This window comes from Ammodytes marinus, assembly GCF_949987685.1.
Source record: "Ammodytes marinus genome assembly, chromosome: 24".
NCBI lineage: Eukaryota > Metazoa > Chordata > Actinopteri > Uranoscopiformes > Ammodytidae > Ammodytes > Ammodytes marinus.
The window spans coordinates 9,702,466-9,824,867 of record NC_137228.1 but is presented as its reverse complement, the minus strand read 5'-3'; the positions used below and the strand labels follow the sequence as shown (position 1 = coordinate 9,824,867).

The following is a 122,402-nucleotide window of genomic DNA, read 5'->3' as shown; positions in this document are numbered from 1 at the left end:
GCCAGACGCAGTAACTAGCAGTAAGCTAATGTCAACTCTCTAGGAAAGAAAAGAGGATTTATCTAACAAAACGTATAACTATTTGTTCAAATCCAATCGTAAATTGACTTTGCTTGTTTTATTTATATTATTTTGTATGACTATAACTTCACCAGTAGCTATACCTTTTGGTGTCCGAAGTAGTCTTTAGTAATAATTCTGATTTTGTAGCCTAAATGAACTTGACAAAGCCATAACACTGTTGTAGGCTTAAACAAATTCTAAGATGTATTTGCTCCTTTTATTTGACCCCGGAACTGACCCAAACATGCCTTCGACAATGTGCGTACGTCTTAAATTCATAAACAGCTGTCACTAGGCCTCATTTTTAAAACAAAGCGTTGGATTGAGGGCCCAAGAGTGATCTGTTTTGTTAGCCAAACACGGAAAAGACTCCAGTTAGCTGATAGTCTGAAGCAGACCCCGCTGCTGGTTGGAGATGGACGAGCTCCAGTCAGATAATGCTTTTTAAACAGAAACGTTCCTGAGCGTCTGGGGGAGACACTATGCAGGACAGGAGGACACGAAACCACAACATCTCCACGCGTTTACAAAGGAGGAGATGGAGCGACTATGCTTTCCATGGAACATCGGGTCCTCCTCAACAGTAAATCAGTGATATAATCTAGATTGTTTTTTTTCCTGTCTAATATTAACATACACAGTGGAAAAATGTAACATGATATGATTAATTAAAGATAGCCTACAGTCAGATGTTGCAGACCTCCGTTGGCAAGGAAGATCAAAAGTGTTTTAGCCACGCGAGCTAACGTCTGCTAAAATCACTTAAGCGTTCCAGAAGACACTGGAAAGTCAGTTTCATTATTTTTTAAGATTATGACAATGTTATTCTGTGATAACAAGTTAATTATCTCGTAATCACGGGGTATGGCAGCGAATTGATGCCACTAGGGAAAAAAAGAAGCTTATCACATTATGTCTTATCATGAAATCTTAAATTATCCAACAGCACGAGAAACTGTCTCTCAAACACCACTTTTAAAAAATGTCAACACTTCCACCTTGACTTGACTTTGGCCTTTACAAAATAACAACTCCCACAACTTATTTTATGAATAATTATATGAAATGGCTTTCATTTAAATTTGAAACCATAAATTTAGGAGTACATTTTCCATAAAATACTGACTTTGCTAGTTTTATATATTTTCCCCCAAATGTTAAATAGATATACAATACGTATATAAAAAATAGCATAATAACATTTATGTAAAATGTGTCACTTTTAAGAGCAACTGAAACCTTAAACAATATTTTGTATCCAGTTATTGTCCTGATCTCTGCAGACGCTACCAACAAGTTTGAGCAGTTTGTGGGACAGATGTATTTTTAACGTGTGTTTGTCCCTTATCCCCGTCTTCCTCCAGAAGTGTTTACCTTGGCACCAGCACCTGCCTCTCTCTACGCTTAACTGATTAGTTCTAAGCATCTGTTGTCAGCACGGCTGCCCTGGGTGAATATAAGCTACAAATTTAATGGATCAAGGTTTGATCCGAGGGCGATAATCTTTCAGGCCATACCTGTTTCGCCTTTGTCCTCGCACGGGCTGACCTTTGAGGCCAAACACCAATTGTGACGGATGAGGGAAATATCCCACGTCCGCTGAATGCCACACTCTGACAGATGTTAACTTTCCCCTGGTCGCTGGTTGAGCTCAATCCCAGCAGTATGCAACAATATACACATGGCTGTCTTTTATTTTGCACTTTATCTTCTGACAACACACCAATAGACAAATGCCTTCTAGAAGCACACAAACACACAACATGTTTGTGGCGTGCAAGTGTGTCACTGCCTTCCTGTCCGGGGATGAGTTATGCGTGTACACCATGGTGTGCACATCCAGACACGCACAATGAATGCATGAGCTGAGGAAGAAGCACTTGTGCACAGGATTGACGGTTGTTAAAAGTCAAGAGGAAAGTCTGACGTGAGGGAGAAAAATAGCAGAACAACAATAGAGAATAAGGAAAATAGCGAGTTTCGGCCTTGAGAAGAGACTTTAAAATGCACAAGAAGATGTTAAGCCACTTCAGGGTTATCTGGTCTTTATCAGCATCTTAAAAGCACACACTCCTTCCATTCAATAATGCCATTTTGTGAGTCAGGGAAGAGTTGTTTTTGTATTTTGCACAACCTTTCACCCAAAGCCAAACCATAAAATGCAATAACTTTGCAACCTATTCTTTTAACCGGCTCTTATTCTTCAACACGCACAGATATATATGTCAGCAAACATACATACGCACTGATATGACCAGCAGCTTTGGTCCGTAGTAAAGCACTTGCAACAGAGTGGCTGGTGAGCTAATGTGTTTTTTCCTCATTGTAGTCAGGGCAGTAAAGTGTCCCGATTGCTCTTTTGCACTCATTTCATAGAAAGCGTAAATGCTTGATAGAATGACAGCTGTTCACCTGGATTCAAGTTCTATGTAATCCATAAGAACTGGAAAAAGTAGGCATGTGTTTTCCCCTTATAAAGAAAATCTGAAATCAAGACTGAACATTACCTAAATAAAAATTTGACTTGATCAATAAAACTTAAGTCATCTGAATACTTGTTTTTCAATGTTATAATGAAAATACTTAACAAATATTTGTAGGTATGTTAAGTACTTTCAGTCTGCCAATTTAGAATTCATAAACAGTAGATGAACATAGTTTCTAACACATAATAATCAAGTTGAAACCAGCTTTGAGGGCAATTCTGAGTGTGTATTTATTCAGTGTAAAGCCATGTTTACTTTATTATCATCTAATGTGTTTATACAGAAATCTCCACTCATACGTGTCCACAGGAGGCGCTGTATGGTGAGCAAATACATTATAACTATCCATTATATTTGCTTACGACTACATTATAGTGTGTTGTTAAAATATGTATCTAATTATCCAGAATGCTAAATGAGGGAACTGAAGGTAAAATGTTATCAAAATTAGTCAATTAGTCTTTTGAGTAAAGTCGATCAAATGCAAACGCAAAACCGTGAATTAAACTAATAGATGGGTTGATTGAACCACTATATTTCCCTGTAACTATTGCACATTTAAGTACAAATACACATATCTATTCAATTATTCAAGAAAAGCACTACATTTTGACCTTTCTGTACGATTGTGCTCTCCATCTTCGCATTTACAATCTTCTACCTTGAATCACACCTAAGCTGTGCTTTAGGAACGTCCTTAAGCGTCCCTTTAGTCATATATGATAGAAACTGAATCAGACAATTTGAAGTCTAAACAAGGAAGAAGCCCAATTGATTCTAGAACCATTTCAAAGTAGGTTGCCTCTTTTATCTCAGCTCTCCGAATGTGATCGTGACCCACAAAACCACTTCCTTTAAGTATGAGCGTCTTCTTATCTTAACTCGTATACAGACCAAAATAGATCTGTAGAGTATAAACAGTTTTTCTCAGATGCAGATGGGTTTTAAGTGTTAGAAGAGAGACATGGGGAGGGTTATTAAATGACGAACCAAATCGTCATGGTTTCCCAGAAGAAATGATATCGTTTATTATTTTGTATTTACACTTGAGCTCACATCCCCAACAAATTGGCAAGATAATAGACTGAACTCTCAGTTAGAGAACTGGAAGACCGCACACACATGCACGCACCGACGTACGTACTCAAAAGATAAGGTAGGACATTTTGTCTTGACATTTGGCGAACAAAAAACTCCAATTAAGGAGAAAATTAAAATGGAAACCAAAGGAAATTCCCCTTTTCTGTGTCATGTTTTATCTCAAAAACATTTTGGATAGAACATTAAAGGGGACGTCAAAGACAAACACTGTTATGTATCACTCTTGCATTTCTGTATAGGCGATCTGATTCTTGAAAATAAGCCTTCTTCGAAGAAAGGAAATGCTTGTTTGAAATAATCAGATTTGGAAGTTCATAAGCTCCTTTCATCAGTTACTTCAGTTGTGATTGAATCAGACTGAACATCTGCCAATTGAGCACAAGTGAAGTACTGATGAAAACAGAAATTAATTATTTTTCGGATGCTACAATCCTACTGAAGCAGGCATATAAGATGGAGACCACACAACACTTTAAAATCCAAAAGGGAAAGAAAAACATATTCTCTAGTGCTAGAGAATACAAATTTAGATGGTCAAAAGTTTGTAGTTTCTCCTGAAATATTTCCTCTTCTCTTATTCCCTGCCCTCCTTCCTTCCTGCTCGGTTTACCGGTCGGGTCTTTGGAGGCAGAAAACCTTCGCCTGGTTGTCTCCTGAAGCGGTGACTGCGAGAGTTGCTTCCCTGAAAAGATAGTTGGGATCAGCATGATTTAGTGATTGAAGAAACATTGATGGATAATTACATGCCATTATACTATCTATAAGGACATAGTGGATGTAAAGTGTTACCTGTTGATAGTGAAGTGAAGGATTTCTGCTGTGTGTCCGTGGTACTCTGACACTATGCTGCCGGAGCGAGCGTCCCATAAGCGCAGGGCACCGTCTAAGCAGCAGGTGGACACCACCGAAGAAGACTCCTCCCACTGTAGGTGAACAATGCCGGCCTGCAAGGTGTCACAGAGAGACATTTTTAGCTGTGAACATCTCAAATGTTCTACCTCTTAAATCTGTAATGACTTTCAATAAAGTAGCTAGGTTTGCTGACATTCACGATCTTGTTTTTAAAGCGCATCTGCAATTCTACGTAGTTAACACACATTTATTAGAAGCTGGTTAATTTAATACATTATTTTTTCTAAAAAATTAATTAAAAAAAGCTAAAACCTCTCTTTCAGGTGTCTCTGTATGTACATGTTAAGACATTATCTGCACAGCAACATAAACTCAGCTAGACCTCCCAGACGGCGCCTGAAGTGGTCGCTTAGTGGTTAGGAGATTTGTGATACGTCTGCAAAGCCTCCGTACAGTATACAGAGTTAAGACAGGTGAGAATCCATGGGAACTAAACTACACACACACACACACTCACAAACATACTCTCCCTCTTGTCTGCTGCTTGTTACCTCATGTTGGCATCTGTGCCTCAGGACCTGTGAGGAGATGTCGTATATGGCCAGCGTCCCGTCCAGGTAGGCCACAGCTATGAGAGGCAGGCTGCAAACAACAAGACATGCAGCGTTAAAGAAACCGGAGCAGAGCTGTGAAACTATGTTTGGCACAAAGAGCACGGTACCCTACTGTAACCTACAAGCTCTTTGTGCCTCAAGTTCAGATTTGTTGTATAACGGATTAATTTTCCTTCATAGCGAAACAGCCCCTCTCATCCTGATACACAGCAAAGGACTTGGCTCACATGTTGCAGAAGCCCACAGATTCCACAGAGTTGGTATCCGCATCGTCTTTTGGTCCTTGGGCTTTGATTCCGTCCAGAGAAAACGATCCGACCACCTTCACATACACACAAATGTAAAGTTGATGAGCACTTTTAGTTTTACGATAACAGGATGTCTAAAGGGCTGCAGCTACTTTTACATGTGCCACTCTTTATGTTCTTTAACTAGACCCTTGTTATCCGTCTAATGTTACGACACCCACCTTGCCTGTGGCAGTGTTGATGATCTTGGCCCAACCGTCCACTGAGCCCGTCAGCACCAGAGAGCCGTCCTTGTTGCTCGCCAGGCAGGTCAGCGCCCCCTGGTGTTGGTCCTGACCTAGTGAATGAGGCCAAAATAAAATATCAACCCAATATTCATGTGGATTTTCCTGACACTTATCAAATATAAACAGATTCATGATCAAAGACTGCTATATAAATCAGGACTATTGACTGTGAAAGTAGACTTTTTAAAAGTCTTGGAATAAAACCCATTTTAAACTTCTTTCCCCAAAAACAGTCTTACGTAATTTGTTTACAGTGATTTTATTGGGCTGCTGCTCTTGACTGTTTTATTGGGCTGCTGCTCTGATACGGTTATAGTTTCACTTCCGTTTTCCTGTTTGTGTACAACTTCGTAACTATGTTCGGGGAAACAATGTGATGCCTTTAAAGTGAAATCTAGAGGATGAAACTACAAACATCTACTAAAAGGCTACATTTAAAGAATGTATGTGAACTGCCAGGACTCACCTTTAATGACGTGGATGGCGTTTCCCTGCTTCAAATCCCAAACTCGTACTGTCCCGTTGTCGTAACCCACCACAGCCCGTTTACCTGCGGGGAAGAAATGGAAATTGTAAAAGTACATTTCTGACACCCTTACCATTGTATTAGTTTCTCTTTTGCAGTCATTTGATCTTAAATCTTTAAAGAAATTCCATAATGCTTTTTTCCCCTTTCTCACCATCGGGGAGGATTTTGCCGCTGGTGGACTGGCACGCAGAGCTCTGGAAGGTCTTACAGTCTCCCGAGGGGATCTTCCACATCCACACGTTGCCGTCGTCCGTGCCCGCCAGCAGCACCGGAGCGCAGGGATGCCACTCCAACCACTGAGGAGGAAGAGGAGGAGACGACCGACAATCAACAGCCACTTAAATAGACATTATCATTATCCTGTAGTTTCCACTGTACCGGGTGCCAACGAGAAAATCTTATAATTATCATTTACTGTGTGTGTGTGTGTGTGTGTGTGTGTATGTGTGTGTTTGTGTGTGTGTGTGGATTGCTAAAGGGAAACTCAGCAGTCGCGGTTGAGGAAGGGGTTCTAATGATTCACTTCCTTCACAAGACTGCAAATTCTCAGCCTGAGTGGTCACCCTCAAAAAATTCCTTCAGCCCCAATAAAAAAGGTATTCACACAAGTGCTTACAGATGCACAAACAAAACACACACACAAATGCGCATTCAGGCTGAGTGTGTTTTAAAGTACTTTCTTTAAAACACGCACACACACGTGAACATGCGTGCACACACAAACACACTGTTTACCTCCAGGTCTCCCACTTCGAAGGACCAGATCTCCTCTTTGCTTTCCACTTTCCACACTTTGATCAAGCCGCTCATGTCGCCTGATGCCACCATGGAGGAGTCATGGCTGAACACGGCGCATGTTACAGAGTCTTTGTGCCCTGCGGAGAAAAAAAGGACAAAACATTTGATTTCTTTAGGCGCCACAGTTTGGTAAAGTATTTCAATGTTAAAGCTATGTTGGGATGTAAAAAGCTGCAGTGAAACACCAAAAGAAAACCAAGAAAAAAAAAAGGTCTTCACACATGTGGTGTGAGCACGGCCCTCAGTCACTCACCCGTGCACTCCAACAGGACTTCCCCGTCGCTGAGCCTCCACACGTACGCCTTGTCATCCTCTCCTCCCGTCACAGCCAGGCTGTTGGTCGCAGGGTCCAAACTCACGCAAAACACCGAGCCTGAGGCAGAGTAGGGGAGAGATGTTACTTTCCAAACATTTATTTAACAGACTGATAGTCAATAGATGAACCCCGAAGGCTAAAATCAGATGTTTACCGGTGTGTTTAGAGAAGGTGAACTCGCTGTCGTCTTGTTCCACCTCGGCCTCCATCTCGTCCTCCGTCTCCCAGCCTTCGCTGCAGGCGTCGTCGGCGGCGTCATCAAAGTCCACGTCCTCCAGGTCGTCGGCCAAATCATCTGACAGCGAGGGGGAAAAGATAGACAAAGACACACAGTTATGAAGGCTCCTACAACTTCAGGCAGGTAAGATTTAATACTTGTTGAGACTTAAACTAGTTTAGTTTTTAATTTTAACAGACATACACATGTCTAAACAAGACCTATAACTTTAATACATGGAGAAATGTCAGAGTTAAGTTGCTGCAGGTCCCATATAGGAGCTATTAGGGAGTTCATTGCCTTGCTCAGGGGAACCTCGGCAATGCCACTGATTTGAACAGGTACCTCTACAGCTATCTAAGGCAATTTTATTTGCTGCAATTTCTTTTAGGTCTAATTCCTGTCACCAAAAAACATATGTCTATCGCAACAGGGGTTGTCACAGTGTGAGATTTAAGGTAATAATTACAAACGGTGACTTAAAGAGTTGTAAACATGTGTGTAACCCACCTGGACCGGGCTCTAACTCGTTGAGGTCGATGACTTCAATAATTTCCTCATCTCCGTAGAGATTGACGGTGTTTTCTCCCGTGTCGTCCATAGTACCGTCAACGGGCCACAAACTGCCCAAACTACCGCGAGCCAGTAATGCTTTTAGCTTTTACAGAGTCCTGGCGTGGGTATAAGTTACACGTTCAGACGGTAACGTTGCAGAAAATGTTTAAAATGTAGAGAAACAGTAACAAAAAATGTCAAACTAGCTGCCTCGACATGTTGTTTTCCCTCACGTTGCAGCGAGTATGGCGAGGAGATAGGCGCGTGCTGATGACGTCTGACGCACACGTTCAAACCTCTAGCGCAATTCAACTACAAGGACACGAGATGGCGCTGTTGTACCGCAAGAACCCGTGGTAATGGGCTACAGCTCAGGAGGTACCGCATGTGAGTGGAAATGGTTTTATAACGAGGTTTCAACCCATTATTGTTTAATTTGTCCTCATAAACATTATCATTAACAATGAACGAACTTGTTATGTATGAAGGTTGTTTTTCTACCGACTGCTTCTTGTTACATGATAGCATAATACAACTAAGACAAAACATTTGCCTAGGTCGTTTTAAGAATAATTTTTTATTTTGTTTCCTATATCTTATATTAAATGCCTACTTTATATGTTTTGTGTACAAAAAACTTCCGTCTATTGCAATTACATTAAATATATAATTACTTGACTTGACAAGGTGGCAAGAATTAATGTTTTTTTTTAGCTTCCACAAGGATAAAAACACATTTGTTAAATGAAATGCTTTAAATAAGTCACTACTACACTTGTCTTTTTTCATGTTATAATATAAGTCAACTCATTCATCACTATAATCATAAGCATCAGCAGCGCCGTGAAGATAATAATTTCCTTTCTGCGGTTTTACTTGAAAAGCTGCCTGGGAAGCAAAAGTCCCCATGTGCAAAAAAATAAAAAATCCATGGCCACTCCGCTTGCTCTTAAAATATCACTGCAATATGTTCCTCATTGAGTGATCGTAACAGTGACACGTCCCCTTTCCGTCAGTTTCCGTCTCTTACAATGTGATTACGCTTGCATTTTTTTTACGTCTTTGTTAGGACATAAATCGTTAATTTTTCATGACCATTTTGTGATCACACCAGTTAGAACTTTGCCTTTGACACATATGAATCACCCTCGTCATTATCTGCTTCAACACTGGTGTAATGCTGACTTTTATTAACCTGGAGTGAAGGTTAAGGGTGTGCATTGCGGTGTTTTTTTTTTTAAATAGTGTAATTGAACTCTTAGTGAGGCCATCACTCACAACTCGTCGTCCTCAGAAGTGTCCTTGGTACAGAATGAAAATGGATCAGTGCCAGCTAAACCTGACCTTTAACCTCCCTGCAGTGAGGGAAGAAGGAGAGATGACTTCTCCTTCTAAGCTCATCATATTTAGGGATGTTTGCGAGAAGTCGAGCAGTTTGAGCTCTCTTCCCCTTTAATTTTTTTAAAATGAACACAACACAGTTTCAAGTTTTCTTTGGGTGGGTGGATTTTAACGTATCTTGCTAAGGTGGCAAGATACTGCTACTAGCAGGGAGCTCAGGGACTTGCATGGCCAAATAAGTTTTACAGGCAGCCCCCTTCATTTCAAGCCTTTTCCCTACTGGAATAAATAAAATACAAGAGGCGAGATGTGGAAACATCAGGTTGTAGGCCTATGTTAATTGGACGTTTTAAATCTGCTCTGAGTGAGAGATTTACGTTTGTAATTTGAGATTTACGTTTTAAGTTTGTAATTTCCTTCTTGGGCATCATTCACACTCCTGTTCACATAACTTAAAGGCCTAAACAATTGTTGTGTAACTTTGGGATCATTAATCAATATTTTGGTAATTTTTGTGAGAGGTTGATTTTAAGGAGGATGTTCAAATACTGATTCAATAGCTGATATTTCCTTCTGGTTTGGGATTAAATTAACACATTTTCATAGCTAAACATGACAAGAAGTCAAAAGTAGGTTCCCCAATGAAAAAGCCCTTCAAACAGCAGCTCCACCATCATGAGACACTCACAGCCTCCAATAAAAAGTCAAAGACTTATGGGGGATTCTTAAAGAAGCCACAGGAAATGCCATGTAGCTTTAGGAGCTGGTCTGACCTCAGGAGACATGTGATTCTGTCTCCCCGAGCAAAAAAGATATCCACAGAAATATCAATCATATGCTGAGAAAAAAATTATTTCAGCACTTTGGTCTCTTCCTTTTTATATATTTTCTCCATGTAAAGTTTAGATTTGCAGTATGTCCGTTGTGCCCTGTTAGTAAAAGTCACATAATTGACACTTTCCATTATTGGAAAGAGACAAAGCACATTTACTTACGTACCTTTCACTTGATGTAGTGTTTTTAAATTGTTTTATTTGTGCTGAACTCATAGATAGGAAAATTCTTATTTTGGTTACAGTGCAAGTCGAATTCTAGTCAAATGAATGATTCTAATAACACACAGACAGAGTCTTAATTTGCAGTTAATAAAATATGTTAGCAGGGGTCAGAAATTATTTGAATCTGAATTTCCAGCTATGAAGGATGCCTTTGGGTGTAGCAGCAGACTGGAGGATTTTTCATTGTCAGTATTTTTCTTTTCTTTTCTTGTGAGTACTCCAGTTTGTAAAATGTGCCTTTTTAAAATGTTTTTTTTTACCCAGACGCTCCGGAGAAGCACGTTGGGTGGGCCTCCCCTCTGCCGTCATCAGGACAGCAGCAGCACAGACCAGGAGCGACCCCCGTCATAACAACACGTCTCGCTTTATCACGACCGGCGAAGCTGCTTTATGTCTGAAGAAAGCAGGACACTCCGGGGTTCTGTTACTTTATAGCTACACACACACGCGGGCACGCACGCACGCAGGCAGGCAGGCACGCACGCACACACAGACACACACAAAAACAGAAAGTAGATGAATATACTGTATACCTCCATGTCCAAGTTTTCTTTGTACGTGTGTGTGTTTGTGTGCACCTTTTACACACACACACACACACACACACACACACACACACACACACACACACACACACACACACACACACACACACACACACACACACACACACACACACACACACACAACAGTATCATTAATAAGGCCTGGGAGCTGTTGCTGTGTGAGAGGTAATTACTCCATGCAGCTCGGTAAGGCTTTGATGGAAAGTTTTAGACCAACTGGCTCGACTATAAGAAGCCTTGACTGTGTTTCTCTATTCTTTTCTTTTTTAAGAAAAATAACTATATGGCTCCTTTTTTGCTCTCTTTTCTCCCCAGTTTCACAGCATCCTGGAAATATTTTATGTGTCGTTTTTCTTTTAATTGTAAGTAACTTTACATGCAGGGGAAAAGCCTTAATTTGCTCAATGCAATCGATTTATGCAGCAAAGTTGTCTCTAATGCACCGTGAGATGTTTACAAGTGTTTCTTTTTTATGTATTTGCTGGCGCAGCAAAGCTTCTTTATGACACTGAGGTCTGCCTGCTTTTGTCCGCACGCTGCGTCTGACTCATGTGGGACTGTGTTGGGTGAGATGACGGCTTCCCTTCTCAAACCACTAGAAGCCAGTTGTGTGTGTGTGTGTGTGTGTGTGCGTGTGTGTGTGTGTGTGTGTGTGTGTGTGTGTGTGTGTGTGAGTGTCTGGTCCACAGCCCTGTGTGTGATGTGTCTGTGGTGGTAGCAGAGCGGTGGCTGTGTGCCTGCTCGCCTGTTGACTTTCCCAACCCAGAGTGCACTGCTGCTCCTTTCCCAGCCGCTGGCCAGAAAACATGGTGTATTTTTGGACCATCATTACTCAGGATCTGTGTTTTTAGCAGGAGCCATGTAAGGTACTGAGATGCTTTTTTCTTTAAAGGCATCATGCTCCAAATCAGAGGACGTGCAGCCACAGACACTAGATGTAAACCTGGAGTGGAAGGAGGTGACAGTTAAACTAACATAATCAGCGATTTGGCAACCCCAATGCGATGTTCAGTGAATTGCAAATGTGCTGCTCTGGGCAATATAAGCCAATCTAATCCCTGCTTTGACATCACCGCTGCTGGACACGCTCTCACACACTCATGCAACGTATACACATGTGAGTGTTTTTATGCTGTCTGTGTCAGAAATTATGCAGATTCAGGTGTGTGTGACCAGTTTGAGTGCAAACTTTGTGCTTTTCTACAGAAGGTGTGTGTGTGTCTGAACTTACTATCGACAGTCATTGTGACTACAGATTGATTCCCAATGACTTTTGCATCCTGATTTTTATGCCTAGCTTGGGGCAGGTTTGGTACTTTAGGATATCATTTAGTTGCAGGGATTTTTGTATAATGTAAACAGAACTTTGTATCTTATATGTGTATTCATACAGAGGAAGGAGTCCAACAAGGGCGAGGCCTAAAGACTTTACCCATCGTCCGAGATGCCTCCAACACGCCTTACATAACCCAAACTCCAGCTCTACTACACACATCATAATCCTCTGTTGCCATGGATACGGCTGTCTCAATGCGCCTCCCCCTGTCTGCTCCAAAAGGGGAGCAACCTTGATTAATAAATGCAGCGTGTACCCAAAGCTCGGGGACAGAGTTAAAAAGAATAATATATATTAAAAAAAGACTGTTTTACAGTAATAAAAGTGGTGAGCTGCAGGGAAGGTCAGGGTTTAATAAAGTAAGGGCATCTGAATAAAGCGTTAAAGGGTTATGTTAGTGAGGTTGTGTGTGTGTCAAATTATACAGGCATAGTTTAATGATGCTTTCCTTTCCTGAATGGCACACTAGCTCTGAACATCTGTCATGTTTCATCAACTTCTACTCCTTCAAAAGTTTCTCTGTGAACTTCACTTAGCCGTCAAAGGAGCCTGGGGTTATGAGAGGCATACAGTGAGAGCAGATTTAACTCAGCAGCTCTGTGTAGTCTACCTGCACCCGGTGAATAATAACACTGTCTCTGCCTGCAGATGTAGCCTATGTAGAAACTGCTTAGCACCTTACAGTAATCAAGTCAGCACAACCAGGCAGCGCTGTCACACTTTTTTGCCTGTGGCTGGCTACTGATACGCACAAATCAAATATAAAGTAATGGAAATAAAAGCATATTGCATTAGAGGAGTCAGCGGGGAAAGGCGTTTCATGTTGCAATGAGCAGGAATTGGATAACAACGTTTGTTTCATTTCGCCACCAGTGGTTATGGAAAGTGTTGAATAATGGAAGGAAGGCTAGTAAGGTTGCAATAGATCTGAGGCAGCAAATAGCTTTCCTTTCTATAACCAATAATTGCACACAGATGCAGTAATTACACAATATAAAATGTGCAAGATATGTTAAACAAGTTGTATTGATTACGATATATAGATTTAGTTGATGGGCTTGAATTTCTATCAGTTTCCTTAAACAATGGTTTGAATAAAATCCACAAATTCAAATGAAAGCTTTTATGATCAATGGAGAAAAAATAGCATTAAGTATAAATAGGTTAGTGTGCACTAACCTCTGAGTAGCAGTAGAGAATATACTGATGGATAAAGAACAAGACAACAGGTTGCTATAAAGTTAGAATAAAGTCATTTATAGTATTTGGATATTATGTTTTGGAGATAAACTGCAACAAAATAGGATAAAGGTCCCTTAATCTCTCTATAGAGTCCCAGAGAAACAGTAGAAGAGACTAAAACAACATTCAAGGTTGCAGTAATGATGCCATGGTCAATAAAAATGCCACAGAGCAGGAAAATGTTATTAAAAACCCATTACTGTGTCCCACAGACATACAGTCTCCTATATGACTATTATGCAGCAGCAGCAGTTACACTAACTCAAACGCATGAAAAAGCAGGATAAAGGAAGAAAAAAGTAATAGGGGAAATGCATCTTTATGGTATTTCTAATTATGGAAGGTAAGTTACTTAATTTCCTACATTTACTCAACTTCAATGTAGAGATACTTGTACTTTCATTTAATTCAGAGGCAGTTATTGTAACAACTATTTATTTACTTCACAACATAAGGTAACTTTAGTTAGTAGGCTAGAAAAAAAATCTATCAATAAGAACCAACAAATAAATGTTGTCTTATTACAAGCGTACCAGCAGTAGGCTATTAGCAGTTCAAAGTAGTTCCACATTTAGGACTGCTTCAACAAAATTATAAAATAGGCATTTATCTCTATTCTGCATAATGAATAATTAAAGTAGGTTATCCCTATGTTTGATGCAATAACAGATAATTTCCACCTTGTAAGTTTAGCTACTTCTTCCATTGCTTGTGATTTTTGCTGGACACGCCCCGAGACGTTTTATTTATTAATGACACAGCCTTGATTACAAACATGTCCACCACATATAAATATATAAAGACACTCGTTATCACGTTGTGCACTAGTAGGCCAGGCAAAGTAAGGCATTTTGGGGCCAAAAATAGAATAAATTGTAAAAGAATTTTTTTCAGCTCAGATAATTTCTATGAGGTGTCCAGAACAACATACTAAAAGTCCTAAGAAATCCTAGTTGGGGAAATATGTTTAATTCTCATCAATCCGAGATGTGTGCCAATAAGGCGAGACACCAGTAAATCCCAATAGGGCTATTTTTTTCCTTTAGTCCTATCAAAATGAAACTTTACACAATGAAAGTATCCATGAAAATTTAAATGTTTTGTATTACAAGTTTCTTTGAAAATGAATTTTAATATGCAAATGAGCTATACACTAATCGTACATGCCCAAAATAAACCCAAATAGGCTTAATTTTTTCCTTTACTCCTACCACAATAAAACTTTACATAGTAAAAGTATACTTGAAAAGTAAAACATTTTGTATTACAAGTTTCTTTTTAAATGAATATGAATATGCACATGAGCTCCACACTCATTGAATATCCAATCATCGTACTGCCAATGGGTGATGGCAATGCTGCTTTTAGACTGGCCTCTAACCTGAGAAACTGCCTGGCTTACCTGCCAGGGGTATAACAGGTGCCTCTCATGAATTAGATTTGTCTCTTCAAATGCCACTGCACGCAATTTGATAGCACTACAACCAATCAGAGCAATGAACAAGGTGACGTATTAAGCCCTGTTCGTTTAGCGAACAGCGGGATTAACTGCTAAATTGAACTTTTGCCGTGGTCGGTCGGCAAAACAGAACATTCCTCTTACTTGCTAATGAAAGATTTGAGTGCCGTCTTCCAAATTGTAAAGGGTCAAGGCCCCAGAGCACCACACATAGGGCTCTGGCCCGCCCATATCAGATAGAACCAATTAAAACGCAGCTCAGGATTTCTTGACATATTTAATGAGCTTCAATGGAGAGTGCCCAGACCAACAGGCGCAGCACATTTAATTTGCCAGCGCCTAGTGGCAGGTCTGGATTTCCAGGCTAGTGCCATTCCCTTTCCAATGCCAAATAGACGAGATGTAGAATCACAGTCTGAAATGGCATGGAGAGAGAGGAGATTGTCACACACCTTGGGACCAAGTAACTCCTTTGTCTACTTTATGCACCATATCCGTCTTGTTTTTGTTGCTTTCTTTGGTTCTGGTGCCATAAACAGCTTGTGTGCATTCAGATCAGCATGATGCAACAAGAGTACTAACAAGTCTGTGTCATCACCTACTGAGACTGTGTCTTTTGTTCTGACAGAGGCAATGGCAGTTTGGACAATGAGCACATCTGCATCGTGCTTTGTATGGTTTGTGATACACCATTTTTATCTTGCAAGTTTCTTTGAAAATGAATTTTAATATGCAAATGAGCTATGCACTAATCAAATATAGGCTACCCAAAAATATATCCGCACAGGCTTCATTTTTTCCTTTAAAGATCCAAGTGACTGCTGCAGATATTGCTGCGGTTGGTTGCATACACATTCAGTACTTTATGAGTCCTCCTATACGTGAACCTATTGTTTATCAGCCACTGGCTCTGTTGCCAGCAGATAACAAAACATCACAGCTGGATGTTTTCTGGAAGACATCCCTACTCCTTCACTCTCAAAGGCCATCATGGTCTGGTATGATGCAGATCCTGCATCTTCTAGATGAACACCCTGGGAGAGCTTCAGTAACATTCCTTCCAATGATTGATCTTGATCCCAGTGATGAATCCTGCATATACTCAACATTGAGGTGTTTGGCAACTCAAGCTCTGCAGTACGATGTGACGATGCGTTCTGACGTTCGACCAACCCCTTCTGGAAAGCCTTGACCATTATATTGTAACTTCTAATACAAATGTTTTACTTTTCATGTAGACTTTCATTGTGTAAAGTTTTAATGTGGTAGGAGTAAAGGTAAAAAATTAAGCCTATGCAGATATATTTTGGGTAGCCTATATTTGATTAGTGCATAGCTCATTTGCATATTAAAATTCATTTTCAAAGAAACTTGTAAGACAAAAAATGGTGTATCACAAACCATGCAAAGCACAATGCAGATGTGCTCATTGTCCAAACTGCCATTGCCTCTGCCAGAACAAAAGACACAGTCTCAGTAGGTGATGACACAGACCTGTTAGTACTCTTGTTGCATCATGCTGATCTGAATGCACACAAGCTGTTTATGGCACAAGAACCAAATAAATTAATGTATAGCTGTCCCTAGACAAATGTGCAACATCACATCTCTCTTCCTGAGATCCTCTGAGATTGTCTTTCCCTTTTGGCAAGTCTGATCTGTATGGGTTCACTTTGGTGAGCCTAAACTGACCTGGTTTTATCTGGTGCCGCCCAATTACTTCCCTAAAGATCTCTCATTACATTGGTCTATTTCATCACTCAATTTGGCCCATCTGATTGTGTTTACCTGCTCAATTTAAGCAATGCAGCTCAGGGTTCACAAACTTTTGCACATACAAAAGTTGTCAAATAATTTATTTTTTATCAGTTTTAACAATTGATTTCCGGTAAAGAAAAATGTGGAATTGATAAACAAAAATCTGTTATTTCATATAAAAAATACTGGTATTGATAAAAATGAATTAATGATAGTCAAAATAAATAAAATTCCAAAAGGCGAGTTAATTGGTCCCAAGGTGTCTGACAATCTCCTCTTTCTCCATGCCATTTCAGGCTGTGATTCTACGTCTCGTCTATTTGGCATTGGAAAGGGAATGGCACTGAAAAAAGTAAAAAATTACACTAGCTAGGGGGGGGGATCTAATTCATGAGAGGCACCTGTTATAAGTAAGCCAGGCAGTTTTTCAGGTTAGAGGCCAGTCTAAAAGCAGCATTGCCATCACCCATTGGCAGTACGATGATTGGATATTCAATGAGTGTGGAGCTCATGTGCATATTCAAATTCATTTAAAAAGAAACTTGTAATACAAAATGTTTTACTTTTCAAGTATACTTTTACTATGTAAAGTTTTATTGTGGTAGGAGTAAAGGAAAAAATTAAGCCTATTTGGGTTTATTTTGGGCATGTACGATTAGTGTATAGCTCATTTGCATATTAAAATTCATTTTCAAAGAAACTTGTAATACAAAACATTTAAATTTTCATGGATACTTTCATTGTGTAAAGTTTCATTTTGATAGGACTAAAGGAAAAAAATAGCCCTATTGGGATTTATTGGTGTCTCGCCTTATTGGCACACATCTCGGATTGATGAGAATTAAACATATTTCCCCAACTAGGATTTCTTAGGACTTTTAGTATGTTGTTCTGGACACCTCATAGAAATGATCTGAGCTGAAAAAAATTCTTTTACAATTTATTCTATGAAAAACGCTATTTTGCCTGGACTATAGTAGTAGGATATGATCAACATTTTTTTCATCAGGCTAAGCCCGCCCCTGGAAGTAGGGGCGCTCCATGTGACGCTGGGGCTGTAACAAAAATCCAGTATGGCGGAATCTGTCAGGAGATGAATTTCTTCGTTCAGCCCCCCCTCACACCCTGCGCCGAGGAAAAAATACAGAGTGTACATGGGAGAGGAATAAAGAGGAGCCCCCCCCGCGGGACGCACGTTGGGACGACTGGCTTCCGCCCAGGCGCGTGCAGGTGAGCTCGTGTTTGTGTCCTCGCGAGGTGAATGTGTAGCCGCGGCGCTGTGATGTTGATATACAGGCAGGGATGCGATGCACACAAGACACAGGATTCATCAAAACAATGTCCGGCCGAAGTTTACACTCCCGCTCCGCTCTGGCTTCGGCTTCCTGGCTAATTTTTCCACGCCTGCCTTCAAACCCGACTCTTTTCTACTTCTGGTAGGGGTAATTTCACATTTTACAACCATTTAGCTGAACATTTCCATACGGTTTGTTGCTCTGTGGCGGGAAGTGTGTAGGCTGGAAGGGGAGAGGAGGAGGAGGGGGGCAATGGACGGGCGATGTTTATATGCCGATTGTTGCCGAGCTATTTTTAGTGCACTGCCCCGAGCCTTGGGCTTTAATGCAACATATAGTGCCAACACGTCCATTATCGCCTTATAACCTACTGGTGTTATTAGCTTGGGGAAAATGCGTGAATATGAAGGTAGGCCACGCGTGAGTGTGTGTGTGTATGTTAAGACTGTGTGTGAATGGTTTCGGGATGGGCGGTGGTAATTCTCTGCATGCGTCAATCTTTTTTTTTGTGAATGGGGGCGTACGGGTTGTTGGAGCTGTTAAAGCAAAACCAAAACATCACATTACGGCTGATTTTAAGGGTCCTTACGCGGACTATGTATTATGTAGCGCAGAAAGTAAGCCTAATAGTCGTAATAGTGATTTTTGTTGTCGTTAGATATAGCCTACGTGAGGGAGTTTGGACTGGAGTGCAGGGTTAGGCTAACGTAGCCACCTTTTTTGTTGCAGGCATTTTATTGCAGCTAGTTTCATTATTGATTCAAGTTATTGGCCTATGCTTGTTGGGAGATCTGCAGCTATTGTTTTTTTCTAATTTTGCAGTGATCTTCTCTATAACCATGACACTTTCCAGGTCTTTTTCTTGTTATTAGGCTTCACGACTTGTCCCCCCAGATCTGTCACCCTGAATCAAGCAAACTGTCTTTTTGGGACAATGACCTAGTATAGGCTACACATATACACACACACACACACACAAACACACACACACACACACATGCACGCACGCACACACACAGACACACACATACACACACATATGAATACCCCTTCTGAGACCGATGAGATGCCCTGGGAGAATGGTGTTGCATGGAGCCCCTGTGGAGTGTCAGCTATTCCCATGATGAAACACACATACCCCCCCTTCTTGCCGCCCCTCCACGCCTTGCTTTTTCCATCACAAAGCACAAGTGTGAGTGCACTGTGCAGTGACCGAGTTTTTTGGGGGGCAATTTGTCCTGAGGCTGCACTGTCTGGCACTCTTGTCTTGAGATCCCCCCACCCCTCTAAATATACACACAGACACACACACACATGCATCCATCCTGCACCAGAGGACCTCTGAGACCTCTGCCAACACACACTCACACACACACACACACACACACACAAGGGCGTGAACATGCACGCTAACCCCAATGCCTCCACCGGGCCACCCCCCACCTCGCCCTAGGGTAGTTACACCCCTTCTATTTGCGGTGGTAAAGTCGACTCCATGCTCTGGGTCCGAGCCGTGATTACATCTGACACTCCTGCCCCGGGCGTGAGGAATTCAGGGTGCTCTCTGAAAAACAAAGAAAAAGAACAATCACTTATTTCCAGAAACAACAAAAAGGTCAATCAGTTACCTCCTAAAAACCAAAGAAAGATATAATTTACCCCCCAGACATTTTTTTAAGAATAGAAAGTTTCTGCGCTGTAAAATGCACATGCTCATGAGACTAACGAGACTGTTCCACCCACTTCTACAGAGAGAAAATAGTACATCATACTTTTTCCATATTTTTCTCTTAATCTTGGAGCGCCCCAGTAAAAGAAGAAAATATGTCCGGGACAAGCAATTTATTGCCTGATTGGTTTACAGTTTCTGCAGTGTAAGCACAAGGCGGAAACTCGAGGTCGTATTGAGTTTTTCAACAGTGGTCTTGGATCTGCATTGCAACAGCCTTTTACTTAAAAAACATCACTGGTTGTGTTATTATTAGCACAAACGGAATAATGCATGTGTATCTACTCTCACCAACTTCAGAAGACGTTTAACATCTGGGTTTGCCTTCTATGTGTTTCAATCCATCTCAACATATTCTACAAATAAGGGTATTCCCCAATAAATTCTCGTTAAATAGAAAAGAAAAAAGATAAATTAAATGACCGTTTGCATTGGTTCGCCAGTTTACATTTTGAGTCTTGCTATTAAATCACGCATATGTTTGTGTAGTTATAGCTTATAACATTTCTGACGAAGGGGGGTTCAAATTGACCTACTTACCAAGCCGAAAGGAAATATGTCTACCATGTTTGTTAAAAGGTCCAATTTTCTTATCTTTTAAGGATTTGATGTAAATCTAATCTAACTTGTTGCTAAAGGCTGCCTGGCACTTAAAAAGTGATTTACTCTTATTAAGACTTCAGATTGATTAGTCAATCAACAGGCAGTTAAATGGCAATAATTATGACAAAGGATTAATCACGGAACCCTTTATTATACTAATAATTCTTAGTTGCAGGCCCAGATTGTTTAAAATGACAATATAATTGCTTTAATGGTCGTAAAACTGTCAGTTATTTTTGAAAATTATCGAAGAAGCCACATCAGCTTTCAGCTGTGAGTGGAATCCAAGACAGAATAAAATTCAGGACGAAACAGTTCAATACTATATAGATCAATACTATAAATAACTGGAAAATGAGTTGTGTGTGTTTGTGTGTGTAAAAGACTTTAATAAGGATGCCCTAATCCAGTGTTTTATATATATCATATATACTGTATATACAATTTTTTTTCTTCTCTGATAGGTTGGTACCTGTGCTGGCCAGAGAGCTGCCGCTCTGATTGGAGTAGTCGCATCAAAAGCCTCATGGGGATTCTGCTGGAAGTCTGCTTTATATTTCCAGCTTTGAGGGATTCTTGAACACACTGACATACACTCCCAGACATTCACAGTTTGGGCCTGATACTAGCAATTCTGTTATTCAAATCGGCACTTGCACAAACACACATCTGTTCTGCAAAACGTGCACCAAGCCTTGTGCTCACCTGCCGCACTTCGTGGACACTCACCTGACCTGACCGACCTGTCAGCCATGACATCACACAGCCACCAAGGTAAGATCTGTGTCATATCCTTTATACCTATTTTCCCCGTTTTTCAGCATGAAATCATTCTTTAACTTAAAAATTATCTAAATGAAAGTTTCTATTTTAAGCTCAACATCTTAGTTTTGTATTTGTGACTTAATACAAAAGTGGCCAAAAACCACTGTAAGAAAATTGAGAATAAGTTAAAAAACCATGTTGAACTTTCCTTGTAACTTTGACTGTAGTGATAAAAGTGACAGAGAGGCAGACTGTCGGTGACATTTTGTGGCCTCTCACTGAACCAACACCGATCCATTACTGGCGCCGAAATACAGTGGGAGAGTCTTGGGAACTGTCATGTGCAGAGTGATGAGAATTTAGCTCCTCAATACAGGCACATTAAGGGGAAGCCTCTCCGGCGCTACATCTGCCATGTTGATATATGCGAACATTTTCATTTTTCGAACACGGACATATCGCGGCCCCTTCCTACGCAATAAAACATTTTAATCTGGTTTTCATGACTGTTAATTGTCCCCATTCAATATGAATGAGCTCCAGAGGGCGAGAGAAAAAAAGTCCATATCACGGACTCATTAAGAGACTCGACTCTCCTCTTTGACACCTCATCAAGCTCAGTTTAGACGCTTCGCTTTGTGTTTTTAGCGAGCTGATGAATTATTCGGTGAGCGGCTGGCAGATGAAAAGGTTAGCTTCCCACCACGCTTGGTGTGCTACCTGACAGTGTCGACCGTGTTTACCTCGTGCACCTGGGAGTGTGTGTGCACTATAAATAGCACAGCTGTGGTAACCAGCGGGCCCCACGAGGTTACGAAGGAGCAGCAGCTTCAGTCCTTCCAACATCTCCATCACTGTCACACATGTAAACACAACCACAGAGGGCAGAGCGGATAGATAGTCCTCTTGCGGAGCACGTGTTTAAGCTGAATTTGTCCCTTCCAGAGAAGACACCCACACGTTTTAGGGTTAGTTCAGCCTGTGATTAGTGTGGTTGAACAGTTATCATTACACAGCTCAGTGTAACACTTCCACGGGTTCACCCGTGTCCTTTTTTTAAAAACAGGGCTGACAAAATGAACGCCCTGCTAATCCGAACAAATGATTTTGACAGTGATTAAGTGACATGTGAAATGGTCTGATGTGTGAAGTAAATATATGATATAGCCTATAGGACTACAGTTAAGTGTGGTGAAATATTCAGATAATATTCAGCTATTTGTTTCTGTGCCTTGGTTGAGATGCTTGGTGTGTTCAGGGCACAGAATTGCACTTTATATAGGCTATATAATATATATTTTATTTATGTATAATTCAAATTGACCATAAATAAATACATATAATACCATTTCCCATAATGCAACTTGGTTGAACCATTCATTAGACTAAGTAGCCTACACTGAACTTTAAAAAAAGGGATAAATAATTGCTTTTATTTAGAAGTGAATTCCAAAATCTCTTTTGTTATTACATCACAATTCTGTTGGAAAGAATATTGAATGGATGCCCAGCTACCGAACACGGCCAAGGCAGGAAACCTCACTCCTCTCTGCTGCAGCTGACAGAGCCGATAAAACCAAGCAACTCCTGTCAAAATAGAACAAGATTGAGCCCTTTTTAATTTGGCCCTCCTCTGCCTCTCATCTCCACAGTTTGCTTCCCAACTAGATGGGCCGGGACTGGGGCTTACCTATCGCCTGTGTTAACTCACCTCTCACCAGCAGAAAGAATGGCTGTGAACTCCTGTGTTAGTCCGGAAGAGCAGTTCATACCGCTGTTCCTCACTGTCTTGTTTTCCTCGATCTCGGTCCTCAGAGAGCTGCCAAGTGTGGGCGTCAATTTGAGGTGTTGCTTCTCTTGTTTGAATGACAGCTCAGAGACACACTTGTTGGATGTCGGTGCAGAGAGAAAGAGAGATAGACATTTCAAGACACAAAATGTGAAAAAATTGTCCGATTGCCGTTTGTAGGGCTTTTTCCTGTGGCCATTTTTTTCTTTCTCTTTGTAATCTGTAAATGAGCTTACTAGCAAGCACGTTTTTGATCCAGGACTTACTCATTTTCTTTATTGCAGCAGCGGTGGGATTTTTAGATTAAATATCATTTACCATAAATCTCTTCCTAGAAAAGTGAAATGTAAAACACTTTGTCGGGTTTATGTTTCCCGGAACAAAAGGGGTCAGGCTGATACGGCTGTCACATCAGTCTTTTATTTTCGCCGGCATATCAGTAAACAGGCTGGAGTGTTTGCGGAGGAGTGATTACTGTGTATTGAGAGCTTTAACTTGTTAGCCACCAACATTTTTCCTTTCTTTTTACACTTGTGCTTATCAATGAGCTAACGTGTTTACTGTGTTTGGTTGAACAGGGCGGTGGCTGTCAATTGCACGCTCAGGGATGAATTGCACTTAGCAGTAAGGCCAAATATGGAGGACGGTATATTTCATAAAAAAAACTTTAGCATTCTGCAGCACACACTGTAGCTCACCTTCTTGCCAAAATCATTGGGCTCAATCCACTGAGCGAACCACTCGGTCAATAAACCAATAAAAACAACTGACTTTTTTTCAAATATTTTTAATTTGTTTTGAAAGCTGTGTGTGTGTGTGTGTGTGTGTGTGTGTGTGTGTGTGTGTGTGTGTGTGTGTGTTTAGATCACATTCAGGATCAAGGGAAAAAAAGGACAATGACAAAAACAAATGTAATCCTCTTATAAACCAGCATACAGTGTAGACATGGCTGAAAACGTAAAGCAAAACACTTAACTGTATGAGAGAGAATGCAATAAAGGCTATGTTTTCAGATACCTTTGGAGAGCCTTCACCACTCTTAGAATTGAATTAAGAATACTTTTGGTATTGTGAATCTGTTTGTAATCAAACTTACCTTACCTCACAATGTGCAGTTGGACTCAACAGACAAAGAACGGACAAATGATCCAGAGGGATGCTTTAGAAATCACTGTATTTCAGTGTTCTTATCACCCCATCGTTCTGGGAAGGATTGGTCCATATTCATCACTCACGTCAGTCTTTTACCGGTGTTGTAAACCAAGCAGCAAACCTCAGACGCTTCATTGAAATTGTGAAATGATTGCGGGCTGCAAGTGAAAATTAAAACATAAGTTTAAAAAGACACGCCGGGCCTCCTCTGGTGTTACAGCGTCTTATTAAAAGGGGGGATGGTGATGCCACTAGCTGGCAACGATTTCTCTTGTCTTAGTAAGAAGTGGCTTATGGACACTTCACTTACTACTGAATACCAGTTTTAAGAGTCCATAGAGTTGTTTTTGTACAACTGCCAGTTTACGTGATTATTTCTTCTTTTCAAGCAGTTTCTACATTTAGTTGGTTTCTACATATTTTTAAGAGTCTACATCCTGATAGTGACTTTTCATGACTTGTCAGGCGATTGACACTAAGCTGCGCATGTGATGTGATGCTGATATGACCCGCTAACTGCTGGCTCTAATTTAAGATAAGTGACTCTTGGTTGAGATGCTTGGTGTGTTTTTTAATTTCTTAAAGGGCCAGTATACTCTGTCAGAAGTGCTTGTCGTGTGGTAGAATAGTTTAGGAAACACCCTCCATTCCACACAAACACGTCTTTCAGATGCTTTGTCTGACCGTTTCTGTAACTCGTACGGATGCAAGATTGGTCGTACTTGTCATTTAACTAGGGATAGAGAAGAGAGACAGAGTAGTTGTCAAAATGCCCTGAATTTTAAGAGCTCTTTTGCTCTACGGTCAGTGGGGAGTATTTGGCAGGAATGGCGAGGGACTGCTGCTGACGTAAACAGTGACACACTCAGTGCAAATCCTGTAGGGCTTTTCCCTTGCTGGTGTGCGACAATTGACACAAGGGACACAGAACACCACACCGTGCAAGCTTCTGTGTACTCCAAAGATACACACCGTTTTTTAAATAACGTCACCTTTAACAAATAGGACCCAGGGGTTGCATATGTGTTGAATGCGCATACCCTGATGAGCATGCCCTCCTGCCATCTTGTCTTTTTGTTTGTCCTTAAAGCCCTATCTGAAGTGTTGTTTTAAAACATTTCTCCGGGGCGCCCTTAGCTCTGTTGGTAGGGCGTCCCGTCCCCCCCCCGGGCCGGCCCAGCAGCAGACCCGGGTTCGATTCCCACCCGCGGTCGTTCTCTGCATGTCACTCCCCTCTCTGCTCCATTTCACCTCTGTCTCTCTGCACTGTCAATAAAGCATAAAAATGCCCCCCCCCCAAAAAAAAAAAAAACATTTCTCCGTATCATACTTTCCAGGTAGTTGTTGTTGGCCAAAAAGTAATCTTGCAGGTTTATTGGGGCAGGCTCAAATAAAATTCAGGCTCACACACCATCACCCTGCTGCAGACAGTCTTGTATTTTTCCTCATTGTACGTGGCAGGGACAGAACTGTTCATACCAATCTTTGCCTTGCGATCTTGGACTGTCAATTCTAACAATAGAAACCCCTCCAGAATAATATGATGGCACATTTTTTTACTGGTGTCATCTGAACCATCTTTGGGCCTCACCCCAGTCTTTGATAAACAACGCAGTACAGTACGCACACATATCTCCGGATTGTTATACGTCTTTATTATGGATTTGCTTTTTATTACACCTGCCAGATACTATTAACGGGGCAGCGGTGGCATAGAGATTTAGGGAACAGTCTTGGGACTGGAAGATCACTGGCTTTTACTAGCTTGTAAATGGAAAAAGTCAATGACAAGCACTCTCCCTGGGGAAAGTGGGGAAAGTGAGGTCCCCTTGAGCAAAACACATAATTCCTAACTGGTCCAGTAGAGCTGCCACAGTGTGTAAGGCTGTGGTTCCCCTGGGCATATGTCAGGTGTATAACTGTTGAAAAAGTGGGAAGCTTCCCAATCAATCCTCTTCTCAAAAGATTAAAATACAGTAAAGTAAGTGAGTACAACCTTCTCTGCAGGGGTTGCCTATAGAGATGTATGGATGGTTAATACATTACATACATTCCCCTCACTCTGCAGTCCATTCCGGACGTAACTTGTGACCCCTTCTCATCCTCTTATCCAAATGCACACATGTAGAAAATGGCACACTCCAGGGGTGAAGGGGTTAAAAGTTTTCGCTGCAATAAAGAGGGCCCGGCTTATCCCTGAGTCTATTTTTAGAAACACACACAGAAGATATGTGCACGTGCATGCGTGGCGAACAAACAATCAGTATTTTTTGTTGTCCCGTGTTGATTCTCCTCTTCACGATTGAGCGGTTCGTTGCAGTGTGTCTTTGCAGCTGAAAATGGAGCGACGGGACACAGTGCTCCATTTGTGACACAACCGCTGCCTCTTTTGTGCGCCAGTCGGTCAGTGTGATAAGAGTGTGAGCCAGAGCAAGGGTAATTTGGAGCCTCATTGTCACGTTTTGTCTGCTGTCCACTTGTGCTGACTTGTTGTTTCTATCCCACAAAACCAAATTACGAAATCGTGGCAGATTGCAAAATGCACTTCGGTGAGGTGTTCCCACAATGCCGCACCCTCCCTCTCTTTTGCTGAACCCGGTGAGCAGACATGAGGTTCCTGGCACCCGGGGAGAACGTCAGTTCTGTCCTCTCGTGTGCCACCAACTTGGCGGAAGGTGACTAACAGTCGAGCCCAGAACAAAACAATGTGGGGCTGGGGGGGGGGGGGGGGGGTCGACCCCCTACATGCACAAGCTCGGCTTTGTTCTTGTCAAAAATGGAGCGCAGCACACATCTTTTCCCGTTGCCCCCCAAAAACAAACACATTATCAAGGCCTTTTTACAGGATGCATGTCTTGGTACATTAGAAAAGCTCTGTTTTTAATTGGTGTTAGGACAGAGACAGCAGAGGGGGAACATGAGCTAATGAAAGGAACGGGACTAGTCTTTTGTCCCCGCGTCTTTTGTCTGGTCCCAGCTGAGAAACGGGATACACTGTGTTCTGCCAACGAGCTGTCGGCGGCAATTACGGTTTACACTCCCGACTCGGAGCCCCATCCTTGTGCCTTTTGACATTGTGCGCCATGGTGCTTGACTGAACAACATGGATGTCTGGCCTGGGCATCAAGGAAATGCTACCGTTATGCCAGCGGACCAATGTTTGATCACTGAGACTCGAAACACGCCAACACTTGAAACAGCCGAGAAACATAATGCCACGGGTTAACCGGTGCACCTGTTACTCTCTGTGCATAGTAGTTGGGCAATAACGACCTTAACAAGCACGACCCATATGGTTAGAAATGCATTTTTCTGCCATTAATGCTCAGGCACTTTGGACCTCCAATGTAGCGGTTTGGGGGTGTGTTACAACCATAGCTGTGTATGACTCTAAATCAAGCCAGAGCATATGTCTGTAAATATGCTGCTTTTTGAACAGTTGTTCTGAACTTGCACTGCTTTTAAATGATAAATTATCTAATAAATCACATGCTCTTAACAGTACCGGTCATATTCAATTTATAAATCTGACCTGAAGATATAACGCAGGCGTTTGCAACAATACATTTCATGCAACACTGAGTCTGAGGCCTAATCATATGCATGTCAGACTTTGTGACACTGTCAGTGCATTTCTAGCTTCATCATCACCACATATTAGTTTTTTGGTCTCTTTATTGGTCTACTGATCTCATGACTTTATGCCTTTTGGACATGCACAACTCACCCTCAGCCTAATTACTGTTTCCCAACTAATTTGTGCTTGTATATGAAATGACGGCATTCAGCATAAGTACATTAGACTCCGCTCCAAACTGCATTATTACTGCCTTGTTTTTCCAAGGCTAACCAGCATGAAATGAGGGTCGGGTGCTTGTTTTGCGGTGGCGGCTCACACAGGGGTCACCCGTTCTCTTTTATCTGCCGTCATGACGTCAGCCGGTGCCCTCGGGAAGTGAATTAGTGACCCGGAGGAAAAGGCTCATCAAGGAGAGCCGTGTTTGATTAATCGTATTGTTCCTGTTTGGTTCACCTTGCGTTCTGGAGTCACCCTGGACTGAGCAGCCAGAACGGAAATGCACTGAATGTAATGAGGCTGGAGCATCCTCTCTCTCTCTCTCTCTCTCTCTCTCTCTCTCTCTCTCTCTCTCTCTCTCTCTCTCTCTCTCACTGTCACTGTCTCTCTTTGTATACGCCACAGTCGCACAGAGAGACATCTCATTCCTCCCCAACATAACAAAGGCCTCTCTGGACACACAGTCCGGGGTCAAGCTTGCCCGCCTCTCCCCCACGCTGTCACAAAACGACATTTGGCGAGGCTGCGACGAACAGAGCTGCTCCAAAACTTGGGTTAAGCTGAGTGCTGCTGCTGCATCCCTGCCCATTTACAGCGCCGCCGATCATAACATGCATGTTTTTTCTTTCGACGAGCGGTAGCTGCATTAGCTTGAGTTGACTGACTCTCCGCCTGAGGCTAGCAGGGGCTATTTATAGCTCCCCGTCTCCCGATGCTTCCCCAGTGGGACCAAGAAGAGAGAGAGACAGAGAAAGAGGGAACTGGAAGGAGGAGGGGGCTGCTGGGTAACTAGGCTACATTTAAGATTGATGGACCCTATTGCCAAGGTGTAGGGCGCTTCTGTGCACGTGCGTGGTGGTTAAGTATGTGGTTGCTCTCCTTTCAACGTCTGTCTCCTACAGACGTGTGTGTGTGTGTTTGTGCACACCTGTGTTCCCTCCACGTACATCTCAGGTATCAAGCGTACGGCTTGGACTGAAAGCTCACACGCTTTGTCTAACTAACCACAAAGACATCCGTCCCCGTCCCCTAATGCCCCACACTTAAGTCGGAGATGTAAAGCTTCAACCAGCAATTTGTGCAAAAACCGGCGTCGAGTTACGCCGAGCCACAGGTGTCGTCACTCGCAGATGCACCTCATTTCCATTGCAAAAATCCAGCAACGCGTGTGTGTCATTTGAATAGGCTCGCCAAGAGATATCAGCTATCATTGATGTGGATTGTTTTTTTTGTAGAGGCCGGGACGTGTGAGGCGGTGTTACCACCTGTCGGCTCTCGCAGTATTTCCTCACCTTTTACATAAAGTCTGATGCCGCATTTGTGTGGGAGGCCGCAGATTCCCGCACTTCGCAAAAGTTTGGAATTTGAATATAGCCTGTTTTTCAGGTCCCTCTTTTTTATTGTCAGACATCAGGCTGCAATATCTGGCAGCAACTGGCGATGAGAGAGGCTTATGGTAAATAAATAAACCCATGTGTGCGCCGAGATCTGTTTGAACAGGACCAAACGTGATGTTGGAGTCCACACCCAGGTCCTCGCAGGGAATTGGTGCATCAGGGGGCACAGCCATTCATGCAAGGTGGTGCGAGACGAAGACACACACACACACACATGCACAAACATAATCAGCACTCGATGCATCCTCCAGCTTCATGGCTAATTAAGTGTGTGCGTGTGCATGTGTGTGTGTGTGTGTGTGTGTGTGTGTGTGTGTGTGTGTGTGTGTGTGTGTGTGTGTGTGTGTGTGTGTGTGTGTCAGTCTGGTCCAGAGAGAATTCCAGAAATAGATCATGCACAGAGAGACGCTCGCCTGTTTTCCTCTCCTTTATTCCTCCAAAGGGATTTTACATGGCTTTTCATCTTGCATTCAAAGGAATAATTGCGTGTTTGTGCACCCCAGATTTCTTTAAGCCTTGTGCCGAGAATATATATATCAGGTGCCTATGCTTACTAAAAATACATAATACAGTATACAGGGAATCGGTGTGTCAGTTGTCACTGATTTGTGTGCAGTTGCAATGCTTGTCAATTCCATGCTCTTCTCTCTCCTCCCTTTTTTTGCACCGTTTGGTTGTTTTTCCACCATCGCCTCATCCTCCCTCCCACCCGCCCCCTCCTCTGTCGCTCTGCTTTTTATAGCCATGTCTTCCCAGGGCTCGGCAGCTACAAAAGCCTTTTCATGTTGCCACTATAATTACGGCCTACACACCAGCACATGCACACCCACAGACACGCACGCACACATGCATGCATGCACAAACACCGGAGAGGAGCACAGCAACAACACTGTGTCTTTGTGTCTGTGTGTGTGTGTGCTGTGTGTGCGTGCTCCGCATGTGCCGTTATACACAAAAGGGTGAGCTATTTTTACCTCACTGCCTCCCTCCCTCCCTCGCATCACCCCCCACCCTCCCCCTCATCCCTGCTCTGCTGCTACTGCTGCTGCCAGCCACATTTGCTATGCTGAGCACAGGCAGTATCAGTCCATCCCCAACATCGCACACTGAACTCACACACAAGGCTGCTCCCTCGCTATCCCTCCGATTTCCAGCTTATTTTTAAAGCAGCCTCTGCAGCCTCCGAGAGCCTTTTGCAAAATCACTGCCCGCTCCTCCACTGGGTCATGGATCAGGCAGTGGTTGCTCGGGTTGCAGAAGCAGCACAACGGCATGTGCTCTCAGCGTTGCACATGACCTGAAGCCTGGCGTTTGCTGTGGACTGTGTACTTCTTCCTAACTGCCCGATTAGCAGGGTTTTGTCGCTGGAAGCTTGTCTCGATGTTGCGGACCATATTTGAAGCAGAGTGTGCTCTCTCTCCCACAGAGGGGATCCTGGGGAAGGAGCAGCCGCTGGAGGTTCTGAAGACATCGGCGCTCAACCACATCCCAACAGGTTGGATACTCTCTCTTCTCTCTCTCTCTTGCTCTCTCTCTGTTTCTTTTTGTGTGTGTTTGTGTGTGTGTGTGAGCTTCTTTAAACCAAAGCCTGCGGACGTGATTTCACTATTAACCACATCTGCCTGTGTGACTATGCATGCATAGGTGTCGTTTTATGTCCGACTGTTGTGATTGTTTTGGTCCAATGAATGAAGCGTCCTCATTGTAAAGTCACTCATGTGTTTATAGCAGCAGTGAGAATTGTATCTCACAAATATGGTTCATGGTTGATAGGTTTCTGTAGGAAAGTCCATGCTTGCTCTCCTGTAGGATATATTGCGAGTTTGATGAATGGGAATGCACACACCTTGAATGCAGGTGCTCTGTTTGTGAGAGTGTGTGAAATAGTTGTCTCAAGAGAACTGACTCCAAAAACAATGTTTGCTGTAAATTCCTGAGACAGTCTGATAGTCCCAAAACGAGTGAGGAAGAGGAAGGTGCAGAGATGAAGGAGTGTAGACGGAGGCGAGTGAGCATGCTGATATGAAAGGGGCACAGATGGAGAGGAGGTAATCTGAAAGAGGAATGAGTCCGAGGTAATATATGCATAATACATTATCTAATTCTATAACGAGGGAGCTTTAACTGCCAGGTGCATCTCCCTTCTTCACCACAGAGTACAATTAGGATTTCTCCTTTAATAGGGAATGAAAATAATAGAAGTGCCATTCATAATTTACTCCCCATGCTGCTCCTTTGGGCTTTCTGTTTCTAGGATTTCGCAGCCAGGTGAGCTAGGCCAGTCTGTTGCTCCAATATAGAACAAAATATATAATAACTCAGTTTCCTCTTTTACTTTCACGCAAAGAATCTTTTTCTGGTCCTACAATTCAGCGGAGACTCACGTGCTCTCGTCTTGTTGACGGGGTTATTTTTCGCGTGCCTTCCAGCGAGGCTGATAAAATATTGAAATTTCACTGGAGTGACTTCATCAGATATTCTCCAAATCTGTTGTCTTGGATACAGAGCTGCCGGGGGCCCTCTCTCCACACATTGCTATGGCGTGTTTTTGACCCCGCACTGTTTGGATCTGCTCCTCACAGGACGTGGGAGAGTGAACCTGTCTGATAGCATTTGCGCAAACCTCTGAGGCACCAAGCCTGCTTTTGCTCATAGAAAATGCAAAATACAATTGTTGCATCGTTAAACTCCCAAACGCTTTTTTCCTTTAATCTTTATGTAATCAGATCCAGCCCTTTCTGTCGGGATGCAAAACAGTGGTCGCTGCACCTGCAGGGAGCTTCACGAGTCAAAAGTAAACACCTGAGTTTGGTTTTACAAAAAGCAGCGCAGGTTGTTTTAAATGCCTATATCGATATCTTGAACTCTTGTTATGAGATCGAAACGAAAGCCTTCAATTGGCTGTTCTTGATTTAGTGCTGAAATATTAGGCGAAAACAGGAAATGAATTCATATTTTGGTCTGAATCATTGAGTCATTCCTCAAGCAAAAATGCAAAACATTCACAGGTTCTGGCTTTCTCAGATTTATAGATTTGCTAGTTTGTTTCTGTTATAATTGCATATTTTTGGCATTTTTTCACACCTCCTGGCATTGGATATACTTAAAAAATATAAGCTTCAGCAGATGACACTTCAATATAATAGTTGGGACAATGTGCTGATGATATACTTGATTTATCGATTAAGCTTTTTGTCTATAAAATGTCCCTAAATTCAAGACCCTAAAGCCTTATAAAATAACATATTTGGTGTTTTATTCACCAAATGTTCAAAACCAAAAGATATGGATTGTAAAATCACATAAAACGACAAAGCTTAACAACGTAGCAAGCTGAAAAAAGGGGTATGTCTGGAACTGTAATCAAAAAATGAATGAAAAGATTCCTTATGAAACTAACCTCTGTTTTCTTGAAAAGGTCATCTTGTCTCTAAAAATCTGAATTCTTAGTTCGTCTGTGTAAATTCAACACCGGGACCACTTCTTGGTTACAGGGCTCACGTCTAATAATTAACACATACTAATGTTAAAACAATAGATATAAGTATTGTGAAGTTTACACTACTAAACCTATTTTATTATTTGAAACATTTGGGAAAAGACTCATGGAACTGAGCACGTGGCTGCACGTACTGCACCTGAACCTTCACACGTAGTTCCCGGCTACGTCTGGCATGTTATGTCTCTGCCTTGCATTCACCCATCTCCTTCCTCTTTAAACAGCTCTACTGCAGACCGGTGTATGACGTCACTGAGACGGCTAGGACAAGTCCGAGCTTGCTTTTTGGCAGCACAAGACTCACGCCCTCCCCTGTTCCTCTCCCTACCCTGACAGGCTTCTCGCGGTGCCATTTTGGAACCAGATATCAATCGCTCTCTGCTGCGAGCTTATTACCAGGAAAAGGGTCTTATCATTTTCGGAGAGCTTTAGCATTGTGCACGGAGGGGAACACTCTTAATTCAGAGCAGCTGACAGAGTAAATCGGGAGAAAGTAACGTGGGCTGATGCTCACCCAACCTGCACCCTCCGAGACCAATCAGTAAGCAGACCGCAGCAGCTATTTTCCAACTTCAACAGATGTGCTACTTGTTGCCTCTCCTCCCGCCCTGCTGCTTAATTCACCGTGAAACCCCTTTTCAGAATAGCTCCTCTTCTTTCTCATCTTTAAAAAAATAAAAAGACCCCATTCTACTAAACAGCTCTCCCCGGCTCAGTATGACATCTATTAAGCCTAACGAGTGTGGAGCATGGGCAGTCAGACCGTGGGATATAGGCTACAATCGGCCAACAGAGTCCCAAATCAGAGACGCCAGCCTTCTGCATTGTCTGCCTGGTATAAATAGATCTGCAATAGGAGCCAGAAGAGTTGTGGAGTGCGCCCGAGGGGTTGTTAACAGATTGTGATTTGTTGCGAGGAGATGGAGGGAAGAAAGGTAGGGCTAGGGGGAGAGCTACCGAGCGGGTAAAGATGCCGAGCAGTGCTTAAGGATAGGGCAAGAAGAAACATGGATGGTGGATAGTGCACGGAGGAAGATGCTGGAAGGGGATTTAAGTTTCGCAGACGGAGCTGAAAGCTGATAAATGCTTCCAAAGATTAAAATATCCCCGGAGCAATCTTATAAATGCACAGCGCTGAGATGTTCAAATCATGTTGTAGAGATTTCCTTTCATACTTTAAACATTTTCCATATGAAAACTTAAGGAAACTTTCAAATGCTCAAAGGAAACAAGAGAATAGGAACAGAATTGTCAGGTCTCAACTCTGTTTCCCTTCAGTCGTCAGGTCCCAGAGAAAATACTTTCAGTCTGACAAACTGGAATTGAGCTGAAGTCCTTGCTCTTGTCAAATGTTGTCGTGTTGATTGAGGTATAAAGTTGTCAGTTGTGTAAGAGCCCTGTAAGCTCCTCCCGTTTCTCCTGCGAGACGTCACGTTCTCTCTTTGTTTTGCTTTTTCTCCGCGTGCCCCCGTATGGTGTCCTATCTGGCACATATCAGTAAACCGAGGTACGTGTTTGACGTCACTTCTAGTACTCACAGATGTGCCGATATCAGAGTTTATCTTTGGCAAGTGGCAGCCAAGTGCGTCTGATAGGCTTCTCATTGGCCGTAAATTGTTTTTTATAACCTGCCAGTGCAGCGGCATTCACAACTCTGGGTAGTTTCTCAGTAGACATTCAAGCCAAATTCAGTTTTTAATGAACTATACTTCAAGCTTATTGAGCTTGACCTGTTTAGGGAGTGCAGCTAACGACTATTTTCATCACTGATTAATCTCCTCATTATTTTCTACATTGCTTGATCAACTGTTTGGTTCGAAAAATCCAAACAAATATTGGAAAATGCATATTCGAATTTAACTTAAATTGACATCATATATATCCGAAATGCACCCAAATTAAAACAAACAAACACATTTCATCTCACATCAACATCACATTAACCTACACATCTAACTGAACTATTACCAAATGTTTTCTTCTCAGGAAAATCTTAGTAATTGTTAATGTTTGCAGGACTTTTCCTTAGAGTTTTATTTGCACACATATTAAACAAGTTAAAAGTAGGTAATATAGATAAAACAGTTGTACATACATGATAATAGTAAACAGAATGAACAGGGGAGTTGACATGAATCAGCAGAGATAGGTAGAAACCTCTTTTTACTTTAACACGTCTAACCAAATGTGCACATCAGACGAAACCTTTGTGAACAGTCTGTCAAAATAAGAGACCTGTGTGGTATTACATTTGACAATGAGTCAAGGCATACAAACGAAACAATAACAAACAACTGTCTAATCCCTAATTTGATTAGGATCATTTAGTATTGAAATCTCCGGGGAGCCTCCCTGCAGGGCAAGTCCTCACTCGGCTTCACCTGAAACCATTTTGTGGTTTTATTTGTTTGGGAAATACAGGCAAATTCCAGGCCAGGAATCTGAGCACACAGTATTAAAACCGCACGGAGAGAGAGAGCTAGAGAGAGAGAGGGTGAGAGAGATGGTTATTATAAGTAGAGGGGTGGGGTGGGGGGTGCTGAGGGAGACATGCAGCCGAATGGGGAAGGCAGAGACATTCGATGCACTGCAAACCGGCGTGAAGGGTTTTCCTTGGCCTTAGAAGCAAGGAAAGCAGGTCGAGCGGGGAAAAGAGCAGAGAGTGCTCTGTGCGTGTGTGTATGTGTGTGACGTTGGTTCCTGGAAAAGCAGAGGGCTGCAGAATAAACAGGCTGCATGCCTGAGACTGCCCTGTGATGTCATCACTGGGCAAACGGGGGACGAGGGGAGGAGAGAGAGAAAGGAGGAGAGAGAGAGCGAGAGACGCCCATCAGGTTAAACAGGAGAGGGGATGAGCCAGGAGCGAAAAGTGACAGAGGTGGAGAGCGAGAGGAGCAGCCAGATGAAAAGGGAAGAAGGGAGCGCGCTGTCATTATCTGTAATAGACTGAAGGCGGAAGAGGTGCAGTGCTAAAGTGGAGAGGACGGAGAGAATAGGAAGGAGAAGAGGTACTGATGGGTACGTTTAACGCCCCTCCCCATCTCCCTGTCTGTATCTCCCTCTTTGGTGTGTGTGTGTGTGTTTGTGTGGGGAAATTAGCGCCGGTGGTTTGAAAAGAAATGCTATATGAAATTGTGTTTCCGTGCGTAACCATCAATAAGTGTGCAAGGCATTCTGTGCATAATATCCGTGGAAGAACACTATGTACCGGGGGTGGATGAGTGTGTGTGCACGCGTATTGTTTGTGTGTGAGAGTTATGGATTTGCATTAGCCAAGATTGGAGCCTGAACGCTTTGACACAAGTGCACATTCAGGCATAATCCCATCTCTCCTGTCTTATCTTTCGTTTTTTTTGTAATATCTCTGACTTAAAACAATTGGCTCGTTCCTGCAGTTGCGAAAACTAATTTAAGAATAGAAAAAAATGTGGGGGAAAATTTGGAAAAATTAGGCCCCTTTTTCACCCTGACATCAGCGGTCACAGAGCATGTTTATCTTGGATGCCAATTGAAAGTGACCCATAGGATTTAATATAGAGTCATTGCTACTTTAAGAAGTCAACAGTCAGGAAGACACTGACTAAGGATCTCAAACTGCATGGTGACTCATACAGATCCAGGTACAATGGTGACATCACCACAGGAAGCTGCTTGTGAGAAAAGAAACCCAAAAAAGTCAGTATAAATGAGAAGTCTTTTATCATTTTGATTATCTTGAAGATTCAACTTCTACTTCAAAAGCTTGCAGCTCCCTTTTTATGGAGGGAGTTGAATAGTGAATAAAAGAAGGAGTCTGATAGGGGAAAATGTCAGACCACGTATCCTGAGTTGGTTGAAAAAAATAGAGACAAATGTTCTCTTTGGACCCATTGTAAGCAGATTATAAGACGCCGTGATAAGTGTTGAGTTGACTACTGACTCATCCCCCAACATGATGAAGGCAGTACTTAAGGACCTGTTGCATATTGTTGCTCTGTTCTCCTACGGATGACATCAGCCATGGAGGAAAGAAGGAAATGTAATTTTTTGAAGGCGCCATATCTTGTCTTGTTCTTAAGAAATCCCTGAAATCAGTTTTAGGTAACTCTGAGCAGTTAGTGTTTAGAAGACTGTGTTTATGATCATTTGGAGCTTTCTAAAAGGCATTTTCACACCAGGTTTGAGTGCAATTGAGACATTTTGTAAATAATATTGAGAAATCTCTCCAGGTTTTAGGCATTGGCTTTGAACCAGTGCAGCCCCAAGAAGGAATTTTTCCACCGCATAATGCTCAGTGTGTATTTTCTCATGCACATGGCTGTGTGAGCATATGCGTGCGTTTGTTTTGGTACAGCGTGTGGCTCCATAAGTAACCCCAGCTATTAAGTGTGCCGGTTGGGGATGGCGTGTTTGCCTCTTTATTAACACAAAGTCCCGGGCAAGTATCCCTGGCTCTCGCCGCGCTCTCTGTCAACATGTAGGTAAATAATCAGCCAATCGACTCGTATTTGATCAGATTTAATGGGGAGGAAGCGACGTGATTGGAGGGCTTCCTGTCCAGTGATTTGTGGGTGGCTCTCCTCCCCTTACCGGGTCAATGCCATCTTTGTCGGATGTCGCCGGCATCAGTCACGGGTCGCGTGTGTGCTGCAGGTTTTTTTGAGTGTGTGTTTGTGTGTGTGTGTGTGTGTGTGTGTGTGTGTGTGTGTGTGTGTGTGTGTGTGTGTGTGTGTGTGTGTGTGTGTGTGTGTGTATACATATGCAAGAGATGATGGGGAAAAAAGGCATCAATGTCAATCCTTTTTAAGCTTCATTGATTCCTATTAGAAGATTTGTTCAGTGATCCGGGTTAGCTGTTGAACCACACCACATTGAATTTTAATTTAACACATTAAAATTTGTATAACTTCTGTTTGGAATTGTAAGTCAACTAAAGTGTTATCCTTCTCAGTAAAATACATCTTGTTTTACATGGCTGTACAGGTGTTTTGTTAACCCTTACACTGTCAAGTATGTCCTTCACAAAAAAGAGAGAAAAGCTGGTGTATTTATTAACTAATTAGCAATAGCAATAGCTCACCACCACAGAAATTCAATATAGCAGCCAAGAAGAACAAGCACGCCCATGTTTGGCTCAATCGGGAAGACCAGTTGTAGAAGACCCAGGAACACGTAAAAGAAATGTAGTGCTTGAAAGGATACACCAGCGTCCTGTTTGGGCTGTAACTCTGCTCCAACATGTCTTTGTTTCTCCGACAGTGGACATCAACTCTGCGCTGCCCCTGCGTCTCCCTCCAGCAGCCATCCCCATGGACTTGCGCGTGGACCATCACCACCACCACCAGCAGCAGCAGCAGCAGCAGCAGCAGGCCTCGCTGTCCCCTCCCACTCAGCAGTCGTGTCTGGGGGGAACACAGGGCCAGGGGGGTGGGGCCTCTGTGCGCGAGCAGCAGCTGCAGCAGGAGCTCCTGACCCTCAAGCAGAAGCAGCAGATCCAGAGGCAGATCCTCATCGCAGAGTTCCAGCGCCAGCACGAGCAGCTGTCCCGCCAGCACGAGGCCCAGCTCCAGGAACACATCCAGGTATTACCATGGACTTTGAGTGGACTTAAGGGTCATTTTGACTGGAGAATGCTATTCGTATTCTCAAATAGGCAGCTAAAGATATATTGGCTTATCTAAATAAGTGAGATGTACTATTATGATAAAGGGCCAGATGTTTGTTTAAGGCGTGACACTGCAGGTGAATATGTAACTTATAGATACCAACATAAAACTTGGCAATGTCTAACTATTTATGCCTACATTTGCATCTCTTAAAAAACGAAAATCGTTAGTTGAAAATTTATTTTTTAAAACATTTAAAATAGATTTTGGATACAGCCTTTTATTTTTTTTTATTCAATCACATTTTCAGGGAACTCCCTTAACTTATTAATGTGTATAAAGAGTACTTGCACTCTTGAATATTTTTGGCCTCTATTTAGAGTCAAGAATTCCATCATCAACCATTGAAGCTGTGTAGACCAACTGCAGCCAGCAATTCACATAAACAAACACAATCACAAGAAATTAAATAGGAGAGAGTTTTCGTATCGAAATCCTCCAAGAGGCAACAATCCAGGCCGGCATGTGGCCCCAAACCTATTTAAAAGTGCACTAAACAAAGCAGAGGCAGCTCTTAATTCAGCCTGCCACAGGATTCTTCATTAACACACTAAACGCGCCAACACAGCTCTAAATCACTTTGCCCGGCGTGAAGAGGGAGCAGAGGAACCAGGAGGCACTTTGGCCTCATTTGCTTCAACTTCGGGGTTCGGATAAGAGCAATGCAAGGACGTGCTCGGAACCATGATGCACCAGTCCTGCTTTACATATCAAATGAAAACATAATGCAGTGGTGATATATGTTACTTCCAGTGTATTTGTTTTTCAGAAAAGACACTAAACAGCACTATGAGGGCGGGATCGCTTCACACGTTGAGTGGTACAGTCGGTACACATAGCTCGGACCACACACCGATATCCTAGTGACCTGCAAATACAAAAGGAATCTAGATCAGCATGACCCCGCTCCAAACCTTTAATACATCAGGGCCCCCGGAGAGAAAAGTCATGCAAAAATATTCTAAAATTGTTTGTTCTTTTTTCGAATTTTTCTGTAATGAATTGTAATAACCACAGATGCAGATGCAGCTGATCTACTTCTCTTTTTTCTTTTTCGGACTAAAAATGGATCGTGGGGGAAGGAGATTAGATTAAAATGTGCGGGATTACATTGGTTGGAATGAAATGATTTTTATTCCTTGCATGCCACTTGATTCGTATCGGAGGTCTGTCTCTCTCTTATTCCTTTCTTCCTTCCTTACTGTCGTCTCGTCCGTCCCCTTTCCCCTCTTTTCCTGTCTTTCCTTAATCTTTTTCAATGTCTTTCCTCTGTTCATTCTCTTTTTTTAAACACAACTGTCACAGAGTTTGATATCAACAAGCGCCCCACAAACAAAATGTAATGAAGCTTTGGGTCCCCACTGCTGGGTTACTTTGTTGTGATGCTGAGGGATGAGTGAAGGGGCCGTCTGGCCTGTGGTGGGGCTGCAGGACCACTCAGGTGGAGGGGAGTGACGCACGGCCAGAGCAGGGCAGCCCGGCTTCAATCGGCCCCATTCACGGCCCTGTGTACACACATTGAACACACATGCGTGCGGGCGCGCACACACACACACACACACACACACACACACACACACACACACACACACACACTTCTTGCATGCTGACAACAGGGAAGTCTATCCCGAAGCTCTTCACAGTATTAGTCAAAAGTGAATTTCGGTGTGCACATCTCTGGCCAGTGGAGCCACAGGGGTTTGTGTGTGTGTGTGTTTAGGTTTGTGTATGTGGGTGGAGAGGTTACTTTGAGCTTTCCCACCCACTCAATCCTCTATCGCCAACGTTGATTGAAAGCCAAAAAAAAAACACCAGTCCTGGAAGCTAGCCAGAGAGCCTCACCTTCCTCTCACCTTCAGCTACTAATTTATTCCCAGGCTTGTCTCAAACATTTGATTTTGCCCCTCACGGTAAACAACAAGAGCACGTCCCAGCTACTGAGCGTCTAATTTGCTGAGTTTAAGAAAATCAGAAGTTGATTGCACACGCAAGTTACAGTAAACTCATCAAATATTGCCATTAGGGGAGTTTGAAGATAAGGGCAGACCGTGGATTCCTCAGGCGAGTCAGGGAGAGAGGTCTTTATGCAGCTGGCTGAGTGAGAGCGCAGACAGCTTGCCTATATTTATTGTATATTACAGAGACATTAAAGAGTAATTGGGTCCCTTGATCTGGTGCCTCAGGTCAAAGGAATGTACTCAGGCTCCAAGTTAAGGTGAAAGCAGATTTCAGTGTGCATTTGTAGCATTTCATTAATGCTCTTATCCACAGTGACTCACTGTGAGATCTGGGTCTCGTTCAAAGACACTTGACTGGGACGAAGTGGTATTTGTGAGCACATTCTGCTTTTATTTTTGACCTTTTGGCCACAGGATAAACTGTCAAGCTGCATAAGCGCCCGTTCCATCAGTATAAAGGCTAGAAGAGGACAGATTTTTACAGTCAAAGCATTGAACAGATGTTCTTCGATCTCTTTGTACGACGAGGAAGTGAGCAGATTGGATTCTGTGTCTTGTGAAAAGCTTCATCCTCACTTAAATAGTTTTTATATTTCTTTTAAGGGTTTGAGCTTGTGGCCTGAGGTTTTTAGACAGTTGCTAAACTTTTATTTCATTGCTTTGAACAGCTGTCTGAAGAGATTATTTCAGACGGCGTCTTGGGCAGCCCAGGAGTGGAATAGATATAATTATGTTTAAAGATGAGAAAGTAATGAGCTGATGGCATTTAGAACAGAACATATTAACCCTTTCATGCATGAATTATGATATCCTTAGTCTGGATTTTTTTCTCAAGTGATTTTATACTTCTTTAGGCATGAAAAGAAAAAATATAACTTCATTTTTTTTAAACACACATTTTTCAGAGAGTTTTACACATGTCCACTCGGGTGGACTCCATGCGTTTTGACTTCTCAATTTTGACCTTATTTATTTAACAAAACAGTGAAAAAAATGATATATTATCTGAAAACTATAAAATAATATATATTTTCAATGCCTGTTCACATATATTAACATATTCCAATACTTCAATCTAATGCAAAAGCGTGGAATAATTTTTTCAATAAAAAATTTCTATAAAAATAACAGATAACTTTTTCCTTGGTTTTCCAATTTCTCTTTTTCAGATGTCATTTAGCAGTATAGCCTACTGACTTGTACATCACATCATCAAAGCTATTTTAATATGAAAATTGGCATCATAGTGACACCAACTGTTTTACACATAATGGAATGGTCTGGAATTTTTTTATTCTTTTTACACAAATACTTCAAGTTGCATTCTAATAACATAAATCAATTGATTTAAAACCAAAAAGTTACAGCAAAATAAGCTTTTTTAAGCACAACACATCTGCAGTCATAGTATTTATTGAAGTCCGTGATGCATGATGTCCAATTTAGTGGACATGTGATTAAACATCATTTCCTCCCAATGTAAAATCAATCATTGGAAATTTTAACAACTATATGACTCCTAAGATGTTACTTGATGTTGCCATATTTTTTTTACCTGCCAGAGTCTGCTATTCTTGAAGTATTTACAGGATATTCCTGAGCTACACAACTTTTCTGCTCCCTGTCGGCCATCTTGGTTTTGACTAATTGTGGCTGCTCTTACAATGGTTGGCCACTGGTTGGCAGTGCATTGGATGACACATAAGAGTCCACTGTAGTGGCTGATATGCAACTAGGCGATCTACACCCATGCATATTCAAGAAAACAGCATTTGAATAGCTGTCCACTGTAGTGACCTCTATGCGTGAAAGGGTTAAGTGGGATGGCTGAAGAAGTTGTAAATGGCTCCTCATTTTAAGGCTTTGCAAAAAGTTTAAACATGTATCAGTGTGTGCTAATAAATCAGGAACATTTCATTGGTGTTCATTATTCTCCTCTGCACAGTGTTGAAGAGGCCTCGGTGATTTCTATTCCATACTTTTCTATCTGACATGGTTGTGGTGTTTCTTCCCACAGCAGCAACAGGAGCTCCTGGCTCTGAAGCACCAGCAGGAACTGCTGGAGCACCAGAGGAAGATGGAGAACCACCGGCTGGAGCAGGAGCTGGAGAAGCAGCAGAGGGAGCAGAAGATACAGCTGCTGAAGAACAAGGAGAGGGGACAAGAGAGTGAGTGGCAGAGATAAGACCACATTGAGATGCACGGCTAGCCCATCTAAAGCCTCCAAAACAGCTCAAACGTAGCTGAATAATAGTAGCTGACTGACTGACTGAATAAAAAGTGACTTTTTTCGGTCACATTAATGTGAATGCTGGAAGAAATTGTAAGGCCTTTTTAGTTTTCTTTCAATGTGTGAAACATTTATTCACACTTTGGAGTAAAAAAAAAGCTGTTGGAGAAATGATTGCAAAGAAAACATTTCACACCTTTCATCAGAAATTCAGTCAAAACTCCATGTTGGTAACTTGTAAATAGCCTCCAGTTTATCCCTTACTGTGCACGATCCTTTCATTTGAATGTAGTAGCCAACAGCAAATGAGGATTTTTATCCAAACAGTTATTATACAGTCACTTCACTTCGAAATTGCAATGTGAGCCATAAACATCACATTACCTATCTGTAGCTGCATGCTGTGTGAATATATTATTAAAAGCGTGGATGTGAGATATATATTTTATTTTAATATAAAATCTAAATCTACTAAGCAAGAATTCTCCATTCAACATATGCTCCAAGGTCGTAAGGACCGTTGAGATCACTATTCACAGAATGTGTTTTCCAGGCATGCAAGAGTGTTTGAGTGCGTATGTGTTCTGTGTCGGCGTATTTCCATTTTACTTGGAGAACCTGTGTATTTACTGTGGTAAACGAGCTGTATTAGCCGGTGGCCTTGGCTGGGGCTAAGCCGAGCTATTACCGCTGCCTGCTGGATGTCTCTCAACAGTTCATTGAAAGTGAGTGGACAGGAGTCCTTGAGAGCAGTTTACACACTATATGGAAAATGGTTACAGATCGAGGCAGCATCCGTGCGAGTCAAGTGTGTGTGTGTGTGTGTGTGCTCAGTGTGTTTGCTCTCACGTGTACCTGTCCAAGTGTGGTTTGAGGCCATTTTTTGGGGGGATTTTGCGCTGTATTCATTTTTTTCCTGCATTTTTTTGTATCAAAATCCCCTACTCCTCCGGCTATGACAGTCAGGCTTCAGGGCTTTATCCATATAATGTCATTATCAATTAACCTGCTGATGATTTTTTCAATTGACCAATCAATTGTTCACGCATCGTGAAAAATAATTAATTCTGATCAATCATATGCTCACACTGCAAAGGCTGAAACCAAGAGAAAATATGGTATTTAACTACTACCAAAATAGCCATAAATGAATTGACTGACTAATCGTGTCAGCTTTAGACACAAGTATTGTAATCTGTAATTGGATTTACATTCCCTGAGGTTGTTCTTTTGATTTCTTTTGGCCAGTTTGTCTTTACATCTTTTTCTTCTATTTCTTCACCCGTTAGGTGCTGTGGCCAGTACCGAGGTGAAGATGCGGCTCCAGGAGTTTGTCCTGAACAAGAAGAAGGCCCTTGCCCAGCGGAGCCTCAACCAAGGGGGCCTCCCCAACGACGCTCCCTACTGGTACCGGTAAGTTATCCATGGAATGCATGGAGACAGAAAGAAAAAGCAGAGATACATTTCGATTTAATTGTGCACCCACAACCACAGCTAGTGGTTTGCATTACACAGTTAAGGAAATACTAAATAATATATCACATCATCACCTGCCTCACATTGACGACTCACTATCACTCCTGTCAGCGTGCAAGCTGCAAAACAATTTGAATTTCATGGCTGCTGCTGTTTTTCTATTCCAATCCTATGTTATGATGGTAAGCAGTAGAATACCGTAGACGATAACCGCAGATCCTTCTAAGTTTGGATGGTAATTCTCTCACTGACAGCGGATGAATAATGTATTGGATTGTGTCTTAATCTGTCACAGAGCTTCCCCCCTCTTCAACACCTGCCGTGCTGAGAGATAGATCTAGCGGTGTTATAAAACAAAGATAGGGAATACACATACACAGTCTCGCACACATACAAGTGAGAGCAGGATATTGGTACCTGATGATAGGGGCTCTAAAGGAAAAGTGTTTGTTGTAGCGTCTCTGGAGCCCTTTGCCGGTGTGTACATTTGCTTTTTCCTCTTTGCAGTTGCCTGTCACATGCTCTTCATTGTCTCTGAGTAACCATGTACACTTTGCATGACCGGAAACATGGTTATGCAGATTTCTTTTTCTAATTCACTTTTTCAGTTCTAAACTAAAGTAAGGATGAAAAAAATCTGCTTTGTAAAATCACCTGGCATAATCCTTAAATATAATAGTTTGTAGTTGAGGGCTGGACATCCTTGCCAAGTTATGTTTCTTTTTGGCACAGTAAAAGCACTAAACTATATACTGTAGTTCAAATACAAATACAAATATATAATGTTACATAATCTTTATGTGTGACCCAATAAAACACCCACAAACGTTTACTTTCGGCTGCTCAAAGTGATAAAAACTTTCTCTTTTTATTTTGGCCTTGTGTAAATTTCCAATTTGGATGAGATGCGTTGGTGCATCCGCCTGTCGGGAACACAAATTTGGTCCGAAGCCATCTCAGCTTAACTTTGCCTACAAACGCTACCTTACTCTGTAGGTAGTGAACAGATGGCAGCGAATATCTGCGTTCTTGCCAAGGGATTTGCATGATGCGTTAATTATACAGATCTTTGACAGCCACGAAGTTAGTTACTTTGTTGGGATTAATACTCATTCAGTCACATGTCCCACTGGGAAATGAATGTTTGGCCTTGTTTAGCGTGATTTTGCAATCTTGGCGGCACTTTTAACACTGTGTGTGCTTTTATGTTTTTTGTTCTATAGAAAAACCCAGCACAGCTCCCTGGACCAGAGCTCGCCTCCACAGACTGGTTTGTCCACCTACAACCATCCTGTACTGGGTGTCTACAACCCCCGAGATGACTTCCCGCTGCGAAAGACTGGTAGGCCTAAATCACACACACACTTAAACGCTTTTTGAATGTAGTGCAGTCTATAGGCCCATATGCAGGCTCCCAGTCAGAGAGGTCATACACACTAGCACATGTCATGTCCAGTAGCAGTTGTGTAATTTGTATGGAATTGGAAACCAACCATTAATCTCGTCCACATTAGACTGTCAGGGTCACCAAGCATCCCCACATGAGAGTATTCAAGAGAGTATTGAGGTGGTTCAAGAGTTCAATAGAGTGGAAAGGTTTTTTACCATTTTAGCACCTGATGTTTTATTTGTTTTTAGTAGTTACATTTCCTCTAGGTTGTTTGTCCTTTGTCAAAATGTCCCCTTTGAGCCAGGAATTTAGAAAGCGCCGTGTACATTCGCTCAGGTTCTTACTGGTTAGAGGTTGTATTAGATCATCAGTAACATGGAGCAGCACTCTGATGCTTGCTGTTTTTGCTGCTTTTAATTAGTTTGAAGGCCATGTCACCTATGAACATCTCTGGCATTGCAACAATTATTTTTGGGGTTCCCCAGGGCTCCATTCCTGGCCGCTTTATTGTTTTCAATTTGCATTAAAGTCTTGGGCCAAGTGATTAACAACTGATATTTTTCTTTTCACTGTAAATTCTGATAATACACCAACAGAAAACACATCAGAACTTTTGTCTGTCTACTCACTAATAACCTTTCCTAGAAATGTGAAATCTTGGAAGTCTAATATATATTTTTTTTAAAGGTAATTGCTGATTTAACCTTTAGCACGAAAAACAAACTGATTTGCTTCCTCTTAAAAACGTCCTTAAAAAAATGAACTGATCTGAGCCATAGATCTTTGGGTTGTATTTGAGTTTGAGAACATTTAAGCAATATTTCATTTGTCAGCTCAGAAGCGCAACTAAGAGTGGATACATTTCTATAATTTCAACTTATTCATGTTTTTGTCCAACCATGTAACATATAATTACTTCCTGTACAGTACATTCCAGGAAAATAATTGACCACCTTGAGCTTGTATGAAACGCAGCAGCAATAACACCGTCTTAGAACCCATGGCTCAAAGAATTGATTTTCAAATTGGCTTTTTAATTACTTATTATAATTACTTGTTATCTTAATATTGTTTATCTGTAAAGGCCTTCGTAATCTTGTTTTATGAAAAGTGCTACACATGAATGAAGGTTATTAACAAAGTGCACTTGAACCCAGACACACTGCTGCTTCAAGTAGGGGTTGTACCTCTGCATACAACAGCATGTTTTCTTTTACATGGGCGACAAAGCTTGTCAGAAGTCATTAGAGGTCCTACAACGCTGCCCAATGCGCCGCTGGATTTTTTGGTTTCTTGTGGGCTACAATCTAACGTCTTCTATAGGCTTCCCTGCTGAAACTACAGAAGCCCTTGCAGAGTGAAACCAGCTGTTTGCAGCTTGTTTTTGTCAGGTGTGTGTGTGTGTGTGTGTGTGTGTGTGTGTGTGTGTGTGTGTGTGTGTGTGTGTGTGTGTGTGTGGCTATGTGTGTATGTGTACGGTTTTGTGTGTGTCTGAAGTGTGAGTGGTGTGTGCGGTGGTGTAGCCGTGAAGCAGCGGTCGTCTTACAGTGCAATTATTCACTTAGCGCGGCGGCAGGCGGCTTCAGCCAGCGCTCCAGCCCTGTTGACTCTGAGCCTTTCGGCCTTCTGGCTACAACTGCAGACACAGACCGCAGTTGACACTGGCCCACACAGCCGCATTCCTCCCTGAGAGAGGAGAAGAAATAGGAGAGTGAAAGGGAAGGGAAGGAGACATGAAGAGAAGACAAGGAACACAAGAAGATGGAGAGCGGATGAAGAGAGTGGACAGAGAGTGGACCCTTTGGTGGCTTCACTGACCATTTAAAGGACCTCAAGACCCCAGTATTTACTTGTCAGGATAAGCATTTGTGTTTTTTCTCTTAAAAGCACAGCAATAGAAAATGAAAGTAGGGATTGTGAAAGCTGGCAAGCAGGATTTCAACTAAATCCAGCAAGTGGCACAATGATGCCCTAATCCCGAAAAACTTGCTTAACGTAAAGAAAGAAAGGGAAAAAAGGCGGGAATATGGCAGGGAGGGAAATGATCGTCCCCGGAGTGTCAGTCCTTTGATTTTCTATAAGGCCAAGGATTGTGCTCGGTTGCCAAGAGAGGAGAGAACCCATGCCACCCTGATATTTGCCCACAGTGCTGACGCGCTTTGCGGGGTTTACTTATGGTAATGCCAGCTCCGGAGAGGTTAGAGGCTCTTTTATATCGCCGCCTGGCCTCACTTTTATGGCCAGGGGGCAGGACTGGCACCCAGGGCTCCCAGCAACGGTCCGAGGAAGCAACAGCGCTCTTTTGTGCATCTCCCATCTTGTTGTTTACGTTTGAAAAGTTTAGTGCAGCTTTAATACTCTTATCCTAAGCGATATAAGAAAACTATGATGATAGATTAAGCTAAAGATGGCTTATATTGGAGTTTCCAAGTTTTGATCCTAAAGAATTCACTCCTGGTTGATTGTAACACTCGTAGAGCAGTTACTTTGTTAGAACAGCTGTTGTATCCGTTTACCGTGCATCCAAAAAAACAAAAAAAGTGTTTTGATTAAGAAATAAGTCAGTAATAATTGCAACTGTGATTTGATGTCAAGCAGCGTACAGCAAGAGCAGTTGACGCTGAATTACGTGCTGCATTGTCTCCTTTAAATCCCCTGAGCTTAGATAGGCAATTTTAATTCAGTGCTGAACTGTTGGCCACTTACAGTGAAAAATACTCCATAGATAGTAATTACATATGTATTATAAATACATTGAACAACAATAAATAGCATTTAAAAAATGGGGTTTGATTTAATTTTAATATTAAGGATTATAACTTCAATGCCCTATGATGCCATTAGTAAGATACCCGTGATGATCTAATTGTATGGTGGAGAAAGAGTTGCATGACAAGAGGTGCTTGAATGCCTGAGCCTCGGTCAAACGGGTGTGAGACAGAATCAGATGAACTTACACTATGCCCCGTCTGTAGCATGTACATGAAGGCCTCAGAAAGATGTAGATGGCTGGGAAAGGTTGGGACCTCTTTTTGGGTGTAATTTTAATGGTGGAAGAGAAAAGCATGCTGTCTTTTCACCGATAACAAATGTTTTTTTTGTAGCCTAACTGGGGCAGCACATCCTTCACATGGACACAATAGCACATAGGCAGGCTTGCAGACTAGCACTGTACAGTACGTTCAGTCGGTCGAAAACCAGACTGAACAGCTCGCCCATTAATACAAAGCAACATGCCACACACTGAATACACAGCCTTTCACCTCTGTTGTGAGGCCCATTTTAACAGGGTGACAATGCACCATCTGTGCACAGATATCATGTGTTATTGTATGTGCTCATGCCTCCCCAAGGCCTATCCCAAGGCCTTTCATTTATTATGATTCAGCTATGTCAAGGCTATGTAGCACCAGGTATAATTTCTCATTATAAACTGCTGCAATATTAATGTAATCATCATTAATCTACCAAAATGAAAATAATTATTCGCATTGATTCCCAACACTCAGCAAATTGGAGACGTAGGATCGATCCAGGCGCAATTACAATCACGTTACCTCCTTAAATGTGACTTATACCACATTTTGTTCCCAAAGCACCATCTTATATCTTAGCAGTTGCATTTCTCTAAGATGTTGTTTTATTATTATTCACTTGTGTTGCAATAACTAGGTGATGACCATAGAAAAGGGTGCAACTATGTTTGGGCTTTAAAATATTACAACCACTTAAGATTTTATATATATTATAATTATATTATAATTATATTATAATATTGTACTTGTTTAAGCTATATTTATACTTATAACACTTCTGACGTCAATATGTGTACATATTACATATATCATTTACTCCAGTACTTACATTGTGTAAATATTGTAGTCTAATGTTCTATTCCTATATTAATAATATTGTTCGATTTTTATTGTTTGGTTATACCTGGTTGCATTAAGCACATATTCTTTAGACTTACTGTATCAAAGCGAGTCCCCCCCCCCCTCCCCCCAGGGATCAATAAAGTATTTCTGATTCTGTAGAAACTCAGATTTGTTTTTAATGACTCTGGTCGAGGAATGACTTTCAGAAACTCTCTTTGTTTTCTTTATAAAAGTTGAGACAAACAAAGTAAACATTTGGCTTATCTTCATGGACGTAGTTTCAACTTTTGTTCTCTGTATAGAGTGGACACAGTCATTTGATGTCAGGATGATGCATTATGCAAACCTGAAGCATATATTTTTGATTTTACTAAAGCAGACAGCAGTAACCACAGAAATAGTCATGTTAAGAATCTGAAGTTTGAATGCTGGTTAGTTTTTAGCAGGATTTCTTTTACTGTTGAGTTAGTGTAATTTTTTTGCAGAATACTTTCATTTTCATTGTTTGCAAAGATCTAAAAATCATATTCAGGGACAGGGAACCTCAGAAAGCCAGACTTGTAGTAAATTGGCTCTACAAACTCCCACTTAAATTAATTGGTTTGACTCCATCTGGACTGAGCTTTTTCCTCCCACTCTGAGCTGCCGTACCTTCACACTTCAGAGCTCACACTTCACTCTTTTCCACACATTTATTTTTACTTGACACTGTGAATGGAAACTAGTTGATTTTTGATCAAAGTTTCCTTGAAAGCTATTTTTACATGGAAGATTCCTCAAGTTAAAGTAGCATTTCAGTGTTAGAATGTTAGAAATTAAGAAGCATATTAATCAGGTCACTTTCTAATCAGGGTTAGTTACCACATTTGGATTCAACTCTCCTTTTAAAAATTGGATAATGAATAGTGAAATTATCCACGGCTGCTGATTGGCAGGGCAGAGTAAACAGATCATTAGCCTCCATTGCCAGAGACAAGGTGACATGCCGTTCCCTTCTCCCTGTCTCCATTCACAAGTTAGTGACAGTGTGCACAAAAGACCAAGAGGCCCCTTAGGCTGTCAGACATCCCGAATTGGAACTAATTGCTCTTTAGCCACAATGTTGTTGGGAAAATGGATCAGAATGTGACCTGTTCAGAAAGCATTTCAATTGTGAGGAATTGTGCCGTACTTGAGTTGGAGCTTGTAACATTTTGTCTACCGAATTTCATAAGAGTCGCTCTGTGGAAGACGCTCCAAAACGGATCAGAGTGAGGAGAGAAGTTTAAGCTCAAAGCCTGTGAGACTGTTGCTTAAGGAACTCTCCCACCCTTTTGATTGATTTGTCCAAAGCCCTGCTGACGCAGGTTAACATCACACTGGCTTGACAGGGGTGTTGGCACCGAGGAGTTGAAAAAAAAAACAAAGTTACCAGATGGCACCATGTGACACACCTCATTATAAGTACAACAGATAATAAGATACAGGTGTGGCTCCTAATTAACACTCTTTAGGTGAGATCACATTTAACTTTGTCGAATATGTTTAGTGTTAAAGGAAAACATGTTAAATGTTGAAAAAATATGATGAGCCTGTTCTGTGAACTTTTTTTCAATTAACCGAAGCACAAACTGATTTGAATTTTCTTTTATAAACGTTTTGGAAATTCCGATCAAATTAATAAATAAAACATAAACCAGCGAGGTACTTAGCTGGCTTAAGAAACTCTTCTTATGCTTGAGCTTGTATAGCAGCTTGTAAGTAATTTAGATTTATCAATTTAATAATAATAATGGATAGGATTTATATAGCGCTTTATTCCCTAAGGACTCAAAGCGCTTTAGAGGGTTCCAGGTTCCATTCATTCACACACAGTCATACCGGTCAGTGGTGGTAAACTACGATAGTAGCAACAGCTGCCCTGGGGCAGACTGATGGAAGCGTGGCTGCCATTCCGCGGCAACGGCCCCTCCGACCACCACCTCAAACATACAGCAATCATACACATCTACACGAGGCAAGGTGGGTGAAGTGTCTTGCCCAAGGACACAACAACCATGACACAGGTGGCCGGGCGGGGATCGAACCGCCAACCCTTTGATCATTGGCCAACCCGCTCTACCAACTGAGCCACGGTCGCCCCATTTAAACCTCCCATGAGGAAATGTAAATGTTTATGAAACGCAATTTTTATTGAATTTTTTATAAATGCCATTGCTCAGGTCCGATTTACGGGGGACTTAGACAAATCGATTTACGGCCGGCAGACCTGAAAAGCCCAAGTTTCCCGAACTGGACTAGATTCAAACCAATACTTGACTTATGTTTACTTTGCTTCAGCATTGTCATATTTCCATTATTAATCTGACATAGTCACATATAAATACATTTCCTCATCAAGATGCATCCTGCGTTCTCTCTTTCACTATATACTTATATACAAGTATTGTTCTCAGCTGAATCTCCATTTTGGTGTATGATGTGATTGCACAGTCCTCACCATGTACTGTTGCAGTTGAGCATTTAGTTCACCAATCAATCAATCAATCAATCAATCAATCAATCAATCAATCAATCAATCAATCAATCAATCAATCAATCAATCAATCAATCCCCTGGCTCTCTCCGTTCCCTCTTCCAGCCTCGGAGCCCAACCTGAAGCTGCGTTCCAGGCTGAAGCAGAAGGTGAGCGAGCGGAGGAGCAGTCCGCTGCTGCGTCGTCGAGACAGCCCCATCACCACGGCCAAGAAACGCTCACTCGACATGGCAGGTGAGGGACGCTCAAATCCACAGCCGTCTGGTGTTCAAAGGGTTTGCTGTATTCTCTGCTTGTATTTATTTTGATTTGTCTGTGTGTGTGTTTGTTTCAGACTCCGTGTGTAGCAGTGCCCCCGGCTCAGGCCCAAGCTCCCCGAATAACAGCTCCAACAACATCCCCAATGAGAACGGCATCACTTTGTCAGTCTCCAACAACACAGAGGTAACACACACACGCGTGCACGGCACGCACACACATATACAGCTAGTAACTTGTCACTTAAACACCTAAGGTGTAGAACATTATATGAATATGAATTTGCTTTCATTGAGCTGTTATTTAACAATTCTGATTCATTTCTCCTCTGCAGATATAAATAAATACAGGTAGAATAGTTGGGAAACAATAAATACTTTAAAGCATGAAAGGATAATGTATCATGGCACAAAGCATTAGCAATAGACTGCTTCATTATAAAAGCCTTTGTATGAGATGAACCCTAATTGGAACAAAATTGTACACTGCAGCATTTGCATATAATCTACATAAACTGAAATTGTAAACACATTTTTACTCTGAGAGAATTGTTGCTGCTTTGTGTGGGTGCGGGCCTACAGGTGCCAGTTGTTAGCTTTCAAACTCAGCAGCCTATGGCGTGTGCAAAGGCTCTGAGTGAGGGATGTTCAGATGATGGGTCTGCAGAGGAGGAAGAGAGCCAAGGAGCTGGCAAGATGCTATTTGTGGTGGCCATTAGGGGCACTCATGCAGTGTGGAGGAGGAGGCCTGTGGCCATGGTGGGTTCATATCGCCGGTGGGGTGCAAACTAAGCTCTTTCCGCCATGTGTGGACATCTACTGCCACAGTGTTGTTTTGCCCCTTCCGCTGTTCTTTCCTCATGATGCAAACACAGATAAATCATTTAAATGTGCTTCACAGGCGTCTCTGGCCCAGCGGCTGTGCGGCGGTGCTGAGCGGGGCTCCCTCAACCAGCTGTCCCTCTACACTTCACCATCTTTACCCAACATCACCCTGGGGCTGCCTGCCACAGCAACGGCCACTGCTGCTTCCAATGTAAGGAAGGAAGACATTTCTAGCTAGGTGCTATGTGCATCTGTTCATCTGTAAAGGGTCCTGTGTTTGAACGTTTATTCATCACCTTCTGCCTCCTCTCCAGATGACCTCGGCCCAGCAGGATGCAGGTCTGCAGCCGGCTCTCTCCCTCAGCCCTCCCTTCCACTTGACCCCCTACCTGGCCGAGGCGGGAACTCACAGTCCACTGCTCCAACACATGGTGCTCATGGAGCAGAGCCCAGCACAGAGCCCCCTGGTGACAGGTAGGAGTAGTAACAGAAGTTTCACTAAATCAAGAAGTGATTGATAAAGATAAAAGCTAGGGATGGGAATGAGTGATCGATTCCTTGTGTGTGTGTGTAGGCCCTATATTTATTTTAAAAGGTTTTAGGTGTACAACAAAAAACGAAAACAGACAAAATGAAGTATAACCAAAAAAATATATTTTTGAGTCAAGTTAATTGTGGCCCGTCTAGCCTAATTAATTGCTTCTTTGTAAGGAAAAAGTGTTTTGAACTTGTGAAAAACAAATCCTTGATATTTCATGGTAACTGTGACTGTTTTGAATAAGCTTCAAGCGTTAGGCAATATTGCTATTCATCGTTATTCCTTCAGACAGATGTGTAGTTTAAAGGAAAAAACTCAAATCACCAAAAACAGCTCAGTCTGAAAGTTAAAGAACAATCTAGTTTTGCTCCCGCGACGCTCACAAAAAGAAACCCCATCTCCACACGCAGAGCGAGGTGTGTCGGTGGTACACTGTGTGCCCCCCTCACATTGACAGACGTCCATTCATTTGCTCCAACTAATGAGCTCCTTTCATATATCAGCGTATGTTACGAGAGTGTGACATGGTTGCATTGTGCGCCCTTTTCCCACTCATTGACTGCCGTATTGCTGCTAATTTCAGCGGCGCATTAAGCAGTGAATGGGCAATGACGCACGTATGTGTGTAACAGCGCACAAAAACAACAACAACGTACCGAGTGACAAGGACACATGCACGCCCACACACAAGCCAGTAGCAGACGCAGTCATTCATTTTTCAGCTCAGATGAAAGGAAGCCTTGTTATCTAGCCATTAAAAAAAATCCTCTCTTTATCCACGTACTTTGTCATTTCATATCAGATACCGCTTCCGTTTGACACCCCGCTCCACTGTGACATGTGGTAACTACGCATCAATGAGCTTTTTTCAGCAACAATTTAAAAAACGCTTTGGTAGTCAAGTCCCTTTCTCTGATATTTGCCAGTAATCAAGCTTCTCAGATAATTTCCCAGACTGGATGGAGACAGTTTTTCTTTCTTTCCTCACCCGGATGATACACTGTAAATAGACTAAGCTGCTTGCTTTTATGGAAGAATTGCAGTGTGGCAGCACAGATGGTATTTTATTTATTAGGTTCAGAAATACATCTGCTGACTAATCTTAGGTCCAACACACAATAACAGTGGAATAGGAAATCATGTTGTATTGTAGCATTCAGCTCGAAAGCCTCAGCTTACAATAAAAGGTCATTGTGGTGTGACAAGACTCCTTCTGCATCAGAACGATATAAACCTGTCCTTGACTGCTCCACCACAGCATTCATTCAAAAAGTCATTCGTCTTTGCTTTTAGTTTTCAATCTGGGAAACAAGGCGACTGCAAAAGACACATTTCGTTTACTAGCTTGAAAAGGTAGGCTACTGGAAGTGTATAATGTCCTAGGAGACCTGTGTTTCACTGGGAGAAGGATGCATCATGTTTAAACAGTACTGTCACTTTATAGTACAGAGGAAGTGCAGAAAATGAACCCCTTTGTGGCTCAACCCCGAACATACAACTTCAAGTGCACAGCCGATGTTAGACTGAAAAAACAATGCATCCTCTGTTCTTGTGTGAGGCCCTCTCTGCCAGACAACTTATGAAGAAAAAAATCTCCTTTTGGGCTTTCGGTTTCCACTCTGTTTTTTGCTGTTCCACCTTATTTTTGTAATTTTGTCTTTGTCTTTGTGTCATCGTTTTATTTGTCATTGTCTTATTGTGTCTTTTTGTGTTTTGTATCATTTAAACCTATAAACACAACTGCTGCTAGAGAGTGCCAAACTGTATTTTGCTGTGTATTACAATGACAATAAAATCCATGAATCCTTGAACCTTGAACCCCTTCCCAAACCTCCCCCCATGTCTTGTGTGTGTGTCCCAGGTGTGAGCGGCCTGTCCATGTCTCCAGTGGCATCCATGGCTAAGCTGCAGCGTCAGCACCGGCCTCTGGGGCGGACCCAGTCTGCCCCTCTGCCCCAGGGCAGCGCGGCGCAGGCCCACGCCCAGGCTCTGGCCCTGCAGCAGCTGGTGGTGCAGCAGCAGCACCAGCAGTTCCTGGAGAAGCACAAGCAGCAGTTCCAGCAGCAGCAGCTCCACCTCAACAAGGTGAGGGGCTGGGGAGACGCACGACCCAAACCAACAAAGCTTTGGCTGAGAAAATTCAAGGATTTAAGGAAGGGTGCCACGATATGTAATAGACATGGAGGGAAACAAAATACTGTTTACAGTACACTCCAAACAAACACAGAGAGCATAAATGACACTAGAAAAATGTACATAATTAATTTAATAAACAGTATAAAGGCCTTATGGTCAATGCAAAACACAATATGTGCAATATATAGCATCAGATTGGTATTTTCTAGTGCAAAAGGCATACATGGAAGGTCAGAAACGCAGCCATCAGCATTGTAAGAGTGTGTGGAATCTACTCTCTTTTTATACTCCCATGTTTCCTGTGAATATCGTCATTATAATTATTATATAACACTGATATATAACAGTTTGCTTAGTGTACACATGAAGGCAAGTGATGGACAGATCTGACATCACATTCAAATAAGCTGATAACTAATGAGGGCTATAAACCAGCGTGGGCCAAGGCAGGAGCTGTAGTGTATTTGTTTGTGTAGGTGGCAGCCAGTAACACAGCCAATAATGTGTTAGCTGTGGACATCTGTGATGTCCTTGATTTATTTCGCTGTTTTCTTTATCTCTGCCTGTCTCTCTCTCTGTAGTAATTAGTTTTTGCGAGTAGGTAGAGGCAGGTATGGGTTAACATGGAAAGCAGTGTGTGTGCTTGTGCCTGTGTGTGTGTGTGTGTGTGTGTGTGTGTGTGTGTGTGTGTATGTGTCTGTGTGTGTGTGTGTGTGTGTGTGTGTGTGCGCGTGTGTTTGTGTTTGTGAATGTTTGCATGCACGTCTCTGTGACTGCGTGGCTGAGGCAGTTGCCACGGACTGCGAGGTAACTTGTGTGCGCTGTCATGGCAACAGAGTGGAAGCCTGCGCCTTATATGGTCAGTGTAGGAAGTGATGCTGTGGACGGCGCTACCTATTCAAGGAGTGTAACTTGCTGGAGGAGAGGTGGGCGGATGAAACAAGGGATTTCCTCTCCTCCTCCTACGCGCCCCCCCCCTCCCGCATGCTCCGCTCTCTCCACATGCTTGAGAGCTCTCCAGTTGCTTGTAGCTTTTCTCTTTATAAGCTCCTGGCATTTCAAACCTTATTCTATTCTGTTGGAATAATCAGAATACGAGAGAGTGATTTGATATTGTATTGTGGATTTTATTGTGAGATTAGTGGCATCATTTTAGCTAGCTAGTTAGGTTGACAGCATTTCAAAAGAAGCTCATTTAAAAGCAGGTCTGGCTCCAGCCAATTATTTATTTATTTATTTATTATTATTCTTTCGGACAATTCCACACAATACACAATTTTCTCTTGCAAATATTCATACATCATACTTTGTGTTGTCCGAAGGGAGACGGAAGAAGCCAAAGGCTTATCAGGTCCCGCCCCCATTTTCATCAAATTCGGATTCAGATACACAGATTACTGTTACAAAATAAAAATAAAACAAACAAAAAACATTATTTTTTATATATATATAGCTATATATGTATATATATATATACATACACACACACATACATATATATATATATATATATATATATATATATACACACACATACATACACATACTTTTTTTTTTAAGAATCTGCAGTCCAATACACAGTCAAAATTATAAAAGTATATTTGATTTGCCGTTTTTCTAAAGAAACTGATAGAAAAACTATTTGCTGATATTGAATACCTATCGTAATCCAAGGTTTTCTCTAGCTTAGTTTAGCACGGGGAACAGCTGGGAGCAGAAAACTGGCTCTGTCAGGAAGTTACAAAAATGTGCCATCAGCACCTTTAAATGTCACTAAGTAAGATGGTATCTATATGTAGCCTTTTTAACTTGCACAAAAACGGAAGTAAAGGAAATAAAAGGTGAAGTTGTGTTTTGCCAGATTATTTATCGGTGGGTGGGTGACAGAGAGTTCTGCAGTGACAAAAACAACTTTGATGAACTCTCCCTTTTAAATACGAATCAAGCATGAAATTAATTGGGATCACTCTTATGTTCCCTGGCTTGAACTGTAACATGTAATATTTGTGCACATTTAAATCCTATTAAAGAGCTGGTAAACGTTAATGCTGTGTCATACTCTGCACCAGGCCACCTTGAAGCTTTCAAAGCTCTGGGAAACTCAAACACTTGTAGCTTAAGGCTTCCTGCGCGTGTGTTCAACAGCTTTCAAACGCACCTTTGAATGGTTTGTGTCATTGACAGTTAATGAATAGACGGCTGAATCACTGCTCGGCTAACAGCAGGCCCCAGAAATACTCGATGAAAAGCAGCACAACAGGGAGTGTGGAATGTCTCTGTTCGACGAGACGCATTTTGCCTCACAGTAAAGGAGGCAGAACTGCCGCTCACGTTCAATTAGAGCGGATAGGTTTAAAATGAGCCAGACAACAATCTTTTGGAGTAATCCAAATCAAGCTAGTTGAAAGAAGAATGCTCATGAGGAGGAGAGGGTGCTCCCATTTGACCGCTTCACAAGTTGTTGGGGGGAATTGTCACATCCTGTTGCTTTATTGTTTAAAGTAAATGTGACATCGTGGCTCTCCCTTCTTTCCTACAATGTGTTTCCCACAGATGATAGCCAAGCCGGGCGAATCCCCCGTGGGCCGTCAGCACCAGAGCCACCCAGAGGAGACAGAGGAGGAGCTGAGGGAGCATCAGGACTCTCTGCCACCGGGGGTCACCATCAAGCAGGAGCCCCCAGACCCACAAGACATGCAGGAGGAGGGCCTGCAGCAGCACAGGGAGAGGCTGGTCGAACAGGAGCTGCTCTTCAGACAGGTAGGGCAGAAGGAAAGGGAGGCGTGTGCTGTGCCCCTTGTATTAAGCTGTCTAAGAGAACACCTAATAAACCTTTAAACTACATATAGGATTGTATTTTTTTGGGTTGTGAAAATGTTGCTCTTTGTCTTATGCCATCTCTGGAACTATTATGAAATCACTTCTAAATGTGTTTTGGCTGCCATCTTTAGGCCATACGTTGTACTTGCAGCATGACAAGTATTGAAGATAATTTTCTTCAATTCAATTCACAAATGACATTACATTTTAAGAAAATTAACTAAAGTAAAACATTTATTAATGAATTACATTTTCTTCCCCTAATGAATTTCAATGTTCCGAAAACATCTCAACATGACAACTGCAGGATTTCATTTAGTTTATTCTCAGTTTTCTGTGTTTGTGTGTATGTGAGCAGCAGGCATTGTTGTTGGAGCAGCAGCGGATTCATCAGCTGAGGAACTATCAGGCTTCCATGGAGGCTGCCGGCTTGTCCATCTCCTTCCCAGGACACCGTCCCCTGTCCAGGGCCCAGTCGTCTCCGGCCTCAGCCTCCTCCTTCCCCATCAGTGTCCCGGCAAACGACCCTCCCATCAAACCTCGCTTCACCACAGGTCAGCACTGCCGTCTGTCTTTGTCCTAAACCTCTGTCAGGCTGCAAGAAGTATTGAGCCTGCCTTTGGTCTGCCTCTAGCATTCATTCATTTTTTTGGCTTTGAATTTCACTCCCTCCCTTCCGAGTGCAACGGGGACTGAAAGGCAAAAACAGCCATCCAAAAAGCAGATGAATTGGCCAAAGAAGACAAATATGATAAAGGAAGCTGTGAAGAAATGGTTTATGAAGACAGCATAAAGCTTCCCGCGATAAACTCACACATCGCCCTGAAGAATAGTTGAAGATATTTTTATAACAATTTGGCCTACTTTACTCCCACTCCAATAACTGCTTAGAAAATGTTAGAAAAACAGTTGCATAAGAACGAGAATATGCAGCTGTAGATGTGTCTGAACACAATGTGAGTAGCTAAGATTTGTGCCCTGATTGACTTTAGAAATAGTATTTTCATTTGACTAAGTGTGTGTTTTCTGTGTGCGTTGTCCTCAGGCCTGGTGTACGACTCTCTAATGCAGAAGCACCAGTGTATGTGTGGGAACACCAACAGTCACCCGGAGCACGCCGGGCGCATCCAGAGCATTTGGTCTCGACTGCAGGAGACTGGACTCAGAGCTCAGTGTGAGGTAAGTTAGAATAATAGGAAAAGACAAAAGACTCCCACAGCGGACTGCACACAAAGTTGTAAACTGCATATGAGAGTTGTATCCCTCTGTGTGTAGTGTATCCGTGGGAGGAAGGCCACTCTGGAAGAGCTGCAGACGGTTCACTCTGAAGCCCACGTCCTGCTGTATGGAACCAACCCTCTCCGTCAGAAGCTTGATTGTGAGCGAAAATATACACAATAACACACATAATTAAAATGACTCAACCACCAATATCAAATCCTTGATTTAATATTTCCTGATCACCAGGTTCAATCACTCCCATGTTCGTACGGCTACCGTGTGGAGGTGTAGGGGTAAGTAACCCTCACATTCATGGAGTGTTTTAAAGCAGCATGACAGCAGTGTGGTGTCTAAATGATGCAATCTATCTAATAATAATCCAATAATATAAAAAAAACTACGCAAAAGTCATTGTCATTTTATGGAGAGACAAGGCACCTTTCAAACATAGAGATGGTTCAAAGTGCTTAAAGTGCTTTTTTGAAACCAGTGTCTTTGAGCAGTTTGGCTGGTTAAATGTAGTGGATTTAGCTTTGATTCAGGTGTGTCCTGTGCTTTCAGGTTGACAGTGACACCATTTGGAACGAGGTGCACTCCTCCAGCGCGGCTCGTCTGGCCGTCGGCTCGGTGGTGGAGCTCGTTTTCAAAGTAGCCACCGGGGAGTTGAAGGTACCCGCTGACACGCTCGTCCAGCTAGTCTTTCTTTCTTTCTTTCTTTCTTTCTTTCTTTCTTTCTTTCTTTCTTTCTTTCTTTCTTTCTTTCTTTCTTTCTTTCTTTCTTTCTTTCTTTCTTTCTTTCTTTCTTTCTTTCCCACATCAACAAGAAGACATGTACGCTTCGTTATCATCTCAAAGGCAACATTTGGAAACACATTTGTTCAAAAGTAGGCCATTTCAAATGATTCCAGCATAATTTGTTGTCTTAAAGAATTAGGCTTTTGTCATACACTGCAGACTGCGGTGTATGAATGTTAATAAATGAGGTAACGTTTTCATTCATTAGGCATTTTTTTGTTGAAAAGTCACTCAAGCGATGGATATCAACATCTCTGTCTCTCCCCAAAAATGCTTTTTTGCAAGCTCATAAAAATGTTGTGTAAGCTGAGTTTGGAACCCTAATCTATTACTGATGGTACCACTTATTGTTGTAGCTGCAGTTTAATTCTTAGTACTTAAGGTAAAGGTGCTTTACCTTTATCTTGATTGTTTCCCATTCAGAAGCTGCCTTTCTAAACATTAGAGCTGCCCGCTGCTCTCTGTGTTTTGAGTGTGTATCGCACTAAATGACAGGGTTCTTAGCGGTGGTTCACCACTGATTCGTAAACACTTCAGTGGCGATCATTGCCGCTAACAGTCGCTCCTATCTGTCTGTCTGTCTGCAGAATGGTTTTGCTGTGGTCCGCCCTCCTGGACACCACGCTGAGGAAAGCACTCCCATGTAAGGCCACAGCCGTCGCCACACTCAGCTGGAGCCACTTAATCTGTGCATATACAAATACCAGCGGGCTCGTCTGGACTAGAAATCACATAAACTATTGGGTTTATTTGCACATTAAGTACCACAAGCCTTTTATTCTGCCAGCTCTTTCAGAACTGAGCTATTTATTTTGCATATCCTCCTCACAGTGTGTTTGAAACGCACTATGAAAACATGAAAATGGAGCAGGAAAGTGCTTTGGCACAGTTATTTCACAACACTCAGCCCTCCCTCCAATTGCTTTGTGTTTCAGGGGTTTCTGCTACTTCAACTCCGTGGCCATTGCAGCCAAACTGTTACAGCAGAGACTCAACGTCAACAAGATCCTCATCGTGGACTGGGTCAGTCTCTTGAGCACCCGCGTCTCTATCGTGTGATGTAGAGTTCGATTTTCTTTTTTTTAAAGGCTCGCCAAAGTTGTGATTGTATCATGTGTCTGCTGTCTAACCCCTTAGGACGTTCATCACGGCAACGGCACCCAGCAAGCATTTTACGACGACCCAAACGTCCTCTACCTGTCCATCCATCGCTATGACGATGGCAACTTCTTCCCAGGAAGTGGAGCGCCTGACGAGGTGAGTGACGGTAACCTTGTAAACTGAGCAAAATACTGATGTGTGTTTAAAATGTACTGGACAATTGGGAAGTGTGTACTTCAATCCACTCACATGACCAAAATTGAGAACAAATATTCACAAAAATGACCACACATTACTAAACGTGTGCAGCTTTTATCTCTCTTATGAGCTACTTAATTGAATGTTTTAGAGTTTTGAAAGGTTGGTTGGCCACTGTGAGCTTAAGGGAATTGCGACAGACATTTATAACAGCTGTAAATAAGGGGAAACGAAACAGCAAACAAGCAGATTTGGTGTGTTTTTTTTTGGTATAGATGTATGAGTCACGCATGTGCTTCTCTTTGCAGGTGGGCAGCGGGCCTGGAGTCGGATTCAACGTCAATGTCGCCTTCACCGGAGGTCTGGATCCACCCATGGGGGATGTAGAGTACCTGGCTGCCTTCAGGTACCACATACAATATCACCAGATCACACTCAGACAAAACCAAAAGCCACTGCAGATGACAAAGTAGAGCCTGAGAGTTTGTCCTTAGAGCTGTAGCCTGTATTATACTCCCAATGTGTTTGAGGTTAACATGGGTTTTTAATAACATCATGCAAGTGTGGAAAACCTGCAAAACCAGCTAAATACATTGAATGTCCAAGTGTTAAAAGGTTATTGTCTTTTATTCTGAAAAATATGTATACTCCACCTTCCCTCTCTCAGGTCGGTGGTGATGCCCATAGCCCAGGAGTTTGCTCCACAGATCGTGCTGGTCTCCTCTGGCTTCGACGCTGTAGAGGGACACCCTCCTCCACTGGGTGGCTACAATCTGACCTCCAAATGTGAGTGGGAGATTAACTGAAGTATTTGTCTTATCGTGCACCTCAGCATTGGACCACAAAACAAAACCAAAACCAAACAAGTGCACAGTCGTCTGGCTCCAGATAAAATTGTGACAAAAATTTCAAATTAATTTCATGTTCTTTCTGTGACCTTTGCTCAGGTTTTGGCTATCTGACCAGGCAGTTGATGACCCTAGCCGGAGGCCGCGTGGTGCTGGCTCTGGAGGGGGGTCACGACCTCACCGCCATCTGCGACGCCTCGGAGGCCTGTGTGGCCGCCCTGCTAGGCCAGGAGGTAAGGAGGCCACTGTGTCTGAATACACAACAGCACATATTTTTATCTTGGATTATTTTATTGTTAATATTCTGTTTATATTCTTGAAGATGCCTTTTCCTATTCTCAAGGTTTATGTTATCTCTGTTTATTGTGTGAACGGTTTGACCCCCTTGTGGAAGGCATGTTTTGTGAACACAGCCCCCATGTCGTACGTGCGTTTACATTTTATTTGTGTGTGTTGTCTCCCCGTGCAGCTGGACCCACTGCCCAAGGCCGTGCTGGAGCAGAGGCCCAACCCCAATGCTGTTCGCTCTCTGGAGAAAGTCATAGAGACTCACAGTGAGTCAGCCTTCTGTAAAACTAAAGCGTTGTGCATTTTTCTTACTGTCAAACAAAACTATTTTCCTCCATGTCAGGAGACATGTTGATACTAAATGCCAAAGCTTTAATAAGATATTATCTGTAGACTTACCTCTGCTTTTCTTTCTCTTGCATCAGGTAAGTACTGGTGCTCGGTGCAGCGCTTCTCACCGCGGCTGGGACTCTCTCTGCTGGAGGCCAAACGAGGCGACTCAGAGGAGGCCGAGGCCGTCAGCGCCATGGCCTCTCTCTCTGTGGCTAACACCAACGCCATGGATCAGAGGTAAATGATAGTTAGCACTTGTATATTTAAAGGCTCCTACTCAACTGTTCCTTCATGATTCAGCTGACACTACCGTCTGTATAGTCCAGGTATGATTAAAATCAAGTTTGTGGCAATCATCCATTAGGCATGCTTTATAACGAAGACGTGAGATATCTGAACAATCACCAATCAGGTCAGCAGGTTACACACAGATACAGCTGCAGGATTCATCTGTGCGACGTGTCTTTGTGTCCCCCAGGCCGGAGGAGGAACCAATGGAGGAGGAGGAACCACTGTAACGGAGGGTGAGACCCGGGTGTCACACTGTCACCATTGACCTCTCCGGAAGAAGAGTCTCGACTGATCACTTCATTTAGTCGCACCCCTAACCCCACTCACCAATGTCAGTCACCTTGATTGGCGGCCCCTCGGCCCAATAAAAAAGAACGAGGGGAGAGGGGGTGGGCTCAGCCTCGGAGCAGGGAGCCAATCAGGAGACGGAGGACTGAATTAGGGGAAAAACAATTTAAAACATAACGGTGTTGCTCACGGCGACGCTCGCTCAGAGACTCCTTTTTTCTGTCAGTCTTCGCACCCCGGCGTTAGCCCCGTTAGAGGCTAACCAAGTGACCTAGGCAGCAGTGGAGTGTGTTTGGAGTTGGGGCGAGATCTCGCCGTAGAAAGGTGCAATGACGCTGCAGGATCATACGGTGCTTTACACAGCTGCCTTCTGACCACACACGGTATGGACACCAGGGACAGCAGACATTCCCCCGCTGTCACAGCAGCAGCTCGGGAGTTTCTTTAATCTTTTCTCGACTATTTTTCCCTCAGAAACAAGGGCATCGCAGCAACTGAGATAATATTTTACATGATGCGTTCACTGTGGACTTTGGCCAGCCGAAGCTTGAGCCGGCTTTTTAAACGAAGCGCTGACGACGAGACTGTCGCTGTCATGCCTGTCGCTGGAAAGTTTGACGAGTGAGAAGGAGTGCCTTGGTGAGGGTTCGGCTGGATTTCAGGATTGTTCAGGAAAAGATTGCCTTAAGTCAAAACCATGTTTCTCGCCGCGAGGAAACAGGGAAGACTGAAGAGTTTTCCAGGAGGAGAAACAACGCAAAAATAAAGCAAACAATCTTTCAGCATGTTTACTTGGTAATGTGACGAGGACAACGTTTATGTCTCTCACAGCCTCTCTTTTAGAGCTACTTTACTTTTGGATGGATCTATTTTTTTGTACAATACAAAAAAGTAAAGAAAGAAAGAAAACGCTTTGTTAAGGTAGTCGCCAGCTTCAGTAGAAAAAAAATGGTGCAAACACGGAGACCTTCAAAGAAGGATATTAGATGGAAAACTCTCAAGAAAAAAAGGTTTAGCCTTTGATGTAGCTTCCCTTTAACTGAAGTCGTTGCTTTTCTACACACATAAAGCATGCATTCGAGCAGAGAGACCAGAACGTATTTGCAGGATTTTTTTTGAATGTTATCCAAAAGAGAAAGCCAAGCAAGAAAAGCCAAAGCATGAGTTTGCATTTACAGTAGTACTTTTCACTCCACTTAGCTGGCAAGTCGACAAACATTTCCCGTGTTGGCCCTTTTAGATAAGGCTCCCAATACGCCCAGTTCAATGTTTACTGATTTAATCCTTTACAGACCAAGCAGGCGTTTTCTGTATGTGTGCCGATCGGCCCTCTCATACTTTTATTGCCGTTGGGCACCCATGTATATTGAATTTGAATATATTTTGAGAGCCAGTAGTTGGAATATTGCCAGTTTGTGTCTAAATAGTTGATTTCCACATCCAGTTGTCATTTTACAATATCAGAAAAAAAAAAAAAAAAAAAAACTGTTTGGGTAAGCCTGTTGACTTTTTATTTTTTATTGTATGAGATTATTTTTTTAACTTTTGTTTTTTCATCCAGATTTTGTTCTGTGTTTTTCTGGTTAGTTATAGGGCTGCCATTCACACACTTAGTACTATTGTCAAACTTTGTTGATCAAAAACTTTCTTTCTTGTATTTATCAAGAATAAGGAGCAACTTTTTCTTTCTTCCTTCCTTCATTCCCTTCTTTCTTTCTCTCTCCCTCTTTTTTTTCCACGGCTCTCTCGGCCCTCCCCGACATTTTCATCAACTGTGTATTTATAACTTGTGCTGTTTATAGGAGATTTGTATATGGAGAATTTATAAATGTACTCTAAACTAATGACAGCTATGATATTGTGTGCGACAAACAGTACGGTGTATGATGTTCTTCCATGGGCTTAAAAAAAACCGAGCAACATATTTATGTCTTCATCGACTGCACTTCTGTCTACACGTCGCCCCTTTTATTCCTTTAGGAGTGAAATCGTCAAACAGCACTACAATGAGTAAAAAAAATCACTATGCTTACTGTTTGATACAATTTTCCCAACGCACTTAGCTATTTTCCGACCGTAGATCACAACCACAAAATAGGTCGAGTGGCCGTTTGTTGTAGCTTGTTGAGTTTAAATTTGGAGAAAAAATAATGGGGAAAAGTGATATTTTAACTCGTTTTTGGATATCCGAGCACGTGTTGCACTATTATGTCAGGCTGTTTATGACATCTGCGTCTCCTTCTATTCTTTTCTTGCTTAACTTTAATTGATCGGACACTTGAAGAAAATCAAATTACACTGAAATGACCCCCCCCTCCTCTCACATTGCAGCTGCTTTGTGATTTGAGACGTCTATCATGTTCATTTTAAGTTGATATCATTTTATAAACTTGTAAAACTTGAGCTTAAGTTGATATTTTTCATGTCTGACAAAACATTCCACTCGTTACTCGTTACTCGTTAAATTTGGCTTTTTTTCTTATTTTAATATGTATATTTTTTTTAATAAATTCAAATACTACTCTTTTCTTTTTTTCGACGTCTGCTCGCGCCAACTTTAACTCTTTGCATGGTTTGTGAGTCAGCATGCCTGCTTGTCTATGTAACAAAAATGTATTTGCACAACAGAAGAAGAACACTGGAGGACTTTGAAAGGAAAAAAAATAAGAAAAAAAACACCTCCCACTGCGACTCCCAAGAGGCACCAGGCTCCGCAGAGACACATTTGATATTGTTCTTATTGAATATCGTTTTCCAACAAGTGGTTTCTTTTGAACTCCATTCAGCACTTACAACATGTACGGACTGTGCTAAAGAGAAACATGCTCTGCCAAAACTCTTGCTACATTCATACCGTAAAGATCTGAAAAATTCCCAAAGAATGTTCCTCTCTTTCAAAGTTTTTTTATTATTATAGCGGGCGAGGCGGATATCTTTTTAGAGAAGGATTTTGGAAAAAAGGGCATCCTTGTTTGACTGTCACACCCAACTTGGCCAGTTCTCTCTCTATATACAGAATATATAACCACTGTGGCTCAAGAGCAATTCTCGGTTTACATGTAAATGGATTTAAAGAAAAGAAACACGTTATTTTTTGTTTGTTGTTTGTCTCTATTGATGAAAACTGTTATCTTTCTTTCTTTGGGGCCTACGCTTTGGACATTTCATCTCTGACATCATCAATAAAATATATTTCTGAAAAATACTTGTGTTTGTGCCTTTTCTTTTTATATATGGAATGTACGGAGTATGGAAATAAAAGCTCCAAAGGTTTGGTTACAACAAGCAGTCTAAACAAAATCAATTCACCAGGGATTTTCTTATCACTTGTGAAGTGCATTATCTCCTCCTTATCCCTGACGGGATGGCAGAATTTCAGATGATCTATAACTGCTGATGCAAAGACATTTCATTTAGAGGTTCTGCTTTTATCTCTTCATTCAAACCAACACACAAAGTCCATGTTAGCACAACCAAAGTGTACATAATCAACAGTGCAGGTTGTGTTTAGAAATAGCTGGCCGGTTGCTTAACCCTGCCTAGTGTTTTCTGTTGTTGATGCAGGATATCTCCAGTGACTGGGGTCTGAAGGGAGATGAATTAGCTGCAGCAGCACGTGACTGTAGAGAGTGTCATCAGTGAAATGGAGACGACAGGCCTCTGGTTTGAGGAACTAGTACGAGGAGAGGCATGGAGCCTCAGCTGACTACTCGCTGAGTGGAAAATCAAATTACAAGAAAAGCAATATCACAAGTGTGCATGCAAAGCAGCAGCCATCAGGTGACCGCCTCACTCCTCTAATTAAACATTTCATTATTGATTCAAACGGTTTATCTAATGTATATGTGAGCAATGCTGAGAGGAGGAAGAAGAATAAATTGTATCCTCTCATATACACAGCCACATGAATAAAAGACCATTACAATTGATGATAAACTGCTTTTATGAATGAATGAATGAATTCATTCATAAGTAGTATAAGTGTTTTTAGATATGTATTACTTGTTATTTATATATTGTAATATTGTCATACACTGTAATTGCTGTACTTTCATATTGGTAATATCCTGATAAAAGTGTTCTAAAACAATAATAAACTAGAAAGATAGATAGATAGATAGATAGATAGATAGATAGATAGATAGATAGATAGATAGATAGATAGATAGAAACCTTATCCTTCAATCATAATAAACGTATTAATATAGATTAACAGACAGACTATTTATTCCTAAAGGGAAATTGTATTGTTTCATTACCAAAAAAAAAAAAAGTTTAATCACATTTTTAAATGTGCATCGTCAATTTCCTAACTTCCTTAATATGGGACAAATGGCAAAAAAAAATAGCTTAAGTCAAAAAATGAAAACAAAAATAAAATGTATGCGTGTGTGATAAATGTGCATTTAAGTGTTTGGTAAACAATGCAGCAGCGTATTGTGTCAGTGGACCAATGAGGGGAGGGCTCTTCCCTTTACCACGCAAACACTGGCCTGATATTTCCTCTCTGCTCACTGTCCCCACCGCTGCACCAGTGCGATGCACAGGCTGCAGCTTTGACACGATAACTCGACCCTTTTACCACCTCTCGTCTTTATTTAATTTTTTAAAAACTCGACCCTTGTTTTCCTTCATCTCGACTAAGCTGCAGCGGAGAAGGGTTACCGTTTTCTTTCTTCACAATGCCGAACATAGTTCTTTTTAGCGGGAGCTCGCACCACGACCTGTCCCAGAAAGTGGCCGATCGGCTGGGATTTCAGCTCGGGAAAGTGATCACTAAGAAGTTCAGCAACCAGGAGACATGGCGAGTACATTTTTTAAAACCTTAAACGGCGAATATTAACCATGTCCGCCCTTTTTTAAGCAGCTGCACGACTAAAGCATGTAGTGCATATCTTTTTTATATGTTAGCTGCTTCTTTTACCCATGTGGGTAAGTTAGCTCGAAGCTAACAATAGTTTACAATTCAGCGGGCAGTGTTGCAACGTCAACACGTGACTAAGCTATAGCCACATGTAAACACACCAGGCTAGCGAGCTAACGTCGTGTCGGGCCACATTTTTAACATGTTTCCCCCTAAAACCCACTATTTGAAGCCTTAAATGTTCCCAACATCTCCTTAATACGACTAAGAGTAGCTGATTGTGTTCATTCTCCGTTAAAATGGTACCCAGAGCTAGCAAATATGTTAGTTTTGAAGTTGTAATAATTTGTTTCGAGTGTGCAAAATTTGCTGTAACACCGCAGCCGTCTTCACTTAGCTAGCTATTCCGGATGCTGTATTGCTCGAAAACCATTAAATATGGCATACATGTATACAGGCATTAGTATGTTTGATATTGCAACGTGGAGTAAACGCAACAGTCGTTACATTTGAACAGAAAACAATCTCTTAAAGCCGTGAGGAGAGGGATGCGAGCTAACCTGTTACTTCCCTTGGGTTTACCTTAGCATGTGGCTAACAAGCGTCAGGCAAGGTTTAGGCGCCGTAAAATGGTTGTTAGATCTAATATTCTCCAAACACAAGAAGTACCCCCAACAGTCGAATAAGAATACAGTTATTTTATAGGTAGCTGTCATTATTGCCTGGTGTTCAGTTAACTTCCCACTGTGCTTAAATCACATCACATGCACCTAATTTGTGCTCATTTCCAAAGCCAAGCTGAACATTAGCACAATCACTGCCTGCACACTAGCAGCTACCCTTTAAAACGTGTGTATTACATCTGATTCTTCCTTAAGCAGACTTAGTGGACGCTTCTGTATGTTAGTTTGAACCCTTTTGCATGTTGAACTTTTGGCTTCAAGCTGGCCCTGAACTCATCACAGCACCGTTTGGTCCAGTGCAATTTTAAATCCAGCATAAGTACTTCTGGCTGAGGGGTAATGGGCCAGGGGTCAATCACTGATGCATTCACTGTATTGCGATGCACTTTGGATAAAAGCATCCACTGATAATGTTTTGTAATCTTTCCTTTTGCATTAGAACAAAGGTTGGAGAGTGTGCGTTAAGGTGTCTTGACCCCTCTCATCCCCCTTTAAGACCCTCTCTGCTAAACCACTTTTCAACCACCAAAATTCCAGGGAAGACTGGTTATCTTTTGGGGAGGTTTCTCTCTCTTGGGAATGCATCTGTTTGGCGGACACCAAGTGCAAAACAAGATTATTTTCACATTGTCGCAGGCTAACAGGAAGGTGGGAACGATCCCCAAGCCTTGTCTCTTCTCACAGCTCCAACTGGTTTTGTCAGGTGACTTGCAGAGGGAGTGGATTTATCAGAAATGAAATGTGCTGGAAGAGTATGTTTCTTTGCATGGAGATTAACTGTCCAGATACATTGAACTTGTTATTTGTCTATGCATAAATGCTGCAGTGACCCAAATGTATTGTATTCAAAGCTGGGCTGAGTGGTAACAACAAGTTGAGAACCTTCTTATTTAACCTGATGGTGTTTGTATTACTTACAGGAAGAAAATAACACTATGGAAGATGTGACTTTTACTGCTGTTTCATCATATTTGGCATTTGGTGCAGGGACTGTTTTGGTGGCTGTCCATCCTCCTGAATCCCTGAACATGCAGATGAGTGATTGTTGATGCTGACGCTACATTGAACCAGAAATAATTTACAAGAGTTCTGTTGTCACTTTTATAGCATCTTCAAACACAGGGATTTGTGCTGCTGCTTGACACAGGCACACACTCTGAAGGCATTTATTATAAACATGCACACACATACAGCAGATTTTTTCATGAATGTAATTACCAGAACATCTTTGCTATTTTTAAATAACCTGGAATAGATATTCAAGATATTCAGTTTGTGATGATATGAAACCTAAAGAGATTGTTTTTGCTTTGTTTTTTTTGATGTGATCCCTTTGCTACTGTGATGATGCTGTAAATTTCTCAAAAAAATGTGTATCTTAACATAAAGAATTAACTGCTGCTGGATTTATTTTCTGTAGCTCAATCAATTGAATAATCATTTTAGCTGAAGGAAAAATTGCACTTTAGTGAAAAATGTTGTGTGGTTGTTTGTTTTAAACTTTGTACTCTTTTTTTTAAATGGCGAATAACTGTTTCACATTTAGTATGGTAATGTTTTTGGGTATTGTAAGCCTTTTGCTCTTAGCAGGTTTTACTTTCAATATAACACTGACAGTTTTGTGTTTCTCCTTTTTTTTGTTCATAATCACACAACGATGCTAGAACACAGTAAACCAGCACGGCCTCCTTTTTTTTTTTTTTTTTTTTTTTTTTTTTTTTAGAAAAACGAGTGGCCTTGTGACTGCACAGACAAACCCTTTACATGTCCAATGATCACATGACTGAGGTCCTGGGGGTGGGGGGCCTGGTCACGTCTCTCTGAGGAATGTTTCACATGCACATGTTGCCTGCTTGATTTTGTGTGTGAGAATTTTAAGTGCACTTCTTTTACCACCTCCTAACGTGTTGTCCGAACAGCCCTCAGATGAAGAGGGATCCGGCTTCAACATGTCTATTCACATTCTGCTATTACATAACTTTGTACAGGTTTTGTCTCTGAGTCAAGGCTGAGTCAGTGTTATTAAATCTTTCATTGAAGCTTGATTATAAACTGATTAGTAATGTCTTCCCAAACAGTGTGGAAATCGGCGAGAGCGTGCGCGGAGAGGACGTGTACATCGTACAGAGCGGCTGCGGCGAAATCAACGACAACCTCATGGAACTTCTCATAATGATTAATGCCTGTAAGATCGCCTCCTCGTCCCGCGTCACCGCAGTCATCCCCTGCTTTCCCTACGCCCGGCAGGACAAAAAAGACAAGGTAGACACACACCCACACCACATCTACTGCTCTGATTACAGCACCATGGCCCATACATTGTTCTATACCTCCTATGATACCTCTTTTATAAATAAGCAATAACAAAACAACTGCTACAAGACTTGATTCAATTATACTTAAAGTGTGACCTTTTCACATAGACAGGTTGACTACTTTAACTACTTTTGCAGCCATTGTGTCATTGAGAATACTGGGTGAAGTCGGACTATAGCACTCACCTTTTGCTGCGGCCAGAATAATCTAATATTGACTCTTCAGACATTCCAGCAGGCTGAGAAATGGCTTTCTACTAACCTGCTTATCTTGTAAATCATTATGTGGCGACGATGCCTCAGTTGTTTTACTGTAGCAACAACAGCAGAGACGCAGGTCCATGAGAAGCAACAAGAGAGCTGGGTTTGCACCCAGGGGGAGAACTATACAGGGAATTCTCCTAATGTCACTCCCTCCTTTTTAACGCCTGTTTCAATAATATCAAATATCTCATGTTACTCACGTGAAGGTCACAGCTCTTCTGCAAGCGCTTGAGGGTTACAAGATTTCACTTTGTATAATGTGCCGATTGCAACCTTCCTATATACCACACACATTCAAGTCCAGTTCACACTTCACATCGTTAATATGAGAGTATTTTCAAGCTATAAGTGATAGGAGAACCTAACCTAACTGGTAAAACCTAACTGTCATTGTTGTTTGATCATCTTTGAATTCAAATAATCAGGTTAAAACTGGAAATTGAACACAGAAAAACTGCACTCTTTTTACTGTAGCTGTAGGGTACACGGCTCCTCTTCTTATTCTGTCATGGGCCTGAATCTCACGCAGCATCGTCTCCAGGTAGTCGAGTGTTTAGTCAACAAGCTGCTGCCTGACGTGTCAATCTACACAGTGTTGGCCTTTCCTCCGTGAACGAGCCTGCTTTTATAGAGTTACCACAATGAAAGGTCAGAGGAGAACTAGTCAATAGCACCTGAAAGGATTTCTAACCGCTTTGCAAAAAGGAGAGTAGTTAAAACCCATTCTCTCTTTTTATTTTTAAAGTTTCAAAATGTCTTACTCATCTCAAGTGACTGTGTCTTTCTGCATGTCCCAGAGTCGAGCTCCCATATCAGCCAAGCTGGTGGCCAACATGCTGTCAGTGGCCGGCGCTGACCACATCATCACCATGGACCTGCACGCCTCGCAGATCCAGGTTAGTGCTCTGGGGTTGACACTCTGAAGGATCTGTCTGTAACTAAGTATACTTAAAGGGGTAGTTCAGGATTTTAGACATAGGGCCTTATTCCCAAGTTAGCCTTGGTGTTCTTTATCAGTGGAGACAGTTTTCAACACATTTAATTCAGTCCTTCTAGTTGCAGAGTGCGCTCGTGCTAAGTTAGCGCACGGCATCGGGGGGATACCTAGCCTGCTACTAAAACAGTCGTACCCACTCCACAGTACACCTGAGGCCAATCAATTATAACGCCAGACTATCGATGTAAATGTCTGTGTTGATAGAATAATTTTAGAAATAAAACCAACCTCGCATCGCATGAATTATCGCATTTTGAGGGACTACTTTCTTAGCAGCAGCGGACTTTTACTTTGCTGTGTAACCAAATCACTACAGCAGAAAGTAAACAGAGCAGCGTGGGACAGAAACTGCACTGCCACCAGTCTACCGTCATTCTGTCCCGGTTCTCTGCTGCAGCTCCAGCGGGGGCTGTCTCTACAGACGCTCTTTCTCTTTCTGCCCTTTGAGCATCCCTCTCAATTCTTCATCAGTGTATTCCGGCTCGTACAGGTACGGGCAGCAGCAGGTAAACAAACTATTATAGAGCCTGTAACCTAGGTATTAGTCCGCCGCTGCCGCAGCCTACAAGGAATAAAGTCCCTCAAAATGCAATATGCGAGGTTGGTTTTATTTCTAAAATTATTCTATCAACACAGACATTTACATCGATAGTCTGGCGTTATAATTGATTGGCCTCGGGTGTACTGTGGAGTGGGTAAGACTGTTTTAGTAGCAGGCTAGGTATCCCCCCGATGCCGTGCGCTAGCTTAGCACGAGCGCACTCTGCAACTAGAAGGACTGAATTAAATGTGTTGAAAACTGTCTCCACTGATAAAGAACACCAAGGCTAACTTGGGAATAAGGCCCTATGTCTAAAATCCTGAACTACCCCTTTAACATGTTTGTTTATATGGATTATATCATTTTTAAATAGCACATTTTACACAATCACCTCTAGCTTGGTAATTGTTTTTGTGGAATTAGCGTAGTTTTTCTTCTACTTATCGGAATTGCTTGCTATCAGTCTCGCTATGTCTTCGGAAAACAGCTTTTACAAACTGGGATATGAATTGATTAATAATGTTATAAAGTGATTTCAGTCTTTGGTTTAAGAATGAGGGCTGCATTATGTTTTATATTATAAAAGTGTGTGGATTGAGAGACATTGGTGCTCCATCACTGTTTCCCGGTCTCCCTTAACACTTAGACCATTAGCTATTGGTAACTGTGTCTTTTTTTCATTGAAAGGGCTTCTTTGACATAGCCGTAGACAACCTTTATGCTGAGCCGGCCGTCCTGCAGTGGATCAGAGAAAATATTCCAGAGTGGAAAAACTGCTGCATTGTGTCTCCAGATGCCGGCGGAGCAAAGCGGTAAGAATATAACCCTGTGATACACGTGATAACGGCTGTTAAGCTGCACACTGCAAGGGTTGAGTGCTGCCTTGCACGTTTTAAAATGTAGTGAAATATTCAATGCAAGTCCTATTTAAAGCCTCTGATTCAATTCTGAGCTGCTCAACAGCAAAAGTCGTTGGCATTGAAAGTCTTAGTTCTCAGCCTCCCTTCCAACAATGCTCATAAAAATAAATTATGAAATTTAAGTTAAATAAATGAATTAACTTTTTGTTTTTAAATAGTCTCAAATCGGGGAAAAAAAGTAATTAAATAAATAGTGAAAAAAAAAGTGATTTTTTTTTTTTATTGTGTTTGAGAAAAAGTAAAAAGAAATTAAATGTTTGACAAACAGTCGGAGGTTGAGTCCTGGTCTAATGTCTCTCCTCTCCTCCTTCTCCTGTGTCCAGTGTGACGTCCATCGCAGACCGTCTGAACGTTGACTTTGCCCTGATCCACAAAGAGAGGAAGAAGGCCAACGAGGTGGACCGCATGGTGCTGGTGGGAGACGTCAAGGACCGCGTGGCCATCTTGGTGGATGACATGGCCGACACCTGCGGCACCATCTGCCACGCTGCAGACAAGTCAGCACTATTTTTAAATCGGACAAACTGAAACGGGGCCGGGGCTTTTATCTGGGTTCAAATAAGGATCACGGGCTGTTAGATGTGACTGCAGCATATTAATATTCATATTAAGTAACTTATCTATTGACATGTTGCACCTTTGATCCCTGTAAGGAAATCAGCCTCAATGTTAAGAAAGAATATGAAATGGGTTTCGGAATTATATTTGATGACACGAGTACAAAAAATTCAGCATTTTATTATGCATTTGAATAAACTGTTTGTCTTTCTACTCTTTCTTTTTGAATTTTAGGCTGATTGATGCTGGAGCGGTAAAGGTCTACGCCATCCTCACACACGGCATCTTCTCTGGTCCGGCTATCTCTCGCATCAACAGCGCTCCATTCGAGGCTGTTGTGGTGACCAATACCATTCCACAGGAAGAGAAGATGAAGGCGTGTCCCAAAATACAGGTACAGACAGACAGACTGACAATAGAAAAATAACAATACAGAGACACTTTGTGTTTTTTTTCCTGACATGTCTGACTCCTTGTTCCCTCCAGGTCATTGACATCTCCATGATCCTGGCCGAGGCCATCAGGAGAACCCACAACGGCGAGTCCGTGTCCTACCTCTTCAGCCATGTACCCTTGTAAAAAGAAAAAACTTCTCTGAAGACCAACTTTGTATTTATAAGCATCTCTTTTTCTTTTTTTGATAAGTTTATTTTTTTCCTTTTAGCTATAGTTTCAGTCTGGCCAACCTCGAAACACCACGAGGCATGGCCTTCAATTTTTAACCAACGGGTCCATTCTTTAACAATGAATTCATATTTGTACCTCGCATTGAACTCACTTTAAATGAAGCATTCCACTATCTCATTTCATATGAAATAGTTGGGCCTTTCCTGCTTCACAAAGTGATAGAAAAAGTTAAAAATGTTACTAAAAAACAACCAAAATAAAAAAATTAAAAGTGCACATTCCCCTCTTGAGTGTTTGCTTTAATGGCTGCTAAAAATGTTTAAAAATATATAGCCTAACCCTTGCTGTTGATATAAAATTGTCTGACGAGGTGTGGTGGGCGCCTTGCCCATGTTTCCAAAAGGTCATGAAAACCAGTTGAGCCCAAAGCTTGATTATAGTGTTAAGATTCTACAGTGATTTGTCAGTAATTGTCATCACAGCTGTTATGGGTCACTTTAGTTCGAATGAGTCAAGCTTCACCGTTTGCCTCTTGGTTGATTTAAAAAAAAAAGTTGGTGGAATAGTGTGATTACATTTTTTTTTAATATGTGTAACACTTGAAGCTGTTTCGTTGACAATAAAGCTTTGACAATGGCTTAAAGATGTTCTGTCCTGCTCCTCTGATTTCATCTTGACAATACGAAAATTCTGCATGCAACTCAACGACCCCCTTTCCCTCTTATATTTTCTCAACATCTTACGAAACTTTATGTCCCCAATATGTCCCATAGACCTCCTGTTTATACACACGTGTATATATATATAGATATATATAGATAGATAGCCTCAAAGCACATGCTGATGTTAACCAGATGACAGCACTATGACCCCATCAGGGCTATTTTGTCTAACTTGACAAGGCAGCTCCAGAGCCTCAGATGACTTCACAGATCACACACCTTTATTTATTTACAGATTGATTAGCATGAACCATAATACATGTTTCTACAGTAATATGTCATATCAGTGGAGTTTATTTTTTGTATACATTAAATATATGAATAAGAGGACATTGTAACTCATTCTTGATCCCTAATTTAGAAAAAGCTGTGCAATTTTTTTTATATTGCTTAAAATATTTCAGTTTGCGAAATTGAGGAGTACATTTTTTTTATTAAAGTACATTTTATTCGAGCATTATAGAACAACGTCTCTGGTAAAAACCTAAAAACGATTAAAATGTAACTTCATATTTATTTTAATTTATGTATTTAACATTAAGAAAAAATAGGATGGATTTAATTCAGGCAAGAGTCAGTAACAATCTATGCAAGACGTTCTTTGGCAACATCACAAGAAACACGTTTTCTTCTAATGGTCGAAATATTCTATGTTGACATTTAGATGACCTTTCATTTGCCATAATAATAAGAATAGTCCAATCATTCACAATGACTCTTTGAAACCTCTGATGTCTAAAATATATGAGAAACGCAAGAAAATCATTACATTTTTTAATATACGAATGCACTCTTTTACTGCACGATACTACAAACATATTCCTTTAATATGGAACTGAACTGCTTTCATCGGCGAGACAAATGTGTCAAACTGCCACCAGGGGGCGCCATTTCTACATTAACGTGCAGCCAGAGCAGCTGCAGACAGACAACACTAATGATGTGCAATTAGAGTCACATGTCATGAGTCATTTCCAAATCAAATGCAGTTAAACCACCTCTCGTTCAACTAAAGCAGTTATAGCTATGATAAACGGTAGGGTATAGTATGGATAACACGCTGACCCAACAGTGTAGTGTGTGCAGTTCAGCTTGGATAAACAATGATCCGTATATTTCTTTCCCTCTCTGGGATGTGCTGATATCAGGCTGATATGAGGCTCCTTACAGGGGCTTTCTTCAGTGTTTAGTTTCGGTATGTTTCGCGCCTGTCCAGCAGGGGGACGCTGAGCTCGGGAGCTGGTGATGATGTCAGATGTCATTAGCATATTTCAGACTATATGAGATGCTTGCGCAAAGACGCGCCACTACTGCTGCAACACACTGACCAGAGACGTTCCAGCCATCCAGCATACACTCCGGTAAGCACCACGAAACAATTCACTCCTATTGTTTGAGCTTCACTGCCTTCAGCTTTCAATCTCAACTGTTGGATACATGTAAGGGGCGTGAGCCGGGCAGATATATTGAGCCAAATAGATGAAGGACAAAAAAAGGGAGATTCTTGTTTGTAGGTGATTAGCTTGTTTTTATGCGTTCAAAAAGCTCATAAACCGGGGATAATGTGGAAGCAGGGCGTGTGTGTGCTTGTGAGTGTTCATGTCATTGTCCTGAGCGCACACATTCACGTGCAGCAGCCCCATTTCCTTTGTTGCCTTGTTGTGGTCGAGCTTCGTGCGCCTGGTTCTGTTAACTCAAACAATGCGTTAAAACTGCGACTAATGCGCTTTTTATTTGTGCCTCGTGGAAGCCCTGATGGGTATCTATCTCTGAGCCTGTTGGGAAATGTTTGGCGTTGGCGTTTAACTTGGCTTTGTCAGACCGAGGTGTACGTGGAGAATCTGGGCGGTGGTCCCTTCAGATTGCACCCCAGGGGAGGGAGAAGTAGCCTACGTGACAAGTGAATTTGCGGATGTTACGCCGCTTCCATGTGGAAAGCCCCTGCTCGGACACACACACACACATTCAATCTCTAGATTAAAATAAGTTTTTCAAATATTTTGACGAATATTTGCCCATAAGCATGCCTTGTGCCTCCTCTTTTATTTTTTCCTCGGTCTGCCCAGCATGGGAACTCCCATTGTTATGTAAATGTCCCCTTGTGGACTGGCTCTTCATTGTCTGGAGCTGCCTGTCTCCCTGTGTGTAACATCCCTCGGGCTTCGTGTTGAATAACGGGAAAGGATGGATGCATGGCAGACTAGTGGAGCCAGGCGAACAAAAGACGAACGCTTGCAGCCGCGCACATTACACTGAGAAGTAGCCTAGGCAATGCGGTTGCGCATGTAGTTATACAGATTTGACCACTGAGATTTTTGGCAACGCCCTTTATCTGATTTAAGTAAGTGTAGACCACATGCTCAGGTGGTATGTTCCTCTTTTAAAGAAAAACCTCAAACATTACAACAGCCTGATGAATCTACATCGGCTATTTATTTAGTTTCAGATTGAATACTTTAATGAGAAGTGAGTTATATTTTTTTTTAACATGTCCGCCTCCTTCCCCTTATCTCACACAGAACATCCGCAACAATGAGCGACAAGCCTGATATCTCAGAGGTGTCCAGCTTCGACAAGAGCAAGCTGAAGAAGACTGAGACGCAGGAAAAGAATCCCCTGCCCTCAAAAGAAAGTAAGGCTCAAGTACCTGCAACCAAAGGCATTGAGTGTTTGGGGGGGAGGCATGACATCATATTAAACTCAACTGTTTAGAAGATGTTGCTTGGCACATTTTCTTTTATCCAGTGTTTTCTGTTTTGGATTCTGACCTTTTCTCTCCCTCTCTCCTCCACAGCCATCGAACAGGAGAAGGCAGCGACATCATCGTGAAGCCCCTCCCTTCCCGTCATGCACTGTACACCTCCCCAATACCCCCTCCTTCCTCCCGCATTGCCTTGTTTTCAGTCACTTCTTTTTAGCTGTATAACTTTGTAACCGAAATTATGAAACGACGACAATAACCGAGCTGCACAGCCTTTTGGACGGATGAGGCCTTCGTCAGCAGTCGCCCCCGCCAACTCCTATGTCACCGGCCCCTCAACAAATGCCACCTTAACCGCCTACACGCTTGAGGGGCGGGAAAGAGGAGGAGGATTTGTGTGTGTGTGAGACTGCAGAAGGTGCACATCTCCGACATGCATTGGAGAGGCCTAAGGGACGGGGCGTGGCTCTCGTCCAAGGAAGTCAATCACCGTCTCACCCCACTTCCTATGTGGCTGCTTTCTGCGCCCCAAAGCTGAGGCGTCAAGCTTTTTGTCTTGTTTTTTTTTTCTTCTAATTTTTGGGAAAATGCACAACTTTATTTGTACGCTGGCCAAAATGTAAATGCCCCCAAAAAATTGATACTGTTGTGTGTCACAACGGTTTTTTTTTTCTTTTGTATGTACACAAGGATTGAGGAGAAAAAAAAATAAAAAGAAGTGTAACGGATTCCATCTAGATCTGGGAAGATGCTCAAATGGACCTTATTTATGGTTAAATTGTAGCTTACTTTGGCCCTTTTCATCAAAAGGATTCGGGAGAGCTTTTGCGTTGCATTTTGTTTAAAAAAAAAAAAAAAAACATCTATAACCGGAAATCAATTCCATGTTTTTGCTTTCAACCATAGATGAAAATTCTTTGGAGTTCCAGCAGTCATGTTACTCTGCCACAAACCATTACCAGAAATGGAAAACCGTGAAATGTTGTAATAAAAAGAATTTGTTACTAAAAGAACTGTACTGCAGAGTGATTTATTTCTTCTTTCTGGCAACTCCTCCCAACGCACAACCCCGTTTTGGCAATCTTCCCTCCACATGAGCAGACGTTCATGCAACATTGTAGCTTGCAGTTGGACTGCTCGTCTCGGAGTAACCCACTTTCCATGCTATCTCACGCCCGAGACAATCCTTGCACGTTACTTAACTTAAGGGATGAGGATGTGCACTATTGAAAGGCTTAAACATCTTGCAGGGATTTACCAGCACAGAAGTTTAGTTTGTAAGTCTGTGTAGAAAGTTAATTGTTGGACCACCTCACAAAGCCCAGTGTCGGCTAAAAAACTCACTTTAAAGCTGGCAATACTGCAGGGAAAAATGGTCTCCAGGAAGTAGACTGTGCCCCCTAAAAATAATGTTGAGGATTATTTCTTAGCCGTGCCCTATTTTAAGACAGAACAAAAGGTGCACCAGGAGACTTTGCTCATGTAGCTGTCGTCTGCTTTGATGCTTATGGGTCAGTGTGCCCTGACCCAAGTAGCCTACAGGGTGTGTATCCTGAGGGAGATTTACTCAGCCCAAATTAGCCACAGCCCGCAAAGCCCTAATGTTATTACCATGACATGGCTGACGGTGCCTGTAAACTCCAAGCATGTGGAGGCATATATGTTATGATCCTTGCTATTATTGAATTGAGACAGGGTTGGGCCTTTGTGGGAGGCCAACCCTTAAGCAGCACGGATACACTGTCCATCAATGTGGCATAAATCAACCTCTTGAAGTGAGTCTGGTGCGTGTCTATTGTGTTTGTATCTACGTTGTGTCTTGTAGGTGAACGTTAACAGAATGAGAGGAAGCGTTGATCAAAGACACTCAGCTTTTTCATCTCAGGTCAATTGAGAGATTTATCTTAGTCGTGCAATAGTCCGCAAATCTTACATGATAGTGTAAGTGGATTGGGTTTAAGTCAGTTGCTCTTAATAAGGCAGTAATCTGCACCATGCAAAGGGGGGTGGAAGTAGAGGTTAGTGGGGCTAATGCAGGGGAGACTCGGCCTGGTCTGCCAGCCGATTGGATTAACACCTCCCATCTCCCATCTCTCCTCTTACATGCTTCCCGTGAAAGTGACAGTAGTCCAGGCAAAATAGCGTTTTTCGACAGACAAATTGTAAAAGAATTTTTTTCAGCTCAGATAATTTCTATGAGGTGTCCAGAACAACATACTAAAAGTCCTAAGAAATCCTAGTTGAGGAAATATGTTTAATTCTCATCAATCCGAGATGTGTGCCAATAAGGCGAAACACCAATAAATCCCAATAGGGCTATTTTTTTCCTTTAGTCCTATCAAAATGAAACTTTACATAATGAAAGTATCCATGATAATTAAATTTTTTTGTATTGCAAGTTTCTTTGAAAATTAATTGTAATATGCAAATGAGCTATACACTAATCGTACACGCCCAAAATAAACCCAAATAGGCTTAATTTTTTCCTTTACTCCTACCACAATAAAACTTTACATAGTAAAAGTATACTTGAAAAGTCACTTTTTTTGTATTACAAGTTGCTTTTTAAATGCATTTGAATATGCACATGAGCTCCACACTTATTGAATATCCAATCATCCTACTGCCAATGGGTGATGGCGATGCTGTTTTTAGACTGGCCTCAAACCTGAAAAACTGCCTGGCTTACCTGCCAGGGGTATAACAGGTGCCTCTCATGAATTAGATTAACCCCTCCCTTAGCTAGTGTAATTTTTTACTTTTTTCAGTGCCATTCCCTTTCCTATGCCAAATAGACGAGACTGAAATGGCATGGATAGAGGAGATTGTCACACACCTTGGGACCAAGTAACTCCTTTGTCTACTTTATGCACCATACAGTGCTGCTTGAAAGTATGTCAACCCCTTGAGCTTTATGAATTTTATTTATCAATACCAGTATTTTTTATATGAAATAACAGATTTTTGTTTATCAATTAAACATTTTTCTTTTCCAGAAATCAATTGTTAAAACAGATTTAAAAAAATGATTTGCCAACTTTTGTATGTGAAAAAGTTTGTGAACCCTGAGCTGCATTGGTAATCAGGTGGGCCAAATTTGTGATGAAATGGACCAATGTTATAAAGAAATTGGGTGGCACTAGATAAAACAGAGATCAAACCAGGTCAGTGTAGGCCCACCAAAGTGAACCCATACAGGTCAGACTTGCCAAAAGGGAAAGACAATCTCAGAGGATCTCAGGAAGAGAGATGTGATGTTGCACATTTGTCTGGGGACAGCTATCAATTAATTTATTTGGTTCTTGTGCCATAAACAGCTTGTGTGCATTAAGATCAGCATGATGAAACAAGAGTACTAGCAAGTCTGTGTCATCACCTACTGAGACTGTGTCTTTTGTTCTGGCAGAGGCAATGGCAGTTTGGACAATGAGCACATCTGCATCGTGCTTTGTATGGTTTGTGATACACCATTTTTTGTCTTACAAGTTTCTTTGAAAATGAATTTTAATATGCAAATGAGCTATACACTTATCAAATATAGGCTACCCAAATTATATCCGCATAGGCTTAATTTGAACCTTTACTCCTACCACATTAAAACTTTACACAATGAAAGTCTACATGAAAAGTAAAACATTTGTATTAGAAGTTAACTTATAATGGTCAAGGCTTTCCAGAAGGGGTTGGTCGAACGTCAGAACAGGGGTCACATCATACTGCAGAGCTTGAGTTGCCACAAACCTCAATGTTGAGTATATGCAGGATTAATCACTGGGATCAAGATCAATCATTGGAAGGAATGTTACTGAAGCTCTCCCAGGGTGTTCATCTAGAAGATGCAGGATCTGCATCATACCAGACCATGATGGCCTTTGAGAGTGAAGGAGGAGGGTTGTCTTCCACAAAACATCCAGCTGTGATGTTTTGTTATCTGCTGGCAACAGAGCCAGTGGCTGATACACAATAGGTTCACGTATAGGAGGAATCATAAAGTACTGAATGTGTATGCGACCAACTGCAGCAATATCTGCAGCAGTCACTTGGATCTTTAAAAGAAAAAATGAAGCCTATGCGAATATATTTTGGGTAGCCTATATTTGATTAGAGTATAGCTAATTTGCATATTAAAATCAATTTTCAAAGATAAAAATGGAATATCACAAACCATGCAAAGCACGATGCAGATGTGCTCATTGTCCAAACTGCCATTGCCTCTGCCAGAACAAAAGACACAGTCTCAGTAGGTGATGACACAGACTTGTCAGAACTCTTGTTGCATCATGCTGATCTGAATGCACAGGAGCCGTTTATGGCACAAGAACCAAAGAAAGCAACAAAAACAAGACGGATATGGTGCATAAAGTAGACAAAGGAGTTACTTGGTCCCAAGGTGTGTGACAATCTCCTCTTTCTCCATGCCATTTCAGGCTGTGATTCTACGTCTCGTCTATTTGGCATAGGAAAGGGAATGGCACTAGCCTGGAAATCCAGACCTGCCACTAGGCGCTGGCAAGTTAAATGTGCTGCGCCTGTTGGTCTGGGCACTCTCCATTGAAGCTCATTAAATATGTCAAGAAATCCTGAGCTACATTTCAATTGGTTCTATCTGATATGGGCGGGCCAGAGCCCTATGTATGGTGCTCTGGGGCGGACGTAAACGGATGACGACAGTGCGCCGTCGAAGCCGTGATAGTAAACATCAAAGATAGCTGCGGATATGTTGTTTGAGTTTGAGACGGCTTTGGCCTCGACCCTTTACAATTTGGAAGACGGCACTCAATCTTTCATTAGCAAGTAAGTGGAATGTTCTGTTTTGCAGACGACCACGGCAAAAGTTAAATTTAACAGTTAATCCCGCTGTTCGCTAAATGAACGGGGCTTAATACGTCACATTGTTCATTGCTCTGATTGGTTGTAGTGCTATCAAATTGCGTGCAGTGGCATTTGAAGAGACAAATCTAATTCATGAGAGGCACCCCTGGCAGGTAAGCCAGGCAGTTTTTCAGGTTTGAGGCCAGTCTAAAAGCAGCATTGCCATCACCCATTGGCAGTAGGATGATTGGATATTCAATAAGTGTGGAGCTCATGTGCATATTCAAATTCATTTAAAAAGAAACTTGTAATACAAAAAAAGTGACTTTTCAAGTATACTTTTACTATGTAAAGTTTTATTGTGGTAGGAGTAAAGGAAAAAATTAAGCCTATTTGGGTTTATTTTGGGCATGTACGATTAGTGTATAGCTCATTTGCATATTAAAATTCATTTTCAAAGAAACTTGTAATACAATTTTTTTTTATTTTCATGGATACTTTCATTGTGTAAAGTTTCATTTTGATAGGACTAAGGGAAAAAAATAGCCCTATTGGGATTTATTGGTGTTTCGCCTTATTGGCACACATCTCGGATTGATGAGAATTAAACATATTTCCTCAACTAGGATTTCTTAGGACTTTTAGTATGTTGTTCTGGACACCTCATAGAAATTATCTGAGCTGAAAAAAATTCTTTTACAATTTGTCTGTTTTTTGGCCCAAAAATGGGTTACTTTGCCTGGCCTAAGAGGATTTAAGGTGGAGCAGCAGACATAGGGGCGGAGCCACAAGGGAGAGGAAGGGAGGTTAGATGTGTCAGCACCATCAGCACCAAGCCCTTCAAGATCATCCTGCCTTGGTAACCCGTAGCAACAGCTGCTGCTGAGTCATGTCCTGGAGTTGGGCGGTCGGATAGACGCTCGTTATCCTATGGAGGCTTGTTCCTCCCTGGCAGGCCTTCACCATTCAAACCTATCCCGTTGGCGTGTGCTTTTTAAGACTCAGGAGATTATGAACGGGGTACATTTTGCTGCCTGTGTTGTCTCACATATTTGACCAGCTGTCTCCCAACTGCCTTTTGTCTCCACTGAAGGCATGTTGTTGAAACCCGCCTGATTTGAGTAGGCCTAATGTTAACAGAATGCGCATGTGCCATTGTTCGGACTTGTGGATCTTTGTGTCCCTGCACTCAGTAATAACAGATGGACTATGAGGTGACTAGTGGTGGGCAGTTGGTGGCTTCAGTCCTTCAATAACTTTGGTCCACATGAAAAAAAAACCTGTAAAAAAGTATTCGATGGATTGACATACAATTTAGTCCAGACGTCCATGGTTCCCAGGAGATGAATCTTTTGTACTTTGTATTTAATGTCAATTGGCAAATGTTAACATGCTAACAAGATTGTGCATGTGGTAAACATTATTCATGACAAACATTAGCGTGTTTACTAAAGTGTTGTCCTTGGCACAGCCCCACAGATCTGCTAGCATGGCTGCACATTCATCTTGTTCACATTGACCGTCCACTGTCGATGGAAGGGAGAGAAAGAGCTCATTGGCCAAACGGTCTTTTGTCCTCCGTGTTGTATATTATCTGCAGGAACTGGTTGGTTTTTCCACTGAGCTGAGCGATTGAGTCAATTATCTTTGTATCACTGGCGGGCAGAGACAAACACATGGGACTGCTGTAGATTTCCACAGTGACGACAGAACCAGCAAAAAAATTAAAAATAAATAAATATGTTTTATTTAATAAACTTCTATTTGTATTATTACTGTTGATTCTTGTGATTTTTACATGGAATCTGCGATTACTTTAAAAAAAAGTGTAGACGTTTTGATGAGAAAGGTGGCAGTTAGTAAGTTACGGTCAAAATAAGCAGTGCTTTTTCTTTATCTTTCCGCGCATGCGCACTTCGATCTGTATTATTTAACATGTACGCAAATAAGGATTATTTCTGTTTATTTGACGTAAATATGGTATGCTAGAAGGCTTTACGTTACATATCATTCATGGACCAATTACAATCGAGATATTACTGGACATGTACGCAGTTTAGGCCAACGTCATTACGCCGGCTATGCTCATTAATGTTACCCCCGCGGATTTTAAAGTCAACATTGCAGCTGCCGTCCGTGCCCGCAGATATTTCAGACTGGAGGAATTTAAACGAGTTGGATTAGGCTATAGTTTAAAAGGGAACAGAATGAATATCAAGAGAAAGGTCTGCGCCAGACTTGGACGGTTTACAGCAGCAACAGGGACAAACAATGTTCGAGCATTTCAAACGGACAGGTAGCCTACATGAACGGAAGGATCGGCTAGCTGTGCTATCAGTCATACTGGATTACTATTGGCTTGCTTCTTTCTACAGCCAGGGAGTCAGATTGGTGAGTCAGAAACTATTTGGGGGTTTATTTAATAATAAGGTTGGATGAATTGATGTTGTTGCTGATGGACAAACATAATTGGACGCTGTGCATTGTGGATAAAGAGATGGTTACATTCTGATGCTGGACAGGTCCATGGGACATATGCTACTGGTACTTTATCTATTAAGATAAGTTTATGGAGTTGCCATCAGTTATGCTGTAGTGAGTGCTGTCTTTTATTTTGAAGCTGAAGAGTGAGTGAGTGAGTGTGTGAGAGAGAAAGGGAGGGAGGAACTTATTTGAAATCGGCCGTGCGTGCCTGTTTGTTGTTTATTGTTTTTGATTTGACAATAGCCTATATAGGTTTAGAGAAATCTGGCTTTCAGATCTCAGTGCCTACCCACTCACTGACCTCAACGCACGTCACTGGATTTCCATGGCAACTACCCGCCCAGGAGCTATAGGTATCATTGGTAGTAAAGCGAGATGTGCCTTAGCCTGGCACCGCCCGCCTACTACTTCCGCTCAATTTTCATTTCCCTTCAGTAGTCAGTCTGGGTGTGCAGTATATTCTTAGGTTTTCTCCGGACAGATTTCTGCCGGTCCAATCAGCGAACAGAAGGAGTGGCTCAGAAGCCGGCGCATGACATGGTTGGTTGGCAGATCCAGAGTGGCACTGGGCAGATCCAATAGTTTTAAACTTCAACAGACACCCGCCTTCAAGTGAGTTAACGTTTGTCAATTGAGCGATTCCAGACCTTCTGTACAAATGAAATGAGTACGATGGTCTGGTAGAACCAGGCTAGATGTGCCTGCCATCCACCGTACAATAACACCTGACCATAAGCCTTGATACGCTCAGAGGCACCTGGAATCTATTTGACTGCTGAGATAGTTCACAGGAACAACACATTTTAAGCAGCGTGACTGTGTCATTATTATGGATTCCTGTCCAAACCATGCCTTTCTTAGATTGTCTGTGGTTACATTGCTGAGGGCCTGATATCTCAGCTGTCTTCAGACCAGGGTTTAAAAAACATCTAGGCCTACATGAAGACCTCAAGTGAGCTGCAGCCTGCAAATATGCAACATTTGTTCCCTGTCAGCATGCGCGTTTGTGGCCATCCTTTGCTAATTATCACCACTTCTGCTTATTTCAATGTATAGACACATGGCAATGACAGGCCTTTTAAGAAGTTTGAGCAGCCATGCTTTGATGGCCGTGTGTATGTTAGCTCGTATAGGATGTGACTTCAGAGTGTAATTTGATACAGCTATCAAAGCACTTGGGGAGTCCCACATGGTCATATGGCCCAAACTAAACCCTAAAGTAGGCGAGGGAATGTTTTTTAGTTGATGCTCATAGCAAACCATGTGCTATTGCATAATGGTTTAATCAGCAACAGATTTTTAGTAGTGCGAGAAATTCCATGTTATTTGCAGTATGTCATGTGTTTTTATGTTTCGCCATGTATTTTAAAGAAAAAGAACCCTGTTCTTACTCGTGAGAAAAATTGATTTTTCAGATATTACAAGGCATTTTTTCGACCGCACATGAAAACATTCATGTGGTATCAAGAGACAAAACAGAGCTGTAGGCCCATACTCGTATGTAATTGCTGGATCATAGAGAGTTCATTGGTTCAATTGATTAAAAAAAACAAGTTAAATTGTCTCCATTACCTTGTTGGTACTGGATTGAATAAACAGGACTGTTCTTTCTACGCTGGTCCTGGAATCTCAGATATTAAACAAGTTTGAATGTTGAAATGTTTCCATGCAACAAAACCTCCAAAAAGGCCTCCAAAATGTTTGGCCCCTCACTCACGTCCTCTTTGTGCATTGTGTTTACAGATAAGTGGCAGCTCTGCCTCCGGAGTTAGCAGGGAAGCAGGAACTAACTTTTTATAGCACTTTTTTCTCAACAAAGAGACAAAGCGTTCTGAAAATAGCAGACAGCAAAAGCACAAACATGAGCCAACAACATTTTGCTTTAAGAAAGACCAGACCTGGCTACAGCAAGCACACAGTAACAGCTCCAACGCCACTTCTCCACCTATAATGTCAGCGCTTTGCTTTTTGCGTTGCGTAACACATAATTACATCAGAGCCTACCGAACAGTAAATGTCTTTTTCACAGTTGTATCACTGGTAAATACACCATCTAACTGATGCATACAAGCACAGGCCTTCAGAGAATGGAGAGAGTGGACGCAGCTCTGGTCTGTAGCTTGGTTTGATCATCCCAGACATGCTCTATTAGTCTGGAGCCCCGATCAATAGAGTGTAAATGCTGTTGACGTTCCCCATTGCCTGTCGATGCATTAGCCAAAGCATTACACAGAATCGATTGTGGCTGCATAGACAGCAGGACTATACGCACAGCACATCACCGAGTGTCAGTCTGGGTCATTGTGACATGATGAGTTGGTCCTGGAAATATCCACTCTGAGCTAAGTGTGAACAAAGGAGGGTGAGTGTGACTTGCTGATTTTCCTGCAGCTTTACATGTAGCTGTGTGTGGGCATGTGCGGCTGCAGGACACACATGATCCTATGAACCCGGTGCATGTGTGCGGCTCGCCCCTGTGCGTGCATGAGTCACCTTGGTTCATCGGTGAGGTGGAAACACGACGAAGCTCTCGGGGGAGGGGGGGGGGGGCTGCTCTCCTGAGGGTTGACACAGAGCGACAGCCTTGACATTTGCTGCAGACACAGATCTAGGCCACTGTCTCCTCTTCCTCCTCGCAGACAATATAGCTGCTGCTGCCACACCAAAACACTTCAGCTTTCGCTTTTTGCAAAACCACAACATAAAACATTTCTACTTATATAATCTTGTGTAGCTGAACCCCCCCCCCCCCCCCCCCCTCCTCGATCCCCCCCTCTGATAGCTTTGTAGCAAAATTCAACACAATCAGAGGATCATTTCCTGAGTCATAAAAAAAATATTTTCAGCTCTACTACAATAAGAAAGCCAAGCTAAGCTAAAATTCTATTCTTTATCACGTCTGTCTGAAATGAAAGGCTCGGGCACATGCTGCTTTGGATGGATTAAACTGATTGAGTATTTCAAACTGAATATCTGTATTTTGCATCAGTTCTTACTTGAGTTTGACCATCTTGATATTGAAGCCTGCTACTGTACTCGGTGAAACCAGAAATACAATGATAACAAACTTTTTTAGAATCTTTGTTAGTGAAAAAAGAAACTCAGCAGCATTCAAAACATTTCTGCTTTATGAAATAAGAGTGTGTGTGTGGTGCCCAGAGCCTCTCTCTCAGAGGTGGAGTTACTCTCTGGAAGAATGTCGATCATGAGTGTTAATTACTCTGGCAGTCCCACTAGAGAGCTGTGTAATTACTGACAAGCTTAGGCATGTCATGGCATTGTTTGAGTTGTATTTAATCAGCATGAGAGCAACGGGCAGAGGGCTGGAGCATAAGGTCAGGAATATACTGACAAGAAATTCCGCTGTTCTTGGTGCTGCAGTTTTGTAAAGTAGTACATCTTTGACATGAGAATGTGCTTCATGCTGCTTACAAATTAAACCAGGAAATGAACGTTATCTCCCAGTGGAGGTCCAAACATTACTCGGTTTGTTTTCTGTGTTATCAGGGTGGACCTGCTCTGATAATAACCTGTCTGTGCCTCAGATTGTGTGTCTGCTGTAACTACCAAACACTAACTTCTAACTTCCTGTTTTTCTCTCTTAACATGGCCTTAAGGAAGCGTTATTATTAAAACATTAATATTGGCAAAGCATTTCAAAAGTACTTTTCGCCATATATTGGCTATATTTTTAGTTGTGAGGCCCCAGAGTGTAATGCCATGCTGCTTAAAGGCCAGGACACACCAGTCCGACTTGTTTCTACTTGTTCCGACTACGCAAAAAATGGGGTCGGCCGTTTCAGGAAGCTCCAGGCTTCCCGTCGCGGCCAGAGAACACACCAAACTGACTGCTGACTTTCCGTACGCTCTGTTGCTTGCGCGGGACGTAATGTCTCCATAACAGCAGGCGGCGCTAATCTGTATTGTGGCCCGAAAAAATACGAAAGCCGGAAATGATGGGACAGCTCTCTAGAGCATAAACATAGATAGAAATACGTATTTATATTTATGGACCATAAGAGCACAATTTTTAGCAGAGAGTGTCGAGCATGGTGTCGAGCAGTCAACAAGGGTTGATGCATGTGAGTACTCTCAAAACGAAACGAACAAACACATTAAAACGATGGCTAGCTGTTGTTAGCTGTTTGTGCTACCCGCCTCACTTCCGGGCTTCACTGATTCGCTAGCCCTCCACCAATCAAATTGCTCCAAATGAAAGACGGTCGCCCGCCGATTGAACATGTTCAATCGGCGCCGACAGGCTCAAAACAAGCCCGACGACCTCTACGTCGGCCGACGTCACGGCACACACCAAACAGATTCGTCTCCCGACCCCCTATCGACTCAACGACGGCGATTTTCGGGCTGGTGTGTCCTGGCCTTAAAGGCCAGGACACACCAGTCCGACTTGTTTCTACTTGTTCCGACTACGCAAAAAATGGGGTCGGCCGTTTCAGGAAGCTCCAGGCTTCCCGTCGCGGCCAGAGAACACACCAAACTGACTGCTGACTTTCCGTACGCTCTGTTGCTTGCGCGGGACGTAATGTCTCCATAACAGCAGGCGGCGCTAATCTGTATTGTGGCCCGAAAAAATAAGAAAGCCGGAAATGATGGGACAGCTCTCTAGAGCATAAACATTAGATAGAAATACGTATTTATATTTATGGACCATAAGAGCACAATTTTTAGCAGAGAGTGTCGAGCATGGTGTCGAGCAGTCAACAAGGGTTGATGCATGTGAGTACTCTCAAAACGAAACGAACAAACACATTAAAACGATGGCTAGCTGTTGTTAGCTGTTTGTGCTACCCGCCTCACTTCCGGGCTTCACTGATTCGCTAGCCCTCCACCAATCAAATTGCTCCAAATGAAAGACGGTCGGCCAGCCTGTCACCGCCGATTGAACATGTTCAATCGGCGGCGACAGGCTCAAAACAAGCCCGACGACCTCTACGTCGGCCGACGTTACGGCACACACCAAACAGATTCGTCTCCCGACCCCCTATCGACTCTACGACGGCGATTTTCGGGCTGGTGTGTCCTGGCCTTTAGAAAGACTTCAAGATCACCTATAGTCTACCAGACCTACATACTCCTCAATTAATTTGTTTTCTTCAATAAAGCCTCCTCAGATGGTGTACTGTGACATGTTGCTCAATAGCTAAATTGTGCAACACCTCACTGGGGTCTGAAATGCTTACAGGATATTATCACCATATGCCTTAATGAGTCATGTGTAAAGTGGTGCCATTTGCAGATACTGCGAGATTTCAGGCGGATTTGATACACTTGTATTTAATGTGTTTTAACTTTTAACAGAAGTGGTTTCACACACTCACAGCAACTATTTCATCTCAGGAGTTCAAGTCTACACACACACCCACACCCATAATCCACTTAACCTCATATCCCATCTTTGTTAGACATGGTGTTTATTTTTTTATTTCCCGTCTGCGAGGTCAGTCCAGTGGTGATAACGCCCGCTGTCATGGCAGTGAGTCACTGGGCCAAGGTCAGTGTTAAGCTGTGGCAACAACAGCAACACAGCACACTTAAAGAGGGCAAGGTAGGACAACAAGGAAGCTGGACTCCCGCCAATGTGATCATCCAAGGGGCCAGACAGGCAGTTTAAATGAAAGTATTGGGACTGTCGGTATTATCCCAAAACATGACTCACTAAGCCACCAAGCTAATGATGAGTGATTGGGTGATATAGTGAGAAGCTGGCAGCACCACCACATCCAGCTCCAACCTTATGGTTGTTATTTGTACTACTAGTGGTAGCTGGTATAACATCTACGGTGCCCACCATCTCTACCATTGTGTCCTTAGTAAGGCACTTAACCCCAAAGAGGGGATATTCGAAAAGACACATTTCAATGTGCCCTGTGTACAATTGACTACATTGACTTACTTTCTGCGGAGACTGAGGAAATTGAACATTCCCCCACCTATTATAACATGTTTTACAGAGAGGAATCACTGAGAGCATTCTGTCTAACTGCATAACAACCTGGTTTGGGAACTGTACAGCCTTGGACCGTAAGTCCCTGAAAAGGAAAGTGAGGAAGGAAGAAAAAATCATAGGTGTCTCACCCTACCCACCATAGATGACATCTACAGAGCATAATGTGTCCAGAAGGTCAAACACATAGCAGCAGTCCCCTCCCATCCTTCCCACCATCTCTTTGCACATTCACCATCCGGGAGGAGGTTTCAGAGCATCCAGGGCCAGGACTGCCAGACTGTGCAAGAGCTTCTTCCAGACCAGAACAAATGCATTAATAAAAACTATATAAAAACGGCTTTCTTTGCACTGATGGTCTTGTTTGCTGTCAAAGGTAATTCATGATGATCAGAGGAAAAAGGAGGCTGTTTTAAAGATATTTAAAAGTTATTCGTAGCCGCTACGCTTTAAGCCGCTTTAATACAAATGCCACTAGTTAAAGGAGAAGTAAGTGATATTTTTTTCTTAATATAGGTTTTAAATCTCTCTATCTTTATACAGCAATCACTTAAACAGTATGTGCAGTTCATGAAACAGGTCTCCCAGTCATTCAGCTTTGCAGTAATTGCCAGTTAAAATTTTGAGTATCCCACTCGTTTTATCAAATCAGGAGACATAGCGCTATAAAGAGGCTCGTGAATGATGACTCAAAATAAGAGGGGGACAGCAGCGTCTCCAAACTGCTCAACTCACTTAATATAAGGCTGCAGTGTTCGGAATGGAATAGAGGATATTACTGCGCACATTCATGCATTAACCCAAACCAATCTCCAATGAGTGCAGAGACATTTTAATAGCTGATGTCTCCCTAGTTAGCGGGACAGGGATTAGGGTTTTAAACATCTGAGAACAGGATGCTGGGGGTGTGTGCGTAGAAACATTATGATGTCAAGGCTCATATTCTCTATGCTACATCTGTGAGATGGACGTTTGTGAAGGAATTTGACCTGTTTTCAGAAGCAAACGCTTTTGAATTCTAGCATAATATCAGAGTTATAAATGTTATTAAAGACTATTTTATGAGTCCAGGCACATCTGGCGGCATGGTACAGACACATTTGTTCCTCGTTAGCAACAGCTAGAAGAGGACGAGGAAATAATATGAAAAACCACTTCAAAAAGCTTGACGTTCCGTTAAAATTCATCAGTGTTTTCACTTTCTCCCCCCTGTTAAACAATAATAGAGCTGTAATTCCTGGGCTGTGTCTAGTCGAGCTGGAGGTCAGCTGCAGCCCTTTTGCTGTCAAGCATCCGGCACAGTCAAGGACGCCCACACAAAAAAACATGTATTCGCCAGGCATCCTGGGAATTCTGGGCAACATGTTGTTTTGTCTAAAGGAAGTGAATTCTCTCATTGAGGACACTTGTTTTTGCGAAACACAAATGTTATCGCAATGAAAAAGGGATGTGGAATGTAACCCATTGTCACCTTCTCCCCCAGTGAATGATGATATTATTTAATGGCTTTTCTGAACAAGCTTTTAATTAAGTAGTGTGTAGGCCTCGAGACACTTCTTAGGAAGGAAACAATGAAATGAATGTTGTTCTCCAATATCTAGTTTTGTATTGGCCCCGGTGGTGTTGTGACTGAAAAGTATAGAGGCTTGTTTGCCTTGAGGTTGTTAACTCTTCAAGATCTCCTGTGCTGGGCAGAGAATAAATCCAATTCCCCCAACAGGGATCAACTGACTATATGAGATTTATTTTTTATCACCAGCAGTAGTTGGCAAAAATGTATTTGGATTGGATTTCTTACTTCAGCAACCTAACCCGCTCTTAGTGTGGACAGTGCATTTGTCAGTCGAGGCCTTTGACAAGTTGAAGCCAAACCCAAAACACTGCAAATACTTTTCTTGCCTTAGTCCTCCTCGCAAGTTTTTTATTAAATTTCTTTGGAGGAGGGAGCCCTCTTCTCTGCCAAGATATACTCATCTTACCCTTCGGTCTCCTGAATGTCCCAGCATGTCTTTCCAGCGCCGTGTTTTATTTATTGATTTATTTGAATAAGGCCTTTTTGTGTGTCCAATAAGGGGAAGTCTGGCTGCACTTTACTTCCCCTCAAACAGTATCTGTTATCACTTTGCTTTCTGCTTTTGGACGCAAATCTTCGGAAGTAGGCTATTTTTTTTTTTAATGTAGCAGGATTTTTGAGAGTTGATGAGAAGGAAGCAGTTGGCATCTCAACAGTAATCTGGTGCAATGGAACACTGTCAGATTCTGGAATAACATGTCAAAATGATGAGAAATCTTTAATAACGCAATGCAATTTTATTACGTTACATTTTGACCAACATTTACCCAGCATTCAGTTTATCCAAGCATTGTCCCCATTATTTGTGTTCTATATGGAGTCTCCATGGCAACAGACTTGCAAGCTCGCTGGGACACGTGGCTTGAAATGTGCGGCCTGTCGCCGTTTGATGAGTATCAGTGAATGTTTCTCTCCATCACTCGGAGCCCTGCGGTGTAAATAAATACGGGGCGCCAACTAATTTGGAAACTGGTTCAGCAGAAACACAAAGATGCTTTCTGTTGACTTTGTGTGCTAAATGTGCAGCACTGCACTCTAAATTAGGCCGCAATTTTCACTGTCAAAGGGCTGAATGTGCTGTGTGTGCGATTGTGTATCTTTTGGGGGCTGGCAATTTAGTGAATTATCTTATTAAAAAAAGTGATAACTGGCTACTATCACCATTGATTGCTGTACTTACAAAGCAAGACAAACTTCCCAGACTGTGACTCACTGATAGCGTGTGAGCATTAGAGTCCAACACCCGACCAATAAAGATAAAGATAACAGGACCTGATTCACTTGGGTCATCTTGAGTGTGTGTGTGTGTGCGTGTGTGTGTGTGAGAGAGAGAGCCAACAGATGAATGGTTTTGTGGATAAGTGAGATATCCCAAGAGCTGCTTGTTTTGTAAATTAAGAAGAAAGGTTTTGTGTCAAGACCCCCCTTGACTTATTACGATGTTGCTGCTGCTCAAGGAAGTCAAGGGGCTGATTGCTTTTCCTGTTTTTTTGGGTGCATGTCTTTGGCCCAGCTGCGCTCCTTTCTGCCAAGTTTCTCCCATTCAAGTATCAAAGGTGAAAGCGTGTTGTTCTGAGGCCTGGATTAATAAATAATAGTTGTGTTCTTGGGCAACGCTTTTGTTTATAGCTGTAGATAGCTCCCAAGAAAATAAACCGAACGCATTAAATGTGAAAGGGTGAAGATGACGAGCCAATGAGAAACACAGACGCTGATATTTTGTAGCCCACGTGCTAATGCTACTTTGACTGCAAACCTGGACTGTAGGCCTTCCCGGAAACTGCTGTAATTCCCCCCAAAACTCTCTTTTTAAAGATTTGAGCCGTTGCTGGGTGAATAGAATCCCAGATGCCTCAGCGCCCCTCCGTCTTTGCAAGGGCCCAACAGCCGGTCCCTGTGTCTTTTTTGTCCGTTGAGGCCCCCCCCCCCCCCCCTTTACATAAAGGCTTTAGTCAGACGTGTGCCTACATTCCTTCGCCCCTCCACCTTCACTGTCCCAATCCAACTTGGACTGGACTGCTGCCCAGATGAGCGCCGACTCACCCTCTTTGTCCGCAAAATCTGGCACATGATTTGGCAACCGTCACCCTGGGCCCGGGTCCAAACGCCACCCACGCCCACATTGTTCCCTGTTCACCGTTTGCCCCCTAAAAGACTTCGCTTCGCCCCAGCGTAGGCTCGTTGCCAACAAGGGCACAACAACAATGATGCCATCAGGGCTGATGTTGTGAGTGCGCAGTAACTGCTTCATTGGAGAAACTGCGTCGAGGCACAGTTTGGCACAGTCTTGTTGGTGTTTGGAATGTCCAGGATTAAGACAAATGTCTTTCGAAAAGATCTTCACAGCAGCAACAGTCAAGACCCACATTTAAATAGTCAGCATGTCTTTAGTATCCCTAGTTCTGTGCTCAAACATATCATTTATGCTAAGATGTGCAATTAGGTGAATAACCAGAAATGGATTTTGTCGCCTCAACTCAAATCAGGGTCACCACATAACCAAAACCAAAACAAACTTAATCAAATAAATGAATCAGAGAAACATCCCTGAGACAATCCTTTTACCACCAACACCTGTTGAAACACCTGGTAAAAATGGTGTGGATGGATAGTATTAAAGATGTGTATCTTCAACTGAAAGTTGCAAACCGCATCTGAAAGGAGGGGGGAAAAAACAGGCCTCAGTCTTCTGACACCGCTTTCATCCCAATGTAAATGTTTTGAAAGCTGAGATTTCGTCCCATCGGTTGCAAAATAGCAGGAGCATTCCGATGCAGTTTGGCTGTTCGCTGGATGAAGGCGGGAATTATCTGATGTGGGAGAGGAGGGAATGTCGACTGTGAGCTGGAGCAACCCCACCGTGCCGGAAAAACAACTTGAGAAACAATTGAGGTGGTCGACAGATGACAGGTCTGGGTAAAGGCTGCTTGAAGGCCAAAAGTAAACATTGGAGAACATTTTGCTTTGAAATTATTCCTCTGATAATGATTTCACTGCAGTAAAAGCTGCCAACGGAAGGCTTTAAATGCTGCGAAATACAAGGATGGGTAATATGAAACTATTCCTCCAGCCAAAATGTTCACCCGTGAGAGCCAACTGAGTGAATCCCCAACTGAATCCCCTTCTTGTTATGATTTGATTAAGGAGGAGTATTTCTCCACGCCGGGGCTTTTCTATGAACCAGTATCTGGCCCCACAGTGTCGATGGGGGAAATTTGAGACAAAACAGCCGAGGATTAACATGAGAAACAGAGAGGAAGGTTGGGTGGACGAAGGAGAAGGAGGGAGGCGTAGGGAGGAAAAGAGGGACTGCCACAATCCCCAAACAATCCCCCTCTCTCCCCCAGCTCTCTCCTTCTCAGAGGTCAGTGCAGGGTTACTTCCCAGAAACTGGCCCACCCTCCATCCCTCTTTTTCCATAACAATAATAGTCCCAAACACAAGAGCACTCGACGAGCTGCAGAACACTGTGCCTGCTGGACTTGGATGGGTTTCATCTATACGGTAGTGATACTTAGTCATGTTCTAGTCTCTGTGAGGTCCCATCGTCCTTATGTCACCTTAAACCAAACTCACTCAGACTTTGCTTTTGTTGCTTCCAGTAGTTTTAGAGGTTGGCTTTTACCAAGGCTCTGTCAACTTTGCTTGACACATTTTGTGAAGGTGCTAAGGTGTTGCACTTCAAAATAATCCTACAAGTCAACGAATACTAGAAATGTGCCGGAGGCGTGGCGATGTAGGAAGTGAACGTTCCAAGCAAGCTTGAAACAACACAGCAGTCATCTACTGTGTACTGTTCCCCCTGACATTTGGTTCGTTAGGATTATACATCAGCCCATTACTTTGTAAAGTCAATATGTTTTTTTTTTCTGTTTTTGTGGTACTTGAACCAACACGCCAATCTTGCTTTGCTTCAAACACAGAATCTGAATTCCCACAAAGCAGATGTATTCAGTTACATTCTGCAGTTGAAGAACCAGAGTTATCTTCAGTATTGTTACCAATACAAAGGTGATGGAGTTTTGCTCTGTATCTTGCACCGTCTGTGATGTGGGATGTCCTGCAGCCTACAGCTTAATCTAGAGTGGTTTCATAATGCTGCTTCAGATACTTACCTCTCATGCTCAGTAGTTATGGGATTTAAACCAAACAAATTGGTTTTATCACCACATACACTGCCTTTTGAAGTCATGTGCGCCTTCCTAAAGGAACAATGAGAAGTGTGTGAGACATTGTGACAGTAAGTGGAGACGAACACAAGAGCAGCTTTTAAACAGCCGCGAGCTAAAGTGGGCAAAGTCAAACTCAAAAGTGCTCTTCAAACAGTCGGAAGGATGTAGCCTATACAACCATTTGAACACTTACATTCCACCAAGCTGGCATGGTGTTGAGATTAGATAGTGGTAAAGTCAGACCTACAATGCACCCTGTCTATCGGCTTGTCAGTAGCTGATACGGACACAATAGGTGAATGTACAGGCTCGCATTCCGGCGTCCATCAGACAAATCGCTACGTAGACAGACAGACAGACAGAAGCCATCAGAAGCTAATCAATTTGCACAGTGACGGGAACAGCACTGCTAAATGGCTTCCCTCCATTTGCACATCTATGTCATCTCGGGGCCTAGGCACAGGGAGCGGCGGTTGCCAGAAGGGTGAGATGGTTTAGTTGGAGCGCAGGGCCGATAAATAGGACAACTGGTGCTGCTAGCTACAAGTCAGGCTGCATTTCAGGGAGGCCATTGCATTGCAACATCTTGCTTTACTTTTTCTTTTTACTTCAGGAGGGGGCAAGCTGATGCATGTTCATGACAGCAGTAAGCGTTTAGGATGCTTTCATGGTTGAGAGGGTTTTAACTGTTAGCTTAAGAGCATGGTGTTTGAAGTTTATTATGCAAATTGTTCTCATTGCATTGCAACATTTGTTGTACAAAGTAACTTTAAGAAGGACCTGTTTTTGCTATGGTTATACATAGTTCTGTCAAGTGATATGGCGCATGTTAACTGACTTAGACCATCAAAGAAATAACACACACCCTTTGATGAGATACTGATCAGATAAAGAAGTGTGTTGCCAGTTACTTCAGATAGACATCCAGCGTGTTTGTGTGTGTGTGTGTGTGTGTGTGTGTGTGTGTGTGTGTGTGTGTGTGTGTGTGTGTCTGTTTGACGTACCGCGGGGGCCTTACAATCCAACCTGTCTCCGTCCTGCTGTTGCCAGAGCTGATGTTGAAATAACTTACCCATATTTTAAGCTTTTATATTTCACTATCGCCCATTGAAATATAGCCTATGCCCAGTTAGCAGGCAGGGAAACAAAGAAGTGCAAGAAAGAAACGTCCTACGTAGACTTACATCTACTAATTCAGCAGGTTCCAGCGCTATTGCAAACTATGAGTGGGAGTGGATGAAGCAAAGCTCCATGGAACTGAAAACATGTGGCTAAAACACATGATAGAAAAGGTCACAGGAAAGAGGATCTCCTCACAGACAAAAAGGAGATAGAACTGTTTTGGTGGGAACTGGAACAGCGTTGGCGGTGGGGATGTCCCAGGGTCGCAATGTAAAAAAACAAACTTCTTCTATATTTTAAATGATAATACAATGTGGTTCGCATTCAAACACAGAAACACAGCAAAATAAGTGCCATTTTAGGATGATTCTTGGGATTGTATATGAGAGCTTCCTGCCTTTAAAACCTGATAAAATCCTCTTTGTACAACTTCTAAAAAGCCATGGGCTACGATGCCATGTTGTTTTTCATTCCTGAAAGACACAATATTGAGAAATATGTGTCTATGTTCCCAACCGCGCCGAGTTGCCCCCTCTGTTATGAACATGTTGATCCAGGATTACGGCTCATCTCTCTCAGGCTTGCCTTTTTCGATAAGCACACTAAAAGGAACCAGCGCCGAATTAACTTGGCCACATGAACAGATTGCAGACTTAAATAAGACTCTCCTTCATTTGTCAACACTGCGTTGTCATGGAAATGCTCTCCGGGGGCCAAAAAAGTGAGCAGATGGCTCGAGGAGAATCGATGGCTGCGGCTCAAACTAGCTGAGCCGCTGATTTGCTTCAGGACCCACGGGGAGATTGTTTCGCACTCAGCTTGTGTTTTACCGTCCGTGTGTATGTGTGTGTTGTGTGTGTGTTGTGTGTGTGTGTGTGTGTGTGTGTGTGTGTGTCGACTCTTTGCCTTGTAAGATAGGGGCCAAACATGCACATGCCTGCCACTAAAAACAGTTTGTTATCTTTCATCTTTTTTCTGGCCCTGACAAGTAAAAGAATTTCCCGATAATGCAAGGAGTGGCTGTGCAGATTTCAGATTAAACTACAGAGCTGTTTCAAGTATCAAACAGACAGTCTGCCCTTAATGCAACTTTCTAATATTACCCATAATCCACCGGGATGCATCTGTGCCAACCGGTCCAGTTGTCCTGCCTTTAAAGCAGCCAATCAGGCCTCGTCTTATGTTATCCCTTCATACATTTCTAACGGCACACAGTGAAGGCAGACAAAATGAGGAGGAGTGGTTTGCATGTGGGAGTGCACACACACACACACACACACACACACACACACACACACACACACACGCACACACACACACACACACGCACGCACACACACACGCACTCACACATGCACTCACACATGCACTCACACATGCCATAATTACAAACATTCCTCCTCCCCAAACCAACAACCTCTCCCGTTGTGCATTCCTCAGACATTAGACCGAGCCGCAGCAGCAGATGGGATTTACTGTAACTTATGTCGTCACACACATTGACTGTATGTGAATGACGATGTGACATGTAAGAATCTGTGGATGTTTGGGATGTTATGCATGACAATTGTGTTTAGCTGATTCCCGTGAGGCACTGGGCATGTGCGGCATGAAAACATGTGCAATTATATACGTGTGTGGAAAGAAACACCTCTATTATTAATACGGCATGGCAGTAAACGGGTTTAATAGATTTTTGTGGGCCCATTTTCCAGCATGCTCTCACTCCCCAACTCTAAATGTCTCAGTGTGCTCATATGCAGTTAGCCGAGAAACAGTTGGCATGTGGCTAATTTTCCTACTTCTAAATCCCATTTATCGACATTTTCACAGAAGTTGAATCAAACTTACATAGACATTGACATCATTCCCATTAAGTCAATATTTTGTGGCTGCACTGTAGATTCTTGGCATATGATGTTAAGACAGGCACTTCCCTAATATAATGGTGTATTTACCCTTTAAGAAAAGTGTTTCAAGATTCAATTTAGACTGGACATTACTTAAAGGTCACATATTATGCCAATTTCCATGTTAAAAAGTCTAATCTGCTGTGATTGGCCCTGAATCTAACTGCCGGTTTGAATCTTACTGCATGGTATCTGGGGGTATCCGGGGGTATGCTTATCAGAGGTGGAGGTAGTGGTAAGTTAGGTTGTTAATGAGAGGCGTGGCTTTTTCTCCCCTAATGATGTCATAAGGGGAGATAAATCTGTCTGGGGTTTTTAAACACAGGTTTTTTCAGATGGGTGGAAGTGGAGAAAAAGAGAGTCTAGTTTTTCTCATACGTTGAGTGTCTAGACACAAACAAACAAAATGCATGTCGGTGACCTTTAAAGAGATGGAAATATGTAAGTGGTTAATACTTGTTGTGTCAAGTATTAACTACAAGACCTCATAATAATGCTTAAAGAAAAAGCTTAAATGTAAGACATCAGAAATACAGCTTGCTTCAAGTTAACACTTGGACACAGCCCTACTGGCTTCACAGCAGGAAGTAGCCTTTTGAAACTGCAATGTGCAACATTCTATCCAGAGATAGGAAGTGTGCTGGCATTCCTGCCCGTCTATTGATAATGCTCCCCTCTTGATGCATTTCCCATTAACAGCTTTTAACATCCTCTGGATAGCTGAGAGAGAGAAAGTGTTCTCTCTTGACCAAACCATCACAGCTTGCTGTCTTGCTTTGCCTCAGCTCCTTTACGCCGCCTCCCCTCACTGTACAGTATTAACACAGCCGTGGCGGGAAAAGCCAGTCATGCCATTGTGTGATTGAGATTGTGATTGGCGCCTTTGGCCGCGGACAACAGGCGACCAATAGGAGGGCCCCCACCTCCTGCTGTGACAGCTGTCGTGCTGTTTCACTGATCTGTGGGCATTCTTGCTCATTAGTGATCATTGTTTTTCATTCTGTGTGTGTGTGTGTGTGTGTGTGTGTGTGTGTGTGTGTGCGTGTGTGTGTGTGTGTGTGTGTGTGTCTCACATAGCTGGGTGATGAATTGACCGTGGCAGGTAGAGTGAGAGTGAAAGAGTGAATATGCATGAGGCTTCCCGGACGGCCAGAGAAACATGTGCGAGGGGGCATCTTTGTGGCTCTGGATACAAGCCTGCCTGTTCTGTTTGCCCAGCAGGTGCACCGAGCAGCACACACTTATCAACGCCTTTTCACTGTCACCCCTTTTAGACTCCACCTGAGGGGTCGGAGGGTCTGTTCTCTTTGTTTTCATAGTGTGGGCGGTGGATAAAATGAACCCTTTTCCTTTGTGGGATGAGCGTCAGAAATCTGTCGCACTTACCTCATTTTTCTGCTTCTTGCCAAAGTGCCAGCGTGCCACCATATTTGGACAGAAATGAGCACGCTCCTTCGTTTTTCCGTGTAGGAATTTATTCCCAATCCAGCCCCCTTATCTTGTGGTAATCGAAGCTACGAATAGAGATACTTTGGGCTTTCATTCTTTCAGACTAGAGGAGGAGGAAAGTGAGAAATAAATAATGACTGGTTCCGTCCCCACATAGCTTCTAGAAAAACCCCAAGCAGTGTTAAATATGTGTTTATCTGCCTTGCACTTTGCAGAGATCGTCTGCATTCTTTAACTCAGTGCTGTAGTGTAACCCATTCATCTTGTTGCACTGTGGGTGAGATAACTGCTGAAAATGAAGCTAAGAATGAACCCAAATGCAAAAGGGAAAACCCAACGAAGGCAAAGCGAAAGGTCATTAGAGAAATGCTGTATCGCAACCTCTTATAATAGGTCCATGGTTGCAACACACGGACCATCTCAAACTATGCTGGGTTTTGGACTCACCCACCATTTTTTTTTTTCAGAGCATGAGGTCAGCCCGAAAGAATGTAGGCCGTCCCTTCCTCCGTTACACTGAAACCAGTCGGACAACCTTCCTATCATCAGAAGGACAATGTGTTACCACATCAAGAGGAGGAGGGATTTTTTTCTATGTCCCTGAGCTGAAGGACCAATGTTTTTCTGTTTTTCTGGGTACAAAGAGCAGCTATTGTGTCAGGAATGTGGGAGGGATGGAGGGTTTTGTCAAGGAAAGTTTGGAAAATAGTGGCCCGTATCTAACTAAAATGCCTCCTGTATTAAATCAGCACATACCTGTTCTACTTCCATATATGAACTTTTTGAACCCCTTGTTTATATCACTGCATATATATCTACTTTTATACGTCATAGAGAAAGAAAACGGAAAGAATCACAAAAACACGCTTGTTTTGTTTTGATTGTCACCCCAAGGACACTATGACCAAACCCAGTTTCACTGCTGTATAAATGATGCAAGTGTAATATTACACTGCATGCTCCAAAGGTTAGCAGTGAAATGCAGCAGGTGACTGTTTTAACCCCTGATAACTGTTTTTTCCCCCCCAACCTTTGATGGTGAGGGATTTCCCATTTAATCAAGCTAGTCATATTGTGTTACATGAGGTCAGGTCAGGGTGAAGACTAAAGGATGGTTATGCTAAAAAAAAGAACTACCTATGTGGCGTTAAAATTTTTTTGCCTTTTCTCTCACCTGGCCAATCGCTGTGTCAAGTGGACGTGCTTATCGGAACGTCAGGTTTTGTAAAGTTGTCACACGCAGCCCCCGCAACTTTTGTGTCAAAAAGAAACCTAATTTTTCTATAACATTACTTGCCTTCCCTGTTTCATTTGCAATGCATTCTGGACTCTGAAGTCTGAAGCTGAATTTGGTATCTTAGCCTCCTCTATGATGAATTTATTTTTTTCAATCTAGATGGATGTGTAACAGTGTGGAATGGCCATGTATGTACTTGTGACTGCTGATAAGAGAGAAGAGGGCGCAGAAGTCCAGATGGAGAACCGAGAGCGACCTTTCTGACCTAAACCATCTCCACTTCTGCATTCTCCCTTGCCCAGGAGGAAGTGGGAGCGCTGACTTCCCGTTGCATGCAGGCTGAGGTGGCGGTGGGGTGGGGTGGGGGGGGGTTGGGCTAACCTACCATTCCCCCGCTCCTTACCCAGAATCCTCTCCTCCTTATGCTCGCAAATCCGCGCAGCAGAAAGACAGGAAGTGTGTGACCCGGGGGGCGGCTATTTTCTGAAATCGGCGAGCGGCGGAGCAAACAAGGAAGTGTCTGTTCTGTTTCCTGTTGGTTGTTTTGTCAGATGTGTGAGAGCGGCTGAATGTGTCTTTATGTGTTCAACATGAACAGTTTGTGCTCTGAGGTCGCCCGCGTCCAGTCACACAAAGAAACCCTCCACACAGGCTCGGAGATGGATTCTGATGTGTGCTTTTGCATCTTTTGAAGCTCATACTCTGCACAGTTGATGAAAGAAAACAGCTCAGCTTTAAGCTATCCAAGGCCAGAAAAGTATCTTTGTTTACTGGAAAAGGTATGAAAAAGACTATAGGCCTTTGAATGGCTAACCTGATAGCCTCCAGGTAATGTTATTCAGCCCTTGAAGCAGAGGTTTAAAGGCAGCCTCAGTTTGATAAAAACCTGATGGGGAGATTTGGCCCTCGCCGCCTCCTTCCTTCCTTTTTTTTTCTTCTTCCCTGCGACGCCAAATAAGGCCATTCTTTTGCCACATGTGCTGAAACTCGAGGTCTGTGTTGTAGCTGTCATCTCTCAGAGCTTTGGCATTTTCTCTAAGACTCAAAGAATGAGCGAAGGAGAGGAGGAGGAAAAAAGTGTAATATTTGTGTGTTTGCCCTGCTGACTTCATCCCATTCTCTTACTATGAAATGCATGACATCATCTGGTTTCTACCCCTCCTCCTCCCCCAATTCCCTCTCTCTCTCTCTCTCTCTCTCTCTCTCTCTCTATTGTCCTCTATTTTTCCCTGTCTCCTGCCTCTTTAAAAAAAATCTATTACACATCTAAATATTATGTAACCGTGTTAAGGCTGCCATGGGCCAGATAGCGAACCTTTGCACCACGTGGAGAAAACATTTCTCCCTTTCCAGCCCTGGCCACAGCTGCTACGCTTCACAGACTGCCCATAGCTGACTGCAAACAATTAACCCAAGAGTTTCCGCACTTCTTTTTGGTATGTTTAGAGACCAAAAATGGTCACTGACCACTGCTCAACAGCTGATGTAAGCGCCGACTTTTAAAGAGGTTATATGGTAAATTTGCCCTTTATGCTTAGATGGAAGTTGGGTACATGAGAAGTAAAATGAACCAAGTTTTGTAGCAATTATACAACATTGTTAACAGATACAACTGCTAAAAGTCATGTGGTCAAGTTGTGAGCATCAAATTATGAAATTATACCACTTTTTGTCATGCAAACTAGTTTCATAAGGTCTAATTTTGAGGTTAAGTCAAAATAAAAAGCCCCAAACCAACGTTTTCTTTAGCAAGTTGCACTATTTCCTCCATGCAAAACAAGCTCAGGCCTTGATTCTAGACTAAACACGTCCGGTCATAATTTTCCTGCTGGGCTTTACTTCCTCTAAGCTGTGAACCAGCACATTGTGTTTGTTTGTTTTTCTACTTTAAAGTTCCCCTTTTGGAATGAGACGAGGGCTACATGTTTGGCTGATAGCGAGGAAGTGAGAGGCAGCGTTTTGGTTGACCTCAGATCAACCGAGCAACAAAAGGACCTCAGTTCAAAGCCAGGGGGGAATGAAAAGAGCATGACCTGCACTCCGTTCCTTTAGATGTCCCCCCTCCTCCTATGAGTGTGTATATGTGTGTTTCATCACGCCAGCCTCATTGTAAGAGCAGCCTTCAGTTTCCTGTATGGAGTTGGAGCTTTAGAAAAAGACTGAATTGCAATGACCAACACCTTTGTCTGTGCACCACGGCACAGATTCCACAAGTTGGGCAGTTCAGAGGTTAACTATATTATGCAGAAGTATCACGACTGGAGGAGAGCTCCAGCTTTAAGACAACAAGTTATCAAAGGTGTGTGATATATGGACACTGAGCAAGTTCAGAGAGGTTTGCCTGACCTCTGCTCTGCGGCCTTTCTCAGATTATATTGAACTAAATTGTGCACTATTTCAGATACTGTATGTTATAATATATTATGTACGGATAGGCATAGAAAGTTTCATCAACTGAAGCTGAAATTTGAGTTGAAGTACGGAAAGATCATCAAGAATCCCTCTTAGCAACAGTTACCAGACATAAAGTCATGTGCTTGCTGTGAGCTACCATCTTGTTGACAGGGGTGAGTTTTATTGCTTATGAGTTTAACTTTTTACCTGTAAAAGGGAGGTTGTGTTGTTTCTTCTTTGAGAAGCAGCTTGTTCTTCCTTCATACCCTGCGTTGCTCATATGCTGGAACTGATAAGCTAATGCAAAGCTTTGCCAGTGTGTTTATTTTGGTTTTCTCACCAAAGATCTAAAAGTGTGATATTGCACCCTTTTTGACACCTAATCCTATCACAGCTCTGTCTCAACTCATGACTCAAACCAAACTGTGTGTGTGTGTGTGTGTGTGTGTGTGTGTGTGTGTGTGTGTGTGTGTGTGTGTGTGTGTGTGTGTGTGTGTGTGTGTGTGTGTGTGTGTGTGTGTGTGTGTGTGTGTGTGTGTGTGTGTGTGTGTGTGTGTGTGTGTGTGTGTGTGTGTGTGTGTGTGTGTGTGTGTGTGTGTGTGTGTGTGTGAGTTTGGGTAAGTTTGGGTTTATTTGACTTTGTTGATTGGTTAAAGATTGCAAGAGAGAGACATGGTGACTCCTTCACTTAGTTGGCTGTCAATATCGATGCCACATGACCGAGCAGGAATTTGTGGGAGCGTGCACACAAACACATGTGTATACAGCAAACCCGTGGGTGTGCATTCCCACAGTCTGAAAACACACCACATCCCACACTTTTTCTCAATTTTTCCTGTACCTTCAACCCCTCTTTTTCATACAACTCTGATTCTTCTTATTCCTAATCATGCATTCATCAGACGGCGCCGAGAGAGAAACGGAGGATGTGGGAGGGGAGGGGAGGAATGTGTTGGGTAAGTCTGGCCGAAGAAGAGTGGAGAGGAAGATGGAGAGCAGGAAATGAAGGAACAAAAAGAGAGAGAGAGGCTAGAAGTGAAGAAGGAAAGGTGGAAAAGGTTAAGAAGTGTCCTGTCAGTGTCCGCAAACACACACACACACACACACACACACACACACACACACACACACACACACACACACACCGCAGGCCCATGAATCTTAACCGTGGGATATCTGGAATTCAGACTCAATCACCAAACGGAAATGACCAGAGAAGTGGAAGGGGGGAGTGGGAAGGGGAAATGGCAGGCTTAAAATGTAAGAAAGGACAGTACATGCTGCTCCGGTCCCTTCCGTTATGGGGATGGAAAAAAATCCTTTGTGCACAAGTTTGTTCATAGGAGATAAATCATCTTATTTGTCTTAATTCCTGCACGGAAACTTTAAAAAATGAAGAAGAAACAAATCATTATCTTGCGCAAACATCATTCTGTTCCAGAGGAATTCACACCAAAGATCTACAGGAAGAGTTGATATCTTGCCGCTGCTTCATATCAGCGCAGTAGACAAAGGCCTCCTTCAATAGGTGGTCGTATACCACAGAGGGCGCCGCCCTTCCAGACAAAAGGCACTTTGAGCTCTAATCCTTATAGTACTTGTTGCACCTGTTTAAACCTGGTTGTACAGGTAGATGTTTAACAGTGCAGTTTAATGAGTATAGTATTATGAGGGCGGAGGGAAGTTGTGTGTGAAGTTATATGAGCCAGACTTGTTATGTGAAATTTGTAGATTCCACTGCGAACATGGGTATTCCCCATTGTTAGATATGTTTATGTTATAAGTAGTCCTTTGGGTACAGACAGGGCTTTGATTTAATATAATAATTCCAACATAATCACTGTAGTGTTCTCTTCAGTCAGGTTTCCTAATGATAATGCGACTGAAATTCTTAAAAGAATAGAGATAAATCCTCGCATTATGGGTCTACTTTTGCAGCAATATCTCACTTGGAACAACTGTGGCTCTTGTTGGAGTTATCTGGTGCTTTAGTTTATCCCTCCAAACAGCTGAACAGATCTCACACCTGTGCATGGCCTGCACTCAGAGCCTCACCCAATCCACTGTGATCCCATTAGAAATGTCTGTGCGCTTGATGCTGCGCAACTGTGAGCAACTTGGGAGGATGTGGTTACTGGTGACCCCCCCACGGCCCACGGAGAGCCCGCTGTGTGGCGGTGGATTTCCCATAAGGCCGAGCATATGTCCAGCTGGTGTGTGTGTGTGTGTGTGTGTGTGTGTGTGCGTGCGTGCGTGCGTGCGTGCGTGCGTGCGTGCGTGCGTGCGCGCGCGCGCGCGTGTGTGTAGGTTGGGGAGTAGGGGGGGTAACGAATGTGGCGACTCAATGTAGATAATTTGCCTGTGCACTATAGGGAACAGAGAGGAATGGGTATGTCATGTTTGCATTGAAATCAATACTACTTTCTTTGTATGTTCCAGGTCGCTTCCTTTGGTGTAAATGGGCTAACAGGGCTCGTTAGGCCAAAACTAACAACTTTACACAGAATCATTTCAGAGCTTACAGTTGGAGGATGCAACTTTCCCCTTCAAACTGTCACCCAAGAGGAGTGTTGCATCAGGCCACCAAACGCAACATCAACCGCACTTACTGTATATCTCATGATGCTGCATTTTGACTCATCCGTCGACTGTACGCGCTGTTATCAGCTCCACTTCCTTATTGTTTCTGGCTCTGACAAGAGTATAATCAGCAAAGAACAACATTGTGATCAAGAAGAACAGTCGCTTGTTTTTTCTTTAATGCTGGTTGTGTGGTTTGTCTGTGTCATTTCCTTCCGGAGACGGTGCGAGACTATGGTTCAGTACGAGCTAAAAGACTGTGACGCTTTGTCTTATTAAGGACCCCCTCGAAATAGAAAGACAGAATGCTTTCAGAGGTGTCAGTCGTGGGCTGAATGAACCCTGTGGCTAAAACAGACAGCAAAGGGAGAAAAAAAACACAGAGAGAAAAAAACTGTCCGCTCCTATCAGCTGTGATCAAGCTCAAAGTCATGATGGGTGGGTGTGATGGGGTAGCGAGCAGACAGGCAACCCCCACACTACCTCCCAATCACACACCCAGCCTTGAGCACAGATGCAACATAGAGGCTTCGAAACAGGCTCTCGCATGTGTGCTTCTGCAGCAGCTGAAGAGAGGACCTAAAGAAAATACCCATCAGCACCATATCTTGACATACAGTTGAATGTAAATACAGGAACTGGATGTATGAAATTCCTACAATCTTGGTACTACCGGCACTCCTTGACCATTTGAAAGTATTGTAAGCAAATCACAAATAATGTAACATATTTATATTTATTTAAAACTTTGCAATTTTCTTGTTGAGGCAAATATGAAGCTTTAGCCAGCAGCCAATAAGCTTAGCTTAGCATAAAAACCGCTATCCTGGTCTACCTACAGGCTCCTCCAAAGCTAGCTTATTATATGCTTTGTTGTTTGTTTTTTCAATCTGTACAAAACCAATACAATATAATCTTGTTGGTCAATGACCCGCTGTGTACACTAGAACATTAATTTTAACTATGTTTGTCCTTCCTTCAAATAATCTTGCAAGGGGACTCTGGGAAAATATAAACTTCTCCCCACAAAAAATAGCGAAAGGGAAAAAATACATGACCCTTTAACCTTTTATAACCTCCCCTGGTAATTTGAGTATAGTCCCCAAGGAGGTTGACTATTGCACTGACAAAGAACTTTCTTAGTGTGAGTGTTTAACAACCATAGCTCATGATTTCACAATTTGTGTGAAAACCTTTTGTTCCTTTGTGTTGCTTGATGTGAACCCGCACACACACACTTGCTCCATATGAGTGTGTGGGTGTTTTCAGGATGTGTGTGTGTGGTGCATGTGCGTGCGTGCGTGCATGCATGTGTGTGTGGATGGGACTTGCAGGGACTTTACCATGTTGTCATGAATGTGTGCCCATGAAGAAACTGATCACTTTAACTAGAAGCCCCCCCCCCACCTCCTCAGAATTTCTCAAGCTCAGGGCGGGGCAGTGTGTGTGTGTGTATGTCTGTGTGTGTGTGTGTTTGTCTGTGCATGTGTGTGTGTCTGTCTGTGCATGTGTGTGTGCGCCCATGCGTACACGCTGCCAAGTGTGGCGTGGTCTGCAGAAGAGGCGGAGACAACAAAAGCAGGATGTGATACAGCAGGACTCCACTTCCTTGTCCAGCTCCAGTGGAGGCCAAGCACAGTGCAGAGAGCGCCCCCTCTAGGCTGATTACCATCACAGCTGCAGTGGCGTGCTGGTAAAATTCCATTCCCACAGATAAGGAGCATGAGTGCAGACAGGCCGCAGAGAAATTACTTGATAAGATCCCAAGGAGCCTTGTGTTGTGTTCTCTGGAATTTCAGTCATTTGTGGTAGGAGAAACAAAAGGCAGGGGGGCCTGCATGCAGTCGCCTGCCAGAAAGAGGGACTCTTATTTTTATTACATTTGTGTACATTGAAGGCACAGACAGCTGGACCCCACCCATCTCAATACACACACACACACACACACACACACACACACACACACACACACACACACACACACACACACACACACACACACACACACACACACACACACACACACACACACACACACACACACACACACACACACACACACACACGCGCACTTTGAGTTGGAGGTCCAAAAAATCCACTTAACATCCACCAAAGGAGCAATACACCACAGCACAAACAAAAACTTGATGCAAAATGATTATCTAACATTTCTCATTGCTGGATACACAGACAGACAGCTCCTAAAGGCAGCACACAAAAAGTTAACCATTAACGCTGCTAAAAGCCTCCTGGAAGCCACTATGTACATTTGGGGTTTTAAAAAGCTGCGAGGTCGAAGACTTGGGAGCCCAGAAGCTTTTAATGCGAAGAGACGGCATCTAATTTTTTCCCCTCTGAGCCTTCTGCTGCCATAGGAAGCCCTCAGCTGCATTACTCTCAAAAGCAAGAAGTTTTTAACATAAGATCAAGAGGGTGATGTCATACTCCCATGTTACATAATGGCCTACTGCTCGTCTATCAGAGGTGTTATATGTGAGAATGACATACATATGATTTGACTGGACTTTGAATGGGGTGTTGTTGTTAACTGTGCTGAATTAGAAGGCCATTTGTGACCTAAAAAGGTGGAATTCTAGTCTTGTTTATGATGAATTGATGTGCATAAAAGTGAGACAGCTTTCCATTCAAGACATTTGCCAAAACAGACTTTAACACACAATAAAAACAGGACACCAAATCCTACAAAAATGCTGTGACAGATGTGTGAAGATAATAGGTCCTACATGGGCTAATTTATTAGTTGTGTATCATTTCAAGGGAAAATATCTCTTCTGGGACTGTAGGAAAATGCCAGAAAAAAAGAGAGGGTTGTCTATGTTCTGTTTGCTCAGAGGGAGGACGGTGACCGTAAATTAATTTGAAAATATTTTTCTAAAGAAGGTATCCCTTCAAGCTAAAATGAAAGAAAATTAACCGCTTCCAGCAAATTTCCTGGGAACATTTGTTGTTTTTCTTCTTCCCCACCCTGACACTTTGCGCACAGCCCCAATATTAGACAGTCTTTTTATGTAGTATTGGGTGACACTGCTTTGTGGGAAAGTTATGTTTAAATGCATACATTTGCAACCAGAGTGTCTCAATTTTCATTCACACACGTCACTTACTCTCAAGCGTGCAATTATGTCAAAGGTCTCATTGCTTCTGAAGACATTATAACAACCGCCTGAAAACTCTGTCTCTCCACCATAGAGGGATTTCAACACACTGAAACATTTCTAAAAACCATTATTTATCCTGAACAATCATTTTTCTACTACATATCATGTCATTGCACAGCAGCTGAAAGGCTTGCCTCAACTTGTTGTGAGATCCAGTCCACCCTTGAATTCTTCTCCGGTATTTCAGCTAAGACTGTGCTTGTTTCTGCACGTAGAATCAATACAGCCAACTCTGTGATTAATCATTGTTACAGACCGATCCGTGAACACTGCAAAATTGTCTCCCCTTTCAATACTTTAATCCCTAGGATATTGGGTTATGCCATCAACATCAACAGGCAGATCTGGCTTAATCCGGATTTGTTTGTTGTTGTCAGCTCATAGAAAATAGTTAATGTGATAATAAACCGAAATCTAGCCTGGTTCCTGGATTGGGTACAATCTAAAAAAAAAAGCAGCCTACAGTAAATCCTTATACAGAAGTACTTTTTAGCAACATAACCAGCAAAGCCTTACCACCACACAAATCACTAGAAGGATGAGTATAGGATGCAGGATTCCCATTTGAACATTTGCATTAGCCACAATTCCTTAGAGATCGAAAAACTAAATTCTAATAATAAAAAGGAGGGGCTATAGATGTCAAACTGTGTGCTCAGGCTCTTAAAAAAAACTGGTGTCAAACATTCCCTTCATGATCACACTGCGCGTCTGATCCCATGAGCTTACAGCTCCATCTAGAGGTGAATATGGGAAACTACTTTGTTTTTCAAGACAGATTCAACATGGCTGCCCCCTTGTAGACGTGTTTTGGGATCAAAGTTTTGGAGCTGCGAAACCATGAGGGATCTCATTCTCAGGTAAAACAACAACACAGACACACAGAAAGGGGTTTTATAGCAGGGTGAATGGTGCACACTGGGGTGACAACACAGAGTGGCTGTTTTTCACGGTGCTGTTTATTATGTTACATGGGTTTATTGGTGCTTGTCATAAAGATTAAAGGTAGAGTCAACGATTCTGGAGAAGGCTTGTTGCCAAAATCACTTCTTGTCAAAATAAGAGATTATCTCCTTGTGATACACTTGTCCGTACTGTGTGCGCTGTAAATTAATTCACAGTTTATAGGCTCTGTAAACGGGTATGTAAACAAAGGAGGGGGCACCATAGCTAACAACATGCCTCTATACGGAGGTCGTTGTTGTAGATTTATTAATATTTTGTACTTTTATTCCTATTTTATTTACCTTTAAAAAAAAGAGCACTGAACAAGATCGGCACCTTCATTTTGTTGCGTAAATACACTGTGTTTTTACCCAATGACAAATAAAGCTTCTATTCTATTCTGTTTAAGTTAACCACTGTCCTCATTAAAGTGTCTTTTAAAAACTCACTATTTTAGACATGCTTTTTATTGGTTTTAATATTTGTCGGTTTTTCTTTGTGTATTACCTTTCACTTTGTTTTTGATTCATATTTTGAATGTTTGCTTGTTGTCTTTTTAAATGAATAAAGCACTTTGTAACTTTTTTAAAAAGCGCTTTATAAATAATAAAGGTATTATTATTATTATTATTATTATTATTATTATTATTATTATTATTATTCAGTAGTTCGGTGTTTTTTATCTATTTAACTACCTAACATGTCTCTCTTTGTAGCCCATCATGGACACAAAAGAGATAGTCCGCTGTGCTCTGCAGATAGAGAGAGCCAACGCAGACAGAAGCTATGGGAACCTCCCGACCCTCCTCGCTGACCTTGATAAGGCTCATGTCACGGCGGAACAGCTGGAGGCCACGGACGTGGTCAAAGTTCTCTACGGGCTCCTGAGAACCTGCTCCGATGGCGGCGTGAAGAAGACTGCTAAGAGCTTGTTGTCTAAGTGGAAGAGACAGTACAGGACAGACCCGGAGCTCTCTCGCGAGGTTTCCCCAGCAGCCTCGGACAACGCTGGGGATATTTCCAAGCACAGGGATTCCAACTGTGGTTCGGAAGAGACATGTGACGGGAAAGTAAAGAGTGTTAAGAGTGCAGAAGAACAAGAGGAGGCCAAACAAAGCGGCATTGAGTCTTGTAACTTCTCGTCCGTGAGATCCAAATGTGTCCAGCTCCTTCTTGCCGCCCTCTGCCCAGAACTCCCAGACCGAGAGAGGTTTGCAGAGCTGGCCGCGGACATCGAGCGACACATCCACGGGCGCCACAAAGCCAGCCAGCTCAAGTACAAAGCCTGCGTGAGGAGCAAGGTGGCCAACTTGAGGAACCCCAAAAGCAATCATCTCCGCCAGGGAATACTGAGCGGCTCCCTGTGTCCAGAGGCCTTCGCACGGATGTCCGCAGAGGAGATGGCCGGCGCCGAACTGCGTCAGCTAAGGGAGGAATACTCAAGTCAGGGCGTGAGCGAGAGACAGCTACCCAGAGCGGTAGAGGGCACACACACGCAGAAGGTTCGTTGCAAGAGATGTGGGGGGACAGACTGCAGCGTGACGCAGGTGTCTAGGGGGGCCCTGTTCCTGCCGGCCTGGGTGAGAAGTAGCGGCCCGGACGAAGACGCAATGACCTTTGTGACCTGCGGAGGGTGTGGTCAGCAGTGGTACCACAGTGGCTGGGTCTGCCTCTGAATCCTGAATTCTATTTACTACTTACAGCTTCTCATTTGCTGGTTATATGACAGCACAGAGTATATCTTTGAGTCAGGAGCTGTTGGTCGCACAGAAGAAGACATTGTAAGAGTTCATATTGAATTCTATGAACTATTATGTGCTCTACTTTCTGACATTTTGTTGATCAAGGATAGTTTTGAAGTTTTTGGTACAGCTTTTATTTTCGTTTTCGGGCACTACTCTCTCTGCATCTGTCTTGTTTTCTCGATTAACTGATTAATCGTTTGGCCTATAAAAAGTCAAAAGGTGGTAAAATGCCCATCACACAATATTCAAACAACATCTATACCAATATAATAAAGCTGACATATGTGCCAGTATATGTACATAAAATATATTGCACTGTTAAATGAATTATTCCACAAGGTGGTAGGAGAAAAGGAGAGAGATTGCATATTTGTATTCCCTGTTTTAAACGACCAACAGTCCAAAACCCCCAAATATTCAGTTTTCTATTATTAAAGTATTAAAATCCCAACATATTTACTTTCGAGGAGCTGGAAACAATACATTTCTGGCATTTTGACTTTTCATTTCTGCTGAATAATATCCTTGCGAGGCCCCGATTGTTTGAGCTCTACTGTCGTGTTATCATATAGCGTGTAACCGCTCTCATTTTTGTGGTTTTCCTGTTATCACCTCAAGTGATTCTGTATTGACTATGTTAAAACATTGTGGTTGAGACTTTGTGGTTGCTCTTCTTGTGTCTGGAAGCACGACATACTACCTGTTTTTAATGCCTGGTTAAGAACAGCCAATTGAGACTGAAATGGGAAGAACAGTCAGAGAAAACCACAGAGGAAACAACGGACAGAGCATTGGCTAGGGACTGATCACATACTCGTGGCTTGGACAAAGAATTCGGGGGAGGTGTCCCACTGGCTGAAAGGCTAAGTCACTGCCTATTGCTGTTTCAAACTGAAGGCACAACTTCTCAATACGCAGCTCTCTTCATTTTATTTTTGTCTGCTAATATAACTGCGTATCCTGGCTCCTCTTTCATTCTGTTTCTCCTCAGAGGAATATCTTTAAAGGCCTTGACCTTTGCCCTTGAAGTTTTTTGCTGTTATTCCAAGTGATACAAGTCACGGATGCTGAAATTCCTGAAAAAGAAGAGTAAGGCCCCTAGCCCTATAGCTGGCTACAATATCTCATTCATGTGGAGCAAACTGGCTGCAGAGGATGAGGCATGTGACCCTTAGAGAACGGTGAGCATGTGAGTCAGTAATCCTGAGCAGCCTCGGGCCGGGTATCCCATGGTGCTTCACTGCAGCCGACGTGGCACGCCGAGTAATGTACACGTCAGCGTGACGACATCTTGTCCGTACAGGGATTTTTTTCTGAGTCCAATCCATGTCTTTGCCAAATAATTGTAATTTACCGCTATAGGCTACTTGTGAGGTTGTTTTGTTGTGGGAAGCAACAATACATGCACCGTATACTGTCTGCACATTAGTCATCCTGCAACACACATGAGTTCTGCTTTCCTATCACATGTAAATGTGACAAGTGCTGATTCAAGTACTTATTCCATTCAATGTCATTCTTTCAATATCCTCCTGTTGAGCACATTTCCAGGTCCAACGCCATCCTTTATGCTCAACTATATTTTTAAAGGATAAATCAGGGACACCCCCCCCCCCCCCCCCCCCCCCCCCCCCCCTGTAACGGATATCTCATGGTTGTCAGATACGGGACTGCAATATCTGGTCAGTGAGATACAGTAGTGTGGCTGCTCCGTATCGTGGCACGGTGGCTTTGTAGGTGTTGCTTCTCTCAGATGATAAAGGCATAGGCTACATTCTGATCATCTTCGCTCATAGTTGTAGTAGTGACAGTGCACAGTGTTAGGCCAATATAAAGTCCTAGTTTGCAGCAGACTATAAGGACCTTTAACCCAGTGGTTCCCAACTTGTTTACAGTGCTTTTTCGTTATTTGATTGTTAGAAGAATCCTGTTGTCTATTCATGAAATAAATCTGTAAAAGTAATATGTCTTTCTTTTTTAACCTAGTTGATCATGTGACCATAGCCTATTTCTTAATGGAGCCATTTTGATGGTCCTAAATCCCCAAATGTGCATTTTTAAATAAAAGTCTCACGTATGTCCGTATGCAATAGGTCGCACAAAGAGTTTTTTAAAGTGTTTGAACACACGGACGCACTGGGCGCATGATGAGCGGAGGCGTGACGCTCCCGGGTCATATGAGCGTCATCAGAGCAGAGGGGACACCGTACGGAGCGCCATGTCAACGCCTGCCCGGTGGACAGCAGCACCTAGCCGGGGAGGAAAGAGGGGGAACCAACTGCAGGAGCCGGGCTGTTACCACTATATCGACAGGTACAGTCAATTTGTTTGACTTATCTTCAAATATCATGAGAAGAAACTCTCACTTTCTGTTGCAAATGTGGTTGCGCCCATTATCGGACAGTTACGGTTTACAGTGAAGCTTCCATTATTGACAAAACTCCTTGCTACTTAGCTCCTTTCCTCAAAATATTGACGGCTAATAAACAAAGGTAAGCAAAACACAATATCCAGCCATGTGATCTCAAGATTATGCTAGTTTTTGATGGATAAACACCTCTTTTAGATAAATGAATCATGTATGCTAGCTAGGTTATGCCAACGCGTATAAACCGAGTAACTATTTGTATTTTATAAAATGTGTCTTCTACCAACTATGATATGTTTCCCCAGAAGTTAAAGATATTTCAATCTAGAAAAATAAAGGTAAAAGAGACTGAAGTGTTGTTGAAGAAAAATAGGCTGTGCTTGGATTACTAGCTCCAAAACTCCAACCTTTATGAAAATCAGCCGAAAACAACGCTATCATTATAATTAAAATATATAAGCCTATTTATAAATATTAAGTTGAATAAAGTGTAAACATGTTTTGTACAAAATTCAAAGTAAGCTTACTGCTGCTGTGCTCGTGTTTTTAATCTAATTTATTGATAGCAAATGGAAAATGATTAACTATATTTATTAAATGTTGTTGTTCAAAGCTGAATCATGTGGTTGGTTTGGTTGGTTGTTTTGGTGGAAATATTCATTAGCTTTTTATTTGGGAATGAGCCCAAACAGAAGCCTCCTCTTTAAAAGTAGCCTCTGCTGGATGGAGCACATGACTTGTGAGTGTGTGTGTGTGTGTGTGTGTGTGTGTGTGTGTGTGTGTGTGTGTGTGTGTGTGTGTGTGTGTGTGTGTGTGTGTGTGTGTGTGTGTGTGTGTGTGTGTGTGTGTGTGTGTGTGTGTCGACACTACATTTATGGCTAAACCATGGACATATTGAGCTTTGAACTCATCAGAGTACTAGTACATATTGTAGGCTATTAATAATATTTATATTGCACAAGTTCGGTAAATGGTGACATTTGGAATAGACGATGGAATAACTACAATATTTAATTTGGTATAACCTGGAAATACAAGTAGAGCTGAAATAATGAGCTTAATAATCAATACATTTTTTGATTGTTGATTAATCTTTTTTTCAAATATAATTGTTTCAAGGTGAATGCCAAATGATAACTGGTTACAGCTTCTCTTTCTTTCTCAAATATGATAGTTGGGAAATCATAACGGTAATTATTATATATATACCGTTGACATTTTATACACAAACCATTAACTCGAGATCATCAGAAGGTTATTAAATAAAATAAATAAAAATGCTATATGGTCTATTTCTAGTATTGAATATGAGCCTGTAGGCTTGTAGCATAACATAGGAGTCATTATGTGTGGAGACACTAAGCTGATTATGGGTCATCTCATGTTTGGGAGAGGTATTTTTCTTTAGAGGCAGTTTTGTCTACACACTAGTTGCTTTAAACTTCACCTAACATTATTATTTAAATGATTAAAGCCTCCACCCAAGACCTTTCTTCATTAACTGGATACTACGTGTACTCACTTGTTGTTGGAGTGACAGCCAGCTATTGTAACTCTCCACCCTAACCTGCTTGTGACTCCCTGTGAGAGATTTACTCTGGTATGTGGGTGGCATGATTGAGCCATTTAGCTTAAACTACCTTGTTAATTATGCAAGTGTGTGGTAGTATGCAACTTAAATGTGTGGGTCAGTCCTCACTGTGCTTTGCAGCTGAGCCTGTGTGTGGGTGAACTCATTTTGGTGTTAACACACACAACTAGCTCTCTCTCTCTCTCACCCCCGCCCCTCTCTCTTTCACACTACAGATTGGTGACAGATATGATGTGTGCGCTGATGTAACGGTGAGGAATTATTCTAAAAAACTTCTGTTGTTGAATCAGTAGTGGGCGACTCACTGCTCCATGTGACTTACTGTGCGGATCATTTAATGCACAACACAATATAGTTGTAGCTGTGTAGGAAGTTCATTAGACGCAAATGTGTAATGAGTGGGGCCATGGCTGTTTTTCTTTAATAGGATTATGTAGTTGACTGACTTTAATCAGCTCTCCTTGGCCCACTGTCATAGTGGGATGAAACATATAAACAGTCAGTAATAGCTTCTTACAGGAGGTGTGCTATTCAGTGAAAGTGTATTGAGAAGAACTTTTCTTATCCAAAACAGAACCTTATCTGTGAGGGCAAAGGTAAAAAGACAATAAAGTTATACCAGGACTACATACACACTAGCTGATTTAGGCCAAGATGGTATTTAGTTGTACTGTACTTGATAGCTGTAGGCTACTTTGCCTTCTTTTACAAAACAAGAAGGCAAAATATTACATACATAGAGATCATATACTTATAAGAAAACAATGGTGGTGGAATGACAAAACAATTTCAAGTAAAGACAATGCTGATTGAAACATTGTAGAGCATTTTCTTTATACTTCTATTTCTAAGACAGAAAGATAAATCAAAAAGAAAATAATTGCTAGTTGCAAAGCTGGATCTCTATGGCTGCTAAAATGCTCTTTTGCGTTCTAATATGATGTTTTTGTTGTTGTTGTGCTTTTCAGGTGAAACTACTCTTGCTCACTGTCGTTGCCTTTTGAAAAGCCTCACTGCTGCCATGACGGCCTCCAAGACGGCCTTGCTGAAGGTGATCCTTTTGGGCGACGGCGGCGTGGGCAAGTCGTCGCTGATGAACCGCTACGTCACCAGCAAGTTTGACTCGCACCTCTTCCACACCATCGGCGTGGAGTTCCTCAACAGGGAGCTGGAGGTGGACGGCCAGCGCGTCACCCTGCAGATCTGGGACACGGCTGGCCAGGAGCGCTTCCGCAGCCTCCGCACGCCCTTCTACCGCGGCTCCGACTGCTGCCTGCTCACCTTCAGCCTGGACGACGGACAGAGCTTCAACAACCTGGCAAACTGGAAGAAGGAGTTCACGTACTACGCAGATGTAAAAGACCCGGATAGTTTCCCCTTCGTGGTGCTGGGCAACAAAGTGGATGTGCCCGAGCGGCAGGTGTCGGGGGAGGACGCGCGGCAGTGGTGCAGAGAGAACGGAGGGTGTCCGTACTTTGAGACGAGCGCCAAGGACTCGACTAATGTAGCGTCTGCCTTCGAGGAGGCGGTGCGGCGCATACTGGCGTTGGACGACAGAGCCGACCACCTCATCCACACCAACACAGTCAACCTGCAGAGGAAGAGTCCCACTGACTCATCCTGCTGCTGAGATATGACTGTTGAATGGAATGAACAGGAGCTCATGTGACGCAGTCTGCAGTTTGCCTCATGCTGTGTGGGGTTGAGTGTTTGCAAAAAGAGGAAGTGGATCAGCAAATATTTCTATTTCTAAGACCAAAACTGAGGATTGTTTCTGCAAATATTCAACATTTTCACCAAACAAGGGAAACAAAACTCTCCACTCACCATTTTCCAACTCTGATCAAGACTGCATTTTGGGGAATATAACCAATATTTTACACTTAACATTATGTTCGGTTCTCTAAAAACACTATTTGAATCTGTCTAAAGTTTGACGCCTCTGATGCAGCTGTTGCTGGAAGCGTTAACCCACAAAAAGAGAAGTAGATACAGAAACTATACCACCACGTTCACAGCTCAAATATTGTAATGTATTACAAGAGTTTAAAATGGATTGGAACCTGTCAACACTCCCACATGATTCCCAGGTCTTTAAATAAACAAACATATGTTATCAATCTTTAAAGTGCTGTTCAATTTTTTATATAATTTGTTTGCATAAAAATGCCTAATTTGCAGTTATTGTAGGTTTAGAAACAAAGAACTGCTACATTTCCATCTATAAATCAAACTCTATGACATAGTTGAAATGAGGGCACCTAAAAATGTATGTGATCAAATAAATGACAGATAGGAAACACTATTTCTCTGGTAAGTTCATTGTTGCGATTGATTGCTACAAATGATCAACTAGTTTTGATTAAATAATTTAATTATTTGTTTTGTAGTTTTTATATAACTGAATATCTGCCAAACTTTTTAAATGGAGCTGACTGCTTGTAATATTCAAATGACTAAATAACAGGCCTGTATGATCTAATTTAGCATTGCCTACATGAGGGCAAACGACTCCCACTTTTTTCTACCACACTGAAAATAAAACCAGCCAACAATGAAACTATAGCAACTCTGTTTGTGTTATTCTCATCACCCTCCCCCTCCCCAATTTGAAGAGCAGTACCTTCTTTGTCCACAAGGTTGTGCCCACATCCAAAACATTTGATTGACAAATGCCAAGCATGTGGCCTCACAGTAACATTAATTTCCATCTCATTTGTAAATGAATGCACCAAAGGGAATGACATGGGCTCAATTAATTATATGCAGAATAAATAAATAGTATGCTTTGTTTCCATAAAAGCAAAAACAAATTGGTTCAAACAGTCTACCTCACACACTTCAGAGCAGGTAAAAGTGTAAGCACCTCTGTGTGGGGGAAGTCAAGTCTGCAATGAATGCCATAATAAACCCCACAATCTGATATTTGTTTAATCTAAAACTAATAATGTAATCTGGCCACTTCTACTGACTTAATGAGTAAATAGCTCCTTATGATTCATGTAAGGAGCATGAAAAGTGAAGCTAGTTTTCCCTCAAATTTAATGTAGGCCTTTTTAGATTATTGGCTGTTGGTTGTGGCAATATCTGGTAGATATTTTTCACTATTCTTTTGACGTTTTATAGATCAAACAATTACTTAGTTGATGGACATTACAGGAAGCTACTGCTGTACTAATTATCACTTTGATTTTAAATGTGGGTCTGTTGCCAAAAACAGGAAATACAAAAACGTAAAGAGACCCAAACACAAGAATGAGACAGGACACAACGGCGTCACGATAATAAAAAATATCGGTTTTACTAGAGAAGGTTACAAAAATCATCACTATATAGGAGTCGTAGAACTATTTCCAACTTAAAAAATAAAACCATAATGAAACACCTACAAGGGAGTACAATGCCATCCAAGTACAATGGAGTTTTCTTTAGAAAAGAGTGGGTGGAAAGAAGAGGGGGGGGGGGGGCAAACACCGCCTACCATAGTTGTCAGTACATTGACTACACATCACCTGAAAAACTGCAAAGACACAGTCATGTCTCCTTCATGCAAATAACGAGGAAACGACAACACCCTGACACGCATCGTCTTATAGGAAATTGAAGTTTGCCTTTACATCAACCTGGCGTCAAAGCACGTATATTTATCAAACATAACACACGTGGCAATATAGTCCTTTTTTATACAGAATAGACAGCTGCACACATGGACGATACTGACATGCTTCATCTCATCAAAGTTCAGAAATGTGTCTTCTTCAGTGTTTATGATATTTTAAATATTTTTTTAGGGTAAACTAAC

At 42.3% G+C, this 122,402-nt stretch overlaps 6 protein-coding genes across 11 annotated transcripts; 5 read left to right on the top strand and 1 right to left on the bottom strand.

Moving 5' to 3' along the window:
- Nucleotides 1–2,796: 2,796 nt before the first annotated feature.
- On the bottom strand, nucleotides 2,797–8,305 carry aamp (angio-associated, migratory cell protein). The gene is made up of 11 exons (XM_080052728.1): nucleotides 8,022–8,305; nucleotides 7,449–7,589; nucleotides 7,232–7,351; nucleotides 6,916–7,055; nucleotides 6,332–6,476; nucleotides 6,118–6,201; nucleotides 5,586–5,701; nucleotides 5,344–5,438; nucleotides 5,054–5,144; nucleotides 4,440–4,594; nucleotides 2,797–4,332 (listed from the first exon to the last, which is right to left on the bottom strand). Exons 1-11 carry the CDS (start codon nucleotides 8,110–8,112, stop codon nucleotides 4,257–4,259), a joined length of 1,254 nt encoding a protein of 417 aa, XP_079908854.1. The 5' UTR covers nucleotides 8,113–8,305; the 3' UTR covers nucleotides 2,797–4,256.
- A 9,603-nt stretch (nucleotides 8,306–17,908) lies between these two features.
- On the top strand, nucleotides 17,909–67,074 carry LOC307269975 (histone deacetylase 4-like; the record flags this gene model as incomplete). 5 transcript variants are annotated; one of them, XM_080053082.1, is made up of 27 exons in its annotated part: nucleotides 17,909–18,056; nucleotides 20,918–21,227; nucleotides 30,779–30,847; nucleotides 38,090–38,412; nucleotides 42,472–42,622; nucleotides 43,974–44,097; nucleotides 45,384–45,502; nucleotides 52,049–52,177; nucleotides 52,278–52,387; nucleotides 53,102–53,236; nucleotides 53,340–53,499; nucleotides 55,425–55,648; nucleotides 58,253–58,459; nucleotides 58,878–59,073; nucleotides 59,565–59,698; nucleotides 59,795–59,897; nucleotides 59,987–60,033; nucleotides 60,302–60,409; nucleotides 61,123–61,178; nucleotides 61,471–61,558; nucleotides 61,673–61,792; nucleotides 62,143–62,240; nucleotides 62,502–62,620; nucleotides 62,782–62,915; nucleotides 63,152–63,236; nucleotides 63,396–63,540; nucleotides 63,782–67,074. In XM_080053082.1, 26 exons carry the CDS (start codon nucleotides 21,206–21,208, stop codon nucleotides 63,819–63,821), a joined length of 3,246 nt encoding a protein of 1,081 aa, XP_079909208.1. In that variant the 3' UTR covers nucleotides 63,822–67,074. The 5 variants fall into 5 exon arrangements, with proteins under 5 accessions (XP_079909208.1, XP_079909209.1, XP_079909207.1 ...); XM_080053083.1 differs by lacking the exon at nucleotides 17,909–18,056 and adding an exon at nucleotides 18,163–18,262; XM_080053081.1 differs by lacking the exons at nucleotides 17,909–18,056; nucleotides 20,918–21,227 and having other exon boundaries at nucleotides 30,733–30,847.
- A 1,322-nt stretch (nucleotides 67,075–68,396) lies between these two features.
- On the top strand, nucleotides 68,397–76,294 carry LOC307270110 (ribose-phosphate pyrophosphokinase 2). The gene is made up of 7 exons (XM_080053273.1): nucleotides 68,397–68,686; nucleotides 71,508–71,691; nucleotides 72,806–72,904; nucleotides 74,234–74,358; nucleotides 74,790–74,963; nucleotides 75,259–75,418; nucleotides 75,511–76,294. The coding sequence occupies exons 1-7, from the start codon at nucleotides 68,565–68,567 to the stop codon at nucleotides 75,601–75,603; spliced, it is 957 nt and encodes a 318-aa protein (XP_079909399.1). The 5' UTR covers nucleotides 68,397–68,564; the 3' UTR covers nucleotides 75,604–76,294.
- Nucleotides 76,295–77,585: 1,291 nt separating this feature from the next.
- On the top strand, nucleotides 77,586–80,087 carry LOC307269764 (thymosin beta-12). The gene is made up of 3 exons (XM_080052794.1): nucleotides 77,586–77,734; nucleotides 78,893–79,005; nucleotides 79,168–80,087. Exons 2-3 carry the CDS (start codon nucleotides 78,906–78,908, stop codon nucleotides 79,200–79,202), a joined length of 135 nt encoding a protein of 44 aa, XP_079908920.1. The 5' UTR covers nucleotides 77,586–77,734; nucleotides 78,893–78,905; the 3' UTR covers nucleotides 79,203–80,087.
- A 32,614-nt stretch (nucleotides 80,088–112,701) lies between these two features.
- tceanc (transcription elongation factor A N-terminal and central domain containing) lies at nucleotides 112,702–115,298 on the top strand. The gene is made up of 2 exons (XM_080053168.1): nucleotides 112,702–112,811; nucleotides 113,613–115,298. The coding sequence occupies exon 2, from the start codon at nucleotides 113,619–113,621 to the stop codon at nucleotides 114,570–114,572; it is 954 nt and encodes a 317-aa protein (XP_079909294.1). The 5' UTR covers nucleotides 112,702–112,811; nucleotides 113,613–113,618; the 3' UTR covers nucleotides 114,573–115,298.
- A 1,519-nt stretch (nucleotides 115,299–116,817) lies between these two features.
- Nucleotides 116,818–121,065, top strand: LOC307269780 (ras-related protein Rab-9A-like). Of its 2 annotated transcripts, XM_080052817.1 has the most exons (3): nucleotides 116,818–116,954; nucleotides 118,816–118,851; nucleotides 119,569–121,065. In XM_080052817.1, the coding sequence occupies exon 3, from the start codon at nucleotides 119,622–119,624 to the stop codon at nucleotides 120,228–120,230; it is 609 nt and encodes a 202-aa protein (XP_079908943.1). In that variant the 5' UTR covers nucleotides 116,818–116,954; nucleotides 118,816–118,851; nucleotides 119,569–119,621; the 3' UTR covers nucleotides 120,231–121,065. The 2 variants fall into 2 exon arrangements, with proteins under 2 accessions (XP_079908943.1, XP_079908944.1); XM_080052818.1 differs by lacking the exon at nucleotides 118,816–118,851 and having other exon boundaries at nucleotides 116,851–116,954.
- Nucleotides 121,066–122,402: the final 1,337 nt, after the last annotated feature.

What these genes read in the sequence shown, in the direction of transcription:
- LOC307270110 (XM_080053273.1), top strand. Translation starts at nt 68,565, where the DNA reads ATGCCGAACATAGTTCTTTTTAGCGGGAGCTCGCACCACGACCTGTCC. An exon ending in ATCTGCCACGCTGCAGACAA is followed by an intron (nt 74,964 to 75,258) that starts GTCAGCACTATT and finishes TTTGAATTTTAG; the next exon opens with GCTGATTGATGCTGGAGCGG. An exon ending in AGGCGTGTCCCAAAATACAG is followed by an intron (nt 75,419 to 75,510) that starts GTACAGACAGAC and finishes TGTTCCCTCCAG; the next exon opens with GTCATTGACATCTCCATGAT.
- LOC307269780 (XM_080052817.1), top strand. Translation starts at nt 119,622, where the DNA reads ATGACGGCCTCCAAGACGGCCTTGCTGAAGGTGATCCTTTTGGGCGAC.
- aamp (XM_080052728.1), bottom strand. Translation starts at nt 8,112, where the DNA reads ATGGACGACACGGGAGAAAACACCGTCAATCTCTACGGAGATGAGGAA. An exon ending in TCAACACTGCCACAGGCAAG is followed by an intron (nt 5,439 to 5,585) that starts GTGGGTGTCGTA and finishes GTGTATGTGAAG; the next exon opens with GTGGTCGGATCGTTTTCTCT. An exon ending in GGCACAGATGCCAACATGAG is followed by an intron (nt 4,595 to 5,053) that starts GTAACAAGCAGC and finishes GACACCTTGCAG; the next exon opens with GCCGGCATTGTTCACCTACA.
- LOC307269764 (XM_080052794.1), top strand. Translation starts at nt 78,906, where the DNA reads ATGAGCGACAAGCCTGATATCTCAGAGGTGTCCAGCTTCGACAAGAGC. An exon ending in TCCCCTGCCCTCAAAAGAAA is followed by an intron (nt 79,006 to 79,167) that starts GTAAGGCTCAAG and finishes TCTCCTCCACAG; the next exon opens with CCATCGAACAGGAGAAGGCA.
- tceanc (XM_080053168.1), top strand. Translation starts at nt 113,619, where the DNA reads ATGGACACAAAAGAGATAGTCCGCTGTGCTCTGCAGATAGAGAGAGCC.